We start from the raw sequence: 144,179 nt of genomic DNA on the forward strand, positions 1-144,179 counted from the left end.
AACAATTGTATTCAACTATTTTCAAGTCTTAGTACGAACACAAATAACATATATTTTTTTATTTTACAACTTTGTAATAAAATAATATTGTTTTGGATTCTTATACTTCTGTTCTAACATAATCTTTTCAATTTATAATTCAAATTATTAAAGCTATCAACTTTTGTTATGGATTATTATTTTTCTAATAATTTATATTATCAGTTTTTATCAGCAGAAATCTTGATAAAATGGAAGGATTGCAATTATATGTGAAATGCATGACTCATCATGAACTCAACATGAATACAACACAAAATTAGTGTGTTTGGGTTTAGTATAAATAGGTTCGGGTCAAAACGGGTTGACCTGTTAAGATATGATTAATAAATGAATCAATAACAGGTTAACTAGCTTAAACCAAAATCGAATAACAATAAACTGTTTAAATTTTATTTCAAATTTACAATTTTATTATTGTTTGATTCTAATATTGATATTTTTTAATATGCTTATATTTTTATTATTAGAAATGTAATTCTGGACCTATGCTCATATTTGTTTCTGTTAGGTTTGTAATATTGATTTTATTATAGGTTAAAATCTGAAAATATTGATATATTTTGATAGTAGGTAGCCTTGTTTTTAGGTATTGTAGCTACTAATAAATATATATTTTAAATTTCATGTGAAATTATATTAATCGGGACAAATGCATTATGCAAGTTAGTTTAACATATTTTGGGTAAGTGAGGGCTGGCCTTTTCAATGGTTTTGGGTCTTGGGTTGGCCAATGACATGCATACATAGGCTAGGTCTAATTTTATGGTTTTGGTCCCTAAAAAATTAATAAATGGGCTTCAACTCAATTATTGAGCCTGATAGAAACTACGTTTTTTTTTGCCCTAGGATGTTTAACCCTAATACCCACTTCTTCTTTTCCTCTTCTTTTCTCTCTGTCTTCCTCCTAGCCACCCAGCCCTTATCCCCAGATTTTCTCCCTTTTTCTCTCTCCCCCGCAATCCCACTTCTCCCTATCCCAGCCCCTTCTCACGATGAGCATAGCAAGCCCACGGTAACAACCAGCCACACTGCCATTGATTGTAGTGTCTCAAACCTTTGCCACCACGCATTGTCAGCCTCTCCCTCCTCTCTCTCTTTCTCTCTTGCCATTTTACTAGGCTAGGGCTCTGCTGCCGTCCACCTTGCTATTTTAAATATAGCGGATACTTTTTAAATTGAGCCAAGTGTTTTAAAAATCTTCTAAATATTTTATAAGTCCAAAATTATTTTAATGAAGTACTTTTAGTGTTATTGAACTAAACATAATTTCTAAAGTTAGCCTCTTTAAAAATTAGGTTTGGTTCAATTACACTAAATGATATAGTTTTACAAATACATTTCATTTAAATAATTTTATTTCTCTTGGAGATATTTAGTAAGATTAATGTATTTTATTTATTTCCAAAACTCTAATTATTTTGGGGTCAAGAATTAAAGTTGGATTATCAACTTGGTCTATTCCCCATTCCATTTATTCTTTACTCATTGTTTTCTATTTCTCCCCTTTTACATATCTTGAGGAGAAAATGAAAGATTTTAAAAAAGTTAGTAATTTGCGTCTTATTTTTAAAAATTATTTTTTAAAATCCCACAATAAGGATGGGCATTACAATATGTCTCTCTCCACATTTAATATAACATTAATCGATGACTTCAATGTTATCTGTGTGTAGCATTAAATATAGTGAAGTCTACATATTATTTCTATTTTCTAAAATTGTAGAAAATCTTTAGGATAGAATATTATAGAAAATCATACAATGGCCATAAATGCTGTAATCACGGAGGATTACAATAAGATATATTAAATATGAAGGATAGAAAAAGAAACAAAACAAAACCTACTAACAAGACAAAACAAAAAAGGAAAGAGAGATCTGAGGATCCTTTCAATAAATTAATTAGGAATGAAATATCACTAATTTAGTATACACATTTCACCTATTTCCATTGGGAATAAATTTATTAAGAGTATTTCTTTCAATGTAAAATATGAACTGATATGATTGTCGGATAAAAATCTTAAAATTGTATTCTGAACTGAGTGAACGTTATTGAGAAAAAAATCTAGAAGATCTTTATCATAGATTATCTATAATTTGGTCAAAAGAAAGGCAAAAAAATCGCTAAATATAACCATAAGGAATAGATATCAATTTATTACAAATGCAAATTATGTTCATATAAAAACTCTTTCTCTTATTTAGAAGATGAGGGGATATCAATGTCTAAATAGGGTTAAGATTGCCAAGAGCCTGATGGTTTGATGGCATATGACCTGGTTGTCCAAATGAAAAATTTGAGTTCGAAACCCCGACCCGCCTTGTATAAAAAAAAAAAAAAAGGGATAAGACTTTGTGGAGTGTGTTTTCAATATGAAAAATTCTATTTATAAGCCTCGCCTCACACTCTACACACCATTTTTCTTTTTTAATTTTTTTTTCTCTTACCAAATGTGTGGTATATGGTTGATGAATAGAAGAATTCTATTATTTTAAGAAGAATAAAACCATTAAAAAAATAAAAAAAAATAAAAAAATAAAAGAAAGTGTGGTGTGTGATGTATATGCTTATGAGTAGCAAAACTCTTTCAATATATAAGTTACTTATTCAAATGTTAACATCATTGACAAACTTGTGTTTATCACAAATTAATACCTATTCATTCAAGAATTGTATTCAGTCATTTTGAGTATGTACAAACACAACTAATATATAATCATTTTATAATAAAATAATAGTTTTCTTAGATTATTATAATTTTGTTCTAACATAATTGTTTTAACCTATAATTCAAGTTTTTAAAGCTGTCAACTTTTATTATGGATTAATATTTTTTCTAATAATTTATAATATCAATTTTATTAGCAAAAATTCTGATAAAATGTAAGGGTGTCAATATTTGATATGACCCGTGAACCCCACATGAACATGACACAAAATTAGTTGGTTTCAGTTTAATATAAATGAGTTTAGGTCAAATCAGCTTGACCCATTAAGACACAATTAATAAATGGATCAATAACAAAACAATCCGCTTAAGCTAAAATCAATCTGCAATAACTCGTTTAAATTTTATTTCTAAATTAAAATTTTAGTACTGTTAAATTGTAATATTGATATTTCTTAACATGCTTATATTTTTATTATTGAGATTGTAATTCTAGACTTATACTAATATTAATATTGGTTTTATTATAGGTTAAAATCTGAAAAATATTGATATTTTTTGTTAGTAGGTAGTCTGAATGTTTTCTTTTTTACATATTGTAGCTACTAATAAATATTGATTTTAACTTTTATGTGAAACTATGTTAGTCGGGTTAAATCGATTTTGCACGTAGTTCAACCCATTTATATGAAATTGAATAAAATGAGTCGTGTCATGTTGACCCATTTAGGATTAGTTATTAAACGGGTCAAAACGGGTGACATAACATGACACGACTTATTATTTAAATGGGTCATATTAGGGTTTAAATGTCTGACCTGTTTAGCATAACGGGTCATGTTCGGGTTAATTCATGTAGTCGAAGGATCTTGGCTTGACTTGACAAGAACACGACCTGTGTATACGAATTACCACCCCTAATAAAATATTAAAATAATAATAATTTGAGTTCTAGCTGGAAAAAATTTTGTTTATTAAAATAGGGATAATTATGTAAATATGGCCTAATGCGGAGAAACCAAGGGCAATTATACTCGCCTCAAACTCTATAAATACGCCCGTTAGAGCATCCGAGTATGCATAGAAAAGAAACCCTAGCTGCTCCCTCTAGAGGTTGTCTGGAATTCTTCAATATGAAGAATCCTAGCCCCTTTCATACTTAATTACTTGCTTCTTTGGTACTTTCTCATCTTGTTTATACTTGTTGAGGATTTTCTTTACCTAGATTTTACGGAAGAATGGAGTTGTATACTGATGGAAGAAATCCAAACGAATGTATCAAGGAAAAGAAACAAGAGTTCCAAAGTATTTGGTTCAAATCTCTTGCATATCAATATCACATCGAATCAATGAGTTACCAGAATGTAATGTTGCGCCTGACCTGAGAAAGTAAGTAGCCCACCTCCGCCTTTTTCTTACTCTCCAATCTATACATGAAGTTTCACCTGTTTGATTCTGACTATTCTCTAAAAAAAAAATTATGGTTTTAGTGGACGAATTCTTGAACTATGGAATGATGTATGGTTTTATTGTGAATAAATACAAGCCCCTTCCCACCACCCAAAAAGTATTGCAGCATGTTCTTCAGGCATCTACAAACATCATTGCGATATTCTACTTTAATCATGTGTTATGCTGAAATTTTTAAGATTTTCTTGTGGTTTATATTTTAGGTGTTCACATTTAACAAGTTAGGGACTTCTAGGAATCCAAATAACATATGATTGGCAAGCTTAAATGAAAATATTCAGTCGAGTTCATATGAAAAAAGGTGGAGAAAGTAAAATAATTAAATATAAAACCCGTAGAGAATATATACATTTATATTGTTTGGTTATGAAAAACAGGTGGAGATAGGAGAGAGAGAGATATATCAGAGACTTTATTATTTTTCTTTTGTAGCGTTTTGATGGTTTATATGCACAGAAATAATCCTGACATCAATTCACACGTGGATAGGATGTACATGATATTTAGTATGAAACCCTATCAACATTGGTAAGAGATTTATAGGTTTTTGTAAGAAGAATTGAAAATTGAATTGGAGATCAACAATTTTTATATGCCATAAGAGGTTTAGAAGACATTAAATTATTGTACCATTTGAATATTCCTTCTAAAAAAGTATATAGCTGTATAATAATAGGATAATTTTAGGTATATTTGTGAAAATTGCTTTCAAATCACAAAATTAGTCATTAGATTTTTACTCAACAACTTCTTGTGTTTATAGTTTTCACAGATCACACTACAAGAAAACTGCTCAGTTTTGATCAGTTATTTCATGAGAAAATGATTATTTTTTGTCAAAATGAGTTTAATTTGATCGCAAAGTGTCCTTCTCGTAACATATAATTCATAAAAAAATGGTCATTTTTCTTGTAGTGTCAATTTATAGAAAAAATGAATAGAATTTGTTTTCAAGACTTTATTAGAGCTAGACTCGACATGCCAAGGCCATACGGCCATGCCTTGTTGATAATCCCATTAGCTTTTAAATTTTAGGAGAAAGTAAAGTAATTAAATATAAAATCTGTACAGATTATATTCATTTATATCATTTGGCTTTAAAAGGCAGGTGGAGATCATAAGGTTCAATCATGGAACTTCTTCTGGCTCTATTTAAGCCTCTATGTATGCACTTAGCAACATAACACAATACAGAGAGCTAAAGCTAAGGCGTTGGTCATACAAATTCAATGATCCACCGTCCGACCAGTCTTCATGATCTGCCGCACATTTAAGCTACAAAATGGAGGAGAGTCTAAAGATTCTCAGATTCTCAAACAAGAAGAGAATTAAAGGTCAAGACCAGCGTATAAACGCTTCATGGTCTCATCGAATCAGTGGATTACCAGAGAAATGTACTCCCTCTCTTACTCTCCACCCTTGTTACATTATTTCCTACATGCATGTTTCTATCAGGATAGATCTTATGTATACGTACATGCTGATGATAAAATTATATATTTCACATTGTGTTTTTTGGATCAGTTCCCATAGCATTTGCCCCTTGCATCGGGTTCAGCATGGGGAATTAAGTTGTTGGAAATGGGGAATCATGGTATTTTTCTTGTTCCTTTTCCGATATCAATGTTGTTTTGTTATCAATGTAAAATAATTAAATATAAAATAATTAATATGTTTACATTACTTTTCATTTTCTTCAGTTTTGGGTTGATATATTATCCATCCATGTTTCCAACCAGCGGCCTTGGGTTGATTAAGATCCATCCTTGGCATCCCCAACTGGAGCGAGGAAGTGGAGAGCATTGATTCACTCTGCCTTCACAAACAACATCATCAGAAAGGTTTGGGTGAGAACGAACAGCTGGCACAGCTCAACCATATGGACGGAGAGGTTTAGGCTGTTTGGCACTTTCTCAAAGTGTTGATCAATTGAAGAAAAACCAAGATCACATATAATGATGATGTTCTGGATCAGCGAGATACCAAATATTTCATTTTATATCATTGTAACGTGTACTTGTATTTTTCTTATCTATCTTGAACCGGATGTAAGACCTCTTTTTGTACTTCGTATATTAAAGCCTTTACATGGAGAGTTAAAAAAATAGATCCAACTCAGTTACATGGAGAGTTGATATTTTCGTGCAACACATGATCTTCATACTCTCTAATCTTAATTAGTTTAACAACAAATTGATGATCTCTATTGTTATATCCTTCTGTTTGAGTCACTTTGTTTCCTGTTGCTCATGAAACAATTGGCCTGACTTGAATAATTTTCATATTAATTAGTTGCACATGCATATTCACTTTGATGATTTTTTACCATCATTACAGTGGGCTGCATGATATAAATTCTGGGTCACTCACTGATTTTACTATATATCCCTTTTCACAGCAGACAGTTTGCTGTTCTGGGCCAGCAATTGCAGTAACATTTTGAAATTACTCCCATATGAAGATAGTATGGGATGATGCTGCTAGCGGTAATAGTTTTTCTCAACCACAAAAAGTCATGTGCCATTAGCAACGTGTACCCAAAGCTGATTCCCAATCAGCTGCAGCAGCAAGATCAGTTTGTCTTTTGTGTTTCTAGCTACCACCAGTCCATACTACAATTTTGAGAAACCTCCTCCAGATATAGTAGTTGTAACTTGGCAGATTCTTAATTCAAATGTTCTGGTTGCATGACCTTCCACTTAAGCATAACCATATAATTTGTCATGTAGCTGTTTCTGCATCTATGGTACTGAAAACTTTATGAAGAATTGACAATCTGCAATCTCGAGAGCAAGAATTCTGGTTACTGCATACGAATGTATTTTAGTTATGTGAAGAAGGTTGTAAAAGAGGATTTGGGTTATATCCTCATATGTGGGTCACTTTAAATGGGCCTCTTCAGAAGTTCAAGGAAGTCAACAAACATATATAATATAGAAAAAAATAAAAAAGAGATGCTTCCAACAAAACTCAAACTCACCCAATTAACACTTTGACAATTTTGATTCAAAAGAAGCCTGGGATTGATTTATGTTTAATATATGACTGCTGATTTGGGATTTGGAGTGACATTCCCTCGAAGAATGTCTCCTCAGTTTTCAAAACCAGTATTAGAAACGAAAAGAAAATTGGTACTTCTAGTAGGCATTGCTTTTCACAATACCAAACAATATAACAGTTTTACTTATATCACATGAAGAGCAACAACGTTTGTTAATCATACTCTCCGAATTTGCATGTAAGTTAGATTATTCTAGAAGCAAATTTCGTTATTGTCCGAATACCAAACAATAAAACAGGCATTTGTACATTTCATGAGCATTCTGTTGGAAGACATGATCAAACATAACACAAGTTCCACTGATACAAACACTACTGAAAATGCACACATCTTTTAAACCAACTACTTGAGTAAAAATCGATTACTCGTAATTGTCCGTCTCACGTTTGCAGTCATATACAGCAATCTTCCTCACTTGAGTGGGTGAAAGCCTGCAACAACAAACCGTACAAGCGATTAGCTCCAACAACCAAAACTATTTTCATGCAAAGTTCTTAATGTTGATGTAGCAGTCATATCTAGGGCTGCACTTACAGCAAAAAAAGTGGCGTGACCAGGTTCACATCCAACATTGCCAACCACCTATTCTTGATTTCTTTTGTCCTCAACACCTTGATCTTCTCAGGAGAAGTACCGGTTCCCCACCCAAGTGGGTCGAACCGAAGTCCTCCAGGATAGCCAACATCTATCCCTGTGAACTTGTTGTCTGTGAAGATCTTTGTGTTTGCAGACCCTGTCTTGATGCTGTCTGCCCAGTCTCTTCCCTCGGCCCAGCTGATCAAGATCAGCTCGATGATGAAGAGAGTGGTTGTGAGTATAAAGGTAAGTAAATGGGCATGCTAGTTTGATCCACTTATACAGATACAGAGTTTTCAAGAAAGAAATCTTTTATTATGGTGGAGAATATAATGATGACCTAGAAAGTTCACAAGGACTAAAAGCCGCAAAGAATTATTAAAGGAACTTAGAAGCATATTTGGTTTAATTAGATGATACACCATTGTCTTGTTTAGAATTTTTAGAATTTTGATGTAGTAAAAATTTTGAGGTGACGTGGTGTCATATGGACCAGTTAGCATATGATATGTGGCATTTATGTGTTCCAGGTCACCAATCTAGAAACCAAGAGTGTTTACCACCCAAACTACTTGTCATTAACAATGGTACACTTGTCAAACAACTTGAAGAAAGAGAGAGGTTGGGCGATATTTCCAACCGGGAGCCCCTTAGGTCTACATTTTCATCTTCCTCAAGGGTTTCCTTCTTGCTTTCTCTCATCTCACTCACTCAAGAACTCAAACACCACTTAGTGAACCCACTTGAGAGAAAATCAAAAGTAGAGTTGGATAACTCCTTTTCAGATCAAACCTTGTACTTTGTAAGTGAGATTGTTCTCTCTCATTTCGGTTTTGGCATATAAAATGGTTAATAATTTTAAGAATGCAGAGTTCTTGGATAAATTTGTTGGAAGTTCAGTCGATCATTGAAAATTTAGGCCAGTCTCTACTTAGCTTTATTTATGAGTTTGTTGTGCAACTTGTGTTTCGACCTGGCTTGTGAGTGACGAGTTTATGAGAAAATTATAGATGTAGGTTCTATTTTAACCTTATAACATGTTTATGTTGATGGTTTTGCAAATAGATCAAGTGGCAGGGGGATCAGAAGTGACCTGACCAAGGGGAATAGGGATTATAAGAATTGTCAGCAACAACTGTCTTGGGTGCAATAATACCAGCACTAATGCAGTAGATCTTATCAGAACTTCGCAACTACGCGTTCTTGGGTGAGAGTAGTACTTTTAGGATGGGTGAACTCCTGAGAAGTCCTCGTGTTGCACCTCTCATTTTTATTTTCACATGTTTGCAAGTGAAATTTAAAAATACAACGACCTAGGAGAGGGAGTTTGGAAAAGTGATGCGATGAAGAGGAACAAGGATTATAAGAATTTTTTGCAACAATATTGATGGATGTGATCATACCTGCACTAATGCAATGGATCCCATCTATAACGCCCCATTCCCGGAGGTCCGGAGAGTTAATTCTTAATACCTCAAATCAACTTAAATAGTACAACTATAAAATCTGAAAAATCCAATAAAATATTAATCAATTTAATCAATCCAAATATCTAACTTCCTCCATGGGGACAATAAATAAAATCTCAATAGCATACATTAAAAACTCTCTAAAACTCGAAATTATCCTTAACTTATCAAATCAAAATATCCGAAACATAAATTCAGTTTACTAACTACGACTCTCAAATAAGCACTTGTACCCTCGGGCACTTATTCCACTCTGATCATCACACTTACTAAAACCTTCTACTCTTGTTCTCCAGCTGAACCATCAAAATTATCTGAAAAATATATGGAGATAAGGGGTGAGTTATCAACAACTCAGTAAGCAGAGGACATATACTAGTGTGTAAACATGAACATTTACAGAAATCAGAATGCAGAACAAAATATTTTCTTTCAGAATGCAGAATCAGAATAATGTTTTCAAAATGCAGCGTCATAACATGTTATCAAAAATATCAGAGCTAAAGTTCGAAAATATTCATAATCAAAATCCCTTTGGCATAGCATAAACTGAAACATCACATCTTATCTTATCAAATCAGAACAAATACCATGTTTAACCCCCGTAATAGGCTTGTGCAAACCCCGATAGCTAACCGAACAGAAACAGAATGTGAATCTTTCCCTTATTTATTCTTGGAGCCCCGAGTGTGCACATAGGAAAGACCACGCACAAAACCACTTTGTTTCCAAAGTGGGTGCACCAGAAACAGAAAAGTTGGTACCAACCCGAACAGAGGCCACAGTTTTACACCCGTGGTGAGATCAGAATGGAACAGAAATAGAAACAGAATGTTATGCCAGAGGTTTTCAGAAATCACATCAGATCATACCAGAGTATACAAAATATTCAAAACTGAACAAAATCATAACACAACATAATTTATGCACAAAATTTCATATTCGCTCTCTTTTTCAAAGTTCAAAAACAGAATGTCAAAAATAAGCTTATGTCTACACCAGTCATGACAGAAAATAATTTATTCTTAAACAGAATCTCATTAGTAATGCAGAACAAATAACTGAGGCAGTCCAAATTTCTTTTCAACTTCAAATATGTATATTTTCTAAAAATAACCTCAGCTCATTTTATTTTAAATGCAAAGTTTAGCATAGGAACCCCGCTTACCTGAACTTCTTAGCTTTTTCGAAATTCCTCAAAAGCGTCGGACAATAATTAATCGTCACCTATAAAATAATCACGTAATTCTCATAAATTTCCAATTAATCATGTATCTCAATATTTAAGCCTAAGATGCTAAAATAACCTATTTTAATTCCTCAAAAACCTAAATTCTCATTATTCCTAATATACCAACATCACTTTCTAACTCATCAATATCCAACATGATAACTCCGACTAAAACATTAAATTCCAATTTATTTATAATTTATAAAACTAAAAATAGCGTAACTATATCGAAATCATTATAAGTAGATGATCATACTTTTGTTTAAATAAAAAAAATATTCTTTTAAAAGGATTTAAAAATAAGATTTTGCATTTACCAATCACTTCAAGAATTCATCAGTATTTTCATAAAAATATTTTGTTAAAAAAAATCAGTCTTTTACAAAAACAACTTAACAAAAAAAAAAAACTCACATGTGCTTAAGTCTAAAAAATAAAAATCACATGCAGTTCACGTTATAAACCCATGATTTCAAAATCCAAAGTACATAATATAAACTCACAAAATTAAACACCCGAAACAATAAATCTAGAGGTATGCTTTAAGGGGTAAAAATGTAATAATACATCCTACTATAGTTCACGTAAAATACATGTACATATATATATATGTACGCCAGAAAAGAAAACTCCACACAGTGCAGCTGAAGCACTTACGGAGAGGTGGGGGCACAACGGCGTGGAGCTAGTGGTTGGCTACAGCGAAAGGGGGTGGCGCTTGGTCATTGGCTGCGAGAGCAAGAGAGGGAGACGAATGAGAGAGGCACACGGTGAGGAAAAAGTGAGGTAGATGCCGAGAGAACGGAGACACCAACAAGAAATGGCGTGAGCTTACCGGGGAAACAGAGGCAGCGTGCGGCAGACAGGGGTGAGGAGACGTCCTCCTTGGGAGTTTCTGTGGGGGCATAGCGCGGAGGAGCTTTCGGTGGAAGGTGTTTTCAGCGGCTAAAGGTGGCTGAATATGCTCTGTTTTTGGATACCAAAACAGAGCAGTCTGATGCTTGTTGTAGAGGCCACGAGACGCTAGGCGACAGCTTCGTGTGATTGGGCAGAGGGCACGGTGGTGAGGTCTACCACTGTGGCTGAGAAGGGGTGCGCTGTTTGCAAAGAGGAGGAATTGCTGGGCTACGACTTCGAGTGGTAGGGCAGCGGCGTGAGGCTTCTACGCGCAGCGGGTGACTCGTGATGATGATCTCCCTCTGCTGGCCGTGCGTGGTGGAGATTTCCGAAATGGGTTATCTTTCGGTGTTGGTGGTTTGCGGTTTCTTGTGGGGCTCGGGCAGGTTGGTGAACGTGGGGTTGAGGAGCCTTGGGGAAGATGAATGCAGCGGCAAGAGGGGTTGGGCTGTGCAGTGTGCGAGAAAAGTGTAACGTAACTAAATATAGCAAAACAAAAGAAAAACCCTAGGGATAAAGAGACGTGTGTGCGGATGGAAGGGTAAACCGTGTGTGTGCATGCATGCTGTGGGCGACGGAAAAAAAAAACCATGTGAAAAAAAATATAGACGGAATGAGAAGAAAACAAACAAAAAAATAAATAAAAATCTAAAGTCCAACTATATCAATTTTGGGTCTGGGTGTTACACCATCAGAACTCCGTAATTAAGCATTCTTAGGCAAGAGTAGTACTAGGAAAGGTGACATCCTGGAAAGTCCTTTTATTACACCCCTCATTTTTATTTCTTCATGTTTGGAATGAAATTTAAAATGATAATGATTTAGGAGGGGACCTTTAGAAAAATAGCGCCGACCCTATCGCATAGCGATAGGTTTCAATCAGCACTCTTAATCGCTGGAGATCGGAAGCAAGGCAACGAAGGGGAATGGGGATTATAAGAATTTTCTGGAACAACCCTGGCAGATGAGATCATATCAAGACTAATGCACCGAATCCCGAGAAAACTCCATAGTTAAGCATGCTTGGGCAAGAGCAGTTCTACGATAGGTGACCTCTTTGGAAGTTCTCATGTTGTACCGCTCATTTTTATTTTTATAGGTTTGCAAGTAGAATTTAAAAACCGACGACTTAGAGCATCCCCAATGCGTTATGTAAAACCCATGATTTTGCAAAATTTGAAGGAAATAGCTCAATATAGCCCATCCAATTGATTATGTATTTTATAACTAATATCCAGTTTGCTACAGTACCATCCTCTATATCTATGGAACACTATTCACACTTGTATAAATAATTAAATAATTTCTCTTTCTACTTTTTACTCTTTATTAATTTCTTTATCTGCTTTCTACCTTTTACTTTACTTGAAATGAATAAAATATATTAAAAGGTATAATATTTAAATGGTATAAAGAAAAAATAAATAAGTTGATGTATGATATATTGTAAAAGTCAGTATGTAAAATAGAAAAAGTGAGTTTTAGTGATGTATTTCAAAGAATAGGATAAAGAATTCAATAGGAGTGCTCTTAGAAGGGAAATTTTAGAACTAGTGTCCCAACCCCCTCGCGTAGTGATGGATATCAATAAAAAAAGGCCAAATTATAGGGTAATCAGAAGTGACGCGACGATGAGGAATGAGGATTTTAAGAATTTTCTGTAACAACCCTTATGAGTGCGATCATATCAGCACTATTGCATCAAATCCCATCAGAACTCTGCAGTTAAGCGAGCTTGGAGAGACTAGTATTAGGATTGGTGACCTCCTGGGCAGTCCTCATGTTCCACCCCTTGTTATGATTTTTCCAAGTTTGAAAGTGAAATTTAAAAAAAAAAATGACTTATGAGGAAAATCTTAGAAAAATCGCGTCGGCCCCATCTTGTAGTGATGAGTATCGATCAGAATACTGAGTCGTAGGGGGGATCGAAAGTGACCAGATGAAGGGGAACGGGGATTATAAGAATTGTCAGCAAGAACCATGACCAAATGATGTATGGTGGCATTAGATGATTGTAAACTATTTATTATATTTCATTTGTGAATCTATCATCTAATGCCACATCATGGGATGATAAGAAAAATGATGATGAGTAGATTTACCATATGGATGAATAGATTAGAGTATTTAATCTAATGCCACATCAAGAGATGCTCGTATTTATCTATATAGTCAAATGTTCATGGCATTAGTCAAATGTTCATGCCACATGTACAATGCTTAAAGAGAGCAACAACTTTGTAGATAAACAAATAGCTGAATATGTTAAATGTTCCCCCCTCCATTTTTTTTTTTTGTTTGCTAAGCATGCTATTGCATCAAGATGCTTCTAACTTATAAATCGGACTCATCTTAATTGAGATTATGAGCATCATGGAAAACGAGATCTACTATCGTTTCATGTCATCAACTGCCCTTTCATGCCCACTAATATCAAATAAGAGACAGAAAGATCAACCTTGAAAAGGGAAAAAAAAACAGTGCCAGAGGAAAGATGATATATCAAAAGTTAGAACCCACAAAAGAATCTATATATTCTAAAATATGTAGAGATTAGTCAAAATCAAACAGGTGCAGCTTCATATATAGATCAAAGAGTAAGACAAGAGTGGAGAGTGGAGGGGGGTTACTTACTTTCTCTGGTCAAGTGCAACATTACATTCTGGTAATTCATTGATTCGATGTGATATTGATATGCAAGGGATTTGAACCATTATTTTGGAAGTCTTGTTTCTTTTCCTCAATACATTCGTATGGATTTCCTTCATCAATGTACAACTCCATTCTTCCATAAAATTTAGGCAAAGAAAACCCTCAATAAGTATAAAGAAGATGAGAAAGTACAGAAGAAGCAAGTAATTAAGTATGAGAGGGGCTAGGATTCTTCTTATTGAAGAATTCCAGACAACCTTTTGAGAGAGCGGCTAGGGTTTCTTTTTTGTGCATACTCGGATGCTTTGAAGGGCGTATTTATAGACTTTGTAGGTGAGTGTAACCTCCCTTGGTTTCTGCATGCCATATTTCCATAACTATCTATCTTTTAATAAATGCAATTTTATCCAGAATTATAAATTGTCACTTTTTTTAATATTTTATTAGGTGTGACAATTCATATTTGTAGGTCGTGTTCGTGTTGTTTCAAGTCATGAACATTTGACTATATGGATCAATGTGAACACAACTTGTTAAGCTGAATGGGTCAGACCTTTAAACTCTAACACGACTAATTTAAATAACGAGTCTTATCGTGTCACCCGTTTTAACCATTTTAATAACTAATTAGAAATATGTCAACACAATATGACTAATTTTAACTCATTTCTTGTTTTAATGGAATATTTTTAGTGTTAATGAACCAAGCTAATTTTTAAAGTTAGCCTATTTAATTTCGGAGTCCCAAAAATAATATAGTTTTACAAATTGATTTTTTAAATGATTTTATTTCTGTTGAAAATATTTATTTTATGTTGAAAACTCTAATTGTTTTTGGGGTCAAGAATAAAAGTTGGATTTCCAACTTAGTTTATTTCCCTTTCCATTTATTCTCTACTCTTTGTTTTCTTTTAGTCCTCGTCTCATTTTCTAAAACTATTTCTTAATTAAAATTCCACCACAAGGACGGACGTTACTATGTCTCTCTCCACATTTACTATTATATTAAATGTTTATAATGTCAATAAATGTTGAGTTCAATGTTGCCTAGCTACGTGTAGCATTAAATATAGTGAAATCTACATATTATTCGTAGTTTTTTTATATTGTAAAAAATGTTTACGATAGAATATTATAGAAAACCACACAAATATTTATAATGACCATAGATGTTGTAATCATGGAGGATTACTATAAGATATATAAATTGTGAAGCATAGTAATTATGAAGGATAAAAAAAGAAACAAAACAGAACCTACTGATAAGACCAAAAAAAAGGGGGGAGGGGGGGATGGGAGATCTGAGGAGCCTTTTAAGAATTAAATAGGAATGATCGGCTTCGTTTGGTATATAAACTTATCTCAACTCATCATTACAACTTTTTCAAATCTCAACAAAAAATATAATAAACAATTTAATTTTTTTAAATCTCAAAATAATAATAATATTAAAAATAATATTCTGACAATATTTTTTCATATCAACTCAACTAAGTTCAACATCCAAACGCAGCCTTAACTTACTATAAACGTTTCACCTATTTCCATTGGGAATATATTTATTATCAATATTTTTCTAAAATGTCATATAAATAAGATATGAACTAATTGGATAAAAATCTTAATTTTATTTTTCTAAATTATGAAGATTTAGAGTGACCGTTATCGAGATAAACTCTAGAAGATATTTATCATAAATTATCTATAATTTGGTCAAAAGAAAGAAAAAAAGTGGCTGAATATAACCATTGAAGGCATATATATCAATTTGTTACAAAAGCAAATTATGTCCACATCTAAACTCTTTCTCTTATTTAGAAGATGAATGGATATCAATGTCTCAATAGGGTTACAATTTTGTAGGGAGTGTTTTCAATATATAAGTTACTCGATCGTTCAAATGTTTACATTGATGAAAAACTTGCATTTCTCACAAATTAGTACCTATTCATTCAACAATTGTATTTAGCTATTTTTGAGTCTTAGTATGATCGAACACAAATAATATATATTTATTTATTTTACAACGTTGTCATAAAATAATATTGTTTTGGATTCTTATACTTCTGTTCTAACATAATCTTTTTAATTTATAATTCAAATTATTAAAGCTATCAACTTTTGTTATGGATTACTATTTGTGTAATAATTTATATTATCAGCAGAAATCTTGATAAAATGTAAGGGTGGAAATTATATGTGACATGCATGACTCATCATGAACCCAACATGAATACAATACAAAATTAGTGTGTTTGAGTTTAATATAAATAGGTTCAGGTCAAAACGGGTTGACCCGTTAAGACATGATTAATAAATGAATCAATAACAGGTTAACTAGCTTAACCCAAAATCAAATAACAATAAACTGTTTAAACTTTATTTCAAATTTACAATTTTATTATTGTTTGATTGTAATATTGATATTTTTTAATATGCTTATATTTTTATTATTAGAGTTGCAATTCTGGACCTATGCTCATATTTGTTGTTGTTAGGTTTGTAATATTGATTTTATTATAGGTTAAAATTTGAAAATATTGATATATTTTGGTAGTAGGTAGCCTTGTTTTTAGGTATTGTGGCTACTAATAAATATAGATTTTAAATTTCATGTGAAATTATATTAATCGGGTCAAATGCATTATGTAAGTTAGTTTAACATATCTTGGGTACGTAAGGGCTGGGCTTTTCAATGGTTTTGGGTCTTGGGTTGGCCAATCACATGCATACATGGGCTAGGTCTAATTTTATGGCTTTGGTCACTAAAAAATTAATAAATGGGTTTCAACTCAATTATTGAGCCAGATAGGAACAACGTTTTTTTTTTTGCCCTAGGATGTTTAACCCTAATACCCGCTTCTTCCTTTCCTATTCTTTTCTCTCTCTCTTCCTCCTAGCCACCCAGCCCTTATCCCCAGATTTTCTCCCTTTTTCTGTCTCCCCCGCAATCCCACTTCTCCCTATCCCAGCCCCTTCTCATGATGAGCCTAGCAAGCCCACGGTAACAACCAGCCACGCTGCCATTGACTATAGTGTCTGAAACCTTTCCCACCACGCCTTGTCGGCCTCTCTCTCTCTCTCTCTCTCTCTCTCTCTCTCTCTCGCCATTTTACTAGGCTAGGGCTCCGCCGCCATCTACCTTGCTATTTTAAATATAGCGGATACTTTTTAAATTGAGCCATGTGTTTAAAGAAGTATTTTAATGAAGTACTTTTAGTGTTATTAAACTAAACCTAATTTCTAAAGTTAGCCTCTTTAAAAATTAGATTTGGTTCAATAACACTAAATGATATAGTTTTACAAATACATTTCATTTAAATAATTGTATTTCTCTTGGAGATATTTAGCAAGATTAATGTATTTTATTTATTTCCAAAACTCTAATTATTTTGGGGTCAAGAATAAAAGTTGGATTATCAACTTGGTCTATTCCCCTTTCCGTTTATTCTTTACTCATTGTTTTATATTTCTCCCCTTTTATATATCTTGAGGAGAAAATGAAAGATTTTAAAAAAGTTAGTAATTTGCGTCTTATTTTTAAAAATTAGTTTTTAAAATCCCACAATAAGGATGGGCATTACAATATGTCTCTCTCCACATTTAATATAACATTAATCGATGACTTCAATGTTATCTGTGTGTAGCATTAAATATAGTGAAGTCTACATATTATTTCTATTTTCTAAAATTGTAGAAAATCTTTAGGATAGAATATTATAGAAAATCATACAATGGCCATAAATGCTGTAATCATGGAGGATTACAATAAGATATATTAATTATGAAGGATAGAAAAAGAAACAAAACAAAACCTACTAATAAGACCAATCAAAAAAGGAAAGAGAGATCTGAGGAGCCTTTCAATAAATTAATTAGGAATGAAATATCACTAATTTAGTATAAACGTTTCACCTATTTCCATTGGGAATAAATTTATTTAGAGTATTTCTTTCAATGTAAAATATGAACTGATATGATTGTCGGATAAAAATCTTAAAATTTTATTATGAACTGAGTGAACGTTATCGAGAAAAAATCTAGAAGATCTTTATCCTAGATTATCTATAATTTGGTCAAAAGAAAGGCAAAAAAATCGCTGAATATAACCATAAGGAATAGATATCAAGTTATTACAAATGCAAATTATGTTCGTATAAAAACTTTTTCTCTTATTTAGAATATGAGTGGATATCAATGTCTAAATAGGCTTAAGACTGCCAAGAGCATTATGGTTTGAGGGCATATGACCAGGTTGTCCAAATGAAAAATCTGAGTTCGAAACCCCCACCAACCTTGTATAAAAAGGGGGGTTAGGACTTTGTGGAGTGTGTTTTCAATATGAAAAATTCTATTTATAAGCCTCGTCTCAGACACCACACACATTTTCCTCTTCTTTATTTATAAAAATTCTTTATTTATAAAAATTCTATTTATAAGCCCTAGGATGTTTAACCCTAATACCCGCTTCTTCTTTTCCTCTTCTTTTCTCTCTCTCTTCCTCCTAGCCACCCAGCCCTTATCCCCAGATTTTCTCCCTTTTTCTCTCTCCCCCACAATCCCACTTCTCCCTATCCCAGCCCCTTCTCATGATGAGCCTAGCAAGCCCACGGTAACAACCAGCCACGCTGCCATTGACTATAGTGTCTCAAACCTTTGCCACCATGCCTTGTCTGCCTCTCCCTCCTCTCTCTCTTTCTCTCTCTCTCTCTCTCTCTCTCTTGCCATTTTACTAGGCTACGGCTCCGCCACCGTCCACCTTGTTATTTTAAATATAGTGGATACTTTTTAAATTGAGCCAAGTGTTTTAAAAATCTTCTAAATATTTTATAAGTCCAAAATTATTTTAATGAAGTAGTTTTAGTGTTATTGAACTAAACCTAATTTCTAAAGTTATTCTCTTTAAAAATTAGGTTTGGTTCAATAACACTAAATGATATAGTTTTAAAAATACATTTCATTTAAATAATTTTATTTCTCTTGGAGATATTTAGTAAGATTAATGTATTTTATTTATTTCGAAAACCCTAATTATTTTGGGGTCAAGAATAAAAGTTGGATTATCAACTTGGTCTATTCCCCATTGCATTTATTCTTTACTCATTGTTTTCTACTTCTCCCCTTTTATATATCTTGAGGAGAAAATGAAAGATTTTAAAAAAGTTAGTAATTTGTGTCTTATTTTAAAAAATTATTTTTTAAAATCCCACAATAAGGATGGACATTACAATATGTCTCTCTCCACATTTAATATAACATTAATCGATGACTTCAATGTTATCTGTGTAGCATTAAATATAGTGAAGTCAACATATTATTTCTATTTTCTAAAATTGTAGAAAATCTTTAGGATAGAATATTATAGAAAATCATACAATGGCCATAAATGCTGTAATCATGGAGGATTACAATAAGAAATATTAATTATGAAGGATAGAAAAAGAAACAAAACAAAACCTACTAATAAACAAAACAAAAAAGGAAAGAGAGATCTGAAGAGCCTTTCAATAAATTAATTAGGAATGAAATATCACTAATTTAGTATAAACATTTCACCTATTTCCATTGGGAATAAATTTATTAAGAGTATTTCTTTCAATGTAAAATATGAACTGATATGATTGTTGGATAAAAATCTTAAAATTGTATTCTGAACTGAGTGAACGTTATCGAGAAAAAAATCTAGAAGATCTTTATCATAGATTATCTATAATTGGGTCAAAAGAAAGGCAAAAAAATCGCTGAATATAACCATAAGGAATAGATATCAATTTATTACAAATGCAAATTATGTTCATATAAAAACTCTTTCTCTTATTTAGAAGATGAGGGGATATCAATGTCTAAATAGGGTTAAGATTGCCAAGAGCCTGATGGTTTGATGGCATATGACCTGGTTGTCCAAATGAAAAATTTGAGTTCGAAACCCCGACCCGCCTTGTATAAAAAAAAAAAAAAAGGGATAAGACTTTGTGGAGTGTGTTTTCAATATGAAAAATTCTATTTATAAGCCTCGCCTCACACTCTACACACCATTTTTCTTTTTTAATTTTTTTTTCTCTTACCAAATGTGTGGTATATGGTTGATGAATAGAAGAATTCTATTATTTTAAGAAGAATAAAACCATTAAAAAAATAAAAAAAAATAAAAAAATAAAAGAAAGTGTGGTGTGTGATGTATATGCTTATGAGTAGCAAAACTCTTTCAATATATAAGTTACTTATTCAAATGTTAACATCATTGACAAACTTGTGTTTATCACAAATTAATACCTATTCATTCAAGAATTGTATTCAGTCATTTTGAGTATGTACAAACACAACTAATATATAATCATTTTATAATAAAATAATAGTTTTCTTAGATTATTATAATTTTGTTCTAACATAATTGTTTTAACCTATAATTCAAGTTTTTAAAGCTGTCAACTTTTATTATGGATTAATATTTTTTCTAATAATTTATAATATCAATTTTATTAGCAAAAATTCTGATAAAATGTAAGGGTGTCAATATTTGATATGACCCGTGAACCCCACATGAACATGACACAAAATTAGTTGGTTTCAGTTTAATATAAATGAGTTTAGGTCAAATCAGCTTGACCCATTAAGACACAATTAATAAATGGATCAATAACAAAACAATCCGCTTAAGCTAAAATCAATCTGCAATAACTCGTTTAAATTTTATTTCTAAATTAAAATTTTAGTACTGTTAAATTGTAATATTGATATTTCTTAACATGCTTATATTTTTATTATTGAGATTGTAATTCTAGACTTATACTAATATTAATATTGGTTTTATTATAGGTTAAAATCTGAAAAATATTGATATTTTTTGTTAGTAGGTAGTCTGAATGTTTTCTTTTTTACATATTGTAGCTACTAATAAATATTGATTTTAACTTTTATGTGAAACTATGTTAGTCGGGTTAAATCGATTTTGCACGTAGTTCAACCCATTTATATGAAATTGAATAAAATGAGTCGTGTCATGTTGACCCATTTAGGATTAGTTATTAAACGGGTCAAAACGGGTGACATAACATGACACGAATTACCACCCCTAATAAAATATTAAAATAATAATAATTTGAATTCTAGCTAGAAAAAAATTTTGTTTATTAAAAAAGGGATAATTATGTAAATATGGTCTGAGGCGGAGAAACCAAGGGCAATTATACTCGCCTGCAAACTCTATAAATACGCCGGTTAGAGCATCCGAGTATGCATAGAAAAGAAACCCTAGTTGCTCCCTCTAGAGGTTGTCTGGAATTCTTCAATATGAAGAATCCTAGCCCCTTTCATACTTAATTACTTGCTTCTTTGGTACTTTCTCATCTTGTTTATACTTATTGAGGATTTTCTTTACCTAGATTTTACAGAAGAATGGAGTATTATACTGATGAAAGAAATCCAAACGAATGTTTTAAGGGAAAGAAACAAGAGTTCCAAAGTATTTGGTTCAAATCTCTTGCATATCAATATCACATCGAATCAATGAGTTACCAGAATGTAATGTTGCGCCTGATCGGAGAAAGTAAGTAGCCCACCTTTGCCTTTTTCTTACTCTCCTGGAATGTAATTAAACAAATTATATGTTGTGATAAGTTATTTCCTGGAAAAATAATTATTTTCTGTCAAAATGAGTTTAATTTGATCGCAAAGAGTCATTTTCGTTACATATAATTCGTTACAAATGATCATTTTTCTTGTATTGTCAATTTATAGAAAAAATGAATATATAGAAATTGTTTTTTGCGACTTTATTACAGCTAGACTCGACATGCCAAGGCCATACGGCCATGCCTTGTTGATAATCCCATTAGTTTTGAAATTTTAGGAGAAAGTAAAGTAATTAAATATAAAATCTGTAGAGATTATATTCATTTATATCATTTGGTTTTAAAAGGCAGGTGGAGATCATAAGGTTCAATCATGAAACTTCTTCTGGCTCTATTTAAGCCTCTATGCAGTTAGCAACATATATAACACAATTCAGAGAGCTAAAGCTAAGGCGTTGGTCATACAAGTTCAATGATCCACCGTCCGACCAGTCTTCATGATCTGCCGCACATTAATTAAGCTACAAAATGGAGGAGAGTCTAAAGATTCTCAGATTCTCAAACAAGAAGAGAATTAAAGGTCAAGACCAGCGTATAAACGCTTCATGGTCTCATCGAATCAGTGGATTACCAGAGAAATGTAATCCCTCTCTTACTCTCCACCCTTGCTACATTATTTCCTACATGCATGTTTCTATCAGGATAGATCTTATATATACGTACATGCTGATGATAAAATTATTTCTCATTGTGTTTTTTGGATCAGTTCCCATAGCATTTGCTCCTTGCATCACGTTCCGCATTGGGAATTAATTGGTTAGAAATGGGGAATCATGGTATTTTCTTGTTCCTTTTCCGATATCAATGTTGTTTTGTTATCGAAGTAAAATAATTAAATATAAAATAATTAATATGTTTACATTACTTTTCATTTTCTTCAGTTTTGGGTTGATATATTATCCATCCATGTTTGCAACCAGCGGCCTTGGGTTGATTAAGATCCATCCTTGGCATCCCCAACTGGAGCGAGGAAGTGGAGAGCATTGATTCACTGATCAGCCTTCACAAACAACAACATCAGAAAGGTTTGGGTGAGAACGAACAGCTGGCACAGCTCAACCATATGGACGGAGAGGTTTAGGCTTCTTGCCACCAAATTTTCTCAAAGTTTTGATCAATTGAAGAAAAACCAAGAAGATCACATATAATGATGATGTGCTGGATCAGCGAGATACCAAATATTTCATTTTATATCATTGTAACGTGTACTTGTATTTTTCTTATCAATCTTGAACCGGATGTAAGACCTTTTTTTGTACTTCGTATATTCAAGCCTTTACATGGAGAGTTAAAAAAATAGATCCAACTCAGTTACATGGAGAGTTTATATTTTCGTGCAACACATCTTCATACTCTCTAATCTTAATTAGTTAAACAACAAATTGATGATCTCTATAGTTATATCCTTCTGTTTGAGTCACTTTGTTTCCTGTTTCTCATGAAACAATTGGCCTGACTTGAATAATTTTCATATTAATTAGTTGCACACGCATATTCACTCTGATGATTTTTTACCATCATTACAGTGGGCTGCATGATATAAATTCTGGGTCACTCACTGATTTTACAATATATCCGGCCCTTTTCACAGCAGACAGTTTGCTGTTCTGGGCCAGCAATTGCAGTAACATTTTAAAATTACAGATAGTAAAGGATGATGCTGCTAGCGGTGATAGTTTTTCTAAACCACAAAAAGTCATGTGCCATTAGCAACATGTACACAAAGCTGATTCGCAATCAGGTGCAGCAGCAAGATCAGTTTGTCTTTTGTGTTTCTACAATTTTGAGAAACCTCCGATCCAGATATAGTAGTTGTAACTTGGCAGATTCTTAATTCAAATGTTCTGGTTGCATGACCTTCCACTTAAGCATAACCATATAATTAAATTGTCATGTAGCTGTGTCTGCATCTATGGTACTGAAAAGTTAATTATGAAGAATTGACAATCTGCAATCTCGAGAGCAAGAATTCTGGTTACTGCATATGAATGTATTTTAGTTATGTGAAGAAGGTTGTAAAAGAGGATTTGGGTTATATCCTCATATGTGGGTCACTTTAAATGGGCCTCTTTAGAAGTTCAAGGAAGTCAACAAACATATATAATATAGAAAAAAATCAAAAAGAGATGCTTCCAACAAAACTCACCCAATTAACACTTTGACAATTTTGATTCAAAAGAAACCTGACATTGATTTATAGGTTAGTTTCTAAACCATACGGCCTTTCCATCTCCAAAGCCATCAAAAGAGTTGCATTGATTCATGTCATTATGTCGATGAAATAAATTATCAGTTAAAGACTCTCAACATGTCATCAACGCATGGCATTGATCTATGTTTAATATATGACTGCAGATTTGGGATTTGGAGTGACATTCCCTCCAAGAATGTCTCTTCAGTTTTCAAAACCAGTATTAGAAACGAAAAGAAAATTGGTACTTCTAGTAGGCATTGCTTTTCACAATACCAAACAATATAACAGTTTTACTTGTATCACATGAAGAGCAACAACGTCTGTTAATCATACTCTCCGAATTCAAACAACTTGAAGAAAGAGATCTAGAGAGGTTGGGCGATATCTCCAAGCGGGAGTCCCTTAGGTTGACATTTTCATTTTCCTCAAGGCCGGTTTCCTTCTTGCTTTCTCTCATCTCACTCACTCAAGAACTCAAACACCACTATAGTTAGTGAACCCACTTGAGAGAAAATCAAAGTAGAGTTGGATAACTCCTTTCCAGACCAAACCTTGCACTTTGTAAGTGAGATTGTTCTCTCTCATTTTGGTTTTGGCATATAAAATGGTTAGTAATTTTAAGAATGAGTTCTTGGATAAATTTGTTGGATGTTTAGTCCATCATTGAAAATGTAGGTCTCTACTTAGCTTTATTTATGAGTTTGTTGTACAACTTGTGTTTCCTTACTTGTGAGTGAAGAGTTTATGAGAAAATGATAGATCTAGGTTCTGTTTTAACCTTATAACATGTTTATGTTGATGGTTTTGCAAATAGATCGAGTGGCAGAGGGATCAGAAGTGACCCAACCAAGGGGAATAGGGATTATAAGAATTGTCAGCAACAACTGTGGTGGGTGCAATCATACCAGCACTAATGCAGTAGATCCTATCAGAATTTCGCAACTACGCATTCTTGTGTGAGAGTAGTACTATTAGGATGGGTGAACTCCTGAGAAGTCCTCGTGTTGCACCTCTCATTTTTATTTTCACATGTTTGCAAGTGAAATTTAAAAATACGATGACTTAGGAGAGGGAGTTTGGAAAAGTGACACGATGAAGAGGAACAAGGATTATAAGAATTTTTTGCAACATCATTGACGGATGTGATTATACCCGCACTAATGCAATGGATCCCATCAGAACTCCGCAATTAAGCATTCTTAGGTAAGAGTAGTACTAGGAGAGGTGACGTCCTGGAAAGTCCTTTTATTACACCCCTTGTTTTTATTTTTCATTTTTATTTCTTCATGTTTGGAATGAAATTTAAAAAGATAACGATTTAGGAGTGGACCTTTAGAAAAATTGCGTCGACCCTATCGCATAACGATGGGTTTCGATCAGCACTCTTAATCGCAGGAGATCGGAAGCAAGGCAACGAAGGGGAACAGGGACTATAAGAATTTTCCGAGAAAACTAATGCACCGAATCCCAAGAAAACTCCATAGTTAAGCATGCTTGGGCAAGAACAGTTCTACGATAGGTGACCTCTTTGGAAGTTCTCATGTTGTACTGCTCATTTTTATTTTTATAGGTTTGCAAGTAAAATTTAAAAACCGACGACTTAGAGCATCCCCAATGGGTTAAGTAAAACCCATGATTTTACGTAAAATTTGAAGGAAATAGTTCAATATAGCCCATCCAATTGATTATGTATTTTATAACTATTATCCAGTTTGCTATAGTTTCATCCTTTACATCTATGGAATACAATTCACACTTGTATAAATATGTAATTAATTTCTCTTTCTACTTTTTACTCTTTATTCATTTATTTATCTACTTTCTATATGTTACTTTACTTGAAATGAATAAAATATATTAAAAAGTATAATATTTAAATGATATAAAGAAAAAATAGATAAGTTGATGTATGATATATTGTAAAAGTCAGTATGTAAAATAGAAAAAGTGAGTTTTAGTGATGTATTTTAAAGAATATGATAAAGAATTCAATAGGAGTGCCCTTAGAAGGGAAATTTTAGAACTAGTGTCCCACCCCTCGCGTAGTTATGGATGTCAATAAAAAAAGGCCAAATTATAGGATAATCAGAAGTGACGCGACGATGAGGAATGAGGATTTTAAGAATTTTCTGTAACAACCCTTATGAGTGCGATCATATCAGCTTATGAGTGTGATCATATCAGCACTATTGCATTAGATCCCATCAGAACTCTGCAGTTAAGCGAGCTTGGAGAGACTAGTATTAGGATTGGTGACCTCCTCGGCAGTCCTCATATTTCACCCCTTGTTTTGATTTTTCCAAGTTTGTAAGTGAAATTTTTTTTAAAAAAAAAAAAAGACTTATGAGGGAAATCTTAGAAAAATCGCGTCGGCCCCCATCTCGTAGTGATGAGTATCGATCAGAATACTGAGTTGTAGGGGGGATCGAAAGCGACCAGATGAAGGGGAACGGGGATTATAAGAATTGTCAGCAACAACCATGACGTGTGCGAACATAACTGCACTAATGCATTGGATCCCATCAGAACTCCACAATTAAGCATGCTTGGGCAAGAATATTACTAATATGGGTGACCTACTAGAAAGTCCTTGTGTTGCGCCCTTTGTTTTTTTATTTTCAAAGGTCTGCAAATGAAATTTAAAAAAAGAAGACATAGTTAGCGAAGTTTCAACCCAACCCATACCAATGTGTATCGATCAAAACTTCAAATAAGAGGGGGATTAGAAGGGATGCCACAAAAGGGAATGAGGGTTATAAGAACTTTCTATAACAAATCCTAACAGGTCCAATCATACCAACACTAATGCACTGGATCTGATCAGAAGTTAGTAGTTGAACGTGCTTGGGCGAGAGTATTATTAGAACGGGCGACATCTGTCAGAGTCCTCGTGCTGAACCCCTCATTTTTAATTTTAAAAGTTTGCAAGTGAAATTTAAAAAACGATGACCTATGAGAGGAATTTTAGAAAAATCGTGCCGATCCCATTGCATAGTGATAGGAATCAAACAGAATGCCGAATTTCAAGGGGATTAGAAGCAACGCAAGGAAGGGGAACGATATTTCTAAGAATTGTCTACAACAACCATTACGGGTGCGAACATACTAGTATTGTTGCATTAGATCCCATCTGAACTTAGCAATTAAGCATCCTTGGGTGAGAGTATTACTAGGATGGGTGACCTCTTGGGAAGTTCTCGTGTTGCACACATCATTTTTATTTTCACAGGATTGCAAATGAATTTAAAAGAAGGACGACCTAGGAGGGGAAGTTTAGAAAAATTGCATTAAGCCCCTTGAGTATCGATGGATATCGATCAAAAATCTATATCGCAGGGAGATTGGAAGCTACACGATGAAGGGGAGTGAGTATTATTAGAAGAAAAATGATAATCACACAACACTTTATACAACACTTTCTACAACAATGTTTTAAAAGGAGGGATATTTTTGTAAAATATCTTATAAAACTAACATCACTTTACAAAAATACCCTTATTTTATAACATGTGTTGTGAAAAGTGTTGTACAAAGTGTTGTGTGTTTATCACTACTCTTATTAGAATTTTCTACAACAACCTTAATAGATGTGATCATACCAGGACTAATGCACCGGATCCCATCAGAACTCTACAGTTAAACGTGCTTGGGTGAAAGTAGTACTAGGATTGGTGACATCTTGGGAAGTCCTCATTTTGGACCACTCTTCCTTATTTTTTGTTTTTGTTTTTACAGGTTTATGAGTGAGATTTTAAAAAACAATGACTTAGGATTGGAATATTAGGAAAATCGCACTGACACCATCGCATAGCTATGGGTATTGATCAAAACATCGAATGACATGAGGATCAGACCTTACTCACCAAGTTTTGGATTGTTCACCGACCAATAGGGAACGTGAGTTGGGTTTAGACCGTCATGAGACAGGTTAGTTTTACCCTAATGATAACAGTGTCGCAATAGCAATTCAACCTAGTAAGAGAGGAACCTTTGATTCGCATAATTTCTCATTGCACTTGGTTGAAAAGAGTTGTAAAGACACTAGCATAAAGCTATAGTACGTTTGATTATGACCGAACGCCTCTAAGTAAGAATCTAGGCTAGAAGCAACCCATGCACCCATTGCCCGATTGCTGACCTGTAGTAAGGGCCTCATGGCCCCCAGAGGAACTTGTGGTTGGTGAAGCCCTCATACGGAAAAGTTGTGTGAGCCGCTTTAAATTACAATTCTCACTAATCGACAGGTAGAATCCTTTGAAGATGACTTAAATACACAAAGGGTTATTGTAAGCAAGTGGCCTTGTAGAGTGGCCTTTTTGCCACGATCCACTAAGATTCAACCCTGTGTCGCTTCGGTTCGTCCCTCCCCCTCAAACTACATCACTTTCCATGATTAGCTAAGCAAGGTTAGTACCATGCACTCGTCCAAAATCACTGCATGGCATGTTGCTTTGGTTTGAACCCAGTTGCATGCACATAGGTGCCTTGATTTAACGCATCAACCTCGGCCCACCCGACCAGCATGCATGCACACGAGAGCCTCAGTTTGGCACATCAGCCTCGGCCCAACCCCATTAGCATACATGCACCCGGTGCCCCTATACATGCATGCCATGAATGCACACAATCACTAATGGAAGCTCAGCTCAGCAGCCATCGTCGTGCACTAAGCCCCCATGCCTTTCTCTCCTTGTTTCTCTATTTCTTCCATCTCTTAGTCACTCAATACTGCTACCCACTACCAAGCCTACCGCCGTGAGACCCAGCGGTTATTATGTAGGAACCAATCATCAACGCAAGCAGCAGCAAGCGATGGTTGAGTAGAGCACCAGCCACCACCAGAGAAGTCGAAACCCACAAATAACCTAGTCCAATGTCTAGTCGTGCATGTCCGTCGCCTATGCCACCAATGCTCCTCCATAAGCCGAGCTCCACCTATCAAAAGTCGAGCAGCACAGCCTACATCTCAACCATTGTGAAGAAAGTCACCTAATCGGCCTCCTCTTCAACTACAGCACCAGCCATCCTAGAACTTTCTCTTCAAGGCCCAGGCCACCGTAACTCAGCCACCAATCTAAATGGAGCATCTTCCTCCACTGTAACCAACAGCTCTTTTCTCCTCGAATTGGTCACGATCATCGTCTAAACGTTTTAAATATCAAGTATTTATTTTAAATATGGTGGATGATTTTTAAATTGAGACAAGTGTTTTAAAAATCTTCTAAATATTTTATGAGTCAAAAATTATTTTAATGGAGTACTTTAGTGTTATTGAGCCAAACTAATTTTTAAAGTTAGCCTCATTAAAAATTAGGTTTGGTTCAATAACACTAAATGATATAGTTTTATAAACATATTTTATTTAAATGATTTTATTTCTCTTGAAAATATTTCGTAATATTGTAGTATATTTATGTTCAAAATTATAATTATTTTGGGGTCAAGAATAAAAGTGGATTTTCAACTAGTCTATTTCCCTTTCCATCTATTCTTTACTCTTTATTTTCTATTAGTCCCCTTTTATATCCTAGGGAAAAATGAAATATTTTAAAAAGTTCAATAATTTACATCTCATTTTTAAAATCTATTTTTTAACGTCCCACCACAAAGATGGGCATTATAGTGTCTCTCTCCACATTTAATATGGTATTAAATGATGAGTTCAATGTTGTCTATGTGTAGTAGTATTAAATATAGTGAAGTCTATATATTATTTCTATTTTTTAAAATTGTACAAAATCTTTAGGATAGAATATTATAGAAAATCATACAAATATTTATAATGGCCATAATGCTGTCATCGTGGGGGATTACGATAAGATATATTAATTATGAAGCATAATATTTATGAAGAATAAAAAAACAGAAACAAAACAAAAAGTACTAATAAGACAAAAAAAAAAAAGAAAAAGGAAAGGGAGATGATCTTAGGACCTTTTCAATAAATTAATTATTATAATTAGGAATGAAACATTACTAACTTACTATAAATGTTTCACCTATTACCATTGGAAATAAATTTATTAACAGTATTTCTTTAAAATGTGGTATAAATAAAATATGAAGTACTGATATGATTGTCGGATAAAGATCTTAAGATTTTTGTATGGACTGTGAAGATTTATAAGAGTGACTGTTATCGAAAAAAGAATATCTTTATCCTAAATTATCTATAATTTGGTCAAAAGAAAGACAAAACATGTTTAGAATATGAGTGGATAGATATCAATTTGATACAAATGCAAATTATGTCCATATCAAAACTCTTCCTCTTATTTAGAGTATGAGTGGATATCAATGCCTAAATAGGGTTAAAACTTTCTGGGGAGTGTTTTCAATATATAAGTTACTTATTCAAATGTTAACATTAATAATAATAATAAAAAAAAAGACTTATGTTTCTCACAAATTAATACCTATTCATTCAACAGTTGTATTTAGTCATTCTCGAGAGCAGACACAACTAAAATATAATTATTTTATAATAAAATAATATTTTTCTTGGATTATTATACTAAATTCTATTTGCAGTCTCCACTTAGGAATTGTATGTGCAGGCCCTTTATTAAATGAGAAAAATTCATCATTTTAGGAGGGATAGTTTTGTAATTTTAAAAAAATTTAAAGATAAAATTGTCTGGACTTGCATTGCAATCCCCAAATGGGGATTGTACCTAACATTGCTCTTTGTTCTAACATAATTTTTTTAATGTATAATTCAAATTGTTAAATGATCTGCCAACATTTATTATCGATTATTATTTTTCTAATAATTTATAATATCAAATTTTATCAACAGAAATTATGATAAAATATAAGTGTGGTAATATGTGACATGACCCGTGAATCTAACACGAACACGTCACAAAATTTACAAGTTTGAATTTAATATAAATAGGTTCGGGTCAAAACGAGTTGACCCGTTAAGATAAAATTAATAAATGAGTCAATCCGCTTAACCTAAAATCGACCTGCAATAACTCGTTTAAATTTTATTACTTAATTAAAACTTTATTATTGTTGAATTGTAATATTGATATTTCTCAATATACTTATATTTTTATTATTGAGATATTAATTCTAGACCTATGCTCATATTATTTATTGTTGGGTTTGTAGTATTGGTTTTATTATAGGATAAAATCTGTAAAATATTGATATTTTTTGTTAGTAGGTAATCTGATTGTTTTTTTTTTTTTTTTTAAGATGTTGTAACAACTAAAAGATATTGATTTTAAATTTTTTGTGAAATTATATTAATTAGGTTAAATGGATTATAAGGGTAGTTCAACCCATTTACATGAAACAGCTTAAAATGAGTTGTGTCGTGTTGAACCACAATTATTAAAAGGGTCAAAACGGGTCATAGGAAACGACACGACTCGTTATTTAAATGGGTCATGTTAAGGTTTAAATGTCTGCCCGTTTAGCTTAACAAATCATGTTCGGGTCGATCCATATAGTTGAATGTTATTGACTTAACACGATACGAAAAACGGCCTGTGTATACGAATTGCCACCCTTAATCAAATATTAAAAAAATGTGATAATTTACAATTCTAGCTAGGTAAAATTTTATTTATTTAAAAAGGGATAATTATGTAAATATGGTCTATTGCAGAGAAACCAATGGCGGTTATAATCGCCTACAAACTTTATAAATACGCCCTTTAGAGCATCTGAATATGCACATAAAAGAAACCTTAGCTGCTCTCTCTAGATGTTGTTTGGAATTTTTCAATATGAAGAATCCTAACCCCTCTCATACTTAATTACTTGCTTCTTTGGTAATTTCTGGACTTGTTTATACTTATTGAGGATTTTCTGTACCTAGATTTTACAGAAGAATGGAGTTATACTCTGATGAAAGAAATCCCAACGAATGCATTGAGGAAAAGAAAGAAGAGTTCCAAAATACTTGGTTCGAAACCCTTGCATATCAATATCACATGACCGAGTCAATAAGTTACCAGAATGTAATGTTGCGCCTAACCAAAGAAAGTAAGTAGCCCACCTCCATCCTTCTCTTACTCTTTGATCTATATATGAAGTTTTACCTGTTTGATTCTGACTATTCTCTACAAAAAGTATGGTTTTAGGGGAAATTTTCTTGAACTATGAAATGTTGTATGGTTTTATTGTGACTAAATACAAGCCCCTTGCATCCACCCAAAAAGTGTTGTAGCATCATGTTCTTCAAGCATCTACAAACCTCATTGTTATATTTTACTTTAATCATGTGTTGTGTTGTAATTTCTAAGATTTTCTTGTGGTTTACTTGTAACACCCTGTCATCGTGGGTCCGAAGAGTTAACTCATGTCACCTAAAATCATCTCTACTAACACTTTTAAAATGACCCAGAGTCTCCATAACATATTAACTTATTTGTTCAATGCAAATATCCATGTTCCTACGTAAGGACACATCAAAAGTACCTCAATAATATACATTAACATTTCCACAAAGATTAGAAATATTCATTACTCAAAATACCAAAGCAAAATAAAATATCAACACTACCAAAAAGACTTTCCAAAAAGTCCTTGTACCCTAAGGCACTTAATCTTCTATGATTAACAAAACTTGCAACTAATCCTTATTCCTGACTTCCAGCTGATGCATCAAAATTATCTGAAAAATATTATGGAGATAAGGGATGAGTTATCAACAACTCAGTAAGTAGAGAACATATACTAGTATGCAAACATGAGCATTTACAGAGTTCATAATGCAGAACAAAAATACTTTTTATTTTCAGAATGTAAAATCAGAATATGTTATTAAAAATATCAAAGCAAAAGTTTCAAAAAATGTTCTTATTCAAAATTCCCTTGGCATAGCATAACTGAAACATCATATCATAACAGAATTCCATGTTTAACCCATGTGGTAGGATTATGCAAACCCCAGCGGCCAACTGAGCAGAAATAGAATGTGAATTTTCCCATTATTATTTTCGGAGCCCCAAGTGTGCACATAGGAAAGACCACGCAGAAAACTACTTTATTTCCAAAGTGGGTGCACCAGAAACAGAAAAGTTAGTACCAACCCAACAGGGACCACAGTTTTACACCTATGGTAAGGTCAGAACAAAACAAAAACAGAATGTCATGCCAAAGGTTTCAAAAATCACATCATATCATATCAGAGTACAGAATATTTTCATAACAGAACATAATCATATCACGAAAATATAATTTATGCACAAAATTGCATATTCGCTCTCTTTTACACAATTCAGAAACAAAATGTCAAAATAAGCTCATGTCTACACCAATTATAACAGAAAATACTTTCTTCTTATACAGAATTTCATAAGTAATGCAAAACAAATAACTGAGGTCTTTTCCAAAATTTCTTTTCATAATAAAACATGTATATTTTTCAAAATCAACCTCAGATCATTTCATTTTATACAAAATGTAGAATATGAACTCCACTTACCTGGACTTCTTAACTTTTCGAAAACTTCCTCAACAAAACTGAATAAATATTAATCGTCACCTATAAGATAATCACGTAAATTTTCATTAATTTCCAATCAAATATTTCGATATTTAAGCCTAAACTTCTAAAATAACCTATTTTTAATTCCTCAAAACCTAAAATTATCATAATTCCTAAAATACCAACATTTTCCAAAACCATCAATATTCACTTAATCGAATTCATACTGAACAAGAATTTAATTGACTAAGTATTATGATAATTACGAAACTCAATAACTACTAATATCTAAAATACTTACAACGTATTATAAATTAATAGAATACTTTAACTACTTTAAAAATCTTATAAAATACGTCATAAAAAACTCCTCGCTTAAAAATAGGTTTACTTCCTTTAGTTAACATTATTATTAAAATATTATCTACACAAATATAATATTTTATGAGACTTAAAACAAAACTCATTTAAATATAAACCCAAATAGACCACTTATCCAAAAATATATATCTGGAACATACACTAAGGGTAAACTGGTTATAGTACTCAACAATTAGGTTAACAATTTACATATATATATATATATATACATTATATATATATACACACACCTTATGAGGAAAACTAGCAGTGAACAGAAACAAAAAATACAGAAATAACAGAAGTGCAGCAGCAGTAAGGACTTACACCAAGAGAAGTTAGAGGCCGCGTGCGATGGCTGTGCTAGAATACCGTGGTGGCGTAGCTGTCGAGCTGAGAAGAGTGTACGGCAACGAAGTTGCCTACGTTGGGAGGTGAGAGCAAGAGAGGCAGAGAGAGATGAACAGGAGGGAAAGCGAGAGAGACAGAGAGAGAGACGGTGTGCGATGGTGACGGGGTTGTGTTGGTCGGCGTGTTCTGTGGCTAAGGGTGGTTCCGTCTTCCTTGAGGTCGCGTCAATGTGTTCAACTGATGGTTGCTGGCTCACGGGGTGGAAGCCCTCCTCTGTTTCTTGGTGTAAAAATAGGGGTGGTGTTTTTACTGATAGCTGAGAACCGGGCGGGGTTTGCAGAGGGGCGGTGGCACACGACTAGAGTGGTGAACTCGAGTGGCTGAGGTACTGTGCATGGACTGTGTTCAATGGAGTTGCGACATGTGGATTGGCTTTGGGGTGGTGGTTACTGCATGTAAACCAAGACGTGGATTGGCTTTGGGGTGGCAGTTTACTGGATGCAAACCAAGACTTTCGGTTTGGTGTTTTAAAGAAAATTGATTTTTGTGATATGAACCCGCGGGAAAGGAATCTCTTGAACCCACAATCAATTTGAAAACTCCCCAAGAAAGCCAAAATCAAGTCAATGGATAGAGAACCTAGACTCGATGAGAACTCGTTTCAAGAACCTAGATTATATTAAAATCTAGACCGGTTGAAGAACCCGTCTCAAGAACCCAAATTACAAAGGAAGAACGTCACAAAGGTTGTGATTTACCTTTGATAAGTTCAAAAGTTCAATTAAGAACAAGAGGAAATAAACTCAACTCACAATGAATAAATTCGTCAAATTTCATAAATTTCATAAACTGATTAGAATGAGACTACATAGAGTATTTAAAGCAAAACCTAATGAAACCCTAGCCAAAATAAACCCTCATTTTCTAAAAGTGCCCCTAGATGAACAGTGCCGCGCTACAGTAACTCGGCTACAGTAACCCTAACCCTAGTTCAATAAAATAATAACTTTCCCAACATACCCTTGCATAGGCCCCCTTAAGTGCTTCCCATAATAAACTCAATTATTCTAAACTAATAAAATAATTTTTTTAAATGAATTAAATAAGTTGAAACCCTTCAAGAGCCTAAAGCCTTTAAGTCTTGTCGTTGCCCTCTTCCATACCTGATCAAATGAATTAAAACTAGATCATCATCCTTCAAGCCCCATCTTGAATGTTGGGCTCTTGCTAAACTTGTCCCAAGTAGATTGCATCAATCCTTGCATTGTCTCTTTGATCTTCTTGGCCCATCTGGAAGTTGCAAATGATCTTTAAGACTAGGTGCATCTTGGTTCCCATCATTCCCCCTCTCCTCAAAAGGATTCGACCTCGAATCTCCACCTGGATCAAAGGGAAAATGGTTAGTAACATTGAAAATAGTATAAACATGATACTTACCTGGAAGATCCATTAGATATGCATTTTCATTAATTTCTTCAAGAATTTGGAATAGTCCATCCAAGCTACTCCTATCATCAATTGGTAAAGACTTTAAATCTGAAGGAGGAAATGGATTAGGTATACAAACAATTTCAATTGGTGAAAATTTAGTAGTAGCATGAACACTCCAATTATATATAAACTCAATGAATGGCAAACAATACTCCCACAAATGTTCATGAAGCACATCTAAAGTCTTCCTAGAATCAAAATGACCACTCCAATATGCAAACTCAATGAATGGCAAATGATACTCCCGCAAACGTTCATGCAACAAGTCAATGAATGGCAAATGATACACCCATAAACGTTCATGCAACATGCCTGAAATCTTATTTTCACCTGAATGACCACACCAATTATATGCAAACTCAATGAAACGCAAATGATACTCCCGCAAACGTTCATGCAACACGTCAATATATGGCAAATGATACTCCCACAAATGTTCATCCAATACATCAATGAATGACAAATGATACTTCCACAAATGTTCGTGCAACACGTCTTTAAATGGCAAATGATATTCCCACAAACAGTCATGCAACACAACAAAAGTTTTCCTTACACCAAGGTTACCTAACAGACCAGTATGTCCATCACACACAAGCAACTTACGCATAAAACTAGTAGGCACACAAAATCTATTCTTTCTAAACAAGTACCAATCTAGTTTATAGAAGTTACCAAAAGATGCTTTCTCACATGTTCCATACACACTAGCAAAGTCATCATCATTAGCATGCAATTCCTTATCATATTCAAGTCTCAACAATTTTGCATCTAAAATGAAGACAAGGACATACCTTCTTGCTAAAACATCAACTACAAAATTTTTCATACCTTGTGTGTATTTGAATATATGAGGAAAAGTCTCAATACAATCCTCCCGCTTAGCATGCATTCTAGTCAACAACTTACCTTGTCCCTTTAAGTGTGTCAATGACTCATGTTCTTTCAAGAAAGGTCGGTTAGGAATTGTTGCACCTGACACAAAATCAATGTAGTGCTCTACCTCCCTAATAGGTGGCAATCCACTAAATACACCACTAGGAAACACGACCTCATATCCCTGCAACAAAGAGATAACAATACTAGGCAAACATACGTCAAGTTCGTTAGGATTAAGACTTGCCTTAGCATAAAAACTCACTTTTCTCTTTGTTTTTCTCTCACTTTCTTCACACTCTCTTTTCTTTCCACTCTCTTTTTCTTTTTCACTCTCTTTTTCCCTTTCACACTCTTTTTTCTTTTCACTCTCTTTTTTTCTGTCACTCTCTTTTTCTTCATCTTTTTTTGTACTCTCGACCTCACAATTATATTTCAACTCATTCACTCTTTTGCTAGAGGTCTTAGTCTCACCCTCTTCTTTTTTCTCACTTATTTTTCTCTCTTTCTCCATTTCGGTCACACTATTTCTTTTATTCTCAATCTCACCTTCACTCTTGCTTTTCAGCTCAATTTCACTTTCACTCTCACCTTCACTCTTGCCTTTTAGCTCATTCTCACTTTCACTCTTACTTGTTTGCTCAATCTCCTTTTCACTTTTTCTTTTTCTTTTTTGATCACTCTCACTTTTACCCTTTCTTTTTTTATGATTCTCATTTTCACTCTTTGTTTTTTGAGCAACCTCACTTTTCAGTTTCAATTGATCCCCATGGACTTGTGTTGGAGTTAAAGGAGCAAGTTTGATTGTTTTTCCATCACTTTCAAAAATGTACATGTTCCTTAACCCATCATGGATCACCTTCCTATCGTACTGCCATGGTTTCCCTAACAAAATATGACCAACATGCATAGGCACTACATCACAAAGGACCATATCCTGGTATTTTCCAATTGAAAAAGAAACTAGCACTTGTTTATCCACCCTAACCTCCCCACAATCACTCAACCACTGCAACATGTATGGTCTAGGGTGTTTTAAGGTACGTAAATTCAATTTCTCAACTAAAGTAGTGCTAGCCAAATTGATACAACTCCTCAAATTAATGATCATACTACATACCTTGTTTTTGATGTAGCATCTTGTATGAAAAATGTTCTCACTCTGCTGCTCTATATCATCCATCTTAATTTTTATATTGAGTGCATGCTTGGTAACAAGAGAATAACCATACTCTTCATTCTCATATCCATTTTCAACACTAAACTCAGGACGCCTCATATCTCTCCTTCCATGAAGGTTTCTAATTACCACATCTTGACGATCCATCCTATCCCTCACTTCACCCAACATCAAGTTCAACTTCTCAAACTGGTGTTGCATGACTTGCAACACAAAGGATGTGTTATCTACCATCCTCTTTGGTGATGAGTCACTCCTATGAGACATCATAATGTGCTGCACAAAAAGAAAGTTAGTGGAAAACCTCACACACTCCCTTACGTGTTTACACTCAAATAATGACACTCCACTCGTGTGTAACTCTGAATTGGCTTTTTACTCGACAATAATCTCACACTCTCTTGCCTTTTACCTCAAGAGTTTTCCCACTCAAATTCTTTAAGAACTAGTTGAACCAAATCAAGACAATACAACCTTGTATTATTGCAACCAGTAACATAGATCAAAGAAATAAGGAATGAATAAAAGGACACGAGACTCAAAGAATTTATACGAGGGAAAGAGTAATTATAATACAAGATACCAACTAGAAAGATGTAATTAACTCCTATGATGATAAAATCTCAATCAACAAATACTTTCTTTCTCTTTGTTGAAACTATGTAGCAACTTTGAATATGCTACCTTTTCTTTTCTTCTTCTTCTTCCTCTTCTTCTTCTTCTTCTTTTTTTTTTCGAATTTTCTTTTCTTTTCTTTTCTTTTCCTTTCTTTTCTCTAATTCAATCACAAATAGCAATATTCAATTGTGAAAATCAAGCAATTGAATTCAAGCACGACAATGAAGTAGAAGAGAATCAATGGAACGGCACTCCAAGCAACAGATAAACTTAGAGATGCAGAAAACGCTAGAATTTTAAAACCCTAGGTGATGCAAATTTCAGCCAAACCCAAAATCCTAATAATTTTGGAAGCCTACTTTTTGTTTCTATTTTTTTTTTTTTTTTTTGGCAACCCTAGAACAATGAAGCCATAGAATTAAATTTAAGGATGCTAGAATTAAAAGATAGAATCAGACCTGATTGGAAACCTTGCTCTGAATACCAAATGATATGAACCCACGGGAAAGGAATCCCTTGAACCCACAATCAATTTGAAAACTCCCCAAGAAAGCCAAAATCAAGTCAATAGATAGAGAACCTAGACCCGATGAGAACTCGTTTCAAGAACCCAGATTACAAAGGAAGAACGCCACAAAGGTTGTGATTTATCTTTGATAAGTTCAAAAGTTCAATTAAGAACAAGAGGAGATAAACTCAACTCACAATGAATAAATTCATCAAATTTCATAAACTTCATAAACTGATTAGAATGAGACTACATAGAGCATTTAAAGCAAAACCTAATGAAACCCTAGCCAAAATAAACCCCCATTTTTCAAAAGTGCCCCTGGATAAACAGTGCCGCGCTACAGTAACTCGGCTACAGTAACCCTAACTCTAGTTCAATAAAATAATAACTTTCCCAACATACCCTTGCATAGGCCCCCTTAAGTGCTTCCCATAATAAACTCAATTATTCTAAACTAATAAAATAAGTTCTTTAAATAAATTAAATAAGTTGAAACCCTTCAAGAGTCCAAAGCCTTTAAGTCTTGTCGTTGCCCTCTTCCGTAGCTGATCAAATGAATTAAAAATAGATCATCATCCTTCAAGCCCCATCTTGAATGTTGGGCTCTTGCTAAACTTGTCCTAAGTGGATTGCATCAATCCTTGCATTGTATCCTTGATCTTCTTGGCCCATCTGGAAGTTGCAAATGATCTTTAAGACTATGTGCATCTTGGTTACCATCATTTTGGCTATGGCGGTGAGGTCTGGACTGAGGTACACATGGGGTGGACGAACTAGGCGGCAACAACTTGGGGGTGCAGTGGGTCACGAAAACATATTCACACTCTGTTTTTGGTGAAAGAAAACGGAGGGTGATAGAGGTTGTTTCCGTCGTACGGAGGAGATCGCGATGGAGGCAGTGGTTGGCGGCAAGGGTCCTCGCTAGCGGCAGCAGAGTGGAGATCTCGATTTGACCTTTTGTGAAGAGGACGGAGGACGAGCGGCACTTATTACATTTGTCCCATAAATTTTCCGAGTGAAGATCCATTTGGTTCATTAAAAGATTTTAAACCTACTTATCAAACCTATTGAAAAATTATAATCCGCCAAATATAACTTAGGCCCAAACTCTCTTCCAAAATATTTTACTCGCAATCCCAAATGGCTTTCTATAACTATAAATCCAAATAGTTATATGCGCAAAAATCATCCTGACATCAATTCACATGTGGATGAGTTGAAAATATTTGGTGTGAAACCCTTCAAGATTTGTCTCAGAGAGAGAGAGAGAGAGAGAGAGAGAGATATATATATATATATATATATATATATATATATTGTGAGAAGAATTGAAAACTGAATTGGAGATCAACAATTTTTTTTATGCCCTAATATAGGTTCAGAAGATACAAAATTATTGTACCATTTGAGTATTCCCTGTAAAAAACTATAAAGCTGTATAATAATAGGATACTTTTAGATCTATTTGAGAAACTTTTTCTCAAATCACGAAATTAGTCATTAGAAACTATAGCAATTCTTCTCTCAATTAATCACGAAATTGTACTTCTCCTTCATGTCATTAATTCAAAATCAATTGCACGCTTTTCACTCTTTGTTTTTTGCATTGGCTTTTGGATTAATGTGCTTTGATAGATCTGCGTACGGGCCGGGTTCTCTTATTAGTATAATATGCCACAAATATGACAATTATGCATCAAAAAACAATCCTTCGAGATATATTCGTTTATTTTAGTATGTCATTCGATTTTTTTTTTTTGAAATGTCATTCGAAATTTATGAACTCGTTCAAATCTGAGATGTGCCATTTTTTTTTTGGGATACTTCGTGTATGTGAAAAACTTGGTGTCAAATAAAATCTTTTGATGTATTTCTCAACGCTGATAAAGTTTACCTTGGTATGGTTCATGAATTATGTGATTCATTATTATACATATAACTGGAAGGCGTATGCTATTCCAGAGTATAGTATCCTAATTAATATGTTTACATTACTTTTCCTTTTCTTCAGTTTTGGGTTGATATATTAAGATCCATCCCTGTTTCCATCCAGTGGCCTTTGGTTGATTAAGACCCATCCCTGTTTATATCCATCCAACTGGACGAAGTGGAAAGCATAGGTATACCTCAGAGGTATTCTTCAGAACAACATTAGAAGGGTTTGGGTGAGAACAGCTGCAGGCACAGCTCAACCATATAAACAGAGAGGTTTAGGCTGTTTTGCACCAAATTTTCTCAGAATTTTGATCAATTGAAGAAAACCCAGACTCATGTTCAATTACACACTTGAAAATGATGACCACTTTCTGTTGGACAGATGAAGTGAATGAACAGAACAACATTGGAGATATATAATGGGTTCATTATGCTGATATACTATGGATGATGTGCTGGATCAGCGAGTTACCAGATATTCCTTTCTATATCATTGTAATGTGTACTGGCCTCGTATTTTTCTTATCAGTTATGAGGAAGTGAACAATCTTGAACCGGATGTAAGACCTATTTTTGCACTTCGTATACTAAAGCTTTTACATCAAGATCAGTTCATAAAATAGATCCAACTCAGTTACATGGAGAGCTGATATTTTCTTGTAACACATCTTCGTACTGATCTCTTAACAACAATACTCAGTAGATCAGTTAGTCGGATATGGTTCCAATAAACTCTAATCTTAGTTTAACAACAACTGATTATCTTTTTATTTCTATCCTCATGTTTGAGTCACTTTGTGTCCTGTTGTTCTTGAAACATTTGGCCCGACTCGATTAGTTTTCACATTAATTAGTCTTCTTCGTTGCCCTTTAACCTTTCAAAGTTCAAGCAACCACGTTTCTACCACGTTTCTATTGGTCAACTAGGGTTTCTAAACTTGGGGATAGGGCTGTTCACCCAAGTTCCAACCAGGGTACTCAGGTATACTCGCCGAAACCTAGGTTTCAAATCTAGCCCGAAACCGGACCGGATTAATCTGAGTTATGACCTAGGCTGGAACCCGAATGAAATCGGGTATTTAAAACCTAGAATTCTGGATTTCGGGCTATACATTTTTTTTTTTTTTTTTACAAAAGCCTATATTTTTTTTATCGAAGTTACAAAAGCCTATATGTTATTAAATTTTTTTCAAGAAAAAAATAATGTTGAAAATCTTATCTAAAACCCTATATTAAATAACAATTTTTTCAAGAAAAAAGGTTGTTGAAAAGCATAATTTTTTTTATATAAAAGTCTATGTTTTATTAAAGTTTTTCAAGAAGCAGTCATGTTGAAAACCATAATACTAATGAATTGAACATTGTCTATAATAATAAAAAAGTATTAAAATGAAAACTAAATATTTTGTCAAAAATAAATAAAGCTAGAAACAACTAATTATCTTTTTGACAAAATGCATGTAAAACAAAAAAGAATCCAATATTTTCTTTACTTAAGGTTGAAGTTTGTTTTATAAACCGACGTACTGGGTTTTAAATCCGAAACCTAGATCTCATACCCGGCTCGAACTGAGTAGGTCTAGATTTTCAAATTTGGGTTTCGGCCCGGGTTTGACCCGAACAATCAATATGAATATAGGTTCAGAATTACAATCCCTACAATAAAAATATAAGCATATTGAAAAATATTAATATTACAATCTAACAATAATAAAAATGTTAAATAGGTTATAACGGCTTGGTTTTGTGTTAAGCCCGTTGACCCGTTAATGACCTGTTTGTAAATCGTGTCTTAACGAATCAACCCATTTTTATCCGAGTCCGTTATCATCAAACTCAAACCTACTAATTTTGTATATGTTCGTGTTGGGATCACGGGTCGTGTCACGTATTGCCACACTTAATTTTTTGTAACGGTTGAGCAACAAAATCATCAAAAAATCTATTTCGTGACAAGGTTATTGTGTGGGTTAAGGAAAGCTTTTTCGATCACCAAACAAAAATAGCTTTCCTCTGGGCCGACTATTTATTGTGTGGCTTGTATGTTTGGTAAAATACTTTTTGAAAACCCATTCTTAAGAACAACTTTCTCTTGTTAAGAGTGGTTATCAAACAGTACCAAAACCTGTAAGCGATAATGAGCGATCGATATTAAATGCAAATCAAACATCAATAAGGGCGAGTTGATGTACTATATATATATATATATATTAAACTACACGTACTATATATTTATTTATATATATATATATGCAAATCAAAACTTAATTATTTAAGATGCAAGTTGTAACTTATTGTAATTTGGGACATTGCAAAATGAGCGATCGATGATCCCAAAGAGACAATTCTAATTACGTATACGTGTTTCGAATATAGCGATATTCTTGTTTATAGTACTAGCTAGAGATGCTAGCTAATTAAGGGCGAAAGGCGGCAAATTATGTCACCATGCATGCATGCAGAATTGTTAAATATAAAGGGAAAAGTAATGTTTCTCATCATTCTAATTTTTATCATTATTTCATCATTCTATGATATGGTATTAGGTAATTAGAAATTATTTATTACATTTCATTAGTAAACCTATCATTTAATGCCACATTATGAAATGATGGGAGGATGATGAGAGTTGAGATGATGAATAGATTTTTTCTAAAGAGAATAGATGATCAGGAGACAGTCAATTCTGATGTTAGGGTTTAGAAATTAGTCTTTTTTCATAACATTATAATATAGATAGAATAATTTTATTCTAAGATTTTTACATTACACATCATCCACGTATATAATTTAATTTAAATGGATACATCAACGTCATCATTCAAACCAAAATCTTAAAATAATTAATCTGGGTATATATATTCCTACAACAATAACCACTCAAATATTCTTTAACGTTGGGAGACTCAACTCTTGATCTTTTACCTGATCAACTGAACATGATCCTAGACTCAAAACCCACCACGGCCTGTGCCGGCCTCCTTGAGCGGGCAAATTGATGTAACATGAATCCTATTCCTGACAGCTGGTGGCTTGACTTGACCCTCCTCTCGTACGACTATTAAAGGTCCAAAATTTTCAGGAAAAATCTTGCAGACAGAGATCACAAGGTAGACTTGAATTCTCAGCTCAGAAATAGATCTTGGGGAGCTAAGCAATGGTTTTCAACGTCCGGATGCTTATGAAACTAACCTGGGTTTGTGTGACATTATCAGGAATAATTGCAACTGCAGCAGCAGCTCCTGAAATAGCCAAGCCTAACTGCCAAGACCGATGTGGAGATGTTGAGATTCCATATCCATTTGGCACAACTGAAGATTGCTACCTAAATGATTACTTTTCCATCGTTTGTAACGAGTCTTTCAGCCCACCCCAAACTATGATCGGAAATAATATGGTTGTCACCAACATTTCTGTCCACGGTCAGCTTGACATCTTGATGTATCTAGCCCACCAGTGTTTCCCTAACTCCAGCGGTATTCTTCCGTATGAAAACATTCCCTTTCTGAGAGTCCCTGCCTTCACCATTTCGCACACCCAAAACAAGTTCGTCGCCGTCGGCTGTGACACTTACGCCTTCCTCAATGCTTTCCAGAATAATGAACCCTTCTCCATCGGCTGCACCTCAACATGCCGAAGTATGAGGAATGTTTTCAATGGATCTTGCTCTGGAATTGGGTGTTGCCAGGTTGAGATTCCAAAAGGACTGAAGAATTTCTCATTGGAAGCACGGAGCTATGACAATCACACTACTGTACAGAGCTTCAATCCATGCAGCTATGCCTTTGTTGCTAAACAAGGCCAGTTCAACTTCTCCTCCAGTTATCTTCAAAGCCTGCAAAACGTTTTAACCAATCCAATGGTTCTTGATTGGGCAATCGGTAATGAAACATGTGAATATGCTCAGAGAAAGTCAGATTACATATGCGAAGGGAACAGCACATGTTATGATCCAGACAATAATGGGTATGGGTACCGTTGCAAGTGCGAAGAGGGTTATGATGGAAACCCTTACCTTCCTCATGGTTGCCAAGGTACGTATAGTATAGCTTAAAAGAATCATTTCGGAATCCATAGTACTCATGATTTTCAAAAAGGATTTTTGTTAATAAACTAATGATTTTACAAAATGAATGGTATTTTATTTTGTTTTCGATAACTCGATGCGTATATATAGTAGCTGAACCAACCCATGCAAACTCAAGTCTCAACAAATGATCGATTTATGTTGAATTTATTTTGTAGGATCATAGTTTTACCGCCAAATTAACGTGAAAACTGATTGCAGATGCTTATTTTTTTGTCATTCGATTTGACATAAAGTTATTGAGTCTGATGAATACTTTCACTCGTATCTTGAGATATTGTGATCAATGAATGCATGCATGGCAAAATATACACCAGACAAGCACTTGTTAGTCAAACATCGATCTTTTCTAGAATAGTACTAAATTCTGCGCATGACATGCTGCAATGTGTTCAGATATTGATGAGTGCAAAATTGGGAAACCCTGCAATGGATCAGCAAAATGCACCAACCTTGTTGGGAGTTTCGCATGTACTTGTCCCCGTGGCTACGAAGGCGATGGGAAGATGCATGGCTGCATTCCTAAAGCTAGACAATCTTGGACAATAATTATTGCAATGGGTAAGTATATAAGAATTATAAATGCATGAATCATCATCATTGTAATATGTTAATCAAATTTTTTAGTTGATATATTCTTATATACACCATCTTACAAATATGGATAGATTACTCGAGTAAGAATTTAAGATAATACACCATGTTAACGTCAAAAAACGCACAGTCTGGAAGAGATTCATTCCCGAGACGTGCTGAGATGGATTGGGCCTGGATCGATGTTGTTTGGAGCCCCCGACAATAGTCCGGTGCTGCTGTACGATGTCGGTGTGTACATCTATTGCGGTGAACAGTATTTAAATGCATATGAAATAAGAAGAGATGAACACACAAATTTACGTAGTTCGGCACTAGGCCTACGTCCACGGGGGTTTGGGGAGGGGAGATTTCACTATATATATATATAATATATAATAAGCTTATTTACAATCTCTCATAGCCTCTCATTTCTCACTGTACAATGGAAGTTGTAGATCTATTCGCTGGAGAATAAGTTCGCTCTGGAGCTCTTAGGTTGAAAAAGAAGTCGAAGTAGAACCCAAAAGTCAAAAGAAAATCCAAAGTCTCCGTCCCAAAAAAAGTCTGCAATCCGTAGGTTCTCCTTGCCTTTTATCTCCTGCCCCTCATTTGCTTTAAGTCACTTCTCTACTTTTCTCTCCTGACACTTTGTTTTTCTTTACTTTATGTCAAATCCTCAATTTTCCTAACATTACTTTCGCATGCCTCCTAACACCTCATACCTCTAGTCCATTCTTGTCCCTCATTCTTCTCTAACAGTTTGTCTTCTAGTGAGTCCCCTCCATTGGCTGGGCCGGGGAAAAGCCCTCTCACACACCACATATATATGAATTCTTAGATTTTATTCCATACTTACAAATTAGATGGTTGATCAAGGTTTTTCATAGCAACATTTAAAATCCTGTCTACCAACTTTGCTCAACTCATAGGGTAACGGGCAAACAATCCAGTACTAGTTATCTCTGGTCGGGTAGGGGAAAAGTATTCCGCCGGCCCCCTAGTTATATGTACGTATTAAGAAGTTGTCCACCTCTCTCGTCTTCTTTCTTCTCCTTATTTGATCTTATTCTTTCTCTTCTCTCTCATTTCTCAGCCTTTGCCTCTTCCCATCTCATAATTTCTCATTCTTCTCCATCTCCTAATTTCTTCTTAATTTTTTTCTTCTATCAAGCCATAGGCTCTATGTGCCATGGTATAATAATTTGAGACCCAATGCCGCAATGGTGCTTGGGTGATCTCCATGGCTCTATGATTTTAGATCTCCATGTTCTTGGGTCATTTGCTTGTGTAATTATTGAGTTTGATGGCTCCATTTATGTGATCTCCATAAGAGGATGAGGTCCCAAAAGGCAAGGAAAAGCTAAAATTCATCATGAGCTTCTTGCCAACTAAAAATTTCAACTTTAAAGTTTTAAGCTGAAAGCTGGAAGCTCTCGCCAGATTCATCATTTCCAATTGAATAATATTTTTATCAACCTGTTTATTGTCTTCTCCTGACGGGACACCAAATGGTTTATAGAGTAGTAAAAAATAATAGATAATTTTTTAATCATTTGTGTGACGATAGGAAATGATTAAAGGATGATGAATAATTTTCCTATATATATGTCTCTCCCTCTCCCTCTCCCTGCTTCTATGTGCGTGTGTATGATGCTCATGACTAGCTAATTTATTAAGTATTCTAATGTGCCATCTCTCTATATAATACATATGCTACCTGTTTGACTTGCAAATAATTTGAATCGTTTGTGGTAATAGAGATAAGATATTGACTTAAACTAGAATTGAAACTTTCTTTAGGAAAGAAAAATATTGAAATTTTAAACATTTTGGTTTATTAACAATAAAAGGGGAAATACCTTTCCCAGCGATTCATTTTCGCTGGGAAATGCCACAAAATCGCCACCTGTCACCTTTACCAGCGATTTATAAATTGCTGGACGTTCGTCGGTATTAAAGCCTCACTTTAGATCTACTCCAACGGAAGCCAAAAATCGCCGGCAAGATTTTTTTTCCTGACGAATTTTACTCACCGCCAATAGCGCCTTTAATCGCCGAAATTTCAAGATTAGATTTATATGTTAATCGTTGGAAAATATTAATTTCAGCGATTAATTTCTGTCGCTAAAAGAGTAAACATCGCCGAGAATTGAATTTAGCAGCGATTTTTTGAAATCGCCGTAATACAATTAATGGTTATGAAATAAAGGTTGCAACGATAAAAGTTCGTTGCTACAGCTTATTACCAGCGAACTTTTATCGTTGCAATTGACGTATACTTATACGCAGCGATCATAACATTGCTGGGAATAACTCAATAACGGCGATTATAAAATCGCTGTGAATTAGTGTTTCGTTTTCAAAATTAATTAGCAGCGATTTTTAACTCGCTGGGATTGATTTGGGAACTCTTTTTTGCAGCAATCAATAAATTGTCGGGACAGGCCTTTTTTCTTGTAGTGTATAAAATGTGTATTTGAACATCATGTGCAGGTATCGGAATAATCCTCTTGTTGCTACTTGTGGGAGGTTCTTGGGTTTATTTGGGGTTGAAAAGAAGACAACTCATAAAGCTTAAAGAGAATTTCTTTCAAAAAAACGGTGGCTTAGTGTTACAACAAAAACTTTCGAGTTACACAAGTACATGCATGGAGACAACAAGAATCTTTAGCGCAGAAGAGCTTGAAAAGGCTACTGACAACTATGATGAGAGTAGAGTCCTTGGCCAAGGAGGTTATGGAACTGTTTACAAAGGAGTATTATCGAACAACAAAGTGGTTGCCATTAAGAAATCAAAAATCTGTGATCAGAGCCAAATTAAACAATTCATAAACGAGGTGATTGTGCTTACCCAAATTAATCATAGGAATGTGGTCAAGCTATTAGGTTGCTGTCTAGAAACGGAAGTTCCTTTACTGGTTTATGAATTTATCACAAATGGGACTCTTTTTGACTACATTCATAACAAAAGCTTATCGTCCTCATTCTCGTGGGAAATGCGTCTGAAGATAGCATCAGAAATTGCAGGAGCACTTGCATACCTACATTCAGCAACTTCCATGCCAATCATACATAGAGATGTAAAAACTGCAAACATACTTTTAGATGAAAACTACTCAGCAAAAGTGTCTGACTTTGGAGCTTCAAGACTAGTCCCTCTTGATCAAACGCACATAGCAACATTGGTGCAAGGAACTTTTGGGTACTTGGATCCAGAATACTTTCATACTAGCCAACTAACAGAAAAAAGTGACGTCTATGGCTTTGGTGTTGTTGTTGCAGAGCTATTGACGGGTAAGAAGGCACTTTCTTTTGATAGACCTGAAAGTGATAGAAATCTAGCAATGTATTTTAGTTCTATGATAAAAGAAGATCGTATAATTGAAATAATTGACGATCATATTGTAAGTGAGGGAAGTATTGAGGAGGTGAAGGAAGTTGCTAACCTTGCAAAAAGGTGCTTAAGATTAAAAGGGGAAGAAAGACCTACCATGAAGGAAATAGCAATGGAGCTTGAGGGATTGAGAATTACAGAAAATCATTGGTGGGGAAAGCCTGAATATATCGATACAGAAGATCAGACTGAACAGTTGGTCAGTGCAGACACATTTAGCCTTGATGTTGGCAATGGCTACTCTTCTTCTACCAACACAACTTCTAAACACGAAAGCATGGAAGACCAAGTCTTGCAAGCACCGGATGATGGCAGATAATTAGTAATTAGTTCATGGTAAAATATACTTGCATCAGTTGCTAACAAATCATGATGACTTTCAAGCATATTTTTAAGCTTTATTTCTAACTTTTATTTCTTAATTCCTTCCCTAGAGGCTTCATTAATGACAGTAGTACTGAGTTTATTTCTAATGGTTTCAAATGTTGTTGTCTTTCATCCCCCCCTTGGGCTAAGTAGTCATTCTTTTTTTCTGATAGGTACTGTCAGTTGGTTTTATCATGTATTAATTTTTCTTTAATATATGCTATTTTGTAACACAAATAACTGGTTGTAAATCAAATTTTGGAATTTTTTGTTACCACATGCTGTCTGTAATTAACGTTTCTCAATTAATCTTAATTTCCGGTCGACCAAAAATATTCCTGGCATGTGTTATTTGCAGTGAAATTTAGTGTTGCAGTTGATCTTAAAGTACTGTCATCGAAAAAATAGTTGCATTAACTCAATTTCGCCATAAATGAAAGCAATAAATTACCTATTTCCGTCACAAAAGAGTCGCATAATACTCATATATAGAGTGAAATATATATATATATATATATATATATATATAAATATATAAGACTTGCAAAAGAGAGTACTTTGCAATCTTCAGTGGTGCCAAATCGGAGAAGAGAATTCAAGTTTTACTGTTTTTTTTTTTTTTTTTCTGTGTGATTTCCTACTGAACGAAGTTGGAGCCTTAATTTATATCCAAATTGGAAACCTTTGTTACAGCTAGCTAGAAAGCTACAAGAAAGAACACTAGTGTTGAGATTGATCATATCTACATCAAAATTAAAATGCTGTTGATATTTTAAGATTCATTTGTAGTACATAAGCAGGTCCATGAACAAATTTTGACTGGCCATCAAAAGGGTATTGAGTCAGGAGAAAAGACATGAAGAAAAAACAATAAATGCTGGAAAAATATAACAGGTGTCTCATGTTAAATACATGATACATAGCATTAAAACTATCAGAAGGCATGCACATACTATATATGCTTACTAAGCACTGCTATTCTGTAACATGACAATGCCTTTAGTTTGTATGCAAATATTTACATTAATTTCTCAGATTCAGAGGATCAATCCCTGTGCAGGTGCGGGTTGGGAGGGTTGTTCCTTTGTAGCAGCAGCTTTTGGAGAGTTAGACTCGTGGGTCTGAGAAGAGCCTTCCACAATTTTCCCCTGATCTTCCCCAGCTAAAACCGTTTCCTTTGCCTTCTGCCCCACTTCCCCAGCTGCCTTGGCAACCTTACTGAATGCGCCAGTAACCCACGAAGCCCCGGTTAGAACGTAACGATTCTTCATGATGGCAGATCCTGCACTACTCACCGTCTGCTCGGCAGCTGAAAATGCAGTCTTGGTCTTCTCCGAAACTTGGAACTTCTCATCCATTTCCTTCACTTTGTCAGTCACTAAGATCGTGCCAGCACTAACTTTCTCACTGATACCAATCTTTTGGTCCAAAGAAGCAACTTTGGCGGTGGCGGTTGAAGTGAACTGGTGCTTCTCATCAAAGGCCTTTGCTTTGTTTAATGCATCTTTGCCCAAATTGAAGCCCTTGGCCAGCATGCTGCTGACAACGTCCTCTGCCTTCTGAATTGCAGATTCAGAACCACCACTTTTGTCGTCTGTTTCCTGATGAGATTGAAACAAATAAACAATACATAATATCAGGGAAGATTATTGTCAATGATATTAAAGATGGGCATTGAAGACAACATTACAATTGGCAGTGCAGATGCAGCAGCGGCTGGTAGCTCATATTCTGGAGCCAGAGCAATGGTGACAGACTGATCAACTATTGTTGCCCCCTGAAAAAAAAAACCCCACATATATTCATTATATGAAAAGAAGATAGAAATATAAAATATTTATTTACGCTTATGAACAACTGAGAGTAAAATGGCAAGAAGATTTACTCTTCAACCGCCCAAAGACGTAAAATAAAATTATATATAATGAAGAAACTCTTGATACTTGAGGATCCCAGAACCAAGAAACTATGATGGTGCCACCAAGAGATCTAGATTTCTTTAATAAAAATTTATAAAAAAAAAAATAGATGAGCGGGGCCATAAAGAGGTCAAAAAAACATGCTTGATAACGTCCTTCGCAATCCCTGGAGAGATGGTTCACTAATAGACCGAGGGATAAGTAATTCGACCCATTCACATCTAGAATACAAGTCACATCAATCAATAGGGCAGTGCAGTGCCCATGTGAGATTAACCACAATAACAATTGGCTCAGGGTTAACAATAATCGCTGTGAGAATAGAGAAGTGATGCTTTTTGCACGGGAAAGAAATCAATATTTTTTTTTTTATTAGGGAGGAAAGAAATCAATATTACTTGTACTACACTCGAGAACCCAATTATCTTTCCCTACATGTACACTAGGCATGCCTACTGTAAAGTCAGCCAGGAAGATTAGCAGGGAAAAACTTGTGTCATATAGAAATGGATATTACCGTTGAATAATCCAAATAAGAGAATCAGCAAACATTCAAGAATAACAAGAAGAAGAACTCAAAAGACACTTCACGTGATAGTACCGAAAGAAGTACAGCAGTCTCCGCCTCTTGGGTTTCCTTGAAGGTGACATACGCCACTTGAGACCTCTCATCCTCGCTGAGAAAAAAAAGGACAAAAAAATTAAGCTTTATCAGAGCATCAGCCTCTGTGATCATAGTTGCTCTGTTAGGTCAAGAGGAAGGAGAGCTAAAAATAAATAAGGCCTAGTTTGGTTATGCAAACCAAATCATCTCATCTCATCATTACAACTTTTCCAAACTCTCACACAAAATATAATAAACAATTCAATTTTTTTAAATTCCAAAACAAAAATAATATTAAAAAATTATATTCTAACAATATTTTATTGAACTTTCAACTTTTATTTCATCCCATCTCATCTCATCTGTGTAACCAAACAAGGCCTAAAGTTCTATGGTCATGCAACTTCTTGCAATCTTGGCAGTTCATTTCGTTCTCCATCATTTTGGTAGACATGCATAGGAGAAATGCAGATATATCTAAGTTGATTATGAAGACCAACCTTCGCAGTTCAACATATTCAATTTTTCCAGAAAATGAGAAGAACTCCTTTATATCTTGCTCAGATGCACCTAAGGAGATATTGTTGACTTTCACTGTTGTTATCTGAAATGACAAGAAACCAAAAAAGCACATAATAGAACCACCAGTTAGATAATTGTAGAAAAAATTTTCCCAAAATTAGAGAACACAACAACAATTTAAGGGCTAGAAAATAATGTCGCAAGAAGAATATAATCATGCTCCTAAGAGGACAAAAGATTAAGGGCTACCATATAAGTCCACAAACAAACAATTACTCTCATCCTTCCCTCTTTATATATATTAACTTTTGTTCAGATAACAAAATCTATGGTATTCATAAGAAATTATCAGGTTCATAAAAAATTAGATGGCTCAAAATCAGAACCACAAAATATGCACTAGGACGAGTAAGAAATACATTAGCAGGAATCAAACATTCCTAAAGTGGGTCAAGAGCTAGACTTCAATTTCATCTCTCTGCTATATTATACAATATAAAAGTTAATCCGTCTCCTACCTTGGATATGCCGGGTTGGTCATCTTTGAACTTTGAGCACGTTATCAGGTTTACTTAACTGACCCCATCATGCAAAGGCTGTAGTACTACCATGTGCAATTAGGGATACGTAATTCTCTCCCCCAATAAGCATGAGACTAACTAAACATCTTTACCACAACAATTTCAAATGATGATTTTACACAAGCAAATGATGGTGCATATTTAGAAGTGGAATAAGGGAGAAAGAAAGCTGTTAATAATATCCTGTAGCATGCAAAAGTTGTGGTCACGAATGCAGTCTCTAAATATAATCCATAGTAAGAGAAAAGTATCTGCTGTCATATATCTATTTTTTCATTAAGGTTCTCCACAGGACCTCAAGATGAGCATAGAGTGGACCATGCAAACATAATATAACAAAGTCAATTCAAATGTCCAGAGCTTGAAGATTCTACAGGCTACAAAGTGGACAGCCTGACAGCAAATGAAGTTGAATCATCCAAGAGATATTCCAACACAGATATTGAACTTAAAAATGAACTAACCCTCTATGGCTAGCCGGGCCTAAACCATATAAAGAATGTAGCATCCTTAATCTCTTCCGAGTTCAACTCAGGCTTGTAATGGAGAAATTAATGGAGAAATTACAAGCCTGAGTTCAATTGGCACTAACATGGGGTGGCATTCAAGTACAGCTATGTTTCAATCCCAACAATGAGCACCACTATGCACAGTGGTGAAACTATGTGGAGACCAGAGGGGGCCATGTCCTCCCTGGCCTCCCAAAAAAATAATTATACTTAAATCTTAATTACAAATTAGGGAAAATAATTTTTTATCCTCAAAAACTTTAAAAACCTTAAGATTATTAAAAAATATGAAAAGAGTTTTCTAATTTCATTAGAGCTTGTTTGGAAAAAGTTTTCATCCTAAAATTTCCATCTCATCTCATATCATCTCATCTCCTTCCCAAACATCACTCAAACACAAAGACTTTCAAACTAATCATTACAACTTTCCCTAACTTTCAAACAAAAAATAAAAAAACAATTCAACTTTTTCAAATCCCCAAACAAAAATAATATTAAAAAACTATACTCTAACAATATTTTAACTTTAAAATATTTTTTATTCAACTTTTTCTGTCTTTCCCAAAACTCCATAAAACATTAACTCAAACTAAATCAAAATATTTTTCCCCCTAAATATAAAACAGAACATATACACTTAAAAAATATAAAAAACCATACCCATAAAATTTTTAAAAAAAAAATGAAGATATGAGTTTAAAAAAGAACCCAAAAGTTTGGTCTCTAAAATGTAAATAATTGTGTGCGTCTATAGATTTTTATCCTTTTGTCAAGTTTGATAAAAATTGTGTGTCATACATTGAATGAATATGGAATGAAATTACACTTATAGTATATATTTTTTACACATAATAACAAAATGCATACACATAACATATATCCAAACATGCACACATATAATCATCATACAAATTCAGCCCCCCCCCCCAAAGCCAGAATTCTGGTTCCGTGCCACTGACTATGCAAATTATCATAGAGACCCACAAGAAGGATGGAGAACGAGAGGAGAAAATAAAGAGAGTTGTAACTTGATACTGAAATTTTCATCTAAACTTGACCCAAAAAGAATACACTATGACATTCAAGGGCAAAGGCAGTCTTAAAAATTAAATTGTATCTCCGAGCGTGTATATAAATGAAGTATACAATAACATTAAACAAGTCCCAATTGGCTAGATCTTTCGATGAATATATGCTACTGATTAGTATTGCTTCACTTAATGTAACCCCAATTCACACAAAAATGAAGTAATCCTGCAAGGCAGAACTTGTAAGTTGGAGATACATATCTTTCTCCAAAGCCTTAGGCAAATACGATGTTGTAAAGACCAATGGTGGAGCTTTGCAATAAGCATTACAAGGCAAGGCAATAATGCATTAATAAAGAATGTGCAACGTGCAAGCAACAAATCATCCAAACTACAATAATCTATAACCAAAAGATCACAGATTTAAATATATATATATGTATATATAAATCACAAATTAAAATAAAATATTATAGGTTTTGGCCTTTGAGAAAACAGGAGCAAATAGTTTTTTAAGCTAAACCAAAAGAGGATCCTCTTTGATGGGATCTTAGAATATAAATTCATAAAATTCCCTCTCTGCTGCTACCACACGTTTTCTCTGCAACCAAGCATGTTGAGGAAACGAAAAGATGCAGATGTACAGAATAATTTCTCGAGCATTTTTCATCCACAGGAGAATTTATCCCAAGGGGTAAAAACAAGAGGAGAAAAAAAGTTGTACACAACAGAACAAATTCTCAACTATAATATTCCTAAAAAACAGTTATGTTAATCTTTAATTTCGATCTATTTCCTACATTTTCACAGCAACCATGCAGATCCTGGAGAAAAAATTGAACAAAAATAACATAGAGAGGGGGAGAGAGAGAGATCGAAGTAAAAAACAAAAAAAATCGAAACTTACCGGCATGACGTATCGCTTATGGTTAGGACAGGGCTCAAAATCTAGACAGGGAAACAAAAGCTTTCACAGAGAGCGACGAGAGTTTCAGGGAAAGAGAGAGCCTGCATTGTGCAAATTGACGGTTATATACGATTCGTGGCAAATTTTAAGGGCGGTTGATTGAAATCGATTCTCTGCGGACAGTTTTTTACTTTGATTTCTGGAAATCACTTTTTTGATTGGGCGTCACTGTTGTACTTTGATTTCCCAGTAATTAAGGGCATCTAGTGGCCCAATTGTACAATATGTAGAAGCGTGTTTAAAGAAGTTCAGCATAAAGTGGTTGTAGCTGATTGTATCTGTAATCTTAATTTCGTCAAAGTGCCACGCGGTTATCGTTCGCTTCCACCTAAAGGGTTGTGGTTAGGGACACGTGTAAGCTTGGCAGCATAGATGGTCTCCTTGTTTATTAATAATAAAATAAAATAGAATTTGTCATATCTTTGGGTCAAATGGGCCTCAAGGCTTTCGTTTCCTTATTAATGGGCTCGTTAAATCGTGGTAGGTAAGAGCCCATTTCTTCCCACAACGCCATTTTTAAAGAAATCTTGCTTGGTCTGTGGATGGGCTGAAGTTTTGGGCCAACCTTTTTAGCCCTAACCAATTGATTATGTACAAGTGACCAAGAGATTTCAGCCCATTTTGATAGGAGAAAACTACAAAAATGATATACAAATAATGAAAATTGGGATCTCTTCCCAAGTTTTACCTCTCATTAAAGTGAATAAAGGATCAGTTTCAACTGTTGTTTCTATTCTTTATACATAAGAATCCTTCGATCCAAACATATTTTAAAGTTTTAGAAAGTTTTTTTTTTTAAAAAAGACTTTATCTATAGTGCAATATTGTGTATATATAAGTAGTACTACGTGTACTTACACTTTTATTTATAAATTTACTTATAAGACTCATATTTTTAATTTTTTTTTAAAAAAATTATGATTTTTAATATATTAATTGACAATAACTGACATGTGAAGAAGTAAATTTTTTATAAGTTTTTCTTAAGTATATTTAGCATTTTTTGTATATGTATATGTTTATATTATACACTTTATTATTTATAATTATAAAAAATACACTATAGGTGCAATTTTATTTCATATTACTTCAATTTATAACAAACATTTTTTATCGAATTCGATAATTGATCATATTTAAAGTTTTTAATTCAAATAAAATAAGAAATCCCCACTGCATATTTTTGTTCATGTTTTTTTCAATTAAGTAAAGACTGATTCATTGAGTGAATAGTGAATATACTTAAAGAGTGAATATGCAAATGTTTAAAGGTTTAAAAAAAGAAGTCTGTTTTCTTAAAAAAGAAATGAATGACTTTTGAATTTTATGTGACGCTCTCAATCTCCGTTTGGGATGAAATAGAGATTTAGAGCGTCGAGACATGCAACACAAGATTATATATCCTCGTTCATGATAATTAATATGCAATACATCCTAAAATGTAAACTAGCAGTATGCAATAATTGCAACGGAATAATGGTGATTAAAAATAATTTATGTGAGAATGAACTAAAACATCTCAATAGATTAATATTCATCCTAGTTTAAAACGATACGATAGCATATCTTCAATATAGAATACTTCAAATAATAAGTTTTCATGATTAGATCAACTCCTTCATACACTCTAAGGTACAAAGGGTGTTAGCTAGGAACATCAAAACAATATCTAATCTTCAATCGAGGTCCGATTCTTCTTCAATTAGTCGGATCCACTAATTCATCATGTCTATTTTCGTTTGGTCTTGATACAACTCCTATCATCCCGAGTGGAATGATAGTGGGTCTACAAGATGTGAGATTTACTTAAAATCTCAGTAACTTAAACAACCAGCGTGCACAAAGATAAATTATACCTGATAAATGATAAATATAAAATGCATGCTATGCAAAAAATCAGTATTTATCTCTCATTTAGATTCCTCAATTTTTTTAGAAAAACTTTGATGAACATTTTCTTATAGAGAATATTTTTCAATTTAACTTTAAAAAATATAACATTTTATCATCGTTAAGCATCATTAACAATCATATTAACATTAACATTACATCATAAAAGTATGATATCATTACAGTTCCTCATATGCATTGTGAGTACCTACTAGTGACCGTAGTATAACTCATGTTCAAACTACGTTGTCTACAGACTCATTCTCAATGCATTGGTAACATAACATTATCATCATCATTCTCGATTCAGCAATATGTGAAATTTAATAAAGATTTAGAAAAGGATTTAGCTCATCTATTTGTTCATTTGATCCGTTAGATCTATTTTACAATAAAAGTAATTTTACAATTTGATAAATTATATGAAGTCGTCAATTTGTAGAATTATTTTTATATAGTTCAAATATTTCTTTTATATATATATCCCACAACCCTATGCGTACGTCTTTAAAGACGGGGAGGGGACTTTGGAATCTAATTTTGGGTTACATAAATTAGAAGACAACAAAGTAAGCCATTTGAAGGGTTGATTGTTGTATAGACTAATACGGTGTCCTATCTCTTGGATTTTATAATGTTTAAAGGAAAAAGATAAGAAAGAGTAGTGTGAGATGAAAATGCATGAGTTTAAACTTTAAATGGGCGAAGAAAAAAATTAGAGAGTTTGGGATAATAAACACATTATTTTAACTATTATTTCGTGAAAAACTCGATAATTATAAAGAGATTACACAAAAGTAAAGTTATAAACTGACGTAATTTCATGTAATCCATTATATCTAATCCGTTATATCTACTTTATAATAATATTATTTTTACAATATGACGTACTACATCAATCTACATTATATTATGGGCATACATTTTTATAATTCCTATATGACTAAATATTTCTCTAGCACTAGGGGCAATAAAATTAGACAAAATTGGTCTACCATATATTTGTTGTAAATAATCAGTTGGTGGGTAATAAGATTTTTATTGTTTTGGTCGAGATGTAACTTTCAAGTGATATTTGTTACCACAGTTTTCGTCTTCTATAAGTGAAGTATTTCTATATGTGTGTATATATATATATGATAGGCTTACAATCCAATCACAACTAATTTATAATTCTTAATAAAATAATATTTTTTAAATATTTAAAAATATCAAATTAGTCAAACTTAAATTTAAAAAATATATTATTTTAATTCATAGTTGTAAATAAATTGTTAACAAGTAGTAGGTCTATCATTTTTGTGTATATATATATATTTGATTGATCAAAGTTAGATAGGTTTGGACAAAAATAAACATTTTTTAATGGTATATTTTATAGAACTCAGTTGACCTGAAGCTTTTGTTCAAATGTTGAGATCTAGAGTAGAGGAACATAACCCATAGTCTTACAACATTTATTATTTCATGTATCATATAAAAATGACTTAATTAATATAACATATTTTAAGTGACTTTTTATTTCTGATTAACCTATAAAGCTATATGAAATAAGGTCCTACTTGTCGGCCACCTGGCTCTTACTGTTGAGCGTGACCGCTAGTTTATTTTTCTTCTTTTAAAAAAAAATAATTTTAAAAATAATTTACTAAAAATACACATAAATTCACTAGTAGTAACTTTTTTAAATATTAAAAAAATAAAATATATTAACAATAACTTTAAACGATATATTTGAGAGGGTACATCTTATGAAATATATGAATAAAGATGATTAAAGTAGCATTGTTTTTATAATTAATTAAGTCTTTTATGGTTTCATTGTATTGATCATTAAAAAACTTAGAACGTAATCTAATGTAATACAGCTCGATATACCTTCAAAAATAGATACTATTTCATCAAAAATAGATACCTTCGGAGAGGGGGAAAAAACATAGACGTAAAAAAAAAAAAAAATGGTCGCTATCAAATTTAAATTAAATTACCAAAAAACAAAACAATAAAAATTCAAGAAGAAGAATATACAAGCGTTATCGGGGCCCACGGGAGTTTCTTTCAAGGTGGGCATTGAAGGTACAAAAGAGCCTCACAACACCGACAACGCGTTACACCCCAACCTCTCTCAACCCAGCTCTCCAATTCCAACAAAACGCCTGTATTTTTTAACTTCGACTCCTGATTCTCTTATGTAAAACTAACTTCCCAATTCTGTTTTTCTCAAAATATGAGTTTCCGAGATATTGAGGTCGGCAGTGGCCGGCCACGACGACAACAACAGCAGCAGAAAGACCCTTCTCAGGCCGTGGCTTCTGGGATTTTCCTTGTCAACACTGCCGTGTCTTCCTTCTCTCGCCTCGTTAATTCCCTCGGAACTCCAAAGGACACCCTCGAACACCGTGACAAGCTGTGAGTGTTTTCCTTGTTTGTACATTGTGCTGGAAATCCCTGCACCTTATTGTTGCGTTCTTAGTTCTCTTGGGGACCTTCAAAATATGCCCTTTTACTGCATAACAAGCTACGAGTTTTTACTTTTTGACATATGCTTCTTGGTTTTCAGAAACCTTTCGTGTTCACGATGAATGGATATGAGTGTTTCTGTACATACCAAAAGAAGAAGAAAGGAAATTGATATGACTCATATCATGAGTGCTTATGCCCTCTTGATGTCTGATGATTTCCAATTTTTTTTTCCTTGTGTTTTTTTGTTTCATGTGTTATCAATCACTTTAGTAATATATCGCTGCGCAGAGCTGGAGTGGTTAAACAATACAAGTTATATTTTTGTTGAATCTATGTGGGGATAAGGTATAACAGCTTGATAGGTTCATCTCTGTTTTACTCAACCTTTTCAATGCATTGGTGGATTAGTTCTGATGGATTGCTTATCTAGTAAAGATGGTTAGTTTTGTTTTTCTATATCTCTAAGTTTTGCAATCTTTTGTGTTTTGGGTTTATATATGTGGCACATATGAAAGATCCCTCAAAGAATAGCATGTTCTGTCCTGGAATAAAAGAAAAAAGTACAATTAAGATTGCTGTGGACGTGGGTTGAGGCCTCCGTCCCCCAAATCCTTTTTCCCTTTTGAAACTCATAATAATATTTTACTAATTAAAGACATTCTTATTTTTGGGGGTTTGATCTTTTGATTAAAACTCCTATCATGGATTTGGGGATCCTCCTTGGCTACATTATTGTTACACTGCATTCCTACTTTGGCTACCTCAAGCTCTGCTCCTTTCCCATACGACTGATTGTAAGTGCGCCCTTCACTGAACTGTCTTCTTGCTCGTTTGGATACAGAGATGAGAAACAAAATTCTCAAAACTTCTTATAATTTCATTTCCAAACAGCACTCAAACACAAAATATTTTTTAATTTCAAATTTTTAACTTTTTCATCTAATCATTACCTAATCATTATCCAAACACAAAAATCAATACAACTTTTACAAATTTCAAGATAAAAATAACATTAAAAAACTATATTCAAACAATTTTTTCACTTGGTAATATTTTTATTCAATTTTTTTTCTCTTTTTTCCCAAAACCCAATAAAATATCTTAATTAAAACCATTTCACTACTATTCATAGAATTCTCAGATACTCCAAGTATCCAAACGAGCTTAATGTTCCAAAATTGGAGCTTGAGAAAAAGAAATATGTTGTTAAAGGTATGATTGCCATCAGTGCCTTACAATATTTGGAAAAATAAATCATGTTATTTGACATGTTACTTTGCGTTCTAGATTGTTATATTCTTGGAGTAGTAATAATAAAACCATAATATTTATGCCTAAAAGAGATTTTTCTCTTTCTCAGTGAAATGGCTTTAATTAAAGATAGGTTATGAGAATGGGAATGAATGAAACAAAAAAAAACCAGATATTGTACACTAAACGAATGGCTAAAACAGCTAAGTATTGTTATTATTATTATTACCATTATTATTTTTATTGTTATCTATGATTTCCTTAGGGATGGAAGATACGTTGCTAATTAAAGCAAATGAATTTGCCTTTTCAGTTGTTTCCCTTTGTGTGCTTTCTGGTTTTTTTGCAATTTATTGATAGATAATAAATCATTTGAAGACTTTTATAGATAACAACAACTTTAGTTTTTCACTGTTTAAAAATCTCAATTGATTTTTTATAAGGTAATTAATTTTAGGGAAGGATTGCTGCAGCATCAATCTTGTTCCTCTCTGGTATTTACATTGGATTAACTTAACTGGCAGGCACAAGATGAGGTTACACATTGGGCATTTGGTGACAGATACTTCAGCTAAACTTAAGCAGGCTAGCGAAACTGATCAGCATTTGGAAGTTAGTGTAAGTGCATATCTGATATTATTTCTGGACACTTGGTCAGTGGATAAGGCCCTCTCTCTCCCTCTCTCTGGTCTCTTGGTTCACCAACACATGCTCCTCCTCCTTCCTTCCTTCTCTAAGAAATGCTTACATTGTACCTTTCCTCCAACATGCATTTTTAAATATCCCTGAGGGAGTCTTTTAATATTTATCTGTTTTTCTTTTCTTGTGCTGGGCTTTATGTTCTTATTCCTTGACATTTACTCATTAAACTCCAGGTTTCCAAGAAGATTGCTGATGCTAAACTTGCAAAAGATTTCCAGTCGGTTCTTAGGGAATTTCAGAAGGCTCAAAAGCTTGCAGCTGAGAGGGAAACAACATATTCTCCTTTTGTCCCCAAAGAAGTTCTTCCATCAAGGTAATTTTCTTTAAACAACTTGATCAGCTCTGCATATTCATATCTGATTGCGCAAGCACACGTGTCCACACATGCACGCGCACACACACACACGGACTTGTACATACATATAACAGTCACTTCTGATTAAAAAAAATTATTTTGCATGCCTTAAATTTGATATATCCATACAGCTATGATGCCCATGAGCTGGATATAAGTTCATCTAGGTCTCCCGTACGACAACCTCTTCTTCTGAAATCTGAAAGGTCAGCATCGTTTCTCAAAGTATGTTGTTAATACTATTTAACCTTTAATTTGGTAAATTTTATTGTCTCAAGAGAATTATTTCATTTTATCACTGTGCCATGGGAGGGAACAAAAGCTCTAAATGTATTCTTCCCTATATTCTCTTCTCCTCCTGGTAGAGGGTAAGCCAGTGGTCTATTCTAAACTCAGAATCCTAGTTACGTAAAGAAACTGGGACATATAAAGGGGTTGCTTTGTGTTAAGAGCAGGTTAAAGGAAAATTGATTGATGGTTTGTAGCTTGTATTTTCTTGTAATGCTCCTAGACTAGTGGAGTATATATTAACTGCTAAGACTTAATTTTTTTTCCCCCTCAACTGTCAAACCACAACCTATGCCTGTCAGCTTTATATCTCTGGCTTTGAGTATCCCAGGCAATCCCAATCCCATGAAGCAGATAACTCTTCACAAATTATAGGGCATTCCTGGAATATAAGGGAAGATTTTGAGTTTGTAGAGTCTTCAATGCTGCCTCTATCAGTCTTCAATGTGGGTATCATTCTTGAGTTCCTGGACACATCATCATCCTGGGTAACAGAAGAAGTTCTCTTAAACACCGTTAAGATTACTCCATAGAATACATGACTTGGGATGGATATACAAACATGTCTGTGATTTCTTAATCAGTGGCCTAGGGTTAGGAAAGTTATTATTCAAGAATTTGAAAAGGTGCATGGAAAGATGAACTGAAATGAGTTCATTATCCACCAGTCTGCTGTTGATAGTTAACATCGTGCAATTAATAGCTGGGCTTATAATCATAACTGTGCACATCTTGCTCTGGGATTTACAAGTTACTGTTGGAGTTGAATCAATATCTTGTTGGAGTGTAAGTATTGGATATGCTTTTGTAAATAGAAAGGCCTTTGTTTGTGTGTATGTGTAATACTGCAACCTCAGTTTCTCTATTACATTATGTGCAGACAAGAAGTCATACTGGTGGATGAGATTTTACTCAATGAAGCAATTATTGAAGAAAGAGAACAGGGAATCCAGGAAATTCAGCAACAGATACTTGAGGTAAATGAGATTTTTAAGGATCTCGCTGTGCTGGTTCATGGCCAAGGTGCAATGATTGGTACGCCCTCTGTTCTTGATAATGATATTTATACTATATATATATATATATATATATATATATATTTTTATAAGCTTTCTCTTGGTTTCTTGAAATCTACGCATGCTCTATAATGACAATGCTGAAAGTGTGTTCCTTTCTCTCCTCTCAGATGACATCAGTTCTAACATTGAAAGCTCTCATTCTGCTACTACAATTGCTAATTCACAACTTCTGAAAGCATCCAAGACCCAAAAATCTAGTCAATCTATGGTAAACTTTGATCAATGCAATTCTCTTTTTATTTCATTTTTTCTATGCTTTTTAGTCTTTACGTAGAGAATTTATGTAGATGACTGGATCATATAGAGCTGTGTTTCTGCTTTGCTGGAACTGGGATGTTGGTCGTAATTGATAGTAACCATATTACTGCAAGTGAGCTTAAATTCAAGCGACAAAACACAATTCCTTGGCCTTTGTAAAAGTTAGTTGCCCCAAACATCTCATCTCATCTCATCATTATAACTTTTCTAAATTTCCACACAAAATATAATAAACAATTCAACTTTTTCAAATTCTAAAATAATAATAATATTAAAAAATAATATTCTAATAATATTTTTTTCAACTTTTATCTAAACCCATCTCATCTCATCTCTGGAAAGTGGGGGCATATCTTGCCTTCGTGTTGTGCTGCCTGCTTCAACTTGAAAGCAGTCATAGAAACCCTCATTAGTTTCTAAAGTTAGGTACTTTTGATCTCCCTTTTTTCCTCCTTTTGATATCTTTGGTCACTCTCTTACTAAAGCCCTTGTGTGTGTGTGTGTGTGTGTGTATACCTGTTTCCATTCTTGATGTCTTTGGCCAATATGGTGGCTTTGAGATCTGGCCTAGAATCGAACCCTTGATGTTGTGTTTATATCTAGTATCATTTTTGCGTTCAATTGTATTACTTGAACTTCAGGTAGAAGCAATCCATCTTATGTCCTGTATCGTCTAAAGCTTTTTCCCTCCTTTCTGATGTATAAGCTTTTTATGCAGACCTGTTTGCTCCTGTTGATCTTTGGAATCATTCTGCTCATTGTCATCATAGTCGTAGTATTCTGAACAGAGAATCAGTTGTGTTGACTTGAATGCAATCTTGAGGCAAGGCTCCTTGTGACTACTGTCTGTCCCCAGTGGTATTTGTTAGCAAGAGCTCCTACTCAACTTGTGCTGATCTTATCTTAATTACAAAGGTTTTTGGCATTCTCTCGGTAACACAAACAAGACAAACAATGTAAAATCCAACTATTTGGAGCTCATAGCCTCATACCCTCTTTTAAGAGGCTACTTTATAGAGAATCATGCAAAATTCATTTGTGAATGAGAAAATCTATCTGTAAGTCTTATTTTTTTCGCAACCAGCATATTGCTGATATAGAAGCTTTCCACATCAACCAGGCTAAAAAAATTGGTGTTTTTATTTTTTTTGAAAATTATAATAGATCTCACCAGAGTAATGATATCCACACAATACATTTTACAACATATTTTCACAACATATGTTGTAAAATAAGGGCATTTTTGTAAAATAATATTAGTTTTATAAGGTATTTTATAAAAATACCCATCCTTTTAAAAAATTTGTGTAAAACATTGTGAAAAGTGATGTGTGTTTATCATTTTTCGTTTTAAAAAACAAAAAAATAGATCAATAAAAAAGTATTTATATTGACAAAAAACATATATGTTTTTTACTTTTTTTTTTTTTTAATTGTAATTGATCCTTCAATAAATCGTATGTTTGCGCTTTACACAATGGCTTATAAGTAAACGTAATTCATTATTATATCCAATTAGCCTTCCGAAATAAACATGCGCACAGAATTATGAAATACAGATGTAAGAGTAAAAAGTTTCTTAAACTAGAAATTATAACTAGTAAAAAGTTCCGTTAAAACAAAATTATTACTGGTCATGTGCCGTTGAAGAAAGCCCTTGCCTGCCCAACCGTGCGAGGCATCAACCTGTGCAAGAGTCAAAGAAACATGCAAAAGTCAGAAACTGCATAGTAATATGCTTGTCTAATTATTTTCAGCTCAGACCAAAATTTTTTAAACTCACATCTGCATGAAGAAATAAAGCAATTCAGGAGCTTTTAAGTACATATGTTGGTAATACTTAATAATGTTTAGTAGAGACGGGAAGTTGAATAGAGAAATATTTGGTTCACAAAATAAAACTCAAGCTGGTCACAGAGACAGCTTCTTTATAAATACAATCTTATCGTCATGACAAGATCCCAAGCTGACGAAGGAAATCAAAGGAACAAGAAAGTGGCTGATCAAGCGAGGAAACTGTGGGATCAGTGGAAAATACTACATGCATTGGCTGGTTTAAAAGTTTACCTCTTGATGCCCAGAAACATGCACATACAATTGGTAAGGTCACCCCATTCTGCTTTCCGACGCAAGAAGCCCCATCTGCTCAGTAAGACGATTCATATGTTGAATCTTGTCCAACCCATTTTTCTTTCCCATCTGTAACCCATGATCCATGGTCACATCACCATCTAGTGAACTCAAAATAATTTCATCTACATCCTCAGTGACTGGAGTCCCCGTAAGAAACTGTTCCCAGAAAGTATCATTAATCCCCGGAAGTACAGGGATCTCATCAAGCAAGGCCTCCACATCATTTTGTGGATAGAAAGTACCAGTCTTTATGGGCCTTGACCCATCCAAAAGAGACATTGGATCCACATAACTTGCATTCCCAGTCTCAGATCCCGCAAGGTTCATATCAGGGATCTCTGCAGTGCTTTTGGGCATGATCCCTTGCAGTTCAGTAAAGTTGGGCAAAACAGTCTCTTCTTGAGAATTATAAACATCAAGGTTTGGGAATTGAGCTTCTATAGCATGATCAGGCATCGCATAAGAGGAAGATTGAATATCTGAATTTGCAGTGGATGGAGAACTAATGGGAAATTCCGGCTCTGCTGGCATAAACAACTCTGCAGAAATAGGCAGAAACTCAGAAAGGGTCACTCCAGAAACTCGATTCAAGGAATTTCCATGGTCGAACGTATTGGTAAAAGGAGCATCATCGAAAAGAAATGCATCTGGGTTGTTCATCAATGGTTCCACCCTAGGAGATCCATTCATCTTCAAAATCTGCCGCAGCAAGGTTTTAGCAGCCTCATTCATTGACGGCTGCTGGTACTTGATAATCTGTCCCTCGGGAGCATTGGTGCGACTCTCACCAGCTACACTTTCCTCTTGATTGGGGAGTCTTCTTTTTTTAGTCCCTCCAGTAATGTTCCTATTGCTTTCATTCTGCTGCTGTACAAACTGGGCAAATAAGCCAGGACTCTGCATAGCCTTTGCTAGGAAAGACATCATTTGTTGCTGTCTCTGCTCCAGTACCTGCACACGCTGCCCCACATTCTGCAACTGATGATCAGTTGCTTGCTGGTGCTGCCTCAATTTAACAAGTTCCTGCATAAGAACATTCTTGTCCCTTTCCAGTCTTTTAACCTCTTCGTCGAGCCCAAATTTCCCTACCTCAACACATGCCCCAACTGAGGAGCTCGGTACTTCAGTTGGTACATGAACCGGTTTCCTCCGACTAATACTCTTCAGAAGGTGCGATTGACCTTTTAGAAACTTCACATTTGCAAATTCATAACGGTCTGAGTCCACCTTCTTAAAACCCTGCTTAACCAAAATGAAAAATTAATCATATAAAGGAAAATAGTACTAAAAACCTAAAAGGTTCAATCCAATAGCATGTTTCTATCGTTCTGATACTAGTGTCAATTAAGACAACAAGATTTAAACTCAACTAGTTACATTTCTAAAGACATAAATTATAGTTAATTTTTCTGAGTTCCACCGTCCCAGCCAGCAGAGGCACTCATCCCCCCCTCCCTCCTGCAGGTGGGGGCCGCAGATAGATAGCACAGGCACTTATCATAATCATTATTGCACAGCACAACAATGGAACTAATTTGCTTTTAATTTTATTTTTGCACCTATTTCCTCAGCACACTTTTTAAGAACGACCATATATAAATTTTAACTATATTTGGTCTTTAAAGGGCCACCATTTACAAACAGATCTGAAATATCTAATGTGAACTTAGAAAGTTGTTCACAGAACTATGGTGTTTGGCGCAATGATTGATTGAAAAAATAATTAGGTATGAAGTCATTTTCCTGAGTGAGCTTGGCCTCCAACCACTACCGTCCATCCCATCCAACTGCCAACTGACTCCACCGGTCATTGACTATCCTTATCCATTCCTTGCCCAGCCACTGACAGAACCGGCCAGTTGCCAGCAACAAAAGAAAAGTACAATTTATAGATTCTTCAAAATGCCCCAAACACTGGGAAATCATATGAAAACCAACCAATTTTCTAAAATATATTTTTTATTAAAAAATGTTTTTCCCCTAGAAAATATTTCCATGGTGGAGCTAGCCTAAGATAATTGGCAGCTATGACAAAAAATATTCATTCTTGCACACTACACCCAATTATGGAATGGGCAGATATGGGTTGAGCCTTTTGTTATTAAAAAAAAAAAAAAAAAAGGAACTGGTAGATATGACCACTATTAAAGCAACTTTACTTTTCAAATTTTGATACTTAAATGGTGGTGAGAAACAGTAGAATCATGTAAAGTGTCCTCAGATAAGGTATTAAAAAGTTTGAGATATGGGAATGTTATCTAGAAAAGCAATTTCCCCAAGACCTTGACAAGGAAAAACAAAAAAGAAAGGGGTACAAAAAGGATAGACAAGACATAATTTGACAGTGTCAGATCCATAAGCTTCTCTAAGACAGAAGTCATATTAATTTTCATGTTTCCTGTATCTGAAGATTGTATTGTATGCATTGTTATCAAAAAGAAGAGGAATGCATAGGCTTCTGTTTATTTATCAAAAAGAAGATTGAATTAGATTGATTATTAGGGAAAAAACAATGAACAATATTCCTTGAACTACCAGAATAGGGCACTAGATCATGTTTTTGTATGCCTTTGACATGCAATGAAGTCTCACAAGTTTCTATTGCTAGAACATTCTTGTTAAGTAATAATCATTAAAACTGCTAAAATGCACAATCCACGTACAAGGAAAATCTATTGCTAGAAGATGACAATGAAAAACACAGTAGGATGCATGTGCATGTTCATATTACTTTCTTCATCCCAGATCATAAGCATGAGAATAAAACTAAAAGGAAGCAATCTTCAGCATCTGATATGGAGATTAAACAGACATATATATACGAGATACTTTTTTTATAAGTACATATACTAGATAATCTTAATCATAAATCAAAATTAACTGTGAATCTGATTAGGCCCAAGGAATTAGGGTTATCTTTCATTCACAAAAGAAACAAGCAAGTATAAAATTATGAGTAAACAGCATATAACACTTTTTTGTCCAATAACTATTTTGGAAACATCAAATCTGTCATATCATCATTGAGAGAGAGAGAGAGAGAGGGACAGACTACATCAAGTATAAAAGTTTACCTTCGTACTTTTACCTTCTTAGTTTTATGAGCAAACAGGTCAGCATTAGAAGTGGTTGCTTCAATTCATTTCTAATTGACTTTCATTAAATACTGGAGTGGCATGTTTTTCTTTGTGAATGAAAATACCCATGCTTCCTTGGCTTGAACTTTCAGTTGCTTCAGTTTATATGAGATTCTGGTAAATTCTCAATTAAATTTGAGTTACCCTTCCCACTTGCCCACCTACTCCACTAAAAAGTTAAATTTCACATATTCTATTGTGAAACCAAAAGGAAAAAAAAAAAAAAAATCTTCTAGATTGCAAACTCTCTCCATGGAAAGACACCTAGTCCAACATGAAAGAGTACATCTGTAATGCCCCAATGGAAGGCCCAAACCACATGACCTATATTCCAAAAGGACTAGTCAATGATATAATTGGAGCCCCATTGAAACCTTATAAAGTGCAAGAAATTATCCTTCCCAAGCAATGTGGGATCTCATACACCACCTACATTTATCCATATCATATGGGGTATCACAATCTACCCCCCTTAAATTCCCGACGTTCTCGTCGGGCCTATCCATTGTAGGTGACACAGCTCAAGTCCCACATTTCTAGTAGGGATAGTCTTTGATACCATTGTAATGCCCCAATGGAAGGCCCAAACCACATGGCCTATACTCCAAAAGGACTAGTCAATTATACAATTGGAGCCCCATTGAAACTTTATAAAGTGCAAGAAATTCTCCTTCCCAAGCAATGTGGGATCCCATACACCGCCTACCCTTATCCATATCATATGGAATATCACAACATCCAAAATACTTAACCAAACACGTATTTCGCATACTCTATGATTAAAAAAATCATGTTCTAAATACAAAACTATCAAGCTATATTTTTTTCTTCTTTCATTTCTTGCAACTTCCTTACAAACTAAAATCATCATCTATTTCTCCAATCTTACTTCATATGTAATGTGCCACAGCAACAACATGACACAAACAAATGCCCAAATCATTAGAGCTATATTATTTAAGAATAGTAGATCTATAGGCATTCAACACATGATGTATTCACTGCAGAAAAATATGGTATAAATTTGGTGAAAATTTGAGTGGACTCTGCTAACTTACGATGAAGTCTCAGTTATAGAAACACCGAGTTTTTGCCAAGTTAACCCAAAAATGGCCAAGTCGAGTGTACCCACTCAAAGTATAAGCCGACCTGCAAGTTTGAAATCATGATTAATAAACTACCACGGTGCATGCATTTGTTGGAAATATTTGATAAGTGCAATGATGGAGGTGAATTTTAACCCTGTGAATGAATGATTTGAAAGAAAAATGTCCTAAAATGAGCAAATCAAACTAGAAAATAATAATTTTTTTATTAACCTCAATATACTTAAAACAAGAGAAAAGTTATAGATTGGTCAAGCATGTAGCTCATAGAGTTAATGGAACGTGGTATTAAGTTTGGCCAAAGCATGACAATAAAATATGAATAAGGAAGAAGAAGTCATATCTTTGCAAGATGATAGCAAACACTAGGAAAATGCCACCTTATATGCGGATAATGAGCGCAATAGAACTAACAGAAATTGGAAGGGAAGAAAAGGGTGCAAAGAAACACAAAAGGTTAGATGCTACAACAGTGTAGTAGTGGTTGTGCTAGTGTAGTAATTATGTGGGTTGTAATTAATTGGAGAGAAATTTCATCATATTGACAAATTTATAATCAAGCAAGGAACTTAAACTGTCAGCGATTGGCATGTATTTTTTCCAATGGTTTACTGGATGTAAGAAAAACTCATCCCCAACCCCCCACTCACACTCTCCAGTCTCCCCCTATTTTAAAAAATCCACCCCCCCCGCGGGGGGATTTTTTACTTGCACAAAAAGAAGTAAAACCTACAGCCTTTGTACTCTCTTTCTTAAAGGTATAGATGAAGTTTATTTTGCCCTTCCTAGATGATTGACCGAAAACCTTGATGTTATCTTCTTCCTAAATGATTGCTAACAACTTTTTTTTTTTTTGGGACAAGTATCTTCAGTTCAAATAATTATGTTGATGAAATATAGCTACAACCTACAGAACACTGAATTTGGTCAATAAGAAATCATACAAACGGTACAAGACAATGGTAATAGATTGGTCAACCGAAGAAGACTAGCTCAATGGCGTTACATTATTTAGTAGAATTTCAAAAACACAAAACACAGCTAATAAAAATTTGCAAGCACAGCATACCTTTTCCTTTGGTAATTTGGAAAACTAATCCATTAAAGTTGGTACCATAGTAATTTCTAAGTGGACAAGATTCTAAAAACTTTTAGCTTGATTTAGATTAATTATACCGGATCCTAATGAAATTCTCAAATTAATCCAGATAGTTAGAGAAAGAAGTCAGAACAAAAAAAGATAAAGATAACCGACGTAAGTGTTCAACTGCCGGATGAAGCTGGCCAAGTTCTTGTGCTTGAAGTGCTTGGGCAGAAGCTTGGCGGCGAACTCATGCGGGTTCCAGACCACAAAGCTGTTGTTTCCGTCGCTCCAGGAAACCACCGAGTCGGTCTCCGGGTCGTCCACCATGGCGTAAAGCTTCCTCAGAAACGGCGGCAATGTATCCGTCGTCGCCGTCGTCGAAGATCCGGCATCATTAACATCTGCCATTCTTCTTCTTCTTGCGTGTGTGTGTGTGAGAGATAGAGAGAGAGGGGGGGTTGGGGACGAAATTCGAAGCAAGAGGGTTTTGGCCCTTTGGGGGTTTTGGGGAAAGTGAAGCGAGTGTTCCAAGTGAGCTGCTACCTATAGTTAACGATTGATATGTACGAGTTTAGATAATTTATTAATAATAGTGAGTTAATTTGTAAATAGGAAAATGATATTTGTAGTTGTGAGTGTCTAAATGTCGTGCAGTTATTTTAAAAAAAGTGAATAAAAATGAGATCCACATAAAAAGAAATTAATTTTTAAATAGTGAACCTCACTCTTTTTCAAAACGACTGTACGGCGTTTAAGGCTTTAAGCATTCTATGACTGTATGTAGCATTACTCAAAAATATATTATAAAATTAAAATATTATTAGAATATAATTATTTAATATATCTTGTATTTTATTAATTAAAAAAGTTTAATTATTTTTTATGTTTTGTTTGAAATTTTGAAAAATTTGTAATAATTAGATAATTATTAGATTAAAAAATTAAAAATTTAAAATTAAAAAGTGTTTATATTTATAGTGTTAGAATATTGAGATGAGATGATCTCTATATTCAAACTAGGCGTAGTAGTTTATAACTTTATATGAAACACTGAAAACTAAGAAAAATTTCCTTATTTTTTGCAACGCCTTTAGCCCTCCGCTTAGGATTGGACAGAGACTAAAACGTCGGGATATGTAATTTAAAATTACATACCTCGTTCATGACAGTTAGGATGCAATACACCTATTTGCATTAGCAGTATGCAATAAATTGTAGCGGAAACATTTAAAACTCATGTGTAACTAAGCAGTGCTTCAAGTAATTGCATTAGAATATGGTACCATAAAACTAATCATAATCCAAATGTCTTTCATGTCGTAACATTTTTCAAAACAATCCAAATAAGTATTTAACATTTTTTCCAAAACAATGGACCATTCCATAAAGCTTAAACCTTAATTTATTTCCAATATAATCAAGTAATATGGTCCCTTTCAAAATAGCAGGGCTCTCTCTCTCTCTCTCTCATTTTTTTTTTTAATTTTTATCCTTGCCCTGAATAAGCAACCACTTTAACTCCTCCAATAGCTACAAAACCTTAGTGATAAAATAGTCAGCAGGTTCTAGTCTATCTACCAAGGAGGTGCTCTTCACTGTCGGGAGTACCGACCTCTTGCGTTTTCCCATATGGGATCTCTTCATGTCCTATCACGACTTCTACCATTTCGAATGGAGAATGGTAGTAGAAACTATCACAATGAGATTTCGAAAAATTTTAGCAAGTAAACACACAACGTACAACAAATAATATAAGCATACAATGATAAACCATGATATGAATGCGTGGACATTTACTTGATGTAAAACTTGACTTGGCAACTTGACCTTTTTCAGAACATGAAATTAAGATCCTTAGACTTTTCAGAAAAGCATCTTTGACATCTTTTTCATATTGATCGTTACACATATCATATCATATCATATGAGCTCATGACCTTGTTCATTTCATATAACATATAGGTGGACACATCATGGTTCCCCTGTGCACCGTGTGTTCTTGCTAGTTACCGCATCGCCAACAGTCCGTACACCGTAGTGAATACATCATGTTCATATTCATTATAATACGACAGTACTTCGTCAAGTTATTTGCCTTATTCTTGGCACCCACAAGTGGAAGGTGTTACCTCGCTCCAACACCCTTTCCAAAAAGATTCATTCGAGATACGTCAATAGTTCTTTGTCGACTCAGGGGTTATAACTCCATTCTTATGCACTCCAGAGTGGACATAGGAGTTTTACCAGGACATTCCCCAATCTTAGCATTTGAAGTCGTGATAAAAACATGTACTAACTCCTCTTTTGAAAAACATTGTTTATCCAAATGTATGTGACATGAGATTTGAGACATTCTTTTCTTTTCATAAAACATCTGACATATGAGATGTTGTGTATGCATGAAAACAAGTATAGCACATTTCGGGGTTTATAGTTTAACAACAATAGAACTTTCATATGCATAACATATTACATAGGCAAACACTTCAAATATATAATAAACGAAATGACAATGATCAATCCGAACATATACACATAGACATGGCTGAAACTTCCAAGGCTCACAAAGCATGTAAAAATCATCTTTTGACATGAGCAAACTCGAATCACTTATAGATGGTAGATAATGGCAAAACTAGCATACCAACCGAAACATTATACACACTTGATTATAGCAAATCATTACACTAGCCGAATACTATATACATGTGATCATGGCATATTCTTGTACAAACTGAAGATATATATATATATATATTCATGTAATTATGACGTAACAAGTATATACAATAGCAACCAAGATGCAAAGTTCACGCAACCATATACAAATATTAGCCGATGTAGGTTGAGGGTCTACTTACTATGAATCCGTCGTAAGTTATTATAAGTAAGCGTGTGATTCTTCTTTGCTTGGAGTCGTGACATCTTGCTTGAGGGAAGAAAATAATGCTTGTTTTCTTGAGGAGAAAGTGTCAAAAAATGGTGTTTGAAACTTGGAAGAGAGTAAGAGTGAAATCTGAAAATGACATAGAAAAAGCCATTGGGCGTGTGGCTTCTCCCCCCTTTTATAGATTTTTTCTAACGAATCTCATTGGTTGCTTATGGACCATTGCATGTAAGCCGTGTGGCGTGTGCCCCTTCCCTTGGCTGAAACCCCTTCATCTTCTTGCATCATTGGATGACTTTGGAAAGATCAAGGGCCACATTGGACATGGACATGTGGTGTGTGTCTTGCCCCAAGCCAAACCCTAAAGTCCTCTAAGTCCCTTCCATTCTGTCCAGGTTTAATGTACCCTAGATGCAAAAGCATAAAATCCTCAAAGTCCATTCATCTCCCAAGAAAGTGGGTGTGTGCATGCATGCCAAGTGGTATAGTTGTGCGGTGAGTGCATGGTGTCATCCCCTCTCTCTTTTCCCCATGAGGATCCTTCCTCTTCCTTTGCATATTCCCTAGGTGACTCTTTCACTACCCAAAGCCTTTGGCGTCTCTTACACTTCCAGATAATTGTTCTTCTAGAAGGTCTATCTACCCAAAGAGTGAGTGAGACTTGGTGAAAAGTGGCTAAAAATCTCTTGGGTAGGTGTGTTGCTTGTGGAAACCGAAATGCCATTTTGTCCCTTGATCTTTCTCAAGGAAATCCCTTGAAATCACCCTTTTAGTTTTTCCATGCGCAATTTCCCATGCATATCCCTAGGGGTGAAAACTGAAGGTTCGGTTTTGGTCCAAAACCAAAACCACACCGATATTTTGAAATGGTGTGAATCTCGACCAAAACCGGTCGGTGAATGGAGAGAAAACCGTCTACATCAGTATCGGCGTAACGCTGGTCGGTTTGTCGGCATCTTCGGTGGCGACAGAGGTGGCTGCGATTTGAGAGAGATGATGTCGCGAGCCGCGAGGTGCGATTTGTGTGAGAGAGAGAGAGATGGCGACAGAGGTGGCTGCGATTAGGTGCGCCATTAGACACTGAGAGAGAGACAGCTGCGTGCGCCTCGCGCCGTGAGAGAGAGAGAGATTGAGAGAAAGGCGGGGGCGGCGCTGTGAAAAATCAAAAAGAAGGAGAAGAAACGAGGAAGAAGAAGGGTGAGTGTTGTGTTTAAACCCTAGAGTGAAACGGCGCAGTTTGGTTTAAGCCAAACGGTACCGTTTCCTTTATATTTTTTCAAACACTAAGTCCCAAAACGACACCGTTTCACTCACTTAAGTGAAACGGCGTTGTCTCATATATGTATAATTTTTAAAAAAAAAAAACATTTGAAGTATCAGTCGGTTTAGAGGTTCGGTCCAGGCTTAAACAGGGACCGAATAGCTGGACATCGGTTTTGGCCAAATCTAACCGCCAGCCGACCGGTTCTAGGCCGATTTCAAGCTCCGGCAGCCGGTCTGAGTCGGTCCCGATCGGTTTTACAGTTTCTTGTACAGCCCTACATATCCCCCTTGGGACTCATCACTTTTGACAAGTTGCATAAGGTGGTGGTGGTGGTTGGTGGTTGAGTGGGCGTGTTGGCAGAGTGGCCCTTTGGCCAGCCCTCGGTGTCCTCATGATAATCTTCTAGAAGCTCCATGCATGAGTGACATTTGGCAAGCCAAGTGGCTTTTCACCATGGTAGGTGTGCAAGGCTTTTGAGTTTTGAAAACCCTAAGCTTCTCTCCTGTTTAACCCATTATCACGTCCAGGTTCGTTGGGTTGTGCATGCGTGATAAGTGGCAAGGTCACAACGTGTTGGGCTTACCCCTTGGTCCTTGAGATTTTTGGGCTTAAGCCCAAATGGGCTGGCCGAAATTCTAAGGCTTAGGTGGCCTATCTCATGGGCTTTGGGTGCCTAGTGCACTGAAGAAATAATGAGGACCAAGACTTCTAAATATTCTATACATAATTCATGGCCCAAAATAAATAATAAATTGGCGATGAAATACAGACGAAAACTTGGCTAAGTTTGGGTTATCACATTTTTGGTCAATCCAATCATTGCTTAGAAAATATCGAAAAAAATATGATTTATTTTATACGAAGAATCCAACTTTAAATTTAGAATAATGTTATTTATCGTCTTTTTAACAATGAATTTTTTCACCTTCTCCTAGATACTATTAAATGATTAAAATTTTATTTATTATTTTTCACTTATTTATCAATACCACGCCAATATATAATAAGAGATTAATAATTAAGAGATAAATTTAGTTACACATCCATTTTACTATACCTAGTTTTGGATTATCTGAATGCACTCCATTTTTTTTTTTTCAAATAGCATGTTTTGGTTTTAGTTGTTTAAAAATATGTTTCTTGTCAACTTTTCCTCTATCAACATTAATGCAAAACATGTAATGCAATCACAAACTCTCGTCTGTCATATATAATTTTATATAAAACAAATCAGTTGTTTTATTAAAAAAATTTATTATTTAAAAAGCAAAAATTAAAAAAAGAAAAAGAAAAAGACAGACAATCGCCATGTTCTATCCACCACCAGGGTGGCCAGAACCAATCGATCTTCTTGATGGTCGATTTCCAGCCACCATGTGGATGGCCTGCTGATGGGGTGGCACTCTGGTCTATGGAGGTTTCAAATTATTCCAACTAATATATTATATTTTTTAAAGTTTTTTTTATTTTATTTTAGTAGTTTTTTTTAAGCAAAAAAACTTTCAATTAGATTAGAGAGATTCATGTTGGCATTCAGCCATTACAATAGCATGAATACAAGGGGCAATAACATTGATATCTCAACAGGAAGCAAAACAACTTCTCTTGCTAAAACATGGGTCACCTGATTAGCTTCCCTTTTAAAATGTCTAAGCTTCCATCCAAATCCATAATGTCTACAATAAAAGGGTTAGAGAATCTATCCTCCAAACTGTTATGGTGTACAACATTGATCACTTGAGATGAATCACCCTCTAACAAGCATTCACTTAAGCCAAGATCTTTACTCAAAACCACAACTTCAAATAAACCCCTAGCTTCAGCAAGTGCAGCATTAGAACAATAAAAAATATGGTTTCATCACACTCCTCAACACAGTTCACAATCTTTGAGTATAACATCAATACCAATCTTGTTAGAATTTTTCTATATAACAACATCCCAATTAATCTTAATCCAATCAGCATGTGGTAATTTCCAATTCCCAATCATGGGTGGATATGGTATATGTGTTGAAATAGTGGATTGTATAGCTTGTTGATATGCATGAAACTCTTGGACAACATGATGAAACAAGAATGAAGGGTGGGAGAAACTATCCTCATAAATCAAAGAATTCCTCCTGTTCCACAAGGCTCAAGCAATATAAGAAAAATAAGCTAACTCCTGAACATTCAATCTAGTAGATACTTGCTTATATATTTGAGCAAAATCAAAATCAGTGATAGAAGCTTTCTGCAAATTTTTATTACCCAAAACCCAAATATCCACAGCAGCTGGACAAGACCATAGTATATGACCAGGTGATTCTTCCTCCCTCAAACAGATTGGACATAAAGGGTACTCTGTTATAATTTTTCTCTTATAAAGATTCAGTTTAATTGGAAGAAAATTGGTACAAGCTTTCCATAGAAAATTCTTTACTGCATTAGTAGTAGGTAGAGCCCATATTTATTTCCAACAGATAGCAAAATCTCTAGTGTTTGAGGCTTCACCTATGAGATTTAATTTTGTTGCCATATATGCACGTGATAGGCACTCTTTACAGTCAAGGTACCACTAGAAGTACCTCTCCATACCAGCTTATTAGGAGCATATAAACACTTACAGGTATCTACAAAATAGCAGGGGAATCGGCTTTAGTAAAAACATTCTTCACTAACTCAAATTCCACCAACCAATTTTTGTATCAATCAGGTCTTCCACCAAAGCATCAGTATCTAGAATTTGTGTAGGAGATTGGACAATACAAGAACTCTCCCTTGGTAGCCACTTATCTTTCCAAATGTGGATCTACCTTCTATTGCCAACTCTCCAAATAACCCCATCCTTAAGTAATTTTATGGCCTTACAAATACTTCTCCACACAAAAGAAGGCATTGTGCCAAGATAAGCTTGTAACATAGATGAAGTTGAGAAATACTTAACCTTGAAAATTTTGCTAGGAAGAGAGTTTGGGGAAGTAAGAAATCTCCATGCCTGTTTTGCCAAAAACGGCTAAGTTTAAACATGTCAAATCTTGAAAGCTACACCCACCTTACTTTTTGCCAGTGCACATCACACTCCAAGATTTCCAATGAATTTTATTTCCAGCATCAATACTCCCCCACCAAAAATTAGAAATCAAAGAGTTTAGTTTTAGACGGAAGGTTTTAGGCAATAGGAAAACACTCATACAATAGGTAGGCATAGATTGAAGCACAACTTTTATAAGAATTTCTTTCCTAGCCTGGGAAAGAAACTTGTTCTTCCAGTTCTTATCTTCCCTCTTACTTTATCCACAATATCTTGAAAAGCCCTCATTCGAGATTTCCCCACCAATAAGGGGAGTCCAAGATACTTCTCTAAATTAGAAGAAGCATTTAAACCAGCAATCTCCATAAGATAATCCTTAGTCTCAAGCTTGGTATTTCTGTTGAAAAAAAGAGAGGTTTTCTCTCTATTAAGTAATTGTCCAAAAGCCTCTTCATACAACCCCAAAATCTGATTAAGTATTGCCCATTCAATCATAATAGCTTGACAAAAAACTAGATTGTCATCAACAAAAAACAAGTTGTTCATTGACAATACACGTCTAGCAATAGGTACGCTAGAAATTAATCTTTAATGTTTAGCAGCTGAAAGTTTAGAGTTTAGAGTTTCAGCACATAGCATGAAGAGGTATGGTGAAAGGGGACAACCTTGTCTGAGACCTCTTTGTGGTTGAAAAATCTGTTGAGGGGAGCCGTTCACCAAAACTAAAAAGGTTGATGGAGAAACATATTCCAGAATCAGGTTTATCCAAATTGGTGCAAATCCTAACTTACTCAACATAGCCTTGAGAAAAATCCATTAAATGCGGCCATATACTTTACTCATATCTAATTTAAAGCCATAAACCCCCCATTTTTACCATAAAGTTGGCCATTCATGGTGTGGAGAGTATCATATAAAGCCAAAATATTGTAAGAAATTATTAAATTAATGACTAGGCACAAAGGCATATTGAGTTGGTGAGACAATGCTAGGCAATATTCTTTTCAATCGATTAGCCAGAACTTTTGAAATGAGTTTATACAACACATAATGAAGGTTGATTGGACGATATTCAATAATAAACTGAGGAATATGCTTCTTTGGAGTCATGACAAGATAAGTGAAATTAATCTTAACAATGAAACTATTTGAGTTTAAAAGGGAAAGAACATCATGACAAACCTCCTCTTTCACGGTTAGCCAGTGATCTTGATAAAAATAGGCACCATAACCATCAGGTCCTGGTGCTTCATGAGGACCCATTTGAAATAGGGTAATCTCAATTTCTTCCACAGTAAAAGGCTGAAGCAAATCTGTAATCATTTCAGGTGTGACTTTCTCTGGTAGATTGGCAAGACAAAAATCAATATTTGAGGGATTAGATGAAGTATAAAGTTGCTGATAATGATGAGTAAAAGCAGAGCCAATGTCCTTGGGATTGGTAAACACAACACCTTGCTCATCAGTAACACACTGTATATTATTCCTCTTCCTTCTTTGTGTAGCACAGAAATGAAAATACTTTGTATTTTTGTCCCATTTTTGGAGCCAATGCACCTTAGCTTGTTGCTTCCACTTCATATTCAATCTCTCTAATAAGACATCAATACCCTTTTGAAGCTATTTTATTTCCCCAATAGAAGAAGCAGACATAAATTGTTGTAGGAAATGTAATCTACTCAGTTTAGATTGCAGAGAAGAACCAGAAATATGTTCTTGACAACAGCTCCAAGTATGCATCCCTGCTTGGAGTTTATACATAATTGAAGAGAAAGACCCATTAGGAGTACCAGTGGATGACCACATCTGTTTAACAACCTCTCGACAGTCATCATAAGAAGACAAATTAGTTTCATATCTACTAATTCTACACTGAGGAACAATCTGTTGTTGTCTTTGTAGAATTGTTAACAATAGAGGACAATGGTTAGATGATAAAGTAGGCAGCACCTGAATATCCTCATCCCCAAATGCATCACACCAATACTTTAAAGCAATTGCATGATCCAGTTTTTCTTTAGTAAAATTGCCATCCCTTCTGTTGTTAGACCAAGTAAAAAATCCACTAGCAAACTCCAAATCACTAAGAACACTCTCATTGGATTAGCTAAAAGCTAAATCCAATGAAAATTAGCTATTGAACCATAAAATATGATCACGTTAGAATAGCTAAATTCCAAATATACAGTAACTTCTAAAGTAATTTTCAAATTTAAAAGACACTGTTTATTCATCAAATACATTTTATATCATTTGTTTCTCTCTCCCGAGGTCTCCATCAATGTCTTTTTGGTTTCTCCCTTCCCCTTCCCACGGTTTTCTCCCTTCTCATCGGCAACAACGACACCGCCCCACTGCACTCTTACTCTCGTCGGAAACGACCAAAACCCATCTTTCTCTCGTCGATTTGCTTCTCCGAAACTCAGGTAATCTCTTTCTTCGTATAAGATTCGATTCTCTTGATAATCCATAACTTTATTCCGCACCTCACCGTCCCTTGCATTCCTCTTCTCTAAACCCTAATCTTTAATTGTGGATGAGTTTAGCTGTTTGTGGATCTATTTTCTGTCTTCGTTTATGATTGGGGGGTTGCATGTATGCAAAAGAAAAAACAAGAATTTATACAAATATGTTTGCGTATATTTCTCTACTCTGTTTCTGTGAGGATTACACATAATTTATCCAAGACATGTTGTAATAGAATAGCAAGAATTTAAATTTCAAGTTTACGTTTGAATAAATTACAACTACGATAACTTTGAAATTTGAAGTTTGTGATATTTCCCTACGGTAATTTGCTTGTTTGGTTGCTATTGCATTGCATAGCATGCTACCTCTAGGTTAGGGAAAAAAAAACAGATTCTTCCAACCATTCATATATGAAAATAAGAACTTGTCAATTCCATCATTGGTGTCACCAAACATTTCTCCAACACCCTATTCTGTCAATGTTATTTAACCTACTAAATTAATGCATTTATTTTGCTGGAACTGAGCATGCCATGAAGATAAGCCACTTGACCATTGACTATTGCATGACTCATCCTAAATTGACAAGGTGGAACTGAGAATGAATTCAATGTATTTAATGTATGTTTCTCAATGTGTTGAGGTGAGCTAGAACTGATTGTTGAATTTTTTCTGCACCAATACATCTTGAATTGTGTTTTCTTTTTTAGGATTGTCCCAAATAGGTCAAATGAGTGGGAAGTACTAGGGGTTGGTCTATTTATAGGATTGCTCCAAGACTATCAGTTACAACAAAATTTTCATGCAAAAGAATATAGTTTTATATTTTAATTGATAATACTATTGTTGAATGGAGGAAAGTTAGGCAAGGGAAGATGGTTGGATGGAAAATGAAGTACATATAGTTGTTGGATAGAAGAAAGTTTGGCAAACAAATATTGTTGAATGGAAAATAGAGTAGATATGGTTGTTTGATAGAAGAAAGTTTGGTAAAAGAAGATGTTTGGCAAAAAAACTATATGGTAGAGGAAAATTTGGTAAAAAAAAAAAAATATAGTTCGATGGAAAATATTGGATTGGTTTGTAAAATTAAGACATTTATATAGAATTTTAGATAAGTTTAATTAGACGTTTGTGGTAATAGCATTAAATGACAATTGAAAAAATATAATTTTTTTAACCCATAATTTAATTAGAATATGATTACTAATTAATATATAATATTATGAATAGTAAAATATGATAAAATAAAATAAATTTATAATTAACAAAATTAAAATATTTTTGAAATTATTAATTACTCATTACTATATAATGAATAAATGGATAATCCAATGTAGAGATTTGATGTGAATAGTCAAAGCCAAATTCATCTTATATTATTTTATTATCATATAATGAAAAAATGGCTATTCCAATGTGGAGACTTATGTGAATGAAATAGCTAAAAGCTAAATTCATCTTACATTTATAAAAAAAATGTACTTTAACTTTAACTAATACAATGAGAGTGCTCTAAATTGGCATTTCTGCAAAGTTTGATGGAAGATCTGCAGTTGTTTATTATTTTACAAGCCCCACCACTTTTCTCAGATGTATATAGAAGCTCATTAAAGTCACCAATACAAAGCCATACTTGAGCTTTTAACTGATTTAATCATTTGAGCACATTAAAACCAACAACCTTTTGATTAGTTTATGGTTGACCATAAAGCAAGTCATCATCCAAGTTAAACCACCATCTGATGTCACCCAAGAGTTGATATGTTGAGGTGACTGACTTTGAATTGTAAGGGGTATATTATATTTCCAAAATAGTGCCAAACCCCCACCTTTACCAACACCATCAACTGTAAACAAACATTGAAATCCCGAATGAAACTTTAATCTATCCAGTTAAGTACCCTAGATTCCACTAAAAAAAACAATAGATGGCTTCTTAATCTTGATCATACAATCAAGATCACGAACTATCCAAGGGTTTCCAATTCCTCAGCAGTTCTAGCTTAGAAGTTTTATTTTTCCCAATGGGGCTGTACCACAACGGCACAGCCTCTGCTGATACATTAGAATTCTGATTTATCGATCTAGTTTTCCTACAGGTTTTAAGGGAAACTCAGATGGCAAGTCTGAACCTTTAGGATAAATCTTCCCCTTACGACCTTCAGCATGAACAAGAGAGTTAGAAACAGATCTTTTCCTTCGTCTCCTTATCTGCCTCTTCCACTTCACCAAAGAACCAATAGGGGCACTATCAAACGCAGATTTAACTTGAGACACATTCTCCTTTGAAATTAAGTCAATAACATCAGGAGAAATAACATCCTCATCCCTCATAAAACAACCATCATTCTCAAGAGGAATAGTAAAACTAGAAAAGGGATTGAAAGTAGAAATTAGAAGCACAACCCTATGATGAATGTACAGTAGAAGTACATGAAGGGTCAAGCGTAGTAGTTTTTTCAGTTATCAACTCTTTAGATGGAATGGTCTGTTTAACAGTAAGACATGTGGAAGTAACTACTTGTCTAGCCAATCCTGCATACTCAAATCAAAACCACCAAATAACTTATCAGAGCAATTACTACTTACAAATTGGTCATCAGAAACCACCATCTTGCCACCATTAGAGAATGAAGCAAATCCTTGTGGAATAACAGGAATAAATTGACCCAGACCAGTAGTTTGAAAAGAACTAGAAGCCTTCAACAAGCCACCATATTGCAATGGTAATGTGGAACCATCATAACCAGAAGTCTTTTTACTAGGACACACCATAGTAATCATCCCACAACCAGAACAGAAATGAGGGACACGTTCATACTTAAATTGAACAAATACATGTTTTCCTTGAATATTAATCATCTTACATTGGATCAGTAGCTTAGAGATGTCAATTTTAGCAAGAACACATATAGAATTTCAAAACAAAATTTAAATTCATATAATTTTGTAATATTTTTATTCAACTTTTTCTCTTTCATTTTTCAAAACCTATTAAAATATCTTAACTCAAATCATTTCATTAATATTCACAAATCATTTCACTACTATTAACATAATTATCATCTCATCTCGTTACCCAAACATATCTTAGTCTAAATTGTATATTACCTATGATAAAATAATAATAAGACATTTGAATTGAAAAAAATAATAATAAGAGGGCTTTTTCGTTGTGAGAAATATTCATGACTTTATTTATTGTTTGTTTACAAAAACTACTAAGTAATTTGAGAGTAAGGATGAAGTAATATACTTATCCTATCATAAGATTTCAATATGACTACAATTACTTACCATATCGAAAAATATGAATGGCCAAAATTGTCGTTTATATGTCATAAGATATTTCTCACAGTGACATGTAATATGGTATAGGTGATCCGAAAGGAAAACTCCATAGGGTATATCTTCATCTTACTTTCAACTTACTATGATAAGGTGATAATGTCCATCAACTCGTAGATTTTTTTTAAAAAGACATTAAAGAATGATCTAAAGACAATAGAGAAATGATATTTACAGTTTTAGGATATGTAGATCTTGCACACTTATTTGAAAAAAGTTGATAAATAAGAAATCCACATAGAAAATGACTTTTTTAATCAGAAAATTCTACTCATCATCCCCTACGCCACACACCAACACGTGATTTGTCATTTTTGTTATTCTATTTAAACACATACTAATATTCAATATATGTGTATTTAAATAAAATGACAAAAATGACAAATTACATATTGGTGTGTGGTGTGGAATGATGCATAACATTTCTCTTTTAATAGTAGACTCTAGTTTTTTTTCAAGAAAAGTATGTGGGAGGAGGCGACTCTCCTTCTCCCTTTATCTCCCTTGTTCCTCGATCCATCCACCTTGTCTATTAAGGTAATTCTTTACTTAGTTTTATTTTGTTTCATTCAAGACTGAAAAAGACAGGTTTACAACTTTCCGACAACTCTTGAGAGACATGTGCGGCACAAGTAGACTCCTAGGCTGCAAATTGTTTGGAAAAAAGTGAAGGTTTTGCAAAAATCATTGTGAGTGATCTTCATGCGCTACCCATATCTGCGCCTGGTCCTTACGCGCCACCCTTTTATGACAGCTCTTCTCGCCATACTCTCCAAATCAATGGATTCGTCACCATCAGATCTTTTTAGAGTTAACCTTTGTAGTTGAAAAGGCACAAGTGTGTTGCCTTAATGCGCCGTCACAGATTCCGAAGTCTATCGAAGTTAGTCCAAACTGTAATTCATCATTTTTTACATTTATCTTACTGCTTTCATTTTTTATTTCCTTATTGTTAATTAAAATAAAAAAAGAGTTTTGTCTCTTGAACTTTTAACTGTAGAGTTTGAATCATCCCTTTCTATATATGATGAAGTTGAGCTGTCTCTTAGATATTTATCTATAGAAAGTATTAGTAATAGTAAAGATTAAATTAATTATAAAAAAATAATGTATTAATAGAGTTCTAAATATATTATTTTGATGTATGATGTCATATTTGATATGAAAATTTTTAAGAAGGTATCCGTTCATTAATATAAGTTTCTTGACTAACGAATGATTATAATTTCCTTTAAAAAAATAAAATGAGTACGCGTGCTGCTCTATGCTAGATCTAACATTAATCAAGCCGCATTTGATAAGAATAAGATTGGAAGTGTAGTCGGTAGGATTGCTCGATCCGAAATTATCAAACAATGAACCAATCCACCGAAGCAAAGCACAAGAAAGATTCCAATTTCTACATTGAAAACGCATCACAATTGAAGTCCACCGAGTTCCCAAAAAACTAGAAAAGTATGCTTGTGAAAGATTGGAACCGACAAACGAAACCCCGACATTTTCGTTCCTGTTTCTCTGCTCTAAACTTGCAAGGCAACAACATCTGATCCTTCTTTTCTTGTCTTTCCGGATCCTCTCTCTTCTTCTTTGAGCCAGTCCCAATGAGGTAAGTGCGTCTGATTCAGTTTTTCCCTTAGGTCTCATCTGGGTTTCTGTTTGTTCATTTAATTTTTGTGTTTGATGATGTTTTTGTCTAGGTTCGTAGTTCATGACGTTATGTAATTTTAATGCCGCGTGGTTTCGATGAAAAGTTGTACTGTTTAATCTTGAATTCGTATGGCGTGTAGTGCGCTCTCTCTCTCTCTCTCTGGGGGTATTTTAATGCATCTTATGCCTGAAAATCTAGATTTAAATGTTTTATGTAGTTTAGTCAAGTTCAATAAATTAGGGTCTTTATCGGGAAAAGAAGATTGCTTTTTTGTATGTCCTGTACCCTATGGGTGTGAATCTTAAGAACGTTATGGAAGGTTTATGAAATTATGCTTGACTGTTATTTTGGCCATGAGCTTGATCAATTTGGTTTTATGTAGAATCAATGATGGCTTAAATGTTGCTACAGATTGTAGAAACCTAGACTTGCTTATCTATTTAAAAGCTGTAGTTGTTTGTGTTTTACCTTTCTTTTTCTTTTTTTTTTTTTGGGGGGGGGGGATTGGGCAAGGTCTATGCGCGATCGAATTTACCATGCATAGGTTCAGCAAGAACGAGATCATGCAAACGGCAATCATTATTGATTCTAGGTGTGCTGCCTTCTGTTGGCAGAGTAAAGACACTGGTTTTTGTCCGTTCAGGAATCATTTTTATTTTTTGCCTTAACTTATCAATTTTTTTTTATCTGTTGCCTTTATTTGTGTGCATATGATTTGTAATCTTAAGTAAGTAATGAAAAGAGTAATTTCTCTTGCAGTTTTCTGCTGCTGCTGCGTGGCCTTTGTGGCTGATCTGGCATAAATGGAAGAATTTTGTGGATCAATTCTCTGTGTTTATCAGATCTTTGCTGGGGATTAACCACACAATCTTCGATGGTAAACCCAAAACTGTCTCACCATCCAAGTATATGCTATAGGCCTATACGTCCCTCCGACCTTGAGATTTTACAGCGAATCCATGGTGATTTGTTTCCCATCAGGTATATGCTCTCATCTGATACCCTTAGTTGGTTATAGACTTTAGGATGATGTAATTACTTCTCCATAACATGGTGCTAATCTTCAGGTATGAGTTTGATTTCTTCCAAAATGTTGTTAATGGACGTGAAATTGTATCGTGGGCTGCTGTTGACCGTAGTCGGCCAAATGGTCAGAGTGATGAACTCGTTGGATTTGTAACTGCACGAATTGTTCTTGCAAGAGAAAGTGAGGTAACTGCTCCAAATTTTCTGGCCCACAATTTATTAAACTCTCATACCTCATGTCCTTTTTCCATTAATCCTCCTTTCCCAAGGTGTGGTTTGATTTTAAGGTCTTTGATAAAACTTCTGAAAAATAATGGTGTGGATCAAAGACAAAGTTGAGGTCAGTTCATTTGGAACAAGGTTCCCTAATAGTGGCGTTCTTTGTATGGACGTCGGTTTTAGAGAAGATTGCAATACCCCGTATTGAGAGTAGAAAGGTGGTGAATGAGGCCTTACATTGTTTGGGAAAGATAATTTCTTGTCCTTTATAATGATTCCATGGGGCTCCATTGCAACATTGACTAGTCCTTTTGGAGTATGGTTTTGATGTGGCTTGGGCTTGTTTTGGATTGTTACAAACATTATTAGAGCCAATTCCAACTAAAAGTGTGGAACTTGAGCTGTGGCACTTATGATGGGATGACTTGGCGAAGATGTCAGAAAATTAAGGGGAGAGATTGTAACATCTCATATTAAGTATAAGAAAGTGGTGAATTAGATTTCACGTTGTTTGGGAAGAAGTTTTTGCCCTTAATAATGGTTCCAAGGGCTCCAATTACAACACTGAGTAGTCTTTTCAGAGTATAGGCCCAAATGTGGCTTGAGCCTTTTTTGGGTCATTACAAATATCCTAATGATGGATGAAAAAGTACATGATGGCAATGGATTGATGTTTCATGTGCAAGATGTGTGTGGAAATTATTGGCCACTTGTTGCTTCACTATGAAGCGGTTGGGGCCTTGTGGGTAGCAATCTTCTGACTTCTTGGGATACAATGGGTGATGCCACTTGGAGTGGTGGAGTTAATGGTGGCTTGGGGAGCTATACTGGGTTGAAACATGGAGATAGACATTTGGAAGAGGGCTGCTTTGTGCTTAACATAGAGTATTTGGAAGGCTGCTAGAGTCAAGACAATCACGCTTAGATTTTTATATGAATGGACTACGGTCCACAACAGTACCCACTTTGCTTCTTTTGTAGACTCTGCAAATCCTTGGTACTCTACCCATTAAAATAGATGTTCTCCTTTGTACACAAAAAAAAATTCCTGTGTACTTGAGTCATGCCCCTAACGCTTCAAAAACAAATAAATAAATGTGATATCCTTTACATATAAAAAAGACTCCCGAGACAGTACTTGCTGGCTACTCTTCAAGCCCAATTACTGGATCTTTGGCTCATGTTTAGTCTTGCAGATGCCACCACGAGATATTCCATAAGGAGATTATTGATTCCAAAAATCCCTATCGGATTTGATTCCAGGCCCTTGAGATTCTCTATAAATACTTCCTTTTAACCAACCATGGTGTTTACTACCTAAATTAAAGGGCGTAGAATCATTTGAATTTTGTAATCTTGGATCATTTTGACTTTTTGATGGATTATTACTATTATCATTGTTGTTCGTGTGTTTTAATTGCAAACCACATTTACAGAAGGTATGGTGCTTATAAAGGTTCGTTCTTTATTCAAGATTTTACAAAAATCTGAGAGTAATTTTTTCCAATTATTGTTTTTGTACTTATCAGTAAAAAGGGGAAATCAAAACAAAAAACAAAATTAAGCTCTTGTTGATGATGTTTTTGTCTTTGTTTTTCCTTGTTTCTCATAATTCATTTCAACCAACATTGGCCTTGTAGATAGTGGATATGCTCAGATACGACTCATTGAAATCAGATCAAACTTTAGTCTACATTCTGACGCTGGGAGTAGTAGAATCCTATAGAAATTGTGGCATAGGTAGGAGTCTGTTTTCCATTTGATATAACTTCTGAAGCTCCTTACATGCCCCAAAACTGATTCCTGATGATTTGCAGCGTCTTCATTAATTCGGAAGGTCATAAAATATGCCTCAAGTATCCCAACTTGCCGTGCAGTTTACTTGCACGTCATTTATTACAATAATCCTGCAATACATTTGTACGAGAAAATGTCATTCCAGTGTTTAAGAAGGTTGCAAGGTTTCTACTTGATCAACAGTCGGCATTATGACTCATACTTGTTTGTGTACTACGTAAATGGTGGTGCTTCTCCTTGCTCACCACTGTAAGTACAAAACATCCTTTATCCTTGATTTGGTCAGTGTATCCCACATATTGCTGGGAATGGTATCTCCATCTCAATTAAATGTGAAATTGGTTCCAGAAGTTGTCTTTAACGGGTGGCATAAAACTCTTGAACATCTTGGTAACCTGCCTAGAAGCTGTCTTCAATATAAACAACTATTAATTAAATACATTTGCTACATGGTAAATGATGAAACTTGCATACAATTATTCGGTATTATTGTTTTGTTAGTAATCAGTATCTAGATCTTAACTGGTATTAACTATAAAACAAAAAGATTTCAACTGGTATTATAGTCGGTGCAACAAGTAAAATAAGATAAGCCTCTGTATTTCAAGTAGTAAAATCTTATGATTGAATGGCAGTGATTAATGTTGTAATTAATAATAGCAAGACTAATCTCCACACCTGGTGCTAAGAGGTGAGCAGCCTTCTGGTTTTGTCTTGAAAGTATGAAAACCGGCATGCATCTTCTGAATAACGGTGGCTAGGCGAAAGTTACCTGTATCACCACAAATTCATCCAAATTAGTATTTATCAGGTTCTATTTTGCCAACTCTCTCACTTGTTTTTCCTGACATGAGAATTGCATTAGATGCTGCTGGATATACTTGTTATTAGCTATGTTTGATGCTTTTTTTGGCATTGTCAAATAATCATGTATAATTAGTATCTCCTTTTGTGGCATTGTTCTTTCAAGCAAATAAACGTATCCTTAAGAGAACAGTAACTGTCTTTTTTGCTCCATTTTGCAGAGCGCTTGTTACGATCATGGTAGATTATATGAGGACTGGTTTTAAGACAGTAGCTGCAAAGATATGCAAGAATGAAGAAGATGGGAAGGTTCCAAAATGGCCGAAATGTAAAGAAACCATTTCTCTTGTATCGACAACCCAAAACAATAGAAATTTGACAGCTGAATGTTCTGGTCATGAGTGTGTTTGATTTGTTTACTCCCATAAAATGATGTATACCTTTCTGCTCCACGCCTGCATCCCTTTATTTTTACTTATTCTTAAAGCCATGAAGTAGTCCGGGAACTAACTTTTTATACTGAAAAAAATTCATGAAATGTTTCAGTCTCATGTTGTTCTTTCAATTTTTTGATAATTTACACAGAATTCTTAGTTTTAGCATTTCTGAATTCTGAAAATGCCCAGTTTCATGATTGCTGGAAATGGAAGTAAAGGGTAGAGACAGCTTAGGATTTGCAAATCAAATCTTACTGTATTGTGAATTTTGTGGCATAGAAGATCTTGACTTGTAAATATAGTTTTTCTAACATATGTTAACCGATCTATAAAAAATTTTAGAGAAGTAATTAGTAAATCTTTTAAAAATTGTTTTTTAAGGGTAATTTTTTTAAAGAGAGTTTAACGATACTGCAGCAACTGTTTTAGATAAATTTGTTCTTTGAAACATTTTATTTATAAGCCCGAGTATTCAACGCACCGTCATGAGATTATATGATTCTAAATAAAAGTTGAATAAAATATTATTAAAATATTATTTTATAATATTATTATTATTATTATTTTAAGATTTAAAACAGTTGAATTGTTTATTATATTTTGTATAAAAATTTAAAAAAATTATAATGATGAGATGAGATGAAACTATTTCTATATCTAAACATGACCTTATACACTAGCTAATAGAATAATTTATCTATGTTTTATTTCATTTATTAGTTATAGTTCTTTTCTAAAATAATTAAGTTTGATATACATATATATATATATATATATATATATATGTAAAAACTGTATATTAATTTATGAATTTATTTTTGTGTAATATTTCATATATAAATATATATATATATATATAGCTTATAATTGAATCACCTGTTTTTCATAATATTAGTTTTAATGGATGAAAAATTATGGGAAGAATCTATTTTTAAATAATTCATATAACAGGATAAATCCTAAAGAGTGAGTACTCAATTTTTATTTTTATTTTTTATTTTTGTGTGTTTTGCATTTTGACATAATTGGAGCCTTGGAGGTGAAAGTTGAAACTGTGATATGAGATGAACGTTTTGAACGTCACATTTTTCCACTGAAATCAAGCACCTTCATTTCCTTTTTCACTTCTCATCTCATTTGTTCGCTTCAAGTTCAGGTTTTTAGGGTTCAACTCCGAAAACCTCTCTGGACCTCACGCCGTTGCCCTTCACCAGCTACGCAGCACCACTCCACCACTTCTTCTCCTCTTCACGCCGTTGCCCACGGAGGTTCGCCACTCTCTCTCTCTCTCTCGCTTTCTCTGTGTGTGCCGTCGCATAACCTCAGCACTGCCAGTCAGCCATTTCAGTTTCTTACATATCTCGGTTTTCTTCCCATTCGAACAAATCTCTAGATTCGCAGGTAGGATTTATGTTTTCCTCTCTCGGTTTCCAGTGACTTGCTGATTTCTGTTGGTTTATTATTTTTTATTTGGTTTAGAGAATTCGTTGTTGGCCCCTTAAAAAAGAGAGAATTGATTGTTGGTCTCTGTATTTTGGTTTGTGAGATTTTTTGGTTATATTCTGGTTGATCTGGTTTATGAGTTATTTTTCATATGAACGGACGAATTGTGTTTCTCACCCGCCCCAATGCAGGGTCGATGCAGCAAAGTCCAGTCAGGGCGGGGCAAAATTCCTAAATCAAGAATATTTTACCAGATTACATATTTACGTATTGTTAGTGTGTGATATCTATCCATTTCTACTATCATTCTTTTTTTAATTTATTAGTTTGAGTTTTCGTATTCAGTCTATTATGAATCTGGAGTTTTTAACAAAGGGTGACTTATAATTTTGTAAAAATATCATGCCATATACCAACATACGAGCAAAGGAAAATACTTTTGTTGTATCTATTTCGTGCATTTTTTCATAGTAATTAAAAGATGGATACATAAAATAGACAAAAAGAAATGTATGTTACGCCTACTTTGTTTCACTTGTTGCAGCTGCAGATCGTGACATATGTCATTTATTTGAAAACCTGTAATGCAGGAAAGTAAGTGAGAAACTGCTTAGATGTTATCAAAAGGAAGGAAAGTTTCCAGCAGGGGAGAAGCAGTAACAGCAAACTATGCTTTTGGCCCGCATGAAGAGGACATAATTATAAAACACAGGCTTCTAACCCGCACCACAACCACAAGGGGTGAACCTCCATTGAAGAAACTTCAGAAGAAGTTCACCTCTTTCGTCCTTGAGATTGAGAAGGATGCAGATAATAATGGAGACTGTGAGAAACTTGCCAAAGCTTTCTTACAGGAGCTTTCGACGTTTGAAATTCCACTTCTCAAGAGCAAAGCGGTTGTTGATGCGAATGTAAGAGAGAAGGAGAACTTCAACGAGTTGAAAGATGAGATAAACAGGCAGATTATCCAAGCACAGGCTGACATTGAAGATCTTAAGAAGCAGCTTGAAGAGAGTAAGATTGAGAGGCAGCACAAAGAGGAGTGCGAGGCAATCAGGAAACTGATTGCCACGCAGCCACCAAGATCAGAGACACAGAAGATTATATCGCAACTAGAGAAAGAAATTGCAGCTTTGGATGCCGAGAACACAGCTGGTTCAAGGTTGCTGGAGCTTCGCAAGAAACAGTTTGCTCTTTTATTGCACGTGGTATGTGACAGTGTGCATATAATTTTCATCCTTTTGTTCCATTCCCGTTTTGTTGTTATCTTTTTGATTGGTAAGTTTCATTGGTTCCCAGTGAGTCTTGGATTCGTGAACTTACTCTCCACCCTATTCTTCAGGAGGGACTAAGTGGCATTTGATCTAGACCTTAGTGCGCCTGTTCTGATTTTATTATGATGCACTCAGCTCTTTGCTTGAAGTCTTTGATTTTTTTATTACTATTACCTTTATCATCGGGTTTTTTTATTCACAAGAAATTCTTCTCTCTTAGTTTTGCTGCCATGTCAACTCACAAACGTCCCAGCTACTTCTTTCCCATGCCAGTTGAAAGTTTCTGTATCATCACTAACTCCCTTGGCACCATCATGGCACATATATGTGGGGGCTGAAAAATAATTGTTAGGTATTTTTATTGCTCGAGTTAGATGCCATTTGAGTGTGTAATATGGCCTTGATTGATTTATGGGGAATTAATACACTGAAAACATTACTCAATTCTCTTTGAAAACATTCGTATCGATTCTTGAAGGTTTGTTGGGATTATGAAAAATATTTGGTTTTGGCATTCACAAAAATCTTTACGCATGACATTTGATTGAACTTTATTATACTGCTAGTTAAGAGCTTCAAGTGAAGTTTAACTCGTTGGAAAAAGAGTGTAGAGTCTTACAACATAAGCATCAGGAAGAGAATATCTGGCCCACCCAGAGAAACCAGTGGTTTCTTGGTCTTGACTTGTAAAGTTCTATTAAAGAGCGTTTCCACATGGTAGAATCTCCTCAGGGAATATGAAGTTTTCATGAGGCTGATCTTGAGCCTTTCCTGTCAATTTGACAATTTCCATGGCTTGTGTTTTACATGGGGAAGAAAAAATCATGTAGTTCTAGCTGTGCAATTCAAATACTAACCTTTCTAATCCTGTCGAATACAACATTCTTCGTTTTTTTATCAGTAAAACAAGGAATTTATTGATAATATAAATAGGCTCGAATAACATTCTGATCCCATTTCCTTGTTCTGTTTTCTTTTAAGCGCTTTGTTGGCCAATCATTGCCATGTACATCCTTCGTTCTTATCATTATTTGCTTGATATGATAAACCCTCTCTAAATATTGTGCTCCTAATTTTCCATTCTATTCAACCTCTGTGCAGGTTGATGAGTTGCAGAATACCATAGAGGAAGAGCAGAAAAGTTTGGTTGAGGAGATGAGAATAGCGACTGAAGAGCAGAAGAATGGGATTGAGGATGCTAGCGGGGGGTCAGATGCAATGGCTGTTGACTAATGTTTAGTCTGAGTCTTAGTATTGCAGTTGGAAGATGGTAATTTGTTTTAATGTTTTTCTGTTTATGTATATCTTTCTTGATGGTTAGAATTGGGGAAAATGTAATTGAAATCAGAACATCTATCTCCTGTTGTAGCATTAGTTATCAAAACAAAGACATCCGTTATTACTTGGAAATTAGTCCATTCCCCCAAAAGTTTTGGATAAGTTTCTTGACTACGTGTTTCTGTACATTTAAAGTGGATTACTATCATTTCCAATAGGTAGTAATGAGATTATCGTGTTCTGAAAGTTGGGAGATGACGAAGAAATGTTTTAGGAAACACTGTTGGACTACATCAAATGCCACGATGACAAGAGGCTCACTTTTGAAGGAAAAGCAATAAATTCTTTTAGACTTGTTCACATGGACAAGTTCTCGACTTATTAGCATTAGAAAATGCCATGAAAATCAAGTGTCTGACCTCGACTTGTGTTGGAACGACCCGACTCAATAATTTTAAGATTGAAATATCAATAATTTTTATTGGGTCTAAATTATATTTAATAGGTCATATTGGATAAGTCTACGAACATAAATTATTGAGGTTGATTATGAGTTTTAATTAGACTCAATAATTAGTTTAAATTTTATTTATTATTTATTGAAGGAGTTAGACTCTTTTTAGAATTTAAAGATCGGCTAATTTATTTCAATTTAAAATCATCACTAATTAAAGTCTCTTATGCAGTCTCAGTCACTACAAATCCTACATTGAATGAATTACTAGATCTTGTTTTTAAATTCAAACTCTTTTATTAGATGATAACGACTGAATGTTAAGCAGATTAGTATCATTACATGTATTAACCGAGTCCAACTCAAACTCGTTGGAACTTTCTCCAAAATCTCTCTATAAATATATTCATTCTGTGTTATTTAGAAAAAAAACCGTAAACCTCTATAAGTGCAATTACTGAACCCAAGATACACAGTCCAATACCATGATCGATTTTGTGTCCAAAATTTTAGAAAGTAACACTATAAGGTAAGTAGCTTGATCATAAATTAAGATTAGCATACGCACGTCATGATATTTGCACGCACGTAATTCATCATGTTTCATTCCGCATATTATAGTTATATATGTATTATGTATCTCATACATCTCATGTTGCATAAGACGCGTAAGTTTTCTTAAGATCAAGTGCAAGATAAGATCAAATCAGTTTAATTAGATGACCATTCAAATGCATGATACTAATGCAGTTTCAGGGTGAATGTGCAAGCCATAGACTCAAGCGTGGTCTACCATAGTATGCTAGAATACTATCAGCGACTCCCTTTAAGGCCGAGGGACGTGGGGTTGGTGCACAACCCCACATACAGGGTTAAGTGTATTGGCCAGTTAGATTAGTCAGATAAATCAGATTAATTAATTAATTTAGATAAATCAGTCATGCATAGTATAAGCATTAGTATAATCAGTTACGATTTTAAGCTCAGTATGAAATATTTTATGAAAACCTTATATTAAGTATGTTTACATTATTATGAGTTTCTTACTGAGTTATTAACTCATTTTAGTTTGTTTTTATGTTTTTAAACTACCTAGGTCAAAATATTTATGAATATAGAGCTGTAGGACGAGACTTAGTCTAAGGAGGCGCGACAGTGGCCTAGATCATTTATAGAGATTTTAAGTTATGAATTTTATGACATAGATTTTGAAAATTTTTAATAAATGCTTTTGTACACTAAATCATATATTTCAATACAAAACAACTTTATTTATTATAAAGAATCTTTGTACTTGACGTTTCTTTTAGAAAAAAAAATTTTTTAAGTCAAGTTCAGTAGTAGCACTTCAGCTTCCCTAGATCTCTAAAAGTGACTTTATTAATAACAGTAAGGAGCGGGGTGTTACATGTGTGTTCAATCATCAAGGGTTGGATTGGATCTATTGGATATTAGCCATATATTCACTAGATCATGCGTGATAGTAATATTTTGTTCACAATACTGTAGTAGAACAAGCATATTAGTCCCCAATTGATTTGTGAAGAAGGTTTGCTTTGGACATGTTTTTGCCAATTGGTCGAGAAGATTTGCATTCTTAGATCTCAATAGTGATTTCCCAGATAGGCATATAAATTCCAATATTAAACTATTTTTCATTATGGGGATTAGACTTATTGTTAAATAAGGTACTAGTTGGGCAGATGTAAATGCAGATTCTCACATCATGGTAAGGTTATTGCGGGGTTTGTTCATTTTTATGGGCATGCCACTAACATTGTTGCGGAGTGTTGAGCTTTTCTTGAAGGATTAAGTTGTGTAATCAACTTGGTTTGAGGGGCTTCCTGGTGGAATCAGACTCGACTGTGATAGTAGGATGGTTTCATTTGGGAGTGTGTAAGTTTTGGTATTTATGGGACTTTTGGAAAAATGCACTTCATTTGTTTCGTTTGCTGAATGTCTGAGTTCTTCATATATATAGAGAAGTTAACATGGTTGCGAATTTTCTTGCTAAGGAGGGTGCAAAGGGTTGGAGTTTAGAGTTTTAGGGTGAGGAATTCGGGGGGAGACGTTTTTGTGGCCTTGTACGTACTAATAAATAGAGTCTTCCCTATATTAGGCGCTATAGTTGTTTTTTGTTGTTGCTATATTTGTGGCTTTCCTTTGCCTTGGTGAGACTATTAATAAAGTTGGGGCTTTTGCCTCATTTTTTATTTATTTTTTTAAAACACAAAGTAAACGCAGATTCTCACCTCTTAATGGAAGAGTTTATAAAGCAACTCAAATAAGGGGATTCGCATCAGATTAGCTAAATGCAGTAGTTTATCCAAAATCTGGGTTGAAGATAAGGGCATCCAGTCCACAGCAGCTTGAGTCATAGATCATCAAGATTCTTCTCTCTTTCTTGAGTGCTCTATTCGGACTCAACGTTGATGGAAAAAAGTGGTTCATGGCACAACTGTATCAAGGTAAATATTGTTGATCTATTGACAGATGTTATGAAGCTGGTGGCAATAGGAACCCTAGATGGCAAGAGGGAAGGAAAAAGATAGAAAGTGGGAACTGAGTTATTGAAGTGAAGTCGAAGAAGTGAAGTGTTGAAGGGCTGAGATGGAACTGATGTCGTATCCTTCAAATGAAGCACAACGTTTTTAGAGAAGGGAGCGAAACAGGGAGTTTTGAAGGCTGAGTTCAGGAGTATTTCAATGCCAGAGAATACGACAACGTTTTCTTTTACTAGTTTTATGTAGTGGGTTTTGTAATATGTATCGTCTGAGATATAACAACTTCATACACAGTGTTTTAATTACCATGATATGTTTAGTGTTGTGTGAGTTAGTTTATCAATTTCCTAGTCAGTTAGGTTGCGTTTGGATATTGAGCTAAGTTGAATTCTTTATGAATAGTAATGAGTTAAGATGGTAGAGTAAGTTTTGTAGGGCCTACTTAAGATGAGGTTAGATGTGTTTGGATGTTAAAATGAGTTTAGATATATTTATAAAAATTTGAAAAATATTGTGGGTCCCACGTGTAAAGAGGTGTTGAATTGAAAAAGGTTGTGGGTCCCACATGTAAAGAAATTTTGAGTTGAGATGAGTTTAGTGATTTGTTGTGAGAGTTGGAATATAGAGTTTAGAGTCCAACAACCAAACGAGGCTTTAGAGAGTTTGTTGTGAGAGCTGGAATATAGAGTGGAGACGAAGGTGAGGAAAACATCTGAAAATTGCTAAGGCTTGATTGTAAGAAGGTTCTAAAATCCCTCGAAGTATTCCCTTTATCAATATACGTGTGGCTCGTTTGAACTTTTTATCAAACACCTTTGAGGCAATTCGATTCCCCAATTTTACCATCCCAACATTATAGCCCAATCATTCCCTCATTACAACACTGCATTTCACAACAGGAACACAATAATTGGTATCAGTATCCACCGATCCTATGGCAGATAACACAAGATCTAAGTATCAACAACAAGAAACCTTTCAACTACAGCTAAATGAAGTCCAACAACAAAACACACTCCACCATCAATCCATACAAGAATTACAGACTAATATAGAGACTCTCAATGATATGATGTGTACATTCATCCTGTCCCAAAATCAACAACAACACCAGCAGTAGTAGTAGCAGCACTAGTAGCGTGAACCTCAGTATGAGGACCTCGAGCCACCAGAACCAAGAAGGGGGAATTTCAGGGGTGTTAAGTTTGAATTCCCTCATTTTCATGGCGACAACCCAACTCCTTGGCTCTTCAAGGTGAACCAATACATTGATTTTCATCAGACTCCTATGCCTTACCGCATATTCATGGCTTCCTATCACATGAACTGGAAGGCTCTTGTGTGGTACCAAGAGTTTTTGGAGGGGGGCCAATTTCGTGACTAGGATGCTTTCACTAGATCGCAGCTCCTTTGTTTTGGTCCAACGGCGTATGACGATCCCATGAAGGCATTTACTCGATTAAAAGAAACTAGTTCCATCACAGCTTACAAGACACAGTTTGAGACCATTTCCAATCGTTTGAGAGGACACTCTAATGTGCACAAGCTGAGTTACTTTCTCAGTGGGTTAAAAGATGAAATACGCCTTCCCATTAGAATGTTAATCCTGTCAATTTGAATGCGACATATGGATTAGCAAAAATACAAGTGGAATACCTCTTAAGTATAAAAAAATCTAGCAAGCCGATGCTAGAGAAGGTGAATGAAGCTACTGGGGGATTTTCTTGAGGATCATTTTCAGGAGGCAGTAGCAGTATGTGGCCTAGAACCCTGGGGGCCACTAGGCTAGTATCTTTGTCCCAAATGGATGAAAAATGCAAGAAGGGACTGTGCTACCACTGTGATGAAAAGTGTAGCCCAACCCATAACTGCAAAAACCCAAAGATTTACTTCCTACAAGCTCATTAAGAAGAGTTAGTGGAGGAGGAAGGCCACCAGCCAGATGGCCTTGTAGAAAAAAGTGAAGGAAAACACGGCTGGAGGTAAGGTGGAGGAACTTGAGATTTCCTTGGTAGCAATCTCGGGACCACCCATTGTTAGTACAATGAGACTAGTGGGCCACTTAAAGGGGGAGAAGTTGGTGATTTTAGTAGATTCAGATAGCTCACATAATTTCAAAGACTCCACTTTGATTCCAAAACTGAAGCTGCCGGTAGATCATTCTATTACATTGAAGGTTAAGGTAGCTAATGGTCAAATTTTAATGACTGATGGAGTGTGCAATGCAGTAAATCTAAAGGTGCAAGGTACTTTGTTTCAACCCTCTCTTTATTTACTTGATTTGGCTCGATGTGACATTGTTTTGGGGATCCAATGGCTAGAGACATTGGGACCTATAACCTGAGATTTTTCTAAACTGTTGATAAGTTTCTCTTATGGGGGTAAGTTAGTCGAGTTGAAGGGGCTAAACTTTATCTCTCTGTGGTGGAGGATGGTCATAAAATGCTTAGGGTTACATTGGCCAAGGGCAAAGGGATCTTGTTACAAATATTTTGTGATGAAAAAAATAGAGAACATGCCAGAATTATGTATGAGCAAGTGGCTGAATTGTTGCAGGAACTTAATGGAATTTTCAGTGAACCTAAAGGACTACCCCCACCTCGTACCCATGACCACAAAATAATCTTCAAGGAGGGTGTTCAGCCCATCACCAATAGACCTTATATTTACCCATATTACCAAAAAACAGAAATCGAAAAGATAGACCGTAAGTTAATCAAATTAGGGGTTATTAGACCAAGTTCCAGCCCTTTTTCCTCCCATGTTTTATTGGTGCGTAAGGCTGATGGGAGTTAGAGATTATGTTTCGATTATAGGGCACTAAATAAGGAGACAGTCAAGGCAAAATTTCCCATTCCAGTAATTGACGAACTGTTGGATGAGTTGTTTGGTTCAGTTATTTTTTCTAAACTTGATTTAAGGTCGGGGTATCATCAGGTTAGCGTAGTACAAGAGGATATACCCAAGACAGCCTTTCGGACTCATGAAAGAGATTACGAATTTCTAGTAATGCCCTTCAGCCTAACTAATGCACCGACCACTTTCCAAGGGCTAATAAATGATATTTTCAAATTGTATCTAAGGAAGTTTGTGCTTGTATTTTTTGATAACATCTTGGTTTATAGTAAATCTTAGGATGAACATTTGGGGCACTTAAGGCAAGTTTTCTTACTGCTGTAACAACATTGTTTGTTTGTAAAAATATCATAGTGTGAATTTTCAGTTAGTGAGATTGGCTACTTAGGCCATGTGATTAAGGCAGATGGGGTGATGGTGGATGCTTCTAAGGTTGTGTCTATGCTTGACTAACCTAAGCCTAAGAATGTGAAATCTCTAAGGGGATTCCTAGGACTGACGGGAAGTTATCGAAAATTTATTAAGGGTTATGGAATCATTGTTGCCCCTCTTACAACTTAACTAAAAAAAAATTCTTTTAATTGGGATGTGGGAGCTAGAAGGGCGTTTGAGGCCTTGAAGAATGCTATTTCAAAGCTACAAGTTTTAAGGTTACTAGACTTCAACAAGCCATTTACTATAGAATGTGACGAGTGTGGAATTGGAGCCGTGTTGCTACAGTCAGGGCAGCCCCTATCTTACTTGAGTCAGGCCTTTAAGGGGAAGGCTTTGTTGTTATCGACTTATGAGAAATAGCTGTTAGCTTTGGTGACAACAGTGCAAAAATGGTGGCCGTACCTCTTGGGTCAGTCTTTTGTAGTTAAGACTGATCAACATGCCCTTGAGTTTCTACTTGAGCAGCGTGTGGGTACTAAAAATCAACAGAAGTGGGTAACCAAGTTAATGGGACACTATTTTTCGATAGAATATCAAAAGGGAAAAGAGAACAGGGTGGTTGATGCCCTGTCTCGAAACATGGAGGAAGGAGAAGAATTTATGTGTTATGCCTAGGGGTGTAAATTCAAACCAGTAAATCGGAAAACCGGACCGGAACGGTTTTACCGGTTTTGAACCGGTCCGGTCCGGAACCGGTTCTTAGAATGTGAAAACCGGTCAATTCCGGTCCGGTTCCGGTTTAGGGATTTTTTGGACCGGACCGGACCGGTTGATAAAAAAAATATAAAAAAAAATATTTTTATATATAAGTTTTATACAAAATATTATATATATATATATATTAAATATTAATATATATAAGTTTTATATATAATTTATAATTATAAATTTATACATTAAATGTTAATTTATAATTTCATATATATATTCATATATGAAATAGTTTCATATTATAATTTATAAATTATTACATTAAATGTTAATACAATATATAAGTTTATAAATAATACTAATAGTCTAATATAGACTATAGACTATAGTTATACTTATAATTAATACTAAAAGTTTATAACTAATACTAATATTAAATATATAATTTATAACTAATACTAATATATAACTTATAACTATACCAATAGTCTTAAAAAAATCGGAAAACCGGATCGGACTGGACCGAAAACCGGAAGTACCGATTTAGGAGGGTAACCGGTGCGTAATCGGTTTTGGAAAATACAAAACCGGTACATACCGGTTCGGTCTTAGATTTTGTCTAAAACCGGACAGGACCGGACCGGACCGGTTACACCCCTAGTTATGCCATGATATCTTTTCCCTATCCTTTATGGGTTGGGGAACTTAAACAGAGTTATCAACATTTCCCAGAAATGATTGAGCTGTTGAATAAACTGAAGTTTAATTAGAACAGTCCAAAATGGTTCTCACTACAACAGGAATTAATCATAAAAAAAGGGAGGATATTCTTGAGTTCAAAATTTGATTTGAAGAAAAAAAGTTTTACAATATGTACACCACAGCCCCCAAGCAGGTCACTCAAGCTATCAAAAAACTTATCAAAGGGCCAAGAGAGATTTATACTGGAAGGGTATGAAAAGAGACATATACAGATGGTGAATGAGTCTGACATATGCCAGTGGATGAAATACAAGACCTCTTATCCAGCAGGGTTGCTACAACCTCTGCCCATTCCTCAACAACCTTGGTCAGACATCTCACTTGATCTTATTGATGGGTTGCCTGTTTCTAAAGGGGTAAGTGCAATTTTTGCAATACTGGACCGTTTCACGAAGTATGCCCACTTCATGGCATTGACACACCCTTATACTGCCCAGGCGCATGTCTTCAAGTTTTACCGATTCCCTAAGTCTGTGGTGTCTGACCAAGACCCCATTTTTGTGAGCTCTTTTTGGAAGACCCTATTTCATGCCCAAGGGACTACTTTAGACTATAGTTCAGCCTACCATCTCTAAACCGATGGTCAGACTGAAGCTGTAAACAAATATATGGTAGGCTACCAAAGATGCTACGCTGGGGTGAAGCCTAGAGTATGACCATAGTGGCTTATTATGGTGGAATAGTGGTATAACACCACCTATCACACGACAACGGAATTAACTCCATTTGAAGCGGTTTATGGATACCTACCTCCAACCCTACTCTCTTATATCCCTTGCACTAATCCTAATGAAGCAACAGATCAGACATTACGTAGCAGAGAACAAATTATCAACTTATTGAAGAGCAATTTAACAGAAGCCCAACATTGTATGAAATTATATGCTGATAAATAGAGGACTGAGAGGGAATTTAACAAAGGTGAATGGGTTTATCTAAAACTTCAACCTTACCAGCAGAAAAACATTACCCTAAGACATAACATGAAATTGGCTCCAAGATACCACGGGCCTTTTTAAATTGAAGAGGAGATTGGTAAGGTTGCTTATCGTTTAAAGTTGCCCGAGTCTTCCCAAATTCATCTAACCTTCCATGTGTCGTGCTTGAAGAGGCATCTCGAGTCACAGATCCAGATATTGCCTATTCTTTCTCCAATAGACTCCATGGGGGAGGCGTAGCCTAAGCCTGAGGGGATTTTGGACAGACACATGAAGAGACAAGGAGACCGAGCAGTAACTGAGGTCTTAGTGAAATGGGTTGGACTCCCTAAGGAAGAGAGCAGTTGGGAATCATTGCAGAGGCTTCAAACCTTTTACCCACACCTTGTGGGCAAGGTGCTTTGAAGAGAGAGAGGTTGCTATGAAGCTGGTGGCAACAGGAACCCTAGATGGCGAAAGGGAAGGAAGAAGATAGAAAGTGGGAACTGAGTTACTGAAGTGAAGTCAAAGAAGTGAAGTGTTGAAGGGTTGAGATGGAACCGACGTTGTATCTTTCAAATGAAGCACAACGTTTTTAGAGAAGGGAGCGAAATGGGTAGTTTTGAAGGCTGAGTTCAGGAGTATTTCAATGCCAGAGAATGCGACAACATTTTCTTTTACTAGTTTTATGTAGTGGGTTTTGTGATACATACCGTTTGAGATGTAACAACTTCAAACACATTGTTTTAATTACTGTGATGTGTTTTGTGTTGTGTGGGTCAGTTTATCATTTCCCTAGTTAGTTAGAGAGTTTGTTGTGAGAGTTCAAATATAGAGCGGAGACGAAGGTGAGGAAAGCATCTAAAAATTGCTAAGGCTTGATTGTAAGGAAGTTTTGGAATCCCTCGAAGTATTCCCTCTATCAATGTACGTGTGGCTCATTTGAGCTTTTTATCGAACACCTTCCAAACAATTCAATTCCCCAATACAGTCATCCCAACATTACAACCCAGTCATTCCCTCATTACAACACTGCATTTCACAACAAGAACACAACAACAGACAAGAAGGGAATTCAAAATTAGAGACCACGCATGCAAATGGCTTCGCATTTGGCAACGGTGTTTGGAATAAAGAAAATCATCCTGATCATTAAATATTCGAGCTTGGGGATCATAGGGAAAGAGCAATATAGAATTCAGCCGGCCGCCTTTTGCTCCTTCCATTGGTGCAAAAGCATTGGATTCTTCATACGGCTGGTGAGCTTAAAATTCCAATATTTGTACATCAAGTAGGTTCAAATCTTGATGTATTTTCTATTAATTTGCAAGAAAGGGTATTTTATTTCAGGAAAGGGTATTTTTCAATCAAAGATTACAAACTCCAAATATATAAAATTAAAACACTAAAGTGCATCTTTATTTAGCAGCTTTGTTCTTGGTGAGATAGCTTTTGGCAATTTGTGCAATGCCTTCCAGTGGCTCGATAGTGACATAGGATGCATTAGCAGCTGCCTCTTCCTTCACTTCATACTCTATAGTCGACCTTATAATGCATGAATCATCGCCCTCTTCGATGACTTCGAAACGAATACGATAAAGAGTAAACCCCATCTCCAGATATCCTCCTTCAACTGCCTCTGTTTCTTTCACCCGTTTCTCATTGTCAATCTTTGTGAACTTCTCCGAGTAACTGCTAAGACCAGGTGTGCCTATTTCAATGCAGAAAAGACATAATAAATTTACAAAAGAATTTAATCTCCTCTATACCTTATATAAACAGTGCAGTGCAGTGCAGAAACCAATGTTTTTCAAGCAATTCTGTCAAAAGTTGCTACTTTGATTGCTTTGTATCATTAATGGTTAAGAAGTTGTAAACTCCATGACCTCTTCTGATAATTGTTGATAAACAATAAAAATACAGACCGGTTTTACCGAGAATATGCTGAACAGTGAAGTGAACAGTAAAAAGAGCCCACGGCTCTGTCACTGCTCATAATCTTTTAGCTCTCTCTCTAAAAAATATTTGTAAAATATGAGGCTGAGACTGAGTAACCTCTACCCAGATGAGGTTCATCATGTCTAAGGAACAGGAAATTGATTCCTGGCCTGCTCAAACGCCAAAATTAGTCTGGTTCTGAATATGCAACTAATTTAGAACACAATTGTTAGCTTTGGGATATATATACCTGGTACAAATGTTAGCTTGAGAACAGTCCCAAGCCCTCCATCACCTTCCAAGACCTCAATTTTCTGAATGAGAGTTGAAACTTCTTCAACGAGATTTGCCAAACGAAGCGAGCCATAGAGCTCCCAGGCTTCAGTAGCAGGCACCTCTATCTTCATCTCGTGTGAGAGTTGCCCAGAAACCATCTTCCTAGTTTCTCTTAATCTCTGGTGTGGGAGAAGTACTTCTGGCAATTACAGCAATGTGTGCAGAACGGTTCTGTGATATTAGTGTATATATATACACTCAGAACATATAGGAAAGGACAAGGTCTACGTACATAGTATATGTGTCAAATTGCCATCCACAGATTCCTTACACCGCAGGCATATCGTTTTCTCCAAAGTTATGAAAGGAAAAGAACAATTTCACATACAATAAATTAATGAGCTGAGCTGTGCTGTGCATCAGTCGGAAGTCGCTGCACACCACACAAGTATTTTTTTTTTTTTTTTTCACTTAATGCATTTGAGTGTGCGGCGGCTGCAGCGTACAATATGCTGATATTTATATTTTCTCTAAATTAATTAAGATGGGAATATGTTATATGATCAGCAGTCCAATCATACATACGTTAAGATCAGTTGGTATCTAAACTCCAAAGTTTGTCACTCTTCACATGATCTCTACGTCGGCCGGCAACCTTTGTTTTTGTTTTTGTTTTTGTTTTTGTGTTTTAAATCTCTCTGTTCATTACACCCAAGACGAAAGAAAACGTTTACGAGGCCACACTTTAATAGAAAAGCTACGGATGAGCACTGTTTACAAATGATCCGTAGCACACCTTACATCCCTGACATTTAGCTGGGTTTGGTTTTAGATGGGAAAAAATATTTGCATCAGCCCCACACCAGCATACACTCAACCTATTGAGTGTAAAAAAAAAAAAAAAAAAGTGATGTGAAGTGTGTGCTGGTGTGGGGCTGATGCATAGCATTTCCCTTTAGATGGACTCTTGTGCCTTCTTTTTTTTTTTTTTTTTTTTTGGATTTCGGTGTTCCTCTTTCGATTGTTAAACTGTAGCTATCAATAAAGAATTTCATTTTTTATGGGGACCATGCTTCACGTTGTTGACAACAGATAAAGAATCTGGCACCGTAAATAATGTTTTTTTGTTTTTCAATTAAATTATCATTTACAGTGCTACAATTATACAAATTTTATAAAATAAAACTCATAAACTAAAATAATTTTCATGTGATATATTAAATTTATTTTACAATAAATATCATATCAATTTATAAATTTATTTGTATACAATTCATAATTACAATATTTATCTTTTATCTTAACCTTATAAATAAACTTAATTATTTAAATCACATTCTGACAATCTCTTGGATATTAATGATGTTCTGTCATCTTATTACACATGGTTTCAACGCTTAGAACATTTGCAGTCGGTGTCCTATTACATTATTTTTCCTATAATTTGAGGCTTATTTTATAGTTTTGATTAAAATCTCTCTTACATCCGAATTCCTATTTTAAAGAAAAAGTTTAGAAGATAAACAGTGATTCTCTAAATATTTGAGACAAAACGTTTAGAGGATGACTATACTGTTCCCTAAATATTATAGCCATCTCCTAAACCTTTTAACCAAAACAGTAAAATGAGCTCTTGTTTACTTTCACAAATTTTAACCAAAATAGTGGATACGTACATACGTGTAGTTAGGAGTGTAAAACGGTCGGTACGGACGGGAGAAACCCGGACCAGACCGAAAAAATATATGGTCGGTTTCAATCTAGTAAGTAGGGGAATTTTGTACTTCGGTCCAGTCCCAGGGTGGGGATTTCTTGGACGGGACCTGATCGGACTGACTGAATTCAAAAATTATTTTATTTTTATTTTTATAAATATATTATTTTATATAATAATTGTATAATAAATTATGTAATTTTCTTCTAACCTCTCCCCATTTACAATATAAAATTTTAAATATATAATTACAAATTAATATTATATTTATCGTATATTATCAATTAACCTATCAATTCATAATTAACTAATGTGTGACATCTATGAGACTGACCTAAGTTGCAACTTGCAAGTAAATATAAAGTATGTATGGATGTATAGAATCATGGATAATTAAATTATTTATGCTTATTAGTTATTGCTTCATATACAAAATGTAAAAAATTGTAAATAGCTCATTATGCATTAACTTAGAACTATCATAAATTATAATATATTCACATAATCTAAGTTATTAACAAAGTAACAATTAACATCATCCATATAATTATATAATTATAAATTGATAACTAAACTAAATCACTATAACTATAGTCTATAATTATAAAGAAATCACTATAAGTTTATAAGACTATAACAATATATAGTATTAAATTATTAATATCACTATGACTAATGACTAATGACTATAAATTTATAACTAATATTAATATATAACTATACTAATAGTATAATATTAATACTATTATATAGTCTAATATATTATATAGTTATACTAAATTACTATATGTTTATAACTAATACTAATATATAACTATACTAATAGTATAATATTAATACTATTATATAGTCTAATATATTATATAGCTATACTAAATCACTATAAGTTTATAACTAATACTAATATATAACTATACTAATAGTATAATATTTAATATTATTATATAGTCTACTATATTATATAGTTATACTAATATATAAGTTTATAACTAATACTAATATAGTTATACTAATACTAATCACTATAGTCTATTAAATGTATTACAAATAAATATAAATATAAATTATCAATTTTTCAAACCATAAAAAAAAATTTTCATTATCATTTAAAAAAGAAAAATAGAACCACATTGAGGAAACTGTGCCATTTCCTCTCGAATAAACCCTAAAATCACTCAAGTCTCCAATGCACAAACGTCTTTGCCTCTCTCTTGTCTCTGCCGCCTCACTCTCTCGTCTCTGTCTCTCTGCAATCTACCCCACTCAACCAGTTCGGTGTTGCCTCAGTGCCTCACTCTCTCGTCTCTCTCTCTGCAATCTGCTTCACCTCTCGTCTCTCGTCTCTCTTCCTCAGCCTCACTCTCTTGTCCCTCAACCTCACTCTCCGTAGCACATAACGTAGTCGCAGCCTACCAATGCTACCACGCACAGACCCTCGGCGGCCTCACCTCACGGTAATTCGTTTTTGTGTTTTTTAAATTATTTTGAAATATCAAATCTGGTAGATGGTTTTATTAGAGTTTTTGAATCCAAAATTTAGAATTTTTGTGATTGTATTTGTGTTATTAGGGTTTTGTGATTGAGTTTGTGTTATTACTAATTAGGGTTTTATGAGGTTTATAACTTTAAGAAATTGGAATAATTGTATCTAGTTTGCCTCACGTTTTCTGCTTCTCCAACATTTCTCTCTCTATAAACTTCCAACACTATATAACGTTTTCTGTAATGTGGGAGTATTGTAGTTGAAGTGTTTGCAAGAATTGTGGGGGAGATCGAGAAAGAAAAGTGATGGTTGGGTTTCATTTATGAAAGAAGATTGTGTTTGAAATGATTAATGTTGTTGTTCTGTTTTCCACTGTGTCTTCTAAATTTCAAAATGTCCCTTCAGGTTTTGGGAAATATCATTTCTATCCCTCTCTGAAGTTTTAAAATGTTGAATATTCATATGAGAATTTAGATACAATTTTCTCATTTTATATAGAACTGATCATAATTGAGTGGAAAAGTCAGTAATCCTTTGTATTTTCTTTTCTTAGCAGGGAAACTGCGGACACCACTTGCTGGAAAAAGGACCTGTTATTTTTTTCCTCTTTAATTACTTATTCAAAGGTTATGGATCTTTTTTTGATTAGTTCTCTTGATTGGTTTCACTTTAAAAGATATGATTATGAGCTGATTGTCTTCATTAGTCAACACAGTTTTGATTCTTTTCCAATGGTGATATCAAGCAAAGCATCACAGTTTTTTATTCTTGGTGCCAAATGGGGGAAAAAATTACGGTGTGGATTTATTTGTTGTTATTATTAAAAGAAAAATACAATGTCTACAACCAATGCAAGGCTAATGAGGTGAATCTATTTTAACTTGTTAGTTTTTAATTTTCACTTTTGTTAATAATTTATTTGTTTACACTTTACAACGTATTGTGCAAAATGAAAAAGTATGCCAAGCCAAAAGATGTAGGAGGCTAGGACTTAGGAGTTGCTAGGAGAATAATTGTATAATTTGTATTGAGAGGCGAGAGTTATGTTTAATTTTATTTTTTTAGACCTTTTAATTTTTCAGTTTTTTGGGACCTGTATAATTTTTAGTTTTCATTATCTATGCTTGAGAATTGTTTTTTTTTTCTTTTTTTTAGAAGCCAAATTTGCTTGGGAATGTTATTTTAGTTCTCTTTCATTATCTAGTATAATTTTTAGTTTTAACCTTGTTAAATTGTTTGGATGGATATAGACAAATTTTATTGTTTGTAGTAAAACCTTTTATTCAAATTTATTGCATATAAATATTTTTTTTATGATTATTTTTATATTTCTTTCAAGTTTTTGGCTTAAAATTGGATAAAATGTTTGTGGGCTTTTACTATTGGGCCGAAATAACATAGAAATTTGATTGGGCTATTGGCCCATTAGGTATAGGGTTAGACCGAATAGAATTGACCAGACTGGACCGGACCAAATAGGATTGGACCGGACTGGTCCTTATGCCTATTTGGTCTGGATCAGGGTGAGAAAACCCTGGACTGAATTGGTCCGGTCCGGTCCACAAAACCTCCTTGGGACCGATTGGACCAGACCGAATTCACCCCTACGTGTGGTTGTTTTTATTTAGTTTTTGTTTGGTATACGAACGTACGCATGAGCCATTGTTTACTTTCAGACTCCACATCTATATATATTTGTTTTATAGGATGTGAGGGTATTTTTTATAGGGTGTGTGGTGAAAATAGTGAATAATGACTGATGCATAGGATTTTTGTTGATAAATACTCAATCCAACTTAAAATGAATGCTTCCCCACATTTCTAATTAAAACCATTTTATTATTATAGAAATTTTATTTACAGTTCTGAGTGGGGGACTGCGTGTGCAGTTCAATTGATGAATATAAGTAAAAGGGGAAAACATCATTTTAAAAATGATATTATAATAACTTATTTTTTATTTTTAAATATAACTGTATAAATTTGCATGAGCAGTCTCTATTTGGAAATTATATGTAAATTAACTATTATTATTATTATTATTATTACAAAATCAATCACATTTTTATTAAAAATAAAAATAAAAAAACGAAGAAATCAACTACGGGACAAAGAAGGCACAAGTGGGTCCCATCTAAAACCAAACCCAACTAAATGTAAGGGACACGTAAAGTGTGCTACGGATCAGCAGTAAAATCCATAGCTTTTCTCCACTTTTAAATTTTAAACCCAAGTTTCTTTGCATTGAAATATTAAAAAACTGTCTCATTTTCTATTAATCTCTTTAATTATCAAAAAAAGTGTTAGCACGGTCCGGTCGTATAATTAATGAGTGACCACATCATGTAATAAAAGTTGGTGAGACCTATTAATTTTTCTCCACGAGAAGAATACAATATTATAAAAAATGTTGGACTCGTAAGAACTCGTTTGGATATTAAAAATATCTCAAAATATTTATAAATAATAGTAAAATAATTTAAGAATATATTAAAACAGTTATGTCCCAGACATAACCCTTAATGGTGTAAGTAATTGGTAATGTAGTGGAAATATTGTACTCTTCTTATCATATTTTTGGGTGAGTAAACCGGCCTTGTTGTTTACTCATGAAAGTCTCAAATTAGAAACCCATATGTTTTTCTCAGCTGATTCAAGATTACAAATGAAAACAATTTAAAAAAAAAAAAAATCCCAAAAATGACATTAATAGTCAAGAGAGACGAAGAGGCCTACAAGAAAGCCTTTTACTTGCTACTCGTTATTTATAACGAAAATGAATATTTCTTATCAAAATAAATCAATTCTCGTTATAAATACTCGTTAAATCATAACACAACAATAATGTGGATGATGTACAGTGAATAGTGTGACCAGATATTATTTTTAATCACTAAAGAAACCATGTGCTCTAATATCTTAAATGTGAAACAAACCATTATGCTCGACCCATGTGCAACTCCCACTCTTCAGTATCATCCAAAGCTCGAAAGAATCATTCATAATAAAAAACTCTTGATTGTTCAACTTTTACAAAGTAACATTTCATAAATTTATTTCCCCTGTTCGATTAAGGCTCTGTTTGGATAGTGAGATGAGATGAGATAAGATAATTTTAGATGAAAGTTGAAAGTTGATTAAAATATTATTAGAATATTATTTTTTAATATTATTATTGTTTTAAAATTTGAAAAAGTTGATTTATTTATTATATTTTATATAGAAATTTAGAAAAATTATAATGATAAAATGAGATAAGATGAGATGAAACCATTTCTATATCCAAATGAAGCTAAGTGGATATGACATCCACACTGTGGCTAAGGTTTGACTTTTTACTGTACTTGGTACCTGGCTAAGAATTAACAGCTCAGAGCATTCCCATTCGGGTTTGCATATCTCCTTTATCCCTATAATTTAGGGAAAATTTTAAGGTTTTGAACAAAAACCTCTCCCCATCCCAATCCCCATTTTACGGTTAGGGTTTACAGTTTGTACATGAATTTTCTATATTTGGAGAACGACTGTACATCCCATCGTCCCAAATCCCATTCGATTTCCCCTTAGTCCCGTGTATTCTTCTGTCTCGGTTGGCCCCTCCCTCGCAACATAGCACCAACGATCACAGCCTCTTCATCGGCAATTTTTGTAAGTGAAATTTGATTTCTTCAAAATCATATGTTTCTTTCTTCCAGATTTTCCTTCTATTTTTTTTCCTATCTCTCTCATGCTCTGTTTCTCTCTTCCTCATTTTCTCCTCCCGATGCCATGATCAAGGTAGAATAAAAGATTGTTTGCCTACAACTCGAGCATCTGCTTCGGTGATTGAGTCGGTGATCTCTTTACTATTTGGCTGCCGTGAAAGTTTGTGTATGTTTTTGGCTGTGTTGACTGTTTGGCTGCCGAGAAAGTGATAATGCTTTACGCATATTTTTTTTTAAGTTTGTTTCTCTCGTACCGTTTTTCTTAATCGATCCATTCATTGAGGTTTGCGATTGTGACTTTTTGAGGATTTGGTGTGTTGAGAATTTGGTTTTGGCTGTATATGTTTTTGGCTGTGTTGACTGTTTGGCTGCTGAGAAAATGATGCTTTCACACGGATTTTTTTTTTTTTAAGTTTGTTTTTCTCATTGCTATTCAATCGTTTTTCTTGATCGAGTAATTCATTGAGGCTTGCGATTGTGGCTTATGACGATGTCATGCATTGGGGTTTTGGTTGTGTTGACTGTTTGGCAGTCAAGAAAGTGATGATGCTTTCACACAGATTTTTTTTAGTTTGTTTCTCTCATTGCTGTCCAATCGTTTTTCTTGATCGATCCATTCATTGAGACTTGCGATTGTGGCTTTTTGAGGAGAATTTGGTGTGGTTATGGAATGAGAGAATCATTATTTGTGGTTATCCATTCATTAAGTTTGTCTGCATGTTTTTAGCTGTGTTGGGTGAATTTATTGCATATCTGAATTGTTTTTTTGATATCCAAAAAATGCATAATCAATAATTTAAACCAATTCACTTTCATTACTCTTTCCATGGGTAATTTGTTCTGTGTTGTTGGGTTCTTTGCAGTGTTTCATATCTCTCGGGAGAGGGGGCAGTTATTTGGCTGTGATGATGGTGTTATGGTGTAGGTTAATTCACAAGTGTTAATGGGGTTCCATCGATATGGTGCTATAATCCTCACCGAGATGGCCATATTGCTTTTTGTGGTACTACCTACAAAAGGCAATCGGGGTTTGGGTGGGGTTTTGTAGCCATTTAATATGAATGGGTTTTTACTTATGCATGCTGTCAATATTTCCACCATTCTGAATCCTATTTATTTATACATTCAATATAAATGCATTGGATGAGAATGCTCTTATTTAGCATTAGTGTGATTTGCATGTTGTTTGGTTGTTTTGTGTGAATATGTGAATTGGTCAATTTTGTTACATTGCTTTTTGTTGTGTCATTGCTTTGTGTTATGCTGTGATAGAGAACTAATATGTAAATTAAACCCCCTCGACTGTGATGATGACAAAGCGTGATGGAGATATAAGAAATTTATTGTCATTTCCTTAATGACTAGGTAACCTAGACGACCAACAAGTTGTGTTACAGCCATGAGAGGGTGACCAAATTTCGTAGATGTCACCATTTGGTTCTTGAGTTGGCAATGGAAAAATCCCAAACTTCATAGTTACGTGTCTAACATTTTAATGCATTTTTAGAGATGGATTCACAAGACTCTGGACATATGTACTTCACCAACCTCCTAAGTGAAAATCCTCAACTAGACCCCACTTACGGTGGGCAAAGTAGAAACTCTACTATGACTGTTGATGACTCTCCACCCCTACCCCATAACGATCCTATCAGCGTTACGAAATTAGTTAGGGGTGCGAACTTCACCACTGAAGAAGACAAGTTACTTGTCTCTGTATGGCTTAATTGTAACCTTGATGCCATCTAGGGAACAGACCAAAAACACTCCAAACTTTAGGAAATTTTTTTTGAATACTTCCAACAATTTAAAGAAACCACAAATGACTGGATCATAAAGTCTTTAATAAATCGGTGGTCGGTTATTGAAAAGGCAACAAACAAATTTTGTGCGAAACTAGCCCAGGTTGAAGGGTTGAATCAACGTGGCATGACGGAGTAAGACAATGTAGAATATCCATACTTTTACTTATTTTACGAATAATTAAATTTTTTATACATTGGTTTAACATAAAGTTTTTTGTTTACATGTAAGTTTGACAAGGCAAAGGATATGTACCAATTGCTAGAGAAATGCTCATTCCAGTTCGAACCCATTGAAAGACCAACATAAATGGATTTGGCGTTCCACAAAGGAGGATTCAAAGCGAAGGAAGACGATGTCCCCGCCTCCAACCCTGACTCGATGTTCGGGTGCTACGATGGATTTAGTTTTTGATCTTGAGGTGGATAATGTGATAGATAATGATGTGATAGAATTGAACCGACCAATGGGAAGGAAAGCTGAGAAAGGAAAATGAAAGGCCCAAGGCACGTCAGCTGAGGAGATTGTTGTGCTCAGCAAGCTGAAGTAAACGCTTTTGGAGAAGTCACGTGCTCGGGAGAAAGAGTATTTTCGCCTCAAGGTCGAAAATATGGAGTATGACAAGAAAAAAGAGGTAAATAAAATCCGTCTCGAAGATTGAGGTTGGAGGCCGAGAAGATGGAAAATGACAAGGAAAAAGAGCTAAATAAAATCTGTCAAGAGGACGAAAGACTAAGGTTGGAAGCAGAGAAACTAGAGCCTGCCAAGAAGGAAGCGGATTAGTGCATTATGATGATGGACGTGAGTGCCATGCCAGGATTGTAGTGGTTATATTTCTAGGAACTGTAGAGGGAAATCATGGTGAGATGCAATGTTGCAGCACATTTGGATTAATTAACTTTTTTTGTAAAAAGTTTATTTCTTTATTTTATGTTTCAGACAATGACGGATGACAATTATTATTGATACTAATGTTGTTTAATTTTTATTTGGATTGTGTAAATTGATATTTTGAAACTAGGAAATTGGTCATTACAATTTCAGAAATTATTACAGATTACCTCAAATATAGTCACTACTAACATGAAGGAAATACGAATGGAAATTTTATTAATTCAAATATAGTTTATACTAACATGGAGGAAATACGAATTGAAATTTGATTAACTCAAATATAGTCACTACAACATAAAGAAAATATCAATCAATTATGTGACATGTCTACTATTGGGAATATAATAGCCATTGATGTTCAATTAGATTTGCTTGGAGTTGATGATGTGCTAAGTTGTCTCTAATATGATGATGACACTGGATGAAGTCCGTAAGCTCAGTTGTATGATTGCGCGACCGTTCCAGGATTTCATCATCAAGTTGATCATACTCAATGTTCGGACCCTCATTATTCAACGCTCATCTTCAATGATCATATTATGTAGAATAACACATGCTTTCATTATATTTATTAGTTCCTTGACTTTGAACATTCGGGAAGGTCCATGAATGATGTAAATCGTTGTTGAAGTACCCCGAATGCACACTCGATATCTTTTCTTGCAGATTCTTGTACTTTCACAAAAATTTTCTTCTTATTTTCTTGTGGTGATGGAATCGTCTTCACAAAAGTTTACCACTTGGGATAAATACCATCTGCAAGGTAATACCCCATCTGGTAGTGGTTGCCATTGATTGTGTAATTGTTTGGAGGAGCACGCACTTAGGCAAATTCTGTGAAAATAGAAGATCTCTCGAGCACATTAATATCGTTATGTGAACCGGACATACTAAAAAATGCATGTTATATCCAGAGATCATATGAAACAATTGTTTCTAAAATAATAGTTGGTTCACGAATGTGGCCGGAGTACATACCTTTCCAAGCTGTGGGACAAATCTTCCATTTCCAATGCACGCAGTCAATGCTTCCTAGCATTCCTGGGAATCTCCATTGTTCACCAACCGCAAGCAATCGAGCAATATCATTAGCATTTGGAGACCACAAATATTCATTTGAAAAAATACTTACTATTGTCTCAGAGAATTTTTTAAGACTCTCCATTGCAGTGCTTTTACCAATACGTATATATTCATCCATAAAATCTCCAATAACCACATACGGCAGCATTTTAAGTGCTACGGTTATATTTTGCATAGAAGATAAACCGAGTCTTCTGTTATTATCTCTTCTTTGGACGAAGTATGGCTCGTAAGACTCTACCTCATTTAGAATACGGAGAAATAGGGGACGGCTCATCCGAAATCTCCTTCGAAATAAATTCGAGGGATATACTGGATTTTCTATGAAATAATCGCGAAATAGGCACTCTTGCCCTTGAATATGATCATGCCAAATAAACTTACGGCGTTGGCGATTGCCACGATGCCTCGATGACTGTCCATCGGCCTCGTCATTAAGAACAACATCCAAGTTATCTTTGGAAGATAAGTATGTGAGTAATTTGAGAAAGAAAGTACGAGTCATTGATGAACGGATTGGGAGATCAGGGGAGATTGCTGAATTTCGATTCTTTAGATTAAATGAGACTTAAGTTTTAAAAATGTGAATGAAAGCAGAATACGTATTTACAGAGGAAAAAGTTACCGTTACATATAGGACAAAAAATATTACTGTTTGAGTCTAGATAAAAAAAAGTTACCATTGGAGAAAAGACAAAGAATGTTATCATTGGAGGTAGGAGTTCAAAATGTTACCGTTGGAGAAAGTCTTCAAAATCCTACCGTTAGAGAAATAAGAAAAAATGTTACCATTACAGAAATGAAATTTTTTGTTATCATCAATACGTGGCTAGGTATTACCATTAGAGAAACTGATAAATAGTAGATATTAAAAAATACCATCACGTTAGAAAATGCACATATTAAAAAAAATTATTATTTTTATAATACGGATTTCGGTTTGAAAAATAATACTGTATCCGGTAGTCAAAATCGTATAAGTATTTAGTAGAATGTGATATTTGAAAAGAAGATAGTAAGACAAAAGAGTTAGTAGTTAAAATTGTAAATAGAAGTGAGAGAAAAAAATAATAAAGAAAGAATATAAAAATATTATTTAATAGAATAGATATAGAGATGGAGAATGAGATGTATGATATTTTTAAAAGATGAATAAAATTTAGGAAAAACTTTTAGAGGACGTGATTTTTAGTTAAATTATTGAAAATTTTATAGAGAACCCAATATGAATGCACTCAAGTGTACTTAAAAGGTCTACTTATATCAAGAATTCTTGGAAGTTTTAAGGGTTAAGGAAAATCTAGTAAAAAAATATCAATCTCAGTCCTATTTTGGGGGCCCAAGATTTCCAATACATAAAGCCCTTTCCAAAGTTCAAAAGGACCAAAAAAATGGTAGCCCAATCCACTAGGCCTCTCTCTCTCTCTCTCTCTATGGGCTACCTAAGCAGTCCATTAGCCTATGAGGGTATCACTCTTTTACTTTTGACACATTATACAAAGAGTAATGCTATTGTAAGGCCTTTACACCACACACTATATGCATGATATCTACATAACTTAAATGATAAAATTTGATAATTTAAAATGTTTAAATTAATTTATCTTTCAAATCAAATTATACCATGTGGATAGTGTGTGGTGTAGATGCCTTATAATAATATTTTCTTATAGAGCACTTGATTCTTCTTCTCCTAATATTAAATCACTTTTTAGAGGATATTCATTGTATAATGCATCAATCAAGACATGCTAAGCCATGCAGTTACATATATAGAGTATTTGTTTTTTTTTCATGTAATAAGTTTATTTATTTTTGTGCGTAGCTCGTGAAAATTTAGAACCAATATATCACTATTTTTCAAACCAATGTCAGTCAGTCATCAAGAAGATTTCGAGGTTAACATAGATCAGGAATAATTAAGCTCCGGATCAGAGCAACAATTTATCAAACAGTACTCCCATCACTTGGCTGACAGGCTGTATACGTATCAAACTTTTGACCAGTAAATTAACCTATGATGTCATTAATTATAAGCTGCGTCTCCCTCTTCTTGTAAATTAATATCTCGCCATGCATGCATGTGGAGATTATCGAGTACTAATTAAGCTCAAATAGGACGTTGTTCATGAGTTTGAGTTAGAGTTAATTTGGGTTTGTAATCTGTTTTAAGTTTTATTTGACAAACATATAATTAATTATTGTCTTAACCATATTGAGACAACCCTTTTAGAAAAAATAGAGTTATAAGCATTATAAGCCCGATCGATCGGCATATATATGCAATATTATAATTAAGGGAAGAAATAAAAAAATCTATTTGCAAACTTCTTTATTGACGTGGCTAATTACACACCATTACTGAAGTAATTTGTCCTATAATCATGAAAAAATACCGATGTTTGAACTTTTTTATTAATATATATATAATGGGTGTCATGATAACTACAAGAAAAATGAGTTTTTATGGTCAATTTATTACAACCAAAAGGCTATTCGTAACTGTTAAGGACAAAGCTACCCCTGCACCGTCTGTTAGCCAAACTACTTTAGCAGCAGAACCATAGCTCTCCATCGTAACAAACTTTGCAGTGCATGCATTGCATGCGTACGCCCATTGCCATTGTATAATAGATTTTTATACGTTAGAATATTATGGATTCTTTGTAGTCTAGCTTCTATAAAAGGCAACCATGTACATTGCTTTTGCAAAAAAAAAAAAAAAAAAAAAAGAAATACAATTACACTTTCAGTATTTCTAGCATGGTATCAAGAGCCTAAAAAGGACTCATTGTCCATGGCTGAATCCGAATCATCATTTGTTTCTCCCTCCCTCCCACAACCAAATTTCTCCCACACCATTGCTGTGAAACTCCCTTGAATCAACATATTCTTCCGTTTCTCAAGCTCGGGTCATCCAAACCCAACTTCAATTGGCATCTCTCAAGAAGGGTGCCGATACCATTTCTACCTATTTTCGCAAAGCTAAAGGCCATGTTGATGTAATGGCAACTGCGGGTCGTCCTCTTCCTCCTGCGGGCTTCGTTCCGTATCTCCTTGCTGCACTAGGTCCAGATTATGATGGCTTAGTTACTTCTGTGACTACAAGGCTTGTTCCAATTTCTCCTGAAGAATTACTCGGACACCTCTTTGCTCATGAAGCCCGATTACTCCATCATTATGAAATTAGCACTTTTCCAATGGAAGCCTCTGCTAATTTTACTGCAAAAATTTCCTCTAGTTCACAGGGTCGAGGAAACCTTGGTGGACGCAACTTTAATCGCGGATGTAATGGTGGACGATCAAATTGGGGCCATGGAAACTATGCAGGTAACACGTCTTCTAATTCTTTCTCCTCTGCTGATCAACATGTGGTGTGTCAGGTCTGTAATCGGCAACGCCATATTGCTATCAATTGCTTGAACCGTTTCAATCAAGCCTATACCAATCCATCACCCATGATAGCCAACTTCACCTCAACCAACTACTCACCCGATACCAGCTGGTATCCAGATACCGCTGCCACAAACCATATCACTAGTGAATCGAGTAACCTTAATCTACATGCACTTGAGTATGGTGGAGAAGAGCAACTTCGTGTTGGTGATGGCTCCTCAGTTCCTATCTCACACTCTAGTTCGGCTTCTTTTCTCTCCTCCTCATCTCAATTTCTTCTAAAAAAAATTTTGTGTGTTCCTTCTTTTAAAAAGAATTTGATCTCTGTCCGCCAATTTTGTATCGACAACAATGTCTTCTTCCAATTTTATGCTAACTCTTTCTCTATTCATGATTGCAAGTCGGGGAAGCGTCTTCTTCAAGGGACCACAAGTAACGGCCTCTACACAATTCTATCTCCAGTTACATCACCTTTTGCATTCTCAAGTCATCTTTCAGTTCCTTTTTGGCACACTAGGCTTGGACATCCTTCCATCAAGCTCGTCCAGTCCATGCTCCAGCAGCATCAACTTCCTTTTGAGCACACTTTAATTCCTTTTTGCAATGCATGTGCTCAGGCCAAACATCATAGATCACCTGCTCATCAACGAATAAATAAATCCATTGCACCATTTCAGCTTATATTTTCAGATTTATGGGGTCCATCCCCTTATCTGTCCCCTGATGATTATCGTTTTTATATTACCTTTGTTGATGATTTTTCCAGATACACATGGCTAATTCCACTCAAAGCAAAATCTCAAGCTCTTGATGCATTCGTTAAATTTAAAAATAATGTTGAGCTTCAATATAACACAAGAATCTTACAATTCTAGTCCGATTGGGTGGGTGAATATCATCCCTTTTCCAATTATTTAAAATCATGTGGCATCACTCATAGACTTACTTGCCCTCATACTCATACTCAAAATGGCATCATTGAGCTTAAGCACCGTCACATAGTTGATACGGGCTTAGCTCTACTAGCCCACTCATTTGTCCCTCTTCATTTTTGGCCTCAAGCATTTTTCTTCATTCAGTTTATTTAATTAATTTGTTACCATCTCCCACATTACAAAATAACTCACCCCATTTTTTACTTCATAAAGCCCAACCGAATTACAAGTCTTACGAGTCTTCGGCTCTGAATGTTGGTCTCTTACCACATCTTATAATCCACGAAAATTTAATTTTCGTTCACTCTCATGTGTCTTCTTGGGTTTAAGTCCAAATCACCGTGGATTTTTATGCTATCATATTCCTACTGACCGCACATACATCTCCAAAGATGTCCGTTTTAACGAAAACAACTTCCCTTACTCATCTCTACCAAAGCCCACTACCCCTTCCCAACCCACTCACATAATTCTTCCCAATTCTCAGTCCAATCCGCTAACAGATTCATACTCACTTTCTTCGTCTATTCTTGGATCTCCCTCTGCATCGCCATATTCTCCATTATCTGCATCAACTCTAGCAGAACCATCACAGACTCCCTCGTCACCATCATCGAGTCCATCGTCTTCACCTCCTCAACTACACACACACACAATGGTTACTCGTTCACAAACTAACTCCCTTCGACCATTTACTTTTCATGATGGTACCACCAAATGGCCCTTACCCCGTGCCTTCCTCACTAATCTCAGTCCCATCCCTGAAACTCCAGCTACTTACACCATAGCCAAATAGTACCCAGAATGGCGCGACGCCATGGCTAAAGAATTTCAAGCCCTTCTTGCCAACCAAACATGGACTCTTGTCCCTGCTTCACAAGCAACAAACACCATCACATGCAAATAGGTGTTCTAAACCAAGAGACTTGCCGATGGTTCGATTGAACGTCGCAAAGCCCGATTGGTTGCCCAAGGATTTCTTCAGCAGTCTGGCGTTGATTTTGAAGAAACTTTCAGTCTTGTGGTCAAGGCAACCACGGTTAGAACTGTGCTTGCACTTGCCGTATCTCAAAATTGGTCTATCCATCATTATGATGTGCAGAACGCGTTTCTGCATGGGCCACTTAATGAAATGGTTTTCATGGCTCAACCACCTGGCTTCTCACATCCTCAGTATCCATCATTTGTTTGCAAACTAAATATAGCCATCTATGGCCTTCGACAGTCACCTCGTGCTTGGTATGCACTCCTAAGCTCTCAGTTGGTTGATCTTGGCTTTGTTATTTCTACAGCAGATTCCTCTTTTTTTATTCATCACTCTACAAACATCACTACCTTTGTTTTAGTCTACGTTGATGACTTGTTGGTCACAAGGAACTCCATGCAATACATATATGATCTTATTGCAGGTTTACGTCGTGACTTCCCCATCACTGACTTGGGCAAACTGCATTACTTCCTTGGGGTCGAGGCTTCTTATCACTCCAAGGGTCTACTCCTCACACAACATAAATACATAATGATCTGCTGCATCACACCAATATGCAGAATGCAAAACCAGTAAAGACCCCCATGTCCACCTTCGAGAAGCTTAGTGTCTTTTTTGGACAACCTTTTGAAGACCCCACCCTATATCGGAGTATCGTTGGATCCCTGCAGTACCTATCATTTACAAGACCCGATCTTGCCTTTGCTGTAGGAAAAGTGTGCCAGTTCATGCATAGCCCTCGAGTGCCTCATTGGCAAGCAGTGAAGCGAATTCTTCGCTACCTCAAGCACACGACCACTGTTGGGTTTCAACTCTCTCCCTCATCACCTGCTTGGTCTGATGCCGATTGGGCAGGATGCCCAAACGATCGGCGTACTATAAGCGGCTACTGCATATTTCTTGGTTCTAATCTTGTCTCATGATCATCAAAGAAACAACCAATCATTGCAAGATCTTCAATTGAGGCTGAATTCAAGGTTGTTGCAAACGCTATTGCTGAAGTCATCTGTCTCCAATACCTTTGTCGTAATCTTGGTGTCCATCTAAAGTGTCCACCCCTGCTGTATTGTGATAACATGGGAGCCATGTACTTATTTTCTAATCCCGTTTTTCACGCACGTATTAAACATGTTGAAATAGACTTTCATTTCGTGCGAAATCGGGTGCAGAACAAATCTCTACGGGTTGCTTTCATCTCTGGTAAAGACCAGCTCGCAGACGTGCTTACCAAACCTCTATCATCTTCTCGATTTGCATCACTCTGTTCAAGTCTTCATTTTCAGTCTTTGCCGCTCGACTTGAAGGGGGATGTTAAGGACAAAGCTACCCCTGCACTGTTTGTTAGCCAAACTACATCACAACAGCAGAACTATAACTCTCCATCGTAACAAACTCTACATTGCATGCGTTGCATGCATGCATACGCCCATTGCCATTGTATAACAGATTTTTATACGTTAGAATATTCTGAATTCTTTGTAGTCTAGCTTCTATAAAAGGTAACCATGTACATTGCTTTTGCAAAAAAAATGAAATACAATACACTTTTAGTATTTCTAGTAGCAACTAATTTTAATTGTAAATAGTCATTTCGTTGGAATTAATTGATCGTAAATAAACAATTTTCTTGTAGTATATATATATATATATATATATATTGTCTATAATTAATAAGATCATATTGTAACGTCGTGAAATCTATGTAAATCATGTACATGATCAAGAGTTCAGGATTCTTTACAATGCAAAAATGGAAAGCAATGATAATTAATTAATTAATTAATTGAGGATCACCTAGAAGAGATTCTCCTCGATGACTGTCGACCTAATTCCCATGCATGCACATGATATACATGTACAATATTTGAGCGCGGTCTCCAACTAGCTGCACCGTCAATTCCAGTTTCGTAGAATATATTTATACAGCTGTATTTAATATCTTGTTGGTAACCCACAATCGTTTAATTTTCTCCAATTTAATTAATATTATTATTAATTAATGTCGACTACTGCATGTCGTTTACAATAATATTGTTAATACAATATAAATTATTATTACTCCATATATAGACAACATTAACCCGACCGGCCGTCACTTGATTTGTCGAGTACTACCATGCATTGACATCCTGATCGCCGGCCATGCCAATCATCGTTGAGTGATTTAATTTCGGAAAAGAGAGATTATGTTAATGTTGTGTGAAAGTTAATTTTGAAATTATTAATGTGAGAGCGTACTTGAATTTAATCCTTGCTTGGTACGTACGTAGCACAACATATATAGGTTTTGTTTGGTTACACAGATGATATGAGATGCATGAGAGTTGAATAAAATATTGTTAGCTATAGAACATAATTTTTTAATATTATTTTTATTTTATAATTTTAAAAAGTTGAATTGTTTATTTTATTTTGTGTGGGAGTTTGAAAAAGTTATAATCATAATTAGATCATGAGATGATTTGTGTAATCAAACGAGTCCTTAGTAAATAAATAAAAGGAAAATGCATGTACATGAGCTTATTGAGTACTACGTACTCATATGATTGAATAATGTATTTCAAACTTAAATTTATAGCCAAATATATAATAACTACTTAGTTATAGTGAAATCATCACTTGTTATAAAAATTTAAACTTATAGGAAGAGATATATTTTATTATTTAATTTATATTAAAACAATCTCCTTTACGTATGGGCCAGACTCTTTCTCAATGAGTGAGCCAGACATATGAAATATTTAACTAAATGAGATAGAGTATAGAGTTGGAGTTCGAACTCAAAACCTCTACTTTGATTACCATGTGAAATCAGTACCATTTGTTCCAAAAATTTAAGTTGATAGAAAGATATAGATCTAATTATTTATATTTATCTTAATAGTTCTAATATGCTTAATTAATATTAACCTTGTACTGTTAATGATAGATTCGTCCATCAATCTCTATGGATCGAAGAATATCATTAGGTGTCTAATTCAATTAATATATATATATATATATATATATATATAATAAATACTCTATCTTTAATCATACAAAAAACATGCTTGCTTCTATAATTATATTTTACATCAACATTCAGAGTTAGGTACTACTTCTATAACTATTTTTAAAGTACCCCGGCTGCATGCATGCAATTACGTCCGACGATTGAGAATGGCGACAACAGACATGAAGCAGTGACAACAGCCATATCTGAGTTCTTTGTTTCTCTCTAATTTCAATGATCTAAATACACATGCATGCAGTTTAAGCAGGTAGCTGAATATATATATATATATATATATATATATATATTAATAATAAACATCATCATGCATGCATGCTTAATTACTTTTTTTTTTTATTTCCATACCGTGTTTCGATCCGGAATCGTTTGGATTCGAAGATGAGTTGAGATGAGTTTAGATGGGTTGTGAATAGTAGTGAAATTGTTGAGATGAGTTGAGGTGAGATGGTTTTTGGATTGGAAGTGAGTTGAGATGGTTTTAACTTTTTGGAGATGAGATAGATGTGGATCTCACAAATTATTGCATAGTGTTTTTAATAAATTTGTTTTATTTATAAATATATTTATTCCTTAAGTAATAATAATTTATAAATTATCTACCTATTTTTTATTTTTTATAATATATTTTATAATAATATTTTCTGGATTACAATATTTTTTTCTAACAGAATTTGTTTGTAAAATATTAAATACAAATTGATTACAAAAAATTGTTTTAAAAATAATTTTTAAATTGTTTCCAAAATCGTTAAATAATAATTTTGACTATTATATATAAAATAATTTTTTAATTTACACCCGTGTGAAGGAGGGCTGGGTGAAGGCGTGGGTATTCATTTGCATTCATTACACTGGTTGCATAGAAAAGTAAAAAGCAACATAAGCTATTTTGTCCTATATGAAAACAAATAAAAAGTTTGGAGAGAGTTTGCTGGGAAGAGTTGAAATGTTCCTGCTAGAAAAACATATATATATATATATATATATATCACTATAAAAAATTAGATTTTTCTTAGCGATTTTAAAATTGTTGTAAAAAAAATAGCCGCAATAAATTGTTGACGAACCTTCAGCGAACCTCTAACAATTTATAAATTGTTGAGAAAGATAATAGGCAACGATTTTATTAAATTTTCCAATAAAAATGAATTATTAGAAAATATGATTCTCCATGTAGTGTATCTTCATCCAACAAGAAAATGACCCGTTGAAATTATCATAGAAAAACAGTCGTTCGGAGATCAGTGTTGGAGTGCATAGACGGTATAGTTTTGCGTGTGTTTTATGCTTTTATTACAAAACATTAGTTTAAGGATCAGCTAGCTAGCTAGGGTTAGGTTTCTTCGATCTCTATTTTCTCCATGGAAATTGTGGCTGTTTTAACCTCTAAAAGCCTGACACGTGGACAAACTACCCAGAGTATTGGTGCAAGCTGTTCGCGTGTTGCCGAAATGTCCCGGGCCCTAGCTCCTTGGCGTCAATTTCGTTCACAGAAAGTGGCAAAGGCCACGTACTATGTATATAAAGCTTTATATATCTCCTTTGCCTCGTTGAACAAGTTATCAAGGTCATATATATTTATATGGAAAATGTTAGTATGCGTTTGAGGGGTTTTTTTTTCTTTTTTTGGTCGTTTATATATTTATTTATTTATTATTTAATGATTAAAAAAGTGAGTTTTAATATATTGATGTATTTTTTTTATTTTTTTAAAATATTTAAATATGTTAAAAAATATAAAAAAATAAAAAACCAAATTTATTGCCCAACAGTCATTGCTGGGCGATAGCGTAGCATCGTTCTATTTATATATAATAGAAAGGTAGAAAATTGGGTACGTAGTGCGTACATACTTTCTACTATTACCTAATTACCCCTTGGATTATGCTCCAAGTACTCTTATGTTTGATATCCATACGTGTATATATATAGACATACATACATATGTGTGTATATATCGTATATGCATGCATGTATGTTAAGATAATGCATAACTAGTTTGAAAAGTGAGATGAGATGATAATTGATTGAATATATAATAGTAAAATTATTTGTGAATAATAATTCAATGATTTGAGTTAAGATGTAGTATTATTGAGTTTCAAAAAAAGAGAGAAAAAATTAAATCAAAATATTATAAAATTAAAAAATCAATGGCATATATATAAATATATATATATACACACATATGACGTTATGCCAGAGATGATAAAATGATGATATTTAAATAATAATATTATTTGTCATCCTGATCAGATGGATCAGGTGGCACATGATCGAATCAGATGGATCATTATACGCAATTCATGGAGGACACATGATTTTAATACAATTACTTTTGAACAATACTACATGTAGTCGTAGAGTGCACAAGTGCCGTACAGTCGCTTTAAAAAATAGTAAAATCTATTATTAAAAAATTATTTTTTTCATGTAGGTCTCGTATATATTCAATTTTTTCAAAATGATTACGCGACATTTATACACTCACGATTATAACTACCATTTCTCATTACTTTTAGAGATGGATGCAATTCTTATAAGGTGAGGAAGATCATGCATATATGATAAATAGTTTGATTTTAAGTTCTTCAAGGGAGATGTCATTGATGATTGTAGCAATATATATAGGTAATAGCTGCTAGCTAGCATGTACATACTGAATTAATCAACCCATGCAGAAAATTGTAACAGCCTAGGCTAGTTTAGGTCTAAGCTGTTTAATTAGGTGTCTAATTCAAAATCATGCTTTTTAACTCCACTACAACTGGCAATGGATGTTACCAATTGTCGTGAATGTAATTGTTGTCCAAAATATTATTATTTCTCGCAAAAGATAATCGTTGAAATAGAGGGTTTTCATGGGAAATATGTCACACACGAGTCATGTAGCTTGCTCACGGGTAAAGTTTATTGTGGCGAATGAATTTGCCGGAAATGCCTCTGACAAAAAATATGGCAAGAAATTCTTTTTTCTCACATGAAAAAAGTATTTTCGGCAATTTGTTCTCATTGGAAATAATCTTTTACGAAATAAAAAAAAAATACTAGCAAAATAGTATAATAGTGTCATAGCCTTATACCTAAAATACATAAAAAAATGTGAACAATATATTACAAAAAAAAAATATATTACAATACAAATAACAATTTCTAAGTAGTTTTAAAAGAAAGGAAAAAAAAAAAAAAATAGCACAAGCTAAACATCATAATCATGCTTTTTAACTCTACTATAACTCCATTTAATTCCAACACTTCAACACAATTCATCTCCATCCAAACTTCATACATTAACATCAAACATCTCAATACAATGTATTTATGTAGCATTTAACAAAGTTAAACATAATTTTTAATACAATTACTTTTAGAGATGGATAAAATTCTTATAAGGTGAGGAAGATCATGCATGCATATAATATGATAAATAGTTTGATTTTAAGTTCTTCAAGGGAGATGTCATTGATGACTGTAGCAATATATATAGGTAATAGCTGCTAGCTAGCAAGCAAGTACATACTCAATTAATCAACCCAGAAAATTCGAAAAGCCTAGGCTAAGGTACTCGATCTAAGCTAGCTAGCTGTTTAATTGCCTAAGGTTATTAATTATTAATACACCTCAAATTTTGACCAAATAATTGACTTAGCTAATTAATTTGACCAATAACTTAAGTACTTGGATCGAGCTGCTTGCTTGCTTTTATTGTACATGAGTCCAAGTTCATCAACCAGTTTATATAACAGTTCTACTCCTGATCATATCATGATTTGTAATTAATTAATATTTAGAACGTCCAGATCAATTCATCAAAAGGGAGATCCAATATTATCATTTAAACTTTGTATATATTTATATCATTAGGAGCAAAATTTATTTATTTTTTATTCCAATTAATTAATGGAATTATTTGATTAATTGGGGAGGTAATTATATAGCCGATCGCATGCAGATATATAATAATATTAAGACGTTGAATATAGGGAGAGAATTGCATACCAAAGTTCAAGTCAAGACAATAAGATCTTGATCATTGTTTGAGAGAAGAAAATATAATTAACTCAATAAAATAATCTGATCTAGCCCTAGTTTAGATACTGAGAATACTTCACTATTATTTATTATTTTATTATTAATTATTAATTATTAATTATTTATTATTATTTAATATTATATTATTATTTTTTTATTACTATTCACATGATATCTTACTATTTAAACCTACCCAAAAATACCTTGAATAAAGGCATTAATTAATGGGCCCCAAAATCCTACCTTTGCAGGCATGGCCATGAAAAATAAGGACAAACTGGGAACTTATTGCCACTAAGATATAATTAATTAATTCGAGTAAAAATGCCATGATCTCATGGAGAAGAAATCTTCTGCACTACACTTTGATCTAGAACCCATGTTCTTTCCAAGCAGCCGCGCTATATATAGCTAGCACTTCTCTGTTATATTCCCCAACACAAAATCATATATTTCTTCCTCCTCCAGCTCACAAAAAATCCGAGGTTTGAATTTCTTTGGTGGTCCTAATTAAGTCTTTACTCCAACACAACCAAAGCAGAAAATTAATGGAAATTAGATAACCCATCCAATATCCTTGATAGTTTTTCTTTTTCTGCAGATCGAAATGATGGGGAGATCACCATGCTGCAACGAAAATGGTTTGAAGAAGGGGCCTTGGACTCCAGAGGAGGATCAGAAGTTGGTGGATTACATTCAGAAACATGGTCATGGGAGTTGGAGAGCACTTCCAAAGCTTGCAGGATTGAAGAGGTGTGGAAAGAGTTGCAGGCTTAGGTGGGCTAATTATCTGAATCCTGATATCAAGAGGGGCAAGTTTTCTGAAGATGAGCAACAGATCATCATCAATTTACATGCAGTTCTTGGAAATAAGTAATTCTTTTAAACCTTAAGTCTTTATTGATATTTTATGGATGTATAACACTTTCACATAGACACATATATGCTTTGATGAGCTAGAAAAAAGAGACCATAATTAAGAGTACTAAACAATTCCGGACGACATTCAAAGTGATATTCATGATATATAGACGCTTTATGGCTCATTATTGTAGGTGGTCGGTCATAGCTAGCCATCTTCCAGGGAGGACAGATAACGAGATCAAGAACTTTTGGAACACCCATTTCAAGAAAAAGCTTCTGCAGATGGGTATAGATCCAGTCACCCACAGGCGAAGAACCCATCATGACCTGATCAATGTTCTTTCCAATCTGCCACAATGGCTTGCTGCTGCCGCTGCCAATTTGGCCAATTTGAGTACACATCCTAATTGGGACGACAATTTTTTCAGGCTACAACATTCAGATGCCACACAAGTACTTGCAAAGATCCAACTTCTGCATAATATATTAATCCAAGTCCTTATGAGCACAGCTCCTTCTTCATATATAGAAACACTAATGAATCATTTTGGGTGTTCCTCAATTCCTGATCACCACCAATATCTGTATGAGTTCCTGCAAATGAATTCCAATCTTGAAGCTCTTGAAAATGGCTCAATTATTGGTTTGCCCCCACAAATCACTGCTCAAATGCAGTCCAATCTTCCAAACTATGAAGTTTATCAGCAACCACAATCCAGTGTTAATGCTCAGCCTGTAAATGGCTTGGAAATTTATATGAGCAATAACAGTGATTGTGATGATCATGACCTGCAACTTGCTGCAGAATATTATTCTTTCCCACCTTCAAATGATATTCATCGATATCCTAACAGCTTGGTTTCAGCTTCACCCGAGTGTTGTTCAATTGTCAGCCAAATCGAAAACAAGCTTAACTCAAACGATATATCTAACTGCCAGCTGCCTTCATCCAGTACTACTTCAACCACCTTTGAACCTTTGGGAGATATCATGGAGAATGAAGCAAGCGACTCTTACTGGAAAGATTTTATTGATGAGCATGTTGTTTCTCTTTAATTTTCAAACGCCTTTTGCTTTTGATCGTGTTATATTTCAATTAATTAATATTGTATCAGATCGACAGTAGTACATGCATACTGTTCATGATCAACTTAATAATTAGTTTTGCTTGTTGGAGCTTATTACTAATTAATTCTTAGCTATGGCTTAGAATATTTGTGGCTATATATGATCCCTCTGATCTAATTCTTTCTTTGCTTTATTTATTTCTTATTTTATTCTTCTGGTTAATAATTTAATGAACTAATTATAAGATCGATCTTGTTTATGATCATCTATCTTTGTGCGAGCCACAAGTATCTTCACAGTCATGGCCAATCTCATGATATATCGAATTAGAACACGCGCGCTTAATTTCCTAGCTTTAAAATATCAATAATTCTATAGACAACCGACCTGCGTCCCCGATGCGGCATCGCGTCCAACGTGGCAAAAATTGAAAATGACGTCGTTCGCTGCCAGCTCGAAAACAGATGGGTTCTGGTCTCCATCCCCATTTTGCATCCCCACATTGTTTCGAAGACAGAGAAGGGGTTCTGGTCTCTTCGTCTTCATTTCGCCTCCACATTTTCGCTTCGGTCTCCGTCCCCATTTCGCATCCTCACATCGTTTCGAAGACAGAGAAGGGGTTCTGGTCTCTTCGTCTTCATTTTGCCCCCCACATTTTCGCTTCGGTCTCCGTCCCCATTTCGCATCCTCACATCGTTCTGAAGACAGAGAAGGGGTTCTGGTCTCTTCGTCTTCATTTCGCCCCCCACATTTTCTCTTCGTCTTCATCCTCACATCCCCACGATTACGTTTCATCTTAGAGAAAGCCTCTCTTTGTCTTCTCCATGACACAGCCGAACCCACGATAGTGGGGGGTCTCGTCTCTTCGTCCTATCCACGAAGCCACAGCCATACCCACGAATCCTCGGTAAGCCACTGGTTTCTCTTCGTCGTCACCCCCCTTTGTCTTCTCCACGAAGCCCATTATTTCTTCTTCTCCACCCAGATCTGATTTCCCCTTCCTACAGAAGTCCCGAAACCCTAACTCTAACCCTAACCCTAACCCTTACCCTTACCCTTACCCTAACCCTAACCCTTTATAAGTTCAAATCTTCAAACACACTTCATACCCTCATTGACAGCAACAACACAGTGGTGGGAGTGAACAAAGGAGCTAACACAGACAGGCAGGAATCCCAGTTCAGGTTCCACTTTCCAATTTTTTCTATATGCAGTATTATATTGTAGATTTGAGTATTAAAGTGTGAACTTTCGCCCTCGTTCTTTACCATGAAACCAGCAGAAAGCATTTTTACCCAATTTATCTATATATATATATATTGTGTGCTAGGATTCAATTTGTTTGGTTTAGTTTGTAATATTTTAATTTATTATTTTAAAAAAATAAATATTTTTCTCAAAGTACAATTAATAAAGTGTTTTAACTAAAAATTGGTTCTATTTATTAATAATGGCTCATGGAACCTTGGAGCTAATTAGCTAAAACTCTATTTGTCTAACTTTCCAATTTGAAGTCCTTGCGCGAGACTTTATGATTAAAGCATACAAATCTTATATATATATATATATATATATATATATATATATATATATATACTAGTGGCTGCCTTATAATTGGACAGTTGAGGTATAGGCTAAAGTTTTCTTTCAGTATAATCTAGTAAATTATGATGTATCATTAGAATGTAATCAATGATTGAGAAACCACCTTCTCTCTATGCTTCAATATGAAAATGATGAACAACCATTGAAAATTTTGGCAAAATAAATAAAGCTTATTGTGGAAGGTGTAGCCTAGTTACATTGGTGGAGAATCGAGTCAAGACCTTATTGCGGAAGGTGTAGCCTTAAGTTCATAACCAGCAAATCCAACGTGGGCAAGCCAAGTAACAAAGCTTTAAACCATTTACATAAAAACAATCATAATGCATACACAAGCTTATTTTACGGGATGCACACAAGCTTTCCCACATGAATAGGTGCACAATGTTCATATGAGACAGCCCATGTACACCCCGTGTGTAGATTATTTTTTACTTGAAAAAAAATTTGAATTGGCTTTCTGCTTGAATGAGAATACGTTGTAGTCAAGTAAGATTGGATCTACTGGTTTCTCTTGTATTTGTTTATGCCTTTGCTTATTAAGTTTTATACATGTGTAGATTATTTTTTACTTGAAAAAATTTTGAATTTGCTTTCTGCTTGGATGAGAACTCGAGAAGAGACTCGACGATGTCAAAAAGAGGGAGATTGAGCTCCGTAAGAGATCGGGTGAGATTGAGAAGAGAGAGATGCTGCTATCCAATATAACCGAGGAGGTTCGGAAGGAGTTGGTGCTTGTTGTACATGAAGCTGAAATGTTGCGTTTACGCACACTACTCCAGATGTATTGGGCTTTTGCATTTGTAGTTGGTTGTTGTATTGGACTCCGTAGTTGATGTAGATATATTAAATTCTTAGATTCTGCCCAAAGTTGGTGCTAACTTGTAATCTTAAACTCACTTTGGAGGTTGACCAATTTGTAAAACAGTTCAAGTAGAACACTAGAAATATTGGTAGTTTAGTGCCAATTGATAAGATTTCAATTTGCATTTGTAGTATTTAGTACTACTACTAATTTACTAAGTGCATTTGTAGTACTTGAACTGGTTGTAGTTTAGTGCTAACTTGTAATCTTACATGAATTTGCTTCTTTGTTTGCTGGAATTATGGACTGGCATGAATGATGACAAAATCTGGTATCTAAATGTAGTGATTGTCATGAGCTGTGACAAAATTATAAACATATTCAGTTTATAATTATGGACACAAACGAGCAAACTTCCATGTGATATGAACTTGGAGCAGCACATCTCTGCAAGTGATGCAACACGATATCAACCAAGAAAAATACCATCACTGGAGGTCCTAAATTTGGACTTACTAAGAAAACGTTTTCCACTGCAAGGACAAATTATGGACACAAACCTGCCATAGCTTTTCTTTAAGGTTTCAGTCATTGAACTTTTCAAATTTTAGAACATAGGAGCAAAATGTGAATCTGGTATTTGAAACTAAACAAAGGCCATACATCGCAGAAAACAATCATAGCACTATTAGAATTACATAAAATGCTTTTCCATTTCCATACTTCTAGAGCACATATTCTTCTCCGAAACAATTTGTTTACTAATATATCATTCATTCTTATCTCAAACTGCATATATCTCATAAGATTGGATTACAGCCAAAAACATTCAAATAAAATAATTCAGTACCACTGCCTTTCATGATATTCATTTACATTTCACATGACCAATTTCTCCTAAATATAAATCAATTCTTCTGAAAATTGCAATCTGCACCTCAACTCCAGTATGTGCAAGCAATCACTTTACCAGCTCTTTAGAGATCAAATACAAAAAAATTCCTGCAAGTCCCACAAAAAATAACAATCATTTTAGATGGAGCCTTTCACCAAAACAATTGAACAAAAAATTCTTGCAAGTCCCGCAACCGCGTACACAACAGAATACCATTATGTTTTTACACTCAGATGTTTGCATGGACTGTACAAAGTTTAACAAACATTTTTTTCCAAGGCATATAATATCCATCTCCGGCACATCATGTTCCAATACTTGATAAGAAAACAATAAAACCCAAATATTAATGTGTTGTCAAAATTTAGCATTAAATCTATCGAAAAAAATTGGGATCCACTTACATTTTCTTGACTCTGAATCATTGTTTTTCGGAGCTGCATCCCACTAATGTCAAAAGCGGGATCGCTTTCTGGAACAACCTGGTGATATGTACTCATTAAAAGTGACCAAATATTTTAATTCAAATATAAATATTAATATACTTGCACGCCACCAACATCTACAGCAAGTTAAAATCACATGGGGTCAACTATAAAAAGGTCTCAATAAATGGAATAAGTAGTGTATGTTATATTGTATAAAAAAAAAAAAAACACTTACTTTATGTCTTTCTTGTTGATATCAAATGAAGTCGAGTGGTGTAGGTTATTTGGAAAAACTGCAGGTTAACCTCATGCTGCTTATGTATTCTATGCCTTTCATTACGATTTGAAATGAAGTCATGCAGGGATAGAAGTCTGAGTCTTTCATTGCACTAGGCTAAAACTTGTCCACATTATACAAGCTTGCAGCAAGCTTTTGCTCATAATAGTGGTCCTTTTATCGAACTTATCATAAATCCAACTAAAAAATATCAGATTATGTACACACCAAAAATAAATTATGACAATTGGTATTGTTGCAAAATCTATACTAGGATCATGTATATCTTCTTCTACTCCATGTAAAGTAATACTCTTTGTACTATGAAAGGCATATCTGGAAAGTAGTTAATCTTGTAGATTTTAGAACTAGAGCAAACAAAAGTTTTCTTCTCAAACACATCCCACAAGCGTTCAATTCGGGGAAAAGTTTATTTTCTAAGTTTTGCAAATTCTTTTTCAAGAAAAAGTAAGCTATTAATGCACCCTTCATTCAATTTTATTCATATTATGCAAATTGATACTGTTACCATGATAAGGTCACATGATCAATAGTACACCTAATCTAAAAACCTTGATTTTATTGTCCCAATTTTATTTCTGATGGTCTCAATGAGAACTAATCACTGACCAAAAGGTGAGAAAGAATTCATTCTTGAATAAATTGACCCTTGGGCCTCGACTATGTTTTATTTGGCCAGGTGCACAGAGTGGACTTTGTGGTTCTCTGTATTGGAAGATTTAGTGGCATCGCAAGCTTTACTTAACATAGTTTAGAACAGATAAGAGTTTGTAAAGCAATGGCAGTAATATTGCCCTTCGTGCTTGTATATGATGAAGGTATGCAAAACAGTTTTAGTTAACTGCTTGTATATCTTGCAGGTATAACAGAGTATCCAACATGAACAACGTATTCTAGTTCTACTTTTCTGTGAGATAATTTATATGATATTTGTGCATGCATTATCGATCCAACCTATCTCAACTCTTATATTAACAGTTCCTACGTTTGAGAATGAAACACTCGGTTGATAGACAACCCAGAAATTGTTATGCTATATCAAAATGGAAAAAGTCTTTTCCCAGTGAAAGTTTCCATGGACACAACTCAATATAGCATGCTATGCAGCTCATAGCCTCATAGAAGATCAAACCTAATAAATTTCACTGCGATGATGGCCTGACCAGAATCCACCCACGAACTCTGTAGTGCTTGTGTCCACGAAACCACCACCTATTCAATACCAGAGCCACTCATTAAGAAAAATTTTAAAACTTATTGAAGAAATCTAAAGAATGTCTGAAGAAATTCACCAAGAATGTTCGGAGGACTGGGTTGAAGAACCGACGATACTTCTCACGGCGACCGCAGACCTCTCTCTCACCCACGACGCCGCGACTCAGAGATTTATAGGCTGTGACAACGGCTAAAAAAACAACGGGACGGCGACCCAAAGACACACGACGGCGACGAAAGCTTCCTCAAGCAAGCTCCCTCTCTGGTTTTGCTCTAAGGCTTGGTTTCGCTCTACAGCAAGACGATGAAAGCTTCCTTAAGCAAGTCGAAAGCTTCCTCAACCTTGCTCCCTGGTCAGTTTCTCTGAAGCTTGATTTCACACTTTGAGCAAGCTTCCTCGATAAGCTACAGACAAATCAATTTCCCTCCCTTTTCTTGTTTTTAATTTTTTAATTTTTTTAATAATATTACCTAATGACGTGGCAATATGCCACATCAGCAGGTGCCGTGGCGGGGACGCAACTCGGTTGTATCTAGACTTATTGTTAAAATATTATAGGGTTTAGATTCTTGATGATTTGTAATTAGCCAAATACATATATGTTTTTGCTCACGATGATCACATATGTTATATTAAGTCTGTGCATGCATATATGTGAAGTGGATTAATAATTACAAGATTTTCACGTGTATATATATATAAGGGTGCTCAACCGGATCCGGATCCAGATCCAGATCCAGATATCTGGCCGTCACAGGATCCGGATGCTAAAATCTGGGGGGTTATCCGCCCGGATACCTGATTTAATCCGGATATCCGGATTTAATCCGGATTCGGGTTATAACCGGATAAATCCAGTTTTAATTTTTTATTTTTTAAAAAAAAAAGACTTTAAAACTTAAAGCCAAAAGTTTTTGTAGCACTTGTTTTTCCTAAAAAAATTATAATATGCTTAAATTGACCAGATTTTTTTTTAAAAAAAAAACTTGAACACTTTTAAAAAGATTTTTATAAAAAAATAAATTAAAGAACAAAATAAATAAAAATGCAACTTAAATAATATTGTTGTTACATCACAATGCAAAACATAAATTTACAAAAAATAAAATAAATAATAATACATCACAACTAATTAACTAAAACATAAATTTACAAAGAATCAAAAGAAATAATCACAACTAATTAAACTAAAACATAAATACTAATTAAACTAAAACATAAATTTACAAAAAAGAAAATAAATAATAATACATCACAACTAATTAACTAAAACATAAATTTACAAGGAACAAAATAAATAATAATACATCACAACTAATTAAACTAAAACATAAATTTACAAAAATCAAAATGTATTAGTCTCCACATATTGAATCTGGAATTGGGGGGAAACATTGATTTCTTTCACCTTGATCTGGTGAGATACCATTTTGGAAAATTTTTTACTACACTGAGTCTCCATAAGCTACCAACAACATCAATTACGACAGATAAAACCTCACAAAGACACTATCTAGAACAGATATAGAAAATGGAAAATCATAACACTAGAAAAACATGCAAGGTGGTACTAGATTCTGCTCCAAAACGCCAAACTTCTGAGTTTGTCTTGCATTAAAAGCCTTCAGCTCTTGCACCTCTCGAATTAACTACATGAACACCTTAGAATATATTAGAAACATGGTATACAAAACTAGACTCAACAACAACAGAGATGCCATGATCAGAATTTATAAATGTAGACAACTGACATCCTCGAGTACCTGGGTTATGGTGGACTGACACTCAAATGATGAATGAGGATTCCTTTGTTTCTTCACTTCTACACAAGATGATGGATGGGGGGTTCTCTTCATTTTTCTCATGCACACCAAATGACGAGTGAGGATTACCCTCTTTATTCTCTTCTACACCTATTGGCTTCCCTTGAAAGCCTTTGTCTTCCAATTGAATACCATTCATGAAGGCAACATCTTCCATATAACCCAACATAGGCAAGTCTTGATGTTCATGGCAAAGAGCCAATTCTTTCAGTTTAGTCAATATAACTTTGACTAAACTGAAATGCACAAAGCACAAAGCAGGTTTATATATGTGAAAATTCTTAAGCACAATATCAATTCCAATGAATTATTACAAAAATAAAGGGAACCTTTAGAAGAACGTTAAGTTGAAGTTGAAGTTGAAGGAAGAGGATTACCTTAAGCTTGGAAAGACTTGCTAAGGATGATAAGCTTTGGGTGCTAAGGGAGAAGACACATGGGATTAGTATAATTAATGGGTTTGACACAACTGGAAAGAGTTTGTTAATGATTAGTGACACCGAAAAAGCTTCCCTACCCCTTCTTTTCCTTCAACTCTTATGTGTCTATTTTCCCTTGAAACAAACAAAAGCTATACATACCTAAAAGCAGTGTCTGGATGCACTTTGTTTGACAGCTAATATAAATAAAGCAGAAAGTATTCCATAAAACATGATATATATTGAAATTCTAGCAGTTTTCATTTTATGTGTTGAAAATATGTTTAACTTGGTTGTTGCAGGGAAATGATTCAATTCCAGCAGAGGTTCCTAACCCAAAAGCCAAAAGGGTTAGTTTAGCTTAATAAGCCATAGCATAAGCAAGGCCATGTGTATGAACTGCTGCATTTTTTTTTTTTTTAAAAAAAAAAAAAAAAAGAGACGAGGTCACATGTTGATGACCTCCTCCCACAACTATATAAAAAAAGACCTCACTTGTGGCGGAGGAAAACCTTAACAACTAAACAAACCAAAACATACTACAATGGAAATTCCTTAACCACCTACAAACCAAAATAAACTAACAAATTCTTAACGCCGGTAAGCCCGCCTTTTCTACACGATAAATCCCTTTTAAGTGTGTTGGCAGATCCACCGAGTTTCTCCAACGAGATAAGCTACCAGCGGCACCCAACTTAGCTAGGCTATCAGCCAATGCATTCCCATCTCTATAAATATGCTGCACTGTGTACCTTATTGAACTTAACAATTGCATTATCTCCTCCCAAAAAATCTTCTAGGTACCAAATACCACAATTACTTTTCCTCAACCAATTGACTAAAATGTTTGAGTCCATTTCCACTTCAACAAATTGTAGCCCCATATCTCTGCAATGCCGAAGCCCATGAAGTAAAGAAATTAATTCAGCATTATTGTTAGTACCTTTAGGAATTTCCTGCGCATATGCCAGCCTGAGATCCCCTTTGTCATCTCGTATGACTCCTCCGATACCCGATCTTCCCGGATTACCCAAGCTGCATTCGTCCGTGTTTAGCTTGTACCAGCCAACTCTCGGTTTCTTCCAGCCAACCAATCTTACTTCTTTCCTTGTCTTGTGTTTAATGGGGACCCCAAGATCCAACAAAACTGCATCATCTACTTTGTTCCATTTTTTTGCTGCTTTGAGTTTTAATCCAACCTAGGAAATCCAGTAGATAATTAGTCTCCAAAGAGTCTCTTTCGGACTATCTACCCCTTCCATCTTTTTTTTACATCTCCATAACCAATCTGCCAAGTGACAATCGAAGGTATTAAACCAAGCAACATCCCCCGAGCAGAGCATTTTTTTGCTCTGTTTAACCACCATCCTACTCTCTGTTTCCAAGAAACGGAATGAACAAACACCATGCCCAACTGATTCGAGACCTTTCTCCATACATACTGCGCCACTTCTCCTCTTGACAGCACATGATCCATGTCTTCATAGGCTCCAACTTCACAGCAGACACATTTTGATACAATTGGAATCGCCACTTTTCTCAGATTGTCATCTACTGGAAGACCCTCATGGGTAGCTTGCCACATGGTCATTGAAATGTTTTTTGGGAGACACGAGTTCCAGATCCAATTAAAACCTGGAATCGCTGGTGTCCTTTTTCTCGTCTTTTCCCAGGCATTTTTCACCGAAAATTTTCCATCTGGATTTCCCATCTAGATTAGTTTGTCCAGGCCTTGTCTGCAATTTCCCAACTGCATCAGTACTTCCAAGGCTTTTTCCCTTCCCAGTAAATTCGTTAGTAATTCCTCATTCCACCCCAAATCCAACTTACACTCTTTTATGGATAACCTCAGCATTGGTATATTAATACCTGCAACTCCCAAAGGCTCCAACGGGGACCACTTATCCCACCACAAGGACACATCCCCATCCATAACACGCCATCTAGAGTGTTGTAATACCTCCGGAATACTTCTCATCACCATACGCCAAAACCCCGAACCCCTCATTGGATTTACCAAGGAGATATGGCTCTCTTTAATATATTTGGCTCGAAAAAAGGAAGCCCATAATGATTTATCCGCGAGAGCTTTCCAAGCAAACTTCATGTTTAAAGATTTTTCAACTTCGCTTAAACATCTCAGCCCAACTCCTCCCTCCTCCAATGGTTTACAAATTTTTCCCCAAGCTACCCATTTTTTTTTTCCTTCCCATTTTCCATACCCCATAAGAAAGTACTAAACGCACGATGCAATGACACAATAGTTACCTTGGGTATAGGAATCACCGACAGCAAATGGACTGGAAAACTAGAAAGTACATGCCTAAGCAAAATTAGTCTCGCCCCTTTAGATAACATCCGAGCCTTCCACCCTTCAATCAAACTCTTAATTTTACCCAACAACTCCTCCAAATGTCTATTCAGTAATCTGTCAGAGACAATTGGTACTCCTAAATATTTAAAGGGAAACGTACCTTGCCCAAACCCCGTAGTTCTTAGGCTGGAACGCCTTCTTGCCCTTGTAATATGCTTCGAGAAGTAAATCGCCGATTGTTGTTTGTTCACTGCTTGCCCCGACCAAGCTCCATATTTTTCCAGACAATCCATAATTGTTTTAACTCCTTTTTTCACCCCATTAGCAAAAATAACCATGTCATCTGCATATAGAAGGTGTGAAATCAACGGCGCCCCCCTTGGATGTGAGAACCTTCCAATCATCCCATTTTGAAATTTTTCTTTTAAGAGTCTTGAAAAAGTTTCTTCCACTAGAATGAACAAAATTGGGGATAAGGGGTCTCCTTGCCGCAACCCCCTTCCCCCCTTATAATATCCCTTTACCGTACCATTCATCACCACAGAAAACCATACTTTCGTTACACATTGTTTTACCAGTTCCTGAAACTGAGATGAGAACCCGAAAGCATCCAATACCTGTAAAAGGAACTCCCAGTTAATGCTATCATAAGCTTTTGCAAAATCCACCTTTATCATTACATTACCTCCTCTGACATTTTTATTCAGGCTTTGAATCAATTCCTGTGTTAGGCTGACATTTTCCAGAATACTTTTACCGGGAATAAAGGCACCTTGTTCTTGAGAGATTTTATTGGACAGTATCGGCACTAATCTTCTCACTAGCAATTTTGAGCATACTTTATAAATTACCGAACACAGGCTAATTGGCCTGAACTTCTCAAAACTTGTAGGGTTGGAAACCTTCGAGATCAGAACTAGATAAGATGAGGAGTAGAACCTGGGTAATTCACTCCCTCTGAAAAAATCCCACACTGCTTCCACCACATCCCCCTCGATTAACCACCAACAACTTTTATAAAAACCCGACGTAAAACCATCCGGACCAGGTGAGCTATCTACCGGAATCGAAAATACTGTCTCCTTGATATCTTGGATTGAAGGGAGCGCACACAGACTGCTATTTTCCTGCTCTGAGATTTCTTTTTTATCCATGGTGACAAATCCTGACAAGGCCTACAATTTCTAGCGCCCATGAAATCAGAAAAATACTTCACTGCTTCTTCATGTACAGCTTCTGGGGAACAGATCCTACGTCCGTCCTCTAGAGTCATATCTCGGATCCAATTACTACCTTTGTTTTTTAGACTATGAAAAAAATGAGCATTAACATCCCCTACCTCAACCCACCTTTGCTTAGCAATCTGTGACAATCTCACTTCCTCCCTACGTGTCCACTCTGCCAGCTCCAATTTAGCTGCCAACAAAGCCAAATCAACCTCCTCAGATCCCTCCACTTGAAGTCTGGAGTCCAAATCGACTATCTCCTTTTCCAACTGGTCGATATGTGTATGTGTCCAACCAAAAACATTTACATTCCATTGTTTGAGTGCCACCCTCAGCTTTTTTAATTTACATGCCAACTTCCACAGCCCAGTCCCCATTGCTTCTTCCTCCCATACTGTTTTAACACAATTAAAGAAATCTTCGTGTCTCGTCCACATTTCCTGGAATCTGAAAGGCGATGGGCCGTATCGTGTCGACGGTTTATCCAGCCACATTACCATTGGTGCATGGTCAGATGATGAGCGTGAGAGGTATTCCATGCATGTGGATGGGTAGTTGGTAGCGCATGAATTATTCATCAAGATTCTGTCCAACCTTGCCCAGCATCTCGTTAAACTTGCATGCCCATTACACCAAGAAAAAGGCCCCCCCATGGACGTCATCTCCTGCAACCCACCAAGATTAATGAAATGATTAAACTCTTCCATTGCCTCAGCTGACCTAGGACGTCCCCCTCTTCTTTCTGCATCTGACTGTATTATGTTAAAATCTCCCGCCACCACCCAATTATCTGCAGGGCTTGGGATGTCACCTATTTCTTGCCACAGCTGCCTTCTCTTTTGTCTCAAACACTTGGCGTACACCACTGAAAGCGTCATGCTTCTATTATTATCTTCAATTACTACTGTGATATGTTGGTTAGATTTTGCAATTACTTGACAGCCAATTCCTTGGGTCCAAAGCAACCATAATTTACCTCCTTCCGCACTGTTTGAAATTCCATCCGCAAAGTGAAAATCCCGCACCAACTTCCTCATTACCTCTTCCATTTGAAAATGCTCTGCCAAAGCCACAACTTTCGGTTTAAATTTCCTCAACATCTTACCCAGCCTCTGCTTCGAGGTGTTCAAACCTCGTATATTCCAATAAATAACACTACACATTATAGATTGAAACGAACAGGTTTGCTAGGAACCTGTTTAGAACTTCTAATTCTTTCACTTTTTCTCTGCTGCTCATTCCTCTCTGGATCAGAATAAAAGTCTTTTTCTTTGCTTCTGTGCAATACATTCTCCACTTTCTCACCTTCTGATAACGAGCCCAGAGCCTCCCCTTCATCTTCAATTACCTTCCCCTCATCACAATCGGCTTAATCATTCTCAATTTGTACCACTATCTCCTCTGACCATCTGGCCTCATCTAAAGAAACGAAATTATTTTCCTCATCTGGTTCTTTTGCTGTCTTTTCCTCTTGCAACAATTTCGCCTCATCTAATGATTCAAAAATTCCTACCATCTTTTCCACCATAACCACCTCCCTCATTCCTCCCTCTGCTTCATCACTATTTTTGATCAACTTCTCAGTCACCAAGTCCTGAACTAGAGCCTCACACTCCTCTATCGGGTGTATCTTCTCTATGACTTGTAGCTGCCTATCCGTTTCCAACTGAGTTATTGGTATATCACTATCGGGCTGTGTCTCAAACCTTGCCGCAAAAGTGCTCCCCTCCCCCATTTCTAGCATCACTTTTTGAGTCTAAAGCTCCCCCTCTTCTATTTCCTCGATTGACAACCTGTTTTCAACCTGAACGGAGGAGATTAGCTCCTTCCCTTTATCCATTTCCAAAGCCATCAATTGGCCCGGTTCTTCTTCAGTCAGATCCTTTTCCTTGTACATCCTTCTGTTCCTAGCCTTATTCCCCACCAGATTTATGTTCTTTCCATCCTGGCCACCAGCTTTTCGACTTTTCGATATGTTATGCCCCTGCGTCTTACAGAGCCTGCAATACGCTGGGAGATTTTCATAAATAACCTTCTGCAATCGACTGCCCTTCTGATGAGGCACCCCAATCCAAATCGATTCAATAGGATCCATATTTGCGTTCATTTCCACGCAGATACGAGCCGCATCCGTGCGGGTAGCACATCTAGTACAGTTATCACTTCTTACATATTTTCCTATAGGTAAGGTTATATTTTCCAGAAACGATTCATGAAACATATTTGGAGGCAAGCCAGGGAGCGAAATCCATACAGGAACCACTGGGGACTCTGTTTCATCAGTGTAATCCGTCGACCAATGAAATGCACGGTACGGGACTCCCCTCATTTCACAAGACTCTCTGGATATTGCCATCTTAAAATCCCCTTCATTTGCAAATCTTACAAACATCGACCTGGATGCCGCCATTGACGAAACTACAGGCTGATCTACAAGCCCCCATCTTCTTCGAATACAAGACCGAATGTCATCCAGAGATGGACGATTCCTCAAGAATTTTAATACAAGAGAAAATATGAATGGTTCAGCCGACTTTGTAATTTCATCCTTGGAAAAACTAAAAATTTCTCCATCCAAAACTTTCAGGGGTCTCAATGGTATCTCAACTACCGGAATCGGTTGTGGAGCGTTCGCCACCATGTCCGCGAAAGAGCGGCGGGCAAGTAGAGCCGAGGAGCTCGCCTGGCCCCCGGCTGTACGCATTTGTTACGGTAACCCTAGCAGAGCACAAGGGGTATTATCGTCAAAGGGAGCTAGAAATGGGGGAGGGGAGCACTTTTGCGGCAAGGTTTGAGACACAGCCCGAAAGTGATATACCAATAACTCAGTTGGAAAGGGATAGGCAGCTACAAGTCATAGAGAAGATACACCCGATAGAGGAGTGTGAGGCTCTAGTTCAGGACTTGGTGACTGAGAAGTTGATCAAAAATAGTGATGAAGTAGAGGGAGGAATGAGGGAGGTGGTTATGGTGGAAAAGATGGTAGGAATTTTTGAATCATTAGATGAGGCAAAATTGTTGCAAGAGGAAAAGACAGCAAAAGAACCAGATGAGGAAAATAATTTCGTTTCTTTAGATGAGGCCAGATGGTCAGAGGAGATAGTGGTACAAATTGAGAATGATGAAGCCGATTGTGATGAGGGGAAGGTAATTGAAGATGAAGGGGAGGCTCTGGGCTCGTTATCAGAAGGTGAGAAAGTGGAGAATGTATTGCACAGAAGCAAAGAAAAAGACTTTTATTCTGATCCAGAGAGGAATGAGCAGCAGAGAAAAAGTGAAAGAATTAGAAGTTCTAAACGGGTTCCTAGCAAACCTGTTCATTTCAATCTATAATGTGTAGTGTTATTTATTGGAATATACGAGGTTTGAACACCTCGAAGCAGAGGCTGGGTAAGATGTTGAGGAAATTTAAACCGAAAGTTGTGGCTTTGGCAGAGCATTTTCAAACGGAAGAGGTAATGAGGAAGTTGCTGCTTGGTTTTAATAATGTTGACAAAAATGGGCACCT

The 144,179-nt window shown here is 34.9% G+C and overlaps 11 protein-coding genes and 4 pseudogenes across 15 annotated transcripts; 9 read left to right on the forward strand and 6 right to left on the reverse strand.

The window, feature by feature from the left end:
• Window positions 1-7,504: 7,504 nt before the first annotated feature.
• LOC118344781 (chlorophyll a-b binding protein, chloroplastic-like) lies at window positions 7,505-9,247 on the reverse strand. Its single transcript, XM_035686175.1, has 3 exons — window positions 9,224-9,247; window positions 7,779-8,083; window positions 7,505-7,675 (listed from the first exon to the last, which is right to left on the reverse strand). The coding sequence occupies exons 1-3, from the start codon at window positions 9,245-9,247 to the stop codon at window positions 7,606-7,608; spliced, it is 399 nt and encodes a 132-aa protein (XP_035542068.1). The 3' UTR covers window positions 7,505-7,605.
• Window positions 9,248-25,032: 15,785 nt separating this feature from the next.
• LOC118344943 lies at window positions 25,033-25,151 on the forward strand (annotated as a pseudogene).
• A 1,228-nt stretch (window positions 25,152-26,379) lies between these two features.
• Window positions 26,380-26,498, forward strand: LOC118344932 (annotated as a pseudogene).
• A 488-nt stretch (window positions 26,499-26,986) lies between these two features.
• LOC118344921 lies at window positions 26,987-27,105 on the forward strand (annotated as a pseudogene).
• A 374-nt stretch (window positions 27,106-27,479) lies between these two features.
• Window positions 27,480-27,598, forward strand: LOC118344900 (annotated as a pseudogene).
• A 16,223-nt stretch (window positions 27,599-43,821) lies between these two features.
• On the forward strand, window positions 43,822-49,040 carry LOC108997248 (wall-associated receptor kinase 2-like). Its single transcript, XM_018973436.2, has 3 exons — window positions 43,822-44,698; window positions 45,148-45,312; window positions 47,821-49,040. The coding sequence occupies exons 1-3, from the start codon at window positions 43,822-43,824 to the stop codon at window positions 49,038-49,040; spliced, it is 2,262 nt and encodes a 753-aa protein (XP_018828981.1).
• Window positions 49,041-49,940: 900 nt separating this feature from the next.
• Window positions 49,941-55,316, reverse strand: LOC108997275 (binding partner of ACD11 1-like). Its single transcript, XM_018973470.2, has 5 exons — window positions 55,158-55,316; window positions 52,111-52,214; window positions 51,608-51,683; window positions 50,778-50,864; window positions 49,941-50,688 (listed from the first exon to the last, which is right to left on the reverse strand). The coding sequence occupies exons 1-5, from the start codon at window positions 55,161-55,163 to the stop codon at window positions 50,125-50,127; spliced, it is 837 nt and encodes a 278-aa protein (XP_018829015.2). The 5' UTR covers window positions 55,164-55,316; the 3' UTR covers window positions 49,941-50,124.
• Window positions 55,317-59,218: 3,902 nt separating this feature from the next.
• LOC108997244 (syntaxin-22-like) lies at window positions 59,219-64,571 on the forward strand. The gene is made up of 7 exons (XM_018973430.2): window positions 59,219-59,516; window positions 61,346-61,439; window positions 61,697-61,836; window positions 62,010-62,084; window positions 63,047-63,201; window positions 63,353-63,453; window positions 64,222-64,571. Exons 1-7 carry the CDS (start codon window positions 59,335-59,337, stop codon window positions 64,285-64,287), a joined length of 813 nt encoding a protein of 270 aa, XP_018828975.1. The 5' UTR covers window positions 59,219-59,334; the 3' UTR covers window positions 64,288-64,571.
• A 414-nt stretch (window positions 64,572-64,985) lies between these two features.
• Window positions 64,986-71,493, reverse strand: LOC108997276 (heat stress transcription factor A-1b-like). The gene is made up of 3 exons (XM_018973471.2): window positions 71,135-71,493; window positions 65,571-66,875; window positions 64,986-65,189 (listed from the first exon to the last, which is right to left on the reverse strand). Exons 1-2 carry the CDS (start codon window positions 71,369-71,371, stop codon window positions 65,610-65,612), a joined length of 1,503 nt encoding a protein of 500 aa, XP_018829016.2. The 5' UTR covers window positions 71,372-71,493; the 3' UTR covers window positions 64,986-65,189; window positions 65,571-65,609.
• A 13,710-nt stretch (window positions 71,494-85,203) lies between these two features.
• Window positions 85,204-90,005, forward strand: LOC108997266 (histone acetyltransferase MCC1-like). Of its 2 annotated transcripts, none has more exons than XM_018973454.2 (6): window positions 85,204-85,555; window positions 86,357-86,578; window positions 86,665-86,809; window positions 88,483-88,582; window positions 88,660-88,888; window positions 89,665-90,005. In XM_018973454.2, the coding sequence occupies exons 2-6, from the start codon at window positions 86,472-86,474 to the stop codon at window positions 89,852-89,854; spliced, it is 771 nt and encodes a 256-aa protein (XP_018828999.1). In that variant the 5' UTR covers window positions 85,204-85,555; window positions 86,357-86,471; the 3' UTR covers window positions 89,855-90,005. The 2 variants fall into 2 exon arrangements, with proteins under 2 accessions (XP_018828999.1, XP_018829000.1); XM_018973455.2 differs by lacking the exon at window positions 85,204-85,555 and adding an exon at window positions 86,102-86,189.
• A 922-nt stretch (window positions 90,006-90,927) lies between these two features.
• On the forward strand, window positions 90,928-94,049 carry LOC108997267 (THO complex subunit 7A-like). Of its 4 annotated transcripts, none has more exons than XM_018973456.2 (3): window positions 90,928-91,281; window positions 91,914-92,531; window positions 93,699-94,049. In XM_018973456.2, exons 2-3 carry the CDS (start codon window positions 91,938-91,940, stop codon window positions 93,828-93,830), a joined length of 726 nt encoding a protein of 241 aa, XP_018829001.1. In that variant the 5' UTR covers window positions 90,928-91,281; window positions 91,914-91,937; the 3' UTR covers window positions 93,831-94,049. The 4 variants fall into 4 exon arrangements, with proteins under 4 accessions (XP_018829001.1, XP_018829002.1, XP_035542257.1 ...); XM_018973457.2 differs by having other exon boundaries at window positions 90,935-91,281; window positions 91,868-92,531; XM_035686364.1 differs by having other exon boundaries at window positions 90,935-91,148; window positions 91,868-92,531.
• A 9,659-nt stretch (window positions 94,050-103,708) lies between these two features.
• On the reverse strand, window positions 103,709-104,902 carry LOC108997241 (S-norcoclaurine synthase 2-like). The gene is made up of 2 exons (XM_018973425.2): window positions 104,643-104,902; window positions 103,709-104,165 (listed from the first exon to the last, which is right to left on the reverse strand). Exons 1-2 carry the CDS (start codon window positions 104,824-104,826, stop codon window positions 103,873-103,875), a joined length of 477 nt encoding a protein of 158 aa, XP_018828970.1. The 5' UTR covers window positions 104,827-104,902; the 3' UTR covers window positions 103,709-103,872.
• A 23,224-nt stretch (window positions 104,903-128,126) lies between these two features.
• Window positions 128,127-129,788, forward strand: LOC108997246 (transcription factor MYB53-like). The gene is made up of 3 exons (XM_018973435.2): window positions 128,127-128,198; window positions 128,315-128,586; window positions 128,769-129,788. The coding sequence occupies exons 2-3, from the start codon at window positions 128,321-128,323 to the stop codon at window positions 129,631-129,633; spliced, it is 1,131 nt and encodes a 376-aa protein (XP_018828980.1). The 5' UTR covers window positions 128,127-128,198; window positions 128,315-128,320; the 3' UTR covers window positions 129,634-129,788.
• An 8,971-nt stretch (window positions 129,789-138,759) lies between these two features.
• Window positions 138,760-142,406, reverse strand: LOC108997250. Its single transcript, XM_018973438.1, has 5 exons — window positions 142,062-142,406; window positions 141,893-142,019; window positions 140,785-141,803; window positions 139,606-140,620; window positions 138,760-138,935 (listed from the first exon to the last, which is right to left on the reverse strand). Exons 1-5 carry the CDS (start codon window positions 142,404-142,406, stop codon window positions 138,760-138,762), a joined length of 2,682 nt encoding a protein of 893 aa, XP_018828983.1.
• A 21-nt stretch (window positions 142,407-142,427) lies between these two features.
• Window positions 142,428-143,375, reverse strand: LOC108997251. The gene has a single exon (XM_018973440.1). It carries the CDS (start codon window positions 143,373-143,375, stop codon window positions 142,428-142,430), a length of 948 nt encoding a protein of 315 aa, XP_018828985.1.
• Window positions 143,376-144,179: the final 804 nt, after the last annotated feature.

The sequence above is a fragment of the Juglans regia genome, chromosome 16 (genome assembly GCF_001411555.2).
Source record: "Juglans regia cultivar Chandler chromosome 16, Walnut 2.0, whole genome shotgun sequence".
Lineage (NCBI taxonomy): Eukaryota > Viridiplantae > Streptophyta > Magnoliopsida > Fagales > Juglandaceae > Juglans > Juglans regia.

Coding starts and splice junctions, on each gene's coding strand:
- LOC108997248 (XM_018973436.2), top strand. CDS start 43,822: ATGGTTTTCAACGTCCGGATGCTTATGAAACTAACCTGGGTTTGTGTG. Junction 44,699..45,147: donor CCTTCCTCATGGTTGCCAAG/GTACGTATAGTA, acceptor CAATGTGTTCAG/ATATTGATGAGTGCAAAATT. Junction 45,313..47,820: donor GACAATAATTATTGCAATGG/GTAAGTATATAA, acceptor CATCATGTGCAG/GTATCGGAATAATCCTCTTG.
- LOC108997251 (XM_018973440.1), bottom strand. CDS start 143,375: ATGCGTACAGCCGGGGGCCAGGCGAGCTCCTCGGCTCTACTTGCCCGC.
- LOC108997276 (XM_018973471.2), bottom strand. CDS start 71,371: ATGGCAGATGTTAATGATGCCGGATCTTCGACGACGGCGACGACGGAT. Junction 66,876..71,134: donor TCCGGCAGTTGAACACTTAC/GTCGGTTATCTT, acceptor TTGGTTAAGCAG/GGTTTTAAGAAGGTGGACTC.
- LOC108997275 (XM_018973470.2), bottom strand. Junction 50,865..51,607: donor AGACTGCTGTACTTCTTTCG/GTACTATCACGT, acceptor TTTTTTTTTCAG/GGGGCAACAATAGTTGATCA. Junction 50,689..50,777: donor CTGCATCTGCACTGCCAATT/GTAATGTTGTCT, acceptor CAATCTCATCAG/GAAACAGACGACAAAAGTGG.
- LOC108997244 (XM_018973430.2), top strand. CDS start 59,335: ATGAGTTTCCGAGATATTGAGGTCGGCAGTGGCCGGCCACGACGACAA. Junction 59,517..61,345: donor CTCGAACACCGTGACAAGCT/GTGAGTGTTTTC, acceptor CTTAACTGGCAG/GCACAAGATGAGGTTACACA. Junction 61,440..61,696: donor ATCAGCATTTGGAAGTTAGT/GTAAGTGCATAT, acceptor ATTAAACTCCAG/GTTTCCAAGAAGATTGCTGA.
- LOC108997241 (XM_018973425.2), bottom strand. CDS start 104,826: ATGGTTTCTGGGCAACTCTCACACGAGATGAAGATAGAGGTGCCTGCT. Junction 104,166..104,642: donor CAAGCTAACATTTGTACCAG/GTATATATATCC, acceptor GCATTGAAATAG/GCACACCTGGTCTTAGCAGT.
- LOC118344781 (XM_035686175.1), bottom strand. CDS start 9,247: ATGGGATCCATTGCATTAGTGCAG. Junction 8,084..9,223: donor GATCCATTGCATTAGTGCAG/GTATGATCACAT, acceptor GGATCAAACTAG/CATGCCCATTTACTTACCTT. Junction 7,676..7,778: donor GTCACGCCACTTTTTTTGCT/GTAAGTGCAGCC, acceptor TTGTTGTTGCAG/GCTTTCACCCACTCAAGTGA.
- LOC108997250 (XM_018973438.1), bottom strand. CDS start 142,406: ATGGGGGAGGGGAGCACTTTTGCGGCAAGGTTTGAGACACAGCCCGAT. Junction 141,804..141,892: donor GAATGAGCAGCAGAGAAAAA/GTGAAAGAATTA, acceptor GGAATATACGAG/GTTTGAACACCTCGAAGCAG. Junction 138,936..139,605: donor AACTACGGGGTTTGGGCAAG/GTACGTTTCCCT, acceptor GGGTGGAATGAG/GAATTACTAACGAATTTACT.
- LOC108997266 (XM_018973454.2), top strand. CDS start 86,472: ATGGTAAACCCAAAACTGTCTCACCATCCAAGTATATGCTATAGGCCT. Junction 86,579..86,664: donor GGTGATTTGTTTCCCATCAG/GTATATGCTCTC, acceptor GCTAATCTTCAG/GTATGAGTTTGATTTCTTCC. Junction 88,889..89,664: donor GCTTCTCCTTGCTCACCACT/GTAAGTACAAAA, acceptor TCCATTTTGCAG/AGCGCTTGTTACGATCATGG.
- LOC108997246 (XM_018973435.2), top strand. CDS start 128,321: ATGATGGGGAGATCACCATGCTGCAACGAAAATGGTTTGAAGAAGGGG. Junction 128,587..128,768: donor CATGCAGTTCTTGGAAATAA/GTAATTCTTTTA, acceptor TCATTATTGTAG/GTGGTCGGTCATAGCTAGCC.
- LOC108997267 (XM_018973456.2), top strand. CDS start 91,938: ATGTTATCAAAAGGAAGGAAAGTTTCCAGCAGGGGAGAAGCAGTAACA. Junction 92,532..93,698: donor TTGCTCTTTTATTGCACGTG/GTATGTGACAGT, acceptor ACCTCTGTGCAG/GTTGATGAGTTGCAGAATAC.